This window comes from Diadema antillarum, unplaced genomic scaffold (assembly GCF_040938485.1).
Source record: "Diadema antillarum isolate AM-2024a unplaced genomic scaffold, OU_Dant_1.0 seq00000098_RagTag, whole genome shotgun sequence".
NCBI lineage: Eukaryota > Metazoa > Echinodermata > Echinoidea > Diadematoida > Diadematidae > Diadema > Diadema antillarum.
The window spans coordinates 1,869,625-1,996,219 of record NW_027271187.1 but is presented as its reverse complement, the minus strand read 5'-3'; the positions used below and the strand labels follow the sequence as shown (position 1 = coordinate 1,996,219).

Sequence of the window (126,595 nt, the reverse complement as noted above, 5' to 3'; positions counted from 1 at the left end):
ATTTCCATCCATACATATGCCTGCATCTGTATACGTCATCAGCTGCCAGCTGCGCGGCGCCTCATCTGAGCAGAGTACATGCTCTAGTGCATGTACAATCTGTATGTAAACCTCCAGTATGCGCAACTTGAACTCCCAAGTTCATTGACCTCGTATGCCAAAAGATTAAAAAATCCCACAAAAATCCATTAAAAAATTCCTGGATCACTACCAAAATTTAGCCATCTGTTCCTAGAGTCATTGTCGACTTTTCCGTTAAGTTTCATCCAAATCCGTTCACGAGTTTTTGAGTTATTTTGCAAACAGACAAACCAATGCCAATAATCACTTAACCCCTCCTTCCTTGGCAGAGGTAATACTGACACCTCATATGTGGAGCTAAGGAGTGGAAGGAATGGTATGTAATACTACATGTATTGACATCCACCATAATTAGACTAAACTGTAAAGGGATAAAAGAGTAATGATATAAAAACAATAGGCAGATGGCCACTGGATACAAGACTACTGATACAACATTTCTCTATCAGATGGTCAGCAGTGCCTGCAGAAAGCAAGTAGCCACTATAGAGAGGTTTGAATGTACAGATGTACCCCTATACTGTCACAACAGAACTAGAAAAAAAAAGGATAGGATATAGACAGAGAGATATATTGATATATGAATTAATAGATAAATGGAGTAGGTGAGCGAATTAGTAATTGGCCGTGGGGGGGGGGGGCATTTTAATGAATCATTTCGTCCAACAAATTTGTTGGACAAATTTGCTCTCAGTCAATCAGATGCAGGATTTCAGTCAATCAGATGCAGGGATTTCAGTAGCTTATAAAAGTTTATCAGAAAAGTATGTGACAAAATGCTTCATGAAAATGCCCCCCCCCCCCCCCCCCCCCCCCCCCCCGGAAATGAGAGACACATGTACACATACACACGCACGCACACATGCACAGAGAGGACATACACATGTATCACATACATTTATGAGTATGACAGCAGTATAATCTACCCTCGCTGCTACAGGTCTTTGAAAACGCACATAATATCTGCATCCTTGGCGCTCCTTTCTCTCCCTTTTCCCCTCTTCCCTGCATCCCCCTCCATCTCCCCCCCCCCTCTCTCTCTCTCTGTCTTTATCCAAGCCACTCTCCTAACAAGAGAGAACATTTGCAATGTGATGCACACGAAACTTGCCGAGCACAAGCAGTGAAATTTGTTTGTTGGGTTTGTTTCTTTGTACTCGTCTGGCAAACACCACTTTTACAAGTACCGTAAATGTGTAGAAGTATTTCGGAAACTTCTTCCAAGATCTGAACCTGATACCCATAAGGTTAAGTGCCATAATGATCCGCCTGGGCCCCGCAGAGTGAAATATTTCCCATTATAGAGCCAAATATTTTCCACTTTAGTGCTACTTTATGGAGCAGCGTAGCTTTTAATGAATGCATTTATCCATTTAAAGTCGGCGTCTCACAAACAGGAGATTGCGCAAGAATACGAGGTACACGACTTGGATAATATCTGGCCTACACAATGATGGCTTTAATATAAGTATAAATGTCATCCCGACATGAATTAGTTCATTCTATAACTTGGCTTGCGAGTGCTGTACCATACATTAGCGAGCTTACATTTGGTGATAGAGCAGTCATTTTCACACACACATTTGCCCAGGCCCTGCAGTAAGGTGATACGCGATACCTGACTTGAAGGAGTAAATTTGACCTGTGTGTGTGTGTGTAAGTTGTAAATGTGGATAAGGACAAAGGGACGGTGTTGATGGAAGAACAGCTACAACAAAGTAAAAACAACAACTACAACAAATAAACAAGGAAGGAGGAGCTGGACTAGAAAAGCACAAGAAGGCGGGACCTCACTTGATTTTAAAGCAGATCAATAACTGATGAATACTGCAGGAATTCTTCAAGTGCTTAGGTGTCAGTTTCATACATTTAGGTGGTTCATTGTCAATTTTTTATATGATGTATAAAGATCATACTCTCTCTCTGTCCTCTCCATCTCTCTCTCTCTCCATCTCTCTCTCTCTCTTTGTTCTCTGTCTCTATCAAACATACATACACACACACACATACACATCCAAGGTTACGTGACATTGGATCTATTCATAGGTAATACATTACTTGGTTCACATATGCCAAACAGGGCACTAATACATGTATACAGATGTTAATTTTTTACAGGTGTAATACAACACTTCACATACTGCAGGAGTTATATTTCCCCAAGGGATTACACTTTCCCAAAGCATGCAATGCTGAGGTAAAATATTGTCTCAAGGAAAAATGTAACTCTCAAGGAAGTGTCAAGTGCCATATTTGAACAACAGATAAGGCAATATTTGTTATATCATATGGTTTACATAAATACACATCATATCATTCTAGCCCGATCAGCACCCAGTCAAATTCTGGAATGATATAACATCACTGCAGGCAATACAACGATGTTGATTCTCAATGTATTAGTCACATGACTGCATTATGACCAATCACCGTCCAGTATTTATGTAGATCATTTAATATTACTCAATATTTTACAAGTGCAATATTTTATATGTCTGCTCTTTAATCATATGACTATACCTCACTCTTACACTCTTTTCTCCCCCTCTTTCCCTATTCTCTCCTTCCTTTTCTTCTCTCTCTCCCTCCCTCCCTCCCTCCCTCACTTCCTATCCTGTCCCTCTCTTGCTCCCATTGAGAATAACTTTATTTCACAGGACTACTGGCAGGCTATTCCATTTAGTGTAGGGTTAAGTGATGTCATATCACTGCCAGTTTAAGCAACAGTGGTTTTCCACATCAGTGACGCCTGTCCAAGTGTCTGTATTTGGTCTTCCTCTGAAATATTGTGACGGGGGGGGGGGGGGGGGGTGGGGGGGGGATTGATTCTTTGGCAAATATCTGTATTCCAGTAAGTGAAAGCCCCTGTATGTGGGTTGTTGTTTTGTTAAGAAGGGGTTCTACTTTTGGCAAAACAGCTAACAGGTTTATTAGGAAGGACACATCTATAATCAAAGTGCAGCGTTAACTAAGGGGAAAAAATACTTTGCAACTAGTGTGGCTATAAAACAAGAAAAAAAACCACAAAAACACAAAATAAAACTTCTCAGAAACACATACATTAATTTTGCCTGATATATCTGGGTAGCGTTTCCTTGTCTTTTCCTGCGAGATAATATCAGAGGAAACGTACACACTGGATAACCATGTGTGGTGTAACTGTCCTACGCACGTCATGAGGTTCAAGAATCTTCAGAAATTCCACGAAAAACTCATTCAAAGCTCCGTGCAACTGAACATACTACACATCCATCATTTGGTCCCATTAGTAAACCGCAGCCTCATACAGGCAGAGATTAATATGGACGAAAGGTTCATTGGTGCTGTCAAAAATGAGTTGTCTCCACTGTGCAACTTCAAACATCTATTTGATTTCCATCATGACAAACAGGGAGGAGGATAATATGTCTGTGTCTCAGAAAAAAACAACAACCCAAATATATCCTTTTTCCTAAATTCACATTACAATTTTAGTACTGTGCAAAGGATTTCACACAAACAACAGCTCCTGATGTTGTAAAAGCCCCTCCGCTTCTTGCTGAAATTGTAAGACGCAACTGGGAAGTAGCAACTGTCATTGACGTCGCTCCGTCTCAAAATTGATGAAAGAGAGTCAGACAGCGTGGGCAGATCCTAGCTGCAAGTTCAGTGACCAATTTTCGCACTGATCGCATTTCTTCAAATCAGTTCTACCAGTTCTATTATCTTGTATAAAGCATCATGCGATACATTGTCGTGTAAATATCACCGTCCAACTGTGCAAATATCCACAAATGATATTGCCTTTCTTGTAACTGTTGGATATTGCTTCAGATTGCACTCACGCTGTGAAGGCAAAATACAGTATAAGTTCACTGGATCACGCAGATACAAGGTCACACAGGTAGGATAGACAAACTTATGGCTTTCACACACAAATACACAACCACACATACACAAACACACACATGCACACAAATTGCATTATTGCAAAGTTGTGTAGGTGAGAATTAGAGGCGCTGGGAAATCAAAGGTAGCGGCCCTGGTACCTAACAAGCAATTCTTACTTAAACCTATTTAGAATTCACAATAAGCATCCCGTAATAATTCACAAGAAATTTGATCAGCCTAAAGGGTCACAGCATCACATTAGAGTGTAACAAGCCAAAAAAATGCCCAACGAATTCGAAAATTTGACGATAAGCTTACAGCCACTGCTGATACTGGAATAGTTTGAGACATGCCTGACGTTCTTTGTGTTCATTAGCTATTGTAGGAATTTGTAGAGATATGCTGGAGCCGATTTTTCAAATTTGTTTGGCATTCGTTGGCTTGATACACTCTAATGTGATGGGGGCTACACTCCACCATAAAAACCTTATTTTCTCACAACCTTTTTTTTTTCCTTCAAATTTCGCAGGTCAATTGATACTCGCGAAAAAGAACAACATCCCGAGACATCGCCCCTGGTATCATGAAATTGCGTCGTAGTAAATCATCTCTACGGAGGGGAAATCGGAGAATATGCTCGCTGTGAAACTAGAAATTTTCATGTGCATTTAAATTTTGCAAATTTCGTGAGAGCTAAGACTTGCGAAATTAGCATGCACGTGCAAGTTCTTGTCTACACTATTTGCATTAAATGCCAGTGGCAAATTTGCGAAAATATCATGCTACACAAGAGGCTGTCAGCTCCAAATTGTTAAAATTCTAGCTTTATAGCGCTGAAAAGGGATAATGCTGTACATACAGGGCTCACCAAAAAATTAGACTCACTAAATATATGGTGTATATAGTACACGGAGTATGTCCTGAAGTGCCAGAAATATTCCTCAAATAATCCCCAGTAGCCATGTTGAACACATGGTATTAAAGTACATCAATGTAGTGCTGGATTTCATAGTCTTTAGTTTGACCAGAAACGTAAGACGGGAATGAAAAAACAGCACTTTGACAGTGAAAATTTGATGGTTTAAATGACTTGAAACTGAGATATCGTTGAGATGAAGCTGCTGCTTCAGGGCCCAGATTCATTAAAGATGAGCACAATTACTGCAAAGTTGCAATAACAGCCCTTACAGCATCCAACCACTCACAGAGTGTAAATATTCACAAGTGATCGGTTATCTTCATGGCCGTCGTCATGGTAACCGCAATTATTGCAGTTGACAGTAATTGCAAACCTCTTTATCAAACAGGTTCCAGATGGTCAAAGTCCATGTGCTCAGGTAAGAGCATGATATCCATGCATGAAATTGCATGACTTTCCCATTTATGGACATCACACACAGTAATCCATGTGTGCAGAGTTCATGCATGTTTCTGCTACCAACATCAAATGCGAATGAGTGGGACTAAGGGGGGAAAGGGTGGTTGAGTGTGAACGAGGAAAGGAACTTACTACAAATCTGCTGTTCACTTTCTGAAGGAGCATCTTCTCGTTCAGCGCCATCGTCTCTCCTTTCCTCTTCTTTATCCTCTTCTTCTCCAGCTTCTTGCAGGCGTACATCTTTCCCGTCGATCGCACTTGGCACGCACACACCTTGAGGGAAGAGAAAAGCCTATTGGTCAGGCATGGGCCAGGCAAGCAATGTCCTTGAATATGTGTATTTTCTTTTTCTTCACAAACAGAAGAAAACTGACCAGAAATATAAATTATTAAGATGAAGATGATTATTAGATAATAACTAATTCTTTCTAATTATTAGATAACTAATTCTTTTTCTTCATTCTGGTTTGTAACCCTTCAGGGTTTAGTGATTCTGAGCCACATCCTCTCTGGCTGATTTCTTGAAATCGCAAGACTCCTATCGGATCTTTCATCATCTCTTACTATCTGCAAAGTCTTTCCCCCCTCAAACCCTCCTAATAAAGGTTGGGGCTGAACTTTTTTTAGGACCACTTTGGATTTGGATATCTCAGCCATTTCACAACCCAATTTTCATCAAATAAACTTTAAATTCCTCTAAGAATTGCATGCTCTTTCATATTTCATACGTGATTTCTCATAACCAAAAAAAAGGTAAAAACTGAAGCCCAGTTCCAACCAAAATTAAATCAGCCTTTTAGGAACTATTTTCCAGAAATTTTCACCATTCTTTTCATTCTATTTTACTCTATCAAATAAGCCAGAAACTGCTCTCTTTAAATTTTGTAAATGTTGATCCTAAAGTATGAAATCTCATGTTTTATTTTGTGGGTTTTTGTTGTTGTTGTTGTTGTTGTTATCATGTGCCATACGACAGATCCTTTGACTTGCAGTCTGTATAAAAATTTGCTATGTGAGTTTTTGTGTGCAGTGAATATGCACAACGAAGCGGTGATAACCCGGCATAGTTCACACTGATGGCAGGACAGTCTTTGATGCATTACGATATATTAATGGAATGCAGACCGGGGAAAGAATAGAATCTTGCGAGTTTAAATCTCGTGGTACTTGTAATTTGAGAGAGAGCGACTGGCTCCGCTACGCAACATTTCGTGACAAACAAAGTGAACACTTACCTCACCGAAACCCCCTTTGCCCAACACTCTGTATTGCCTGAATGTATTTTTGGTGACTGGTTGCCTGCAGAAAAGAAAAATGAGTTTTATGAAAAGAATTGAGAGTGATGTCAAAATTCCTATCTGTGTAAAAATACTTTTTTTTTCAAACTTGTGAAGGTATTCTCCTTGCTGGATCTTATTCTTTCATTCATATCAACTTGACAACACATTAGATTTTCATGGTTAAGTCAGCAAAGAATGTTACCCCCCAAAAAAGGGAAGTACTTCCAAAGTGAGTCTGAACAGAGACTACGCTGCAAATTATGAGAATAGAAAGTTGATGCAGTGGCAGCCAAGCGAGAGGGCCAAATGCATTATGCCGGATTGGTAGAGGGAGGCGCGAATCGGCAACCACTTCAGCACGCATCATTAGCTTGATGTCCCCCGAAACCAGTGCATGGCATTGGACTATCATTCTCCCCCCCCCCCCCCACCCCTCCATAGCCCCAACACCCCATCAGCCTCCATCCCCAGTACAGCACTTTCTCCCGCCGCACACAACTCGTCTGACCACATTTTCCCCGGTTACTGCACGTCACTGCTCCCTTGAGATCTGTTCTCTGGTGTGAATGGTGGCACGCATGCACGCACAGGAGTAAAGGAAAGGACAGTCAAAGCAGCGGGTGGGGGGGGGGGGGGAGAAAAAAAAAATCATTTCAGTAGGATTGTAGAGAGGAAGACGCTGGTAAACATGGAAGCTACGAGGATTGGTTTTCACCCTCTGGTATCGGAGCCATCCCCAAGAGAATCTGGCACGAACTCTCACTTTCTCTCCACACCCCCCCTTTCCTCTCCCCCCCCCCCCCCCAAGTCCACATTCCCTTTCCTGCCATGATGCTTATGCACAAATGTACTTTCGGGGCCATGCATCGTTTCTGCATCCATGAATGGTTTGTCAAAACGTATAAGGGCACCATCCCCTCCCACCTCCCCATTTCACCCCGGAAGGAATGACAAGGTGGTCCTCGTGGGATGGGGGAGCATCTCCATGACGATCACATCCTATTATGTGCATCACTTCAGGGGAGACAAAAAATTATCATCTCACTGTCCAACCATACCTAAGGCAGGAAATGTCAGTCAGCTGACGAACCACCTCCATGCATTTCCAATTATAACTCTCACATGTAGGAAAATACAACTACTTTCAGAAACAATTGAAAGTAGTTGGATGATTTTAGTGCCATTATCAAAGTCCCTCCCCAATTTTACGACCACTCTTCTATCACATCTCTAGTTTTATCAGGACAACTAACAACAACTTAAAAAATAATAAAATAGGCAGTCTTAGTTTTTTATACGAGGTACATGAGAGTTTGCACGAGAAGACACTACCCAATTAATTAAACAAAACTGATCAAATATTTATACAAGCTATATATCAAATGACATGTACCTATCTAATTTTACGATCAAGAACGTCTATCAATCACAGTGGTTCAGTCCGAACGGGATGTAAAAAAAAAAAAATTCAAATGTCTCCATGTAATTGACATAATAAATGAGTGTCCTGCTTATGAAGACACATTGGTTACGGGTGAAATGTTCATTCATGTTTTAATAGCCTGAATGGTACGTGCTGGGCATACAGATTAATCCTACTATTAACAACTGATCTGTTCTTGGGAAGTTCAGAGCTGATGGTGATAAAATATATCAAAGCAACAATAATCGAGGTAGGAGACAGGAAGATACATGTACCTGCAAAAAAAAAAAAAAAATCATAAATCATAGCCACCAGTATATGTGTGTAAATAGCCTACTAATTGATGTTTCTGCAGTCTCTTGACAACATCAAACTAATCATACTGGGTTGTTCTATATGACACTGGAAGTTACATAACAGAATAATAGTCGTCGAGAAAGTATGACACAGCAATTTTAAACAAGCCTCTTCTTTTTTTTTTCTTTTAAAAAATAAAACACTGCAAACAAACACATTGTAGAACAATACTGTGGAGATACTCGTGGAGGTCACCCGGACACGCCTGACACAATTTCCCTAGAATCAGAAGCGAAAATCGTGTCATTTGTATAATAGATGTCTACAACCTTGCGCAAGACACATTATGATATTTGCTGCAGTGTGCATACATAGATGATAATCAAGACTTTGACGTACTTCGTATGGAAACACAGCAAACATGGCTACAGATATCGCCACAGAGGAGGTAATTGTCGCCCCTCTAGTCTCTGATGACTGCTCTTAGCCCATGTTAACTATAATCAGCCCAAAGAAACAGAATAACTAAAATTATAATAATGATGATTATGATATAATCATAATAATCATAATCGCATTTATAATCACTACAATTTGCTGCCTTCTTGCAAGTCATATTGAAGCAAATGTCAACATTGTTTATCGAGAGCAGCATTATTACTTGTAACACTGCATTTTTGCATTTTGCAATATGACTGCTGATAAAGATATACATGGTGTATGGGAGGCAACCTACATGGCATCTGACATGGAAAGATTCTCCGTCAGAAGTGATTAATGACAAGACTTTGTCCTATTTCATATAAATAATCTTTTCCATCTTTCAAATATCTTATTATCTTTTATCTCACTTAGAACCTTCACAAGGCGGAATTCACACACACACACACAATCAAGAATAGCTACCACATGCCTTTTTTTGCTGTATTTTAGTCACAATATTCTTTGTACTTACAATGTAAGTATCTTACAGCACACTGAACGCAACCAATAAAAGAACTGCAATCATTTCCATGCTCTCCTTGTCTTTCAAAAAAAGAAATGTGTTTGTTTTGCCACTGGTTTCAGCACACATTTATAAATGCGAGACATCCTCCCTAGATGCTCAGGATTCCAGATGCGTAACAGTTTCATTTACATTAACCAAGTTGGTTGGTCAATCTTTTCTTTTTTCTTTTTTTTTTTCTTTTTAAACTTATATCATCTGCCTACTGACATCCCTAATTCTGGTTATGTACCATTTCTACAAAGATACGTACGAATGCAAGAAAACTAAGCTATGAAGACCCTCTGCCGAGATTTTCATATCCAGCATTTGCTAACAAAACCTGGTTACCATGGATGCCTGACCACACACACACACACACACACACACACACACACACACAAGCGGAACACACAAGCACACACACAGATACGAAAAACTCTGAAGCAGAATGAAGAAATACAATCTTCTTGCATATATTGGCATCTCTAATCCCTACGGCTATTCATCTCTCTCTCTCTCTACCTCTCTCTCTTTATTTTCTTTATCTCACTCCCTCACTGCTGATGCAGTCCCAATGGAGAATGAAGAGGAGAGGGGGAGAGAGGGAGAAAGCGATAGAGAGGAAGAGAGGGGTAAGGGGAAAAGAAGAAAAGTGGGGTAGGTTATCACTGTACCACTATCATCAAGGAATGCATACATCATCATAGAACCTGAGCGCGTTTGTCACATCTCCTTGTGAAGGACATTCATTCTCATACTGTGCCCGGGTTGTTGTTGTTTGGAGGGGGTGGGGTGGGGTTGGCATTCATTATGGCACAAATCATGTCTTCATCACAGGCTTTCTTCCTTCCCTCCCCACCCCCCCCCCCCCCCCTTGCTTTGACGGGAGGTGATGGCCCCCTTACAGTAGTGATCATCATCAATATGTGGCTCTTTACTCGGCGCAGTTAAAACGTAATCATGCAGAACCTCACAAGATCAAACCTCTTGCCAGAGGATAGAGTGTTTGAGGAGGGGGGTGGGTGGGGGTGAGAACCATTCAAATGTTCTGAAGGCGTTGGCACACATCCATGGCTCTTTGCGTGGACCCGCATCAGGGCAATTACCCCCGAGGACATTGCCCCCCCCCCCCCCCCCCCCCCACTGGCTAAATACTGGTTAGTGAGGTTAGTGATAAGGTTAGAGTAAAGATTAGGGTAAGGATTAGGTTTAGGGTTAGGCTTAGGGTGAGAGTTTGGGTTAGGGTTAGGATTAGGTTTAGGATGAGGATTAGGGCTAGGGTCAGGAGAAGGGTTTGAGGTAATTGCCGTAGACCTGCATAGACCATCTGTATGGTTCATTCATATTTTGTGAAGGAATTCCACTGTCACGATTTAAAGACAACCAAAGAAAAACGCAGTAATACATCACTGCTTTGAAAGCCAAATTATTGGATACTCATCCGTAGAAAAACCAGAAAACAAGCTCACCAGGGAGAGCCTGATATTTTGTATTCTTGTATTTTGCTCGTTTTGTTTGTATATCTGTTATCACTTGTATTGTCTTGCAAATGCTGAATAAATAATTATAATAAAATAATGATAAAAGAAAAAAAAAAGGCATGACAGCAGTGTACTCGGCACAGCAACAACACACTTGGCTGTTCCATTAAAAAAAAAATGAGCTTGTTATTTGTGAAATACGAGAGAAGGTATCTTTCAGGTATAGGATTATCTACTCTTGATGTGAACTCACCTTTAGCACAATGAACAAAATCTGAAAATAAGTGCTCTTAATTTTTCCATGACTTGGAAGTGATGAAGTTCACGATTAATAGCATTTCAAGCACAAATGACATATATTTCCTCCTTTCTTTTCCTCTCGCTCTCTAGGTCTGAAAGAACTAAATTGTGCTGAAAACTGGATTAGCACAGCCTGCGACAAGATGGGTGTTTCCACGGCAACTACTTTCTGGAGGAGAGTGTCATCTTACCTTTCTAACCACTTCCACTGTAAGAATCTTGAAAAATATATGCTCTCCTGATATTCGGTGAAAGGTTTGCCCTTTAGGTATTCTCTTACAACTCTGCACGGGAAGAGAGAAGGAGAGAGAGAGATTGTGAGAAAATTTGAGACAAATTTACAAGAAACTGGAGAACAGCTCACAAACAAGAAATTAAAAACATTTATCAATTCTTTCTTGCATGGCATGGATGATATTGATTTGTATTAGCACACGTCGACACCTTCTTGATGTCAAATGATGCGTTAATGTGTTTGGCTGTCATTGCGGAGCTCCTGCGCAAATGTCAACGGCCATTACGCTTCATACTTTTTGTCGCGGACAGGGGGAGAGAGAGAACGTTGCTACTTTGTTGGTCAAAGGGCAGTTGAAAGAGGAAACCTGAGAATTGCTGAGAAGGAATGATGTGAAGACAGTGTTTGTCTTTTCTATTTTTCTTCACACGAATATTTTGTTGCACTTTAATTAAAAAAAAAAAAATCTGTAAATGACATCAGCTAGAGTATAAAAAGTGCGCCCAGTGCTAGACGAGCGTGTACCCTGTTTTAAGACATTGAATTCAGCTGCCTATCTAAGTATGCTAGAGGCTGCAGGTCCTATCAGTTCAATGTCCTATGTGGTCCTTCTGCTGGAAGGAGCTCTTTCCTGCATTTGAATCTACCAGATCTTGCCTCACACTACACTCATCCACCCCAATGTCCATGTAACAATGTGATCATTTTGAAACATTTCTCCTGATCATCAATTAATTTTCTCTCCCCCTTCTCACGTTGACCCGAAGTCTCAATATTTTTCGCACACTTTTGTCAGGAGACTACACTTAAAGAGCTGTTGTGTTACATTGCAATTTCCACAGAAGCCAGCTGATTTCGTGAAAGCAGAGTGGCTGTCTCTATGGCAGTTGCTATTACCGTACTACATTTCTTCTTCATCGCATCTCTTATGCAACAGGGATTCAGCTACGTGTATTTCTCATTTCTATTAACAGCCTGTCACAAGATAAGAAAGAACACATCTAACTGCAGCCCTTTGTTGTAGTTAGTGCTTCCAAGTTTTGATGCTGACAGTTACAATGCCAACTCATTTTAAAAAATCAAACAAAAAGCTACTAATAAGAGTAACCTGTCATCGCAAAACTGTAATTATCATCCCTTCTTCAATTTTGAGTGTCTCTTGAAATGAGGCACTTGAATATTTGTTTCAGCCATTGCTTTGTTAGTAAGGTTCTAATCATGTCACTTCAGCAGCCATTGTCAAAAAACAAAGGATTATTCACCACAGGTTCTCAATACACAACTAATCTAGTGTTCGGGAAAGTGACAGCATTATTCCTGAAACTACTACTCCTTCTCGGTTCAAGCTTAATTTACAAATCACAAACCTATCCTTCACCATCAATGGGAAACACCATTTCACTATACAGAACTCAAAGAATAGTTTCTTGAATAACTAGCAAAAGACAGGAGTATGATTAACCCAACCCATCTAAAAAACACAACTGGGTCCAGAAGAGAATTTTGGCATCAAAGCGTCATTGGGCGTAGCGCATAGATAAGACTGGTAATCATATGCCACTGACAACACACTATAAATTCAACTTGTAACGCATCGGAGGTCTGCCTTGCACAGACTAATTCATGCTCGTCGCTTTAATACACGGGCACGCTGTGTAACACTGCACGTTAATTTGCATGTCGGCGCTTGGATTTCAGTAACCAAGCGTCCATTACCACACTTACTGGTAGGAAAAGATCTTTTCTTCTTTCCTTCCTTCCTTTCTTTCTCCTTCTCCGATCTCTGTCCGTCATGTGACCCATGTCGCAACGTGAGCTCTCCACACAAAATGATATGCCCAGAGCTTATGCCACAAAACATGCCCTCATAGCGTATAGGGTTCTCCTCTGCCTTCATTTAACTTACTTCAGTTAAGTTCCGAAATTGAATATAAAGCATCTGGGCAAAACTACTGTAACCCAATCTTACAGCAAAAATAAGAAATACGACAGAAAGAAATTTTAAAAAGATAATGGGGTCCAAGGAACTATGTCTTTTATGCATGACATAGGCATAAAATTTTGAAATTCATCAATTCAGCATGCCAACTTTAATATTAGGTGTTGTTTTTCTTTTTTCTTTTTTTTATTTTGGAGGAGGGAAGAGTCGTTCATAAACAGTACATGAAGATTTATGACAGGCCTGCTTGGTCCATTAGAAAAAAAACAAACACTTTCCATCATCCATTAAAGTCTCGGGTTTCAGTCCCAAAATAGCCCAAACATTGTATGTTGTGTTTATCATAAGCTGCCTCACTTCCTGTCCCATCAATAATTGTGCACAGTACAACGCATGAGCAAATCAGTATGTACGCGTGCGCTGCCCATGAAAGTCTGCCTTGAAAGGCAGTGCCACCCCACGTTCCAACTGGTTTTGATGAATGGAGTAAAGTTGGACTGAGGGAAAGGAAGATCGGACCAAAAATTCAATCGCATGCTTTACCGCTGACATTGCCTATCTACACAATGTCTCCTTCAAGCTAGATCTAGAGTTTTACATATGAATAAACCTCGCATAAGTTGACACAAGTGGGAATGGAGAAAGTCTGTCAACTTTATGGGAATGTCGACTCAACGTGAGAGTCAGCAACACAATAACAAAAGAAAACTTACACACACAAAAATCAGGACTTTTCAATAGTGCCAATTTATATATGTCTACTTACCACAGGGTTTACTGTATAGGCATGTATATACACATATGTACACAACTCTGAAAATAGTGTGATGGTGATTTATCGACATGTAGTAAACAAATGCAATATTTGTATCATTTGCCACTGATTGGCCAATTGGTCAGATGGTCAATCGGTTGATTGATTGGTTGATTGATTGATTGATCGATGAAATGAGAGTAACTGTTCTCTTGCAAATGGCACACAAGTTTTGACAATATTCCATTGAGCAAATGACAGAAAATGACTAAATACAATTTTGCTCAGCTATAGTCAGAATGACTGAAAACTTTAGTCTCTATTGACTACTGGTGAAATTGCTTTTTAGGTGATACGCTATCAGCGTATCACCTATTGTGATTGTCAAAATCTCTCTTTATTTCTTTTTATTCTTCTTTCTTTCTGGACAATTTTGTGTCATCAATATCTCAAGAATGACATTACGGAATAACATGACATTTTCAGGGAACATGTCTCATGACAATATCTAGCCACAATAAGGTTTTCATGACAGTAACATATCTATGACGTCGTCTAGGCGCCATTTTGTGATTTTTGGACCATGTTACATGATCGATCATAACTTCATAACTAAAGGTCATTTCTGTATCATTTTTTGTGGACATAAAGTTCAGGTCACGTTCTATCTTACTTCTTTTGATGCTAATTACCTAGGACATCATTAAGTGCGCGTAAGCGCGCGTCAAAATTTTAAAAGGCTCAAAACAACTTTCCAATGGGAAATCTCGAAGTTTCAGACAATTTTATGCGTTTCAAACAATTTTGCGCGTGCGTGTCCGTCCGCGCATTTTCGCGCGCACAGCGCGTCAGCAACATGAAAATACACTTTTTTTGACAGATTTGGATTCCTGATACTTTGAGCAACAATATCCATTGATTTCTAATCGATTCCTACAAATAACAAAGCAATGCACTTGCGTCAAAGTTCAAATTTCGCGTGCGCGTCTATGTGCAAATATAGTGAAAAAACATGTCTTTGTTTATTTCGCCATAGCTCTTTAAAACGTCAGGTGACCCTATGTTTTTATTGCATATTACAAAAGCATATAAATTGGACATGACGTTTCAAGTATCATTATTTCCATAATTACATTATGACGTCATCATATCGTCATCTGAAATAAAAAAAGTGGAATTAATTTTTTTGAGGTACTGTTTCTGACATTCATTTGCTCGTATCTCTGTTGTTTAAGCTCAATATTATCCCAAATTCAGATATGTTGTACTTTGAACATTTGCCTTTCAAGTCCATGTCATGGTTTTGAAATTTGATGACGTCATCATGCTTTAAATTGTGTTTAAAGGTAAAGACGCAAAATCGGACAAGTTTACGTGTTATGTCTATGGGAGGTGATTTTTTTAGAAACCATGCATTGACTTGACAACGTTTAAGCACCTTTATCTCAGCTGATTTTGCTTCATTTCCTCTGAAACTTATTTATGTTGTAGCTGTGACAATAAGCTGCAGTAATCATGCATTTTATTCTTTGAAATCTCCTCATGAGGTTGACAATTTTGCAATTTAAAACTGAAAATGAGAATGGAATGCGGACCAAACGATTCCTGATTCATCTTTCACGTACATAAGCTTACGTTCCTCTAATTTTCTCGTCGAGACGTATGGCCGAGTGGTTAGAGGCGTCGTCTTAGAAACGTGAGGTTGCACACGTACGGGTTCGATCCTCACAAGAGCACGAAAGAAAATAATATTTTTTTTTTTACTTTTTTTCTTCAATGGAGTACTACACCTTCGTCCATGTAGAAATCACGTTTGCATGTAAACACACCTATACGCACACACTCACACAGTATACCTTTGTTTTGCGTTGGAGACTGCATTACTTCGACTGCTGCAAAATTATAGTTTTGCAGGTTGGGCTTTTCAAACTGATATAGTATACTGTAACAAAATGAAATTTGTTCATATCAATTCAGTAACACAATGTAGTCGTGGTTACTTTGTGCTGATTTATACATGTAACAAGCTATACATTGTAAAAAAGGTATTCAGTCTTCTGTATTGATGATTATTTGTCAATTAGTGGTTTTTGTGGAGTTTCAGATAGTGATAAAAAGTATGGATGATAAGTGCAGCGATAATTCCTATAGTTAGTTCAAAGCTGTGTTACAGATGTTTGATACATACATTTAGCATTGTGTGTGTGTATATACGTGTGTATACAGGTTGGCCATATGACACATTCTAGACAATTACTCTTAATTGATTAGCAAACGTGATCAGCTATGGAACTGGATATGGTACTAATGTATGATGTTAATAATTCTGATTAAACTGTGACGAGTTTAAAGGGATAGCGTAACTGTGTGTAAAAATAAGGCAATTATAAGGATATTTTAGGGCAATTTGATAACCATGCCTATAATAATTTCATACAGGTACTAATGCCTGCCTCATATTCATGTGATAGATCGTCATGTCAATAGCAAACTGACAACGTACGATGAATGTGTTATATATTGAACAACTGTCTTTCAAGTCCATAACGTTCCCCATATTTTCCCGTCGAGACGTGTCGCCGAGTGGTTAAAGGCGACGTCTCAGAGACGTGAGGTTGCGGGTTTGAACCCCACAAGATCACGAAACAAAATAATTAGCTACTTTACTGTTTTTTTTCTTCAATTTTGTATTACATATTCGTCCATGTAGAAATCACGTTCGTATATAAACGCACCTATACACACACACAGACACACACACACGCCATATCCCTCTTTTTTGTGTGTTGGAGACCACATTGCTTCGACTGCAGCAACATTTTGCAGGTTGACTTTGTCAAACCGATCATAGTATGTAATGACGACGACTGAGGTGTTGTACTTTGAACAATTTTCTTTCAAGACGATGTCATTGTTTTGTAATTTGATGACGTCATTACACTGAAAATTGTGATTAAAGGCAAGGTATCAAAACCAGCCGATTATAGGTTTTATGTCTGCGGGACGTATTTTTCCCAAGTTGCCAGAAATGGCATAGCGACCTCAGTCGTTACAAGGCCGCTTTTCCGTCTAGCAATGCAATAGATGTTCACACGGCCACGTTAGTTGAGTGGGCATTGACTTTCCCCCCGTTATATCTATACATTGTTGTTGTTTTTTTGTCTTACCATTTCCGTGGATGACCCGTGGCCGAGTGGTTACAGAAACGGTTTCGCATGCACGCTCAATATAACTTCAAGGTGCCTATATCACATTCTTTTCTTTGTCGATCACAGATGACTGTCATCTGATGACCACAAGCGTATCACCTAACTCGTCCTCAATGTGACGAGTTTTCATGTCTCGTTTTTCTTGGACTAACTGACTAGCTGATCAAACTGACTCCCTGCCCCACAGACCCATGAACTGACTATATGACTAACACAGCTAACACTGGCTGTTACATGGTGAAGACTCGTTCTCTCATGCAAAAGATGAATGAAAGAAGACCGATACTCACAGCCTAATTTCATCGAAGAGGTCCGTTCCGGGGGAGTCTTGTAATGCATCTTGACAATTCGTCACCGCCTCACCGTCGACCATTTGCAATCTTTGCAGCGACTGGGGAAGAAATCGAAAAAGAGAGAACACTATAAGTGACAGTTTCACTCGTATTGGTCATTCATAATTTTTTACACAAGAATGCCTTGGTGTGACAGCAATCATTATGTAATCCTTAAAAGCAAAGCAGATATCAACTTCCATGACTTATCCCAAATCTGAGATACAAAGAAGTGCACATTGACAAAAACAGTCGAGTATTTATTTATTTATTTATTTTTTTTTTTTTTTTTTTGGGGGGGGGGGAGTCTTTGTCCTGAATGGTAAAGAATATCATATAAAAGGTTCTACGCTGGAATCAGACATGCAATGTATATAAATCAATTAGTGGCCAATGAATCACGTTATTTAATGACCCCCCAAGAAAACAACAACAACAAAACAAAACAAAACAAAAACAAAAACAAAGAAAAAATTCTTTAATTTCAATTCTTTCTTTGTCCATTAGGGTTGTCTAAAGCTTTCATTTCTTTTCTTTTTTTTTCATGAGTACAATGTGTCATAGTATGTGTGTTATTTTTGCTCACTGGTACTTTGTCAAAGAAAACATGAAGTCAGAATCTAAACAAGCAAACAAACAAACAAACAAACAAACAAATCTCATATATCAAGTGGTTGGCAGGCACTCTTATTTGTAACATTTGCAAATCTTAGCATGGACACACACACACACACACACACACAAAAATCATATCCTTCATTAAAATTGTTCCTGTAACAATACATAGCTGCATACATGTAGAGCATTTGGATTAGAGGCTGGAGTGGCGTTCATGATCCAGTACGTACAGTTTGTATGCCAAAGTGTGTGGCATGAAACTGAACCTTCTTGGCCTGGTGAAGTGGGCATTTTTTTTTTCTTCATCTTCTTCTTTTCTCCCTCTGTGCCCCTCCATCCCCCCCCCCCAAAAAAAAATCAGATGTGATTGAGGAAATCTCTCTCCTAGTAAGTTGAGCATGTATACGCTGGCTCACATTCCCTGGTTTGTCTTCATACACACTTCCTTCCCTGTAAAAAGACCTTGTGTAGCCTACGTTCAAGGCTTTGAGCCCCCCTCTACTCCTCCCCACCACACCACCTTCACGCCCTTTGTTCTTTTTTCTTTTCTTTTTCCTTTTTTTTTTTTGCATGTGCACGGGATTAGGCACGACCAAAGGGGAGGAAAAAAAATGACCCATGGCCAGCCTTGGAGTGAGACTAATCTGTGATTTGGCATGTGCACAGGATTGGGCACCACCAAAAGGGGAGGGAAAAAAATGACCCATGACCAGCCTTGGAGTGAGACTAATCAGTGGGTGTCAGTGCCTTTTTTTTTTCTCCCTGACAACATCTAACTACATTGTACATGGCATGTGCTGGCAGAACACTTGGCTAAACAGGAAACGTAGCATAAGGATTTGTTTTCCTTGTACATCCATCCTGAATGTTTTATTTTTCTAATCCTTTTTTTTTTTTTTGCCAGGAAAAAAAAAAAAAAAGATAAATAAAAAAATGCCCTCTTCTACAATATAACGGCGTGGAAGTCTATGACGTGGAAGGATGGAGATACCATACATTGTATATAGCTACACTGTAAATATGACTATTCCAACGTAACCATTTTTCATAAGAATCAACCAATTCATACGAGGTGGCCACACTAGATTGCACTTTAGAATTATGTTATGCTGCACGAGAAATATAGTATAGTGCATGCTCTATCATGCACTATACTGGATCATAGAATGAGAAATATACTAAATTTTCGCAAATTCCTTTTTGTTTCAGCAGGGCTGCAGGCTGAGGTTAAATAGAATTACATAAGGGAAAATTAATTATTTGGAGCTCTATGGTCCAGTACAGGTGCATTAATAGAAGATGCACTAATTGTTATACAGTGTAGTAAATAGACCCCTTGATCTGCATGCATTTTCTGTAGGTCTAGGCCCTACTAGATCTACTCCTGATTTCGTGCATGCACGTGCACAGTCAAATGATAATCTTGTTTACGTGCAGCCGCACAGTGTTGAGCAGACTTGCGTATAAAACTGTGTACTGTCTGCATCCTGTGCTCTACGCATGTGTACACCAAAAGAACCAAAGCAGGCTTTGCCCTATGCACAATGTATGACTCAGACTGCGTATCGCTGCATACAGACACTCAAAGCGTAGGCGCGCTCTAAATGTTTCGGTATAGGGCACGCTCATGCACTACACCAAAATTTTCACACAATCACGTGATGCAATCTGAGAAATCACAGCACACATTATACTTGACCTATTAACTACATTATAAAGGATCAACCCTAACTTTCTATTTTGGTGGCCCTCTTGGGCCACCGAAGGGGGCCACTGAAATATATCTTTTCTTAATAAAAAAATGGTGGCCTGACAGCTATTTCTGGTGGCCCCAGACCACCAGGCCACTGCTAATGTCGAGCCTCGATATAATACAATATATAAAATTGTCTGAAACCCTGAAGAAGACGTGTGACATGTTGAAAATTTGGTGCAACCATTAAAATTCGTTACACATCAATAATGCATTAAATTACTGATCTCTTCCCCGCACCAACAAACATGAGGTAACAACATTCTCCTGCTGTCCTCCAGAGGCTACCCAAAGTTCTGTGGTCTATTAAGATGGGGTACAAAAGTTTAACCAGTCATGTGGCAGAGATTGCTTTAGACAAAAATTGAAATGTGGAGAGAATGTGGTTATTCAAAGGGAAAAGGGACAGAGAGAGAGAGAGACAGAGACAGAGAGGGTGGGAAAAAGCAGGTAATGCTTGATATCAGTATACCTGTTGAATGATTCTACACAAAATTCTCGGTTAACAAGGAAATGCCTTCAACTAGATTGGGAAATTGATTTGTTCTCATTCGCAGGCCCACACGGAGAATCCATGCAAGTTCACACATCAATGTTTGCCATGACTCCCATTTTACAAAAGCCTAAAAAAAAAAAAACACATCTCGATTCAAACTACGTTTTTCAAAACAAAACAAAAAAGACAAAATGTATACATTCCCTTTAAGATAATTTACATTATTTACTCACTTTCCTCATATTCATTTTAAGTAGCTGTTTGTAGATATCTAAAATGGCAGGATATTGGTGTGATTGCTTAAAAGGTTATTGTACAACTGCCTACATTCCATCCTGACTCATGTGTTTAACACTTACGTAATTATATGTATTATTCCACAACGTTCATTCGCTCTGAATTAAAGGATGGATTTTATGTTTAACAATCTTTGCAGTGGCTTCACATAGATGCCCGGAACTCACTTTAGGTGTTTAAAGAAATAAGTGCAGTTTCTCCCTTTAAACTCAAGGCAGAACTTTTTTTTTCTCCTACTCTGGGAGAGCTTGCTTTACATCTCGACTGCTGGCATTAGATTACCACGTGTTGGGCAACCAGCCTGCAATCAAATTGTGCCTCAAATAATCAATAACAGCGACTTGTATCAGGTTACCACTGATCACATCGTGCAGTCATTTGTCGGAGCACAAAGTATTTCCTCGTCGTCTTCGCGCATCGCCACTTGGGAGGCAGAAGGTAGTTAACTCCACAAAACTCGCTTCGGTGTGAACGACCCTCTGCTCCTAGCCCCGTGAAGAATTCTACCATTACTTCTACAGCACGATCTCCATGTCAGTGAACTTGGCACAGTATCAACTCTTGGCTCATATAAACTGGTAATATTCTACATCTTCCACTTTAAGGGATCGCTATTTATGCACACAAAAACTGTTGATGGACCGATGCTCCAAACAACCCAACCTCACATTAAATTTGTGAAGATGCTTTCATGCATCAGGACAAGAGTTTTAAAAAAAAAACATGAACAGATCTTCCATCTATCTACTGGTACTTCATATCTTTCCATCCAACTACTTCACATCTTTCCATCTATTTACATAATATCTTTTCATCTATCTACTTCATATCTCTCTATCTTTCTATCGTATCTTTCCATCTCTCCTCCTCATTTACTTCAGATAATTTCCAGCATCAAGCACCGCTGGAAGCTAAAAATACATGTAAGTCACATTTCCTTATAATTATTCGATCGTATGATTTTAATGTTATTTTCTGGGTTTCTTGATATTACAGTGTGAAAACGATTTTGTACATGCAAAACTTCACGCAGACTATCACAGATATACTGTATATCATGTGGCAAACCCAAAGTCTCTGGCATCAGCGTATTTCCTGACAGCCAACCCATGTGTGAGACATTGACCTTTATATAATGGTCATACCGTGCTGTCCATGAATAAATATGGATCTTACGGAAAAAATGCACACGAAGAAGAGGTATTTTTTTAACACAATCACTAAATTTTCTTGAACATTCTCCCCCCCCCCTTTACTTGGAACTCACATGAGCAGATTTCCTCAGCACAGATGGGTAAAAAAGGAGTCCTCTATCTTTTTTGTTTGTTTGTTTCTGGTTGGGAGGGGGGTACCTGCACTGATACCTGTATCATCTGTCGCAATTTGAAATGTTACGATTGTCATATTTGTGTACGTGAAATCATTCCAATCCTGTCAATGTATATTTCTTGTAAAATTGTGTATATGTACAACTGCATATCTGAGCAATTCAACTTTTGGTCACCATGCACATTTTAATGAGGACCTTTTCCATTCAAACTGATTTCACTTGGACTTAGAGGATGTAAGCTACAGTATATCAGACAATTTTAAGGGCAAAATTTCATTTCTACCTGCACAGAAGGGTGTGTATGGCATCCATGGAAATGTAATTGGAGAGTTACCATTTTATTCTGGGACATTAAATTTCAAATAGATAGAATTGAAAGAAGAGATACTGGAGTTTTCTGTTTGAAAAAAAAAAAAGAAAAAGAAGAAAGAAAAAAAAAATCTAGTCGTGTCTGCTCGACGGGATGTGATGACGGAAGAGGCTTTCCCTCTTAACCAAGGCCGCTGGTCGATGCCCTCACCACGACGTCCATGCCTTTCCCCTCTACCTTGGTATACACTGCCTACCTCGCCACTCCTCCGGCCTCTGCAGGGCTGACTCAAATCGGCCTGCATTCCTGCAATATTTGTTTTGATTCCTATTCAACCTGGCAAAGACAGCAGCTGGCGGTCCAATGGCATTTCCACATGCATCCATCTTCCCCTTTAACCCGTTAATCCCTCAAACTCGCTCCGCTTGGCGGCGACAGCAAAGTCGGACACTCCCCAGCCTCTTCACAAGCTATTATCACTGATCTGCATCAATTCTACCCCTCGCCCATCAAGCAACAACATATATTAAAATAAAAACTGTACTGAAATAAAAAAGGCAATATAAGATGCACATAAAACATTTGGTTGCCATGAACCACAACTGGACTGCACGGTAAAAATGTATTTAATAAGGCTTTGAACTTCACGGTAGATAATACCAGACCATCAGCTGTCAACTTCACAAAGTATGAGCGGGACTATTACCTGAATCTGGTTGCTAGGAGACGGCCTACTTGGTATCACCTGCTGGCAATTTGTCTACCTGTACACACACACATCCAGCACTGATAGTGCTTTTACTACATCTACAACAAGAGATAAGAATGGGTTTACATGATGGAAGGGCAAACTTTACCCCTTTCATTCAAATATCTTATTCAGTTTCACCTAAAATGCTGATCACTGGATTCAAAATTACCAAGGAGCATCACCTGGTCCTATCGCCGAAAGATGAACACATGGCATGCTGGTGTGATGTTACAGGTATCTTCTTGAAGGGAAGTGTCGGAGCAATTTCTGTACATTCTCTTGCATTTTTGTCTTAAAGCAACCTGTGTTGACAAGCCTGCAGCTCAAGTTCACCTGCATACAGTGACTCCCTTGAAGACGAGGCTATATTGGCATTGATATCCCAATGCCAAATATCGAACAGTACATGAGTTCTTATTGTTGTTTTTTTCTACCTCCCTCCAACACCAAGCATTCCCCATATAATAAAGATCAGAACGAAGAAACATCTCAATCAGACCATGGTACCCGTGGGTCCCATAGCAACATGTAACTTAGGGCATAGGCCTACATGCTCAGGCGTGTAATGATACCTTCTTGATTTAGCGATATGTTGGAGGCTACACTAAAAAGTCTACATGACTACCACTTCACCTAGTAATTGATCTAGAAATGTAGAAGAAAGGACTGGTGTACACGTGAGGGCCTCCTGATCCCCCCCCCCCCCCCCACACACACACCCTCATGCTAGCTTTCCCTAATATACATCAGTTGAAAATATTAAAGAGGATAATGTACATTCAATCATCCCTCTCACAGACTTTGTAGCAACTTACAGTTATTTGTACATGAACGGATGGGAGACTGTCCCCCTAGTACGTATAGCAATACCGATTTGGCAAGAACCACTTCAGTGTCGACGATTGATGCATAAATATGACCCTTCTGACATTCGCTTTCAGTCACGTGTGTCATAGGAAACTCCTGAAACCAACACACGTCATTCCTGTTCCGTGCATATTTATAATAAAGTACTTTCATACACACAAACACATTTTGAATCTTTACTCTAAATCCTTGCACGAGCACACTTCATCACTTCCAAGTGAATAATATTTATGAGACTGTCAACATTCAATTGTTTGGCTTTGTTTTGCTTTGCTTTGTTTTGTTTTTAGTCACATGTCTCGTTGGAAAGAGAGGATAGTCACCCCAAGTCAGAACCACAATGAAGGAAATAATACTGATAAGACGGTGATGGTGAGAAGCAGATAAAATTGCTAAATTACCATTTCCAAACAATGAAAAGTCTCTCGCAGAACTCTTCACGCCACTGCGACATTTTTACGACAGTCCTTTATTATTCGGTACTCAGAAATTTGTCTTATAGTCTCTGCATGATTTGAGGTGCAGCGATGCATTCACAGAAATGCCATTGCAAAAAAATATATATACAAAAAAAAAAAACACATCGCAGTTTACGTCATTAGAAATGATCAATTTCAAGGAGAACCGGATGAGAAAAGTAAGCGGTCGAATCCCGCTGATGATGTTCTGCGCTCGGTGGTGAAGCTTTCGGGTAATTTGCGACACCCGGGAGCTCTATTTGCACCTTGCTCCCACCGGAGTGGTAAAGCAACATTACGTTGGGTAGAATACATCAGTAGGAAAGATGAATGGCTTCATAGTATGTGTTCAGTTGGCTGTCTGCATTACAGGTGGGAATTTTCGCCGCCAGAATCATTGCGAACCATTGGTTCAAAGGGGCGGATCATGATGGTATTAATAAGAGGGACATGACATGACAACTCTGTATCGTACCATGAAGCACCATGCCAATGTCGACTACTGGCACAACTTTAATTCTTGGACAAAACACACCATCTTGTATTCCCTGCCCTTCTTATTCAAGCTTTCTATCACCCCAAAACATCACAAACGCAAATACCAACATGCAACAATGTATTAACCACATTCTATTTACTTATTTTCATTTTATTTTTCTTGGGAATATTATAGTTTGGTGCTGCGAATGACACAGTTACCATAAAGCTCGCGCCTGCAGGAAAAACAAACCAAAACATTCTATGTCTAATGGAAATCATCTCCATGGCATGTTTTGGTAGCAGAATTGCAAAAAAAAAGTAATATTCTGAAGGATGTTTGGTGCACGATATTTTTAAATGTATGTAGAGTCTTAGAATGGCTTGTTGTTGTTGCTGCTTTTTGGGGATTACATTTTCTGATAAACTGCTGATCACTTTTATAGATGGTACACTCACTCTCAGCCACAATGAATGAAATAAGTACAACCTGTAGCACTTAACTGACATTGAACTGACTAAAATGAAACCCTCAGAAGTAAATGTAGATGTACAGTATTAACACATCGTTTATGCTGGTTGTGTTATTGCTATTGCTGTTGTTGTTTTTCCTCTCTCAATAATCTTGCCCAGAGTCCGGGATACAAAAAATATACCTGGGTATAGTTAATACACTTGCAATACAGTATTTATTCTGGATTTGCAACTGGCAGCGGAAGCTGGTACATGTGACATACTGACCTTTGTAATTTACTCACGTACCAGCATTTATGCTGTAAGATAATATCCAGAACTCTTTAACTACATGGCAAATTCTCTTCTTTTTTTTGTTGGAAAGTTACACTATGTAAAATATATCCCTCCTTAAACGCAACAATGCATGTGAATGAGAAAATTTACTACTGAAGGACTTGTGGCACTTCCCCCCTCCCCTTTCTAGTGAAAGAATCTGAATACTTCCTGTACTGCGACAATATACCACCAGTTTCTACTTCAAAATCTTTGTCATAACTATGTTTATGCCTATATGAATGCTTCAGCTATGTGATGATGGATTTTATTGATGTATTCAAATTTTATGCACCCATTGCCATGAAGGCCATCCACTTCGAACCCCATGAGCTTAGGCCAAGCTTAGCCGAAGTTTGCCTGAAGCCACTATGACCGAGCAAGACATGATTGAAAGGGGGAGGGGGGAAGCCAACTATATTTGAGTCATGAAAATAGTATTCAAAGGAGAAAGTAGTAGAAATGGGGGGCTCTTCAATGAGAATCAGAGCTAAATTATCTGTAAGTTTGAATGAACAAGCAGGCCTTGAAATAGGATTTTGGAGGGGCAAGGCCATTTAGAAAAGGGCACTTTTTCCAAGAGGCCAGCCATGAAAGGGCACTTAGGTCAGTCAGAGGGGCACCAAGGCCACATTGAAAAGGGCATGTTGGGTGTTTTTTTTAAAGGGTGATTTTTGCGACGTTGCCAGAATTGTATGTTTTTTTTTTTTCATATTCTAACAACAACCCCCCCCCCCCAAATACATAATATATATACAGTCAACCTCGCGTAAGTTGACATAATCGGGACTGAGCAAAACACGTCGACTTACGCGTAAGTCGACATTTTGTCGACTTATAAATGAAAATTAATTTCCTCTGTACAGAGTAAGATTTGGATCACGATGCAGATCGCTACCAATATATCTTACTCCTTTTGCCGCCAAAACATGCCTACTGACATGAGCAACAATAATGTTTTAGTTCATGCATAAATCTTGCGCGGGTTAGTAAAGACGACAACGCACAATTCCCAAATCTCTAGAGAGATTTTGAGAGAGCGGGATCGGAAACCTAGGCCCGTTTCTAGACACTTAACGTTTTAAACTTAATTTGAAATATCAAAGGCAAATTCCCCAAAATTGAATTAAACTTTGCGATTTAAATTCAAGTGCGTTGCTGGGAAGATATGCGTGTGATTTCGCATGATTCTGTCGAGATTATTTTTCAGTGCCGACTGAGTTGAAATATGTGTGATTTTCCTTCCCTAAGTCGCCATATTTGTTCTGCTCCGATTCGCAACATTATAACTACCGCTCTGTACGGCGCGGGCCTGTCTGAAATAAGAAGAAGAAAAGTTTGTTCATCCGAAAACGACATCTTTCGGACTACTATAACCTCCGTAAAAACAAACCTCTTACCATTGTCGGACTAATTTAACTTTGGACTGAGATTTAAAACTTCGGCATAGCGAACTTTAACAATAATTCGTTATCATTTTTTTCATTTACATTTTGTGAAGCAGCATGCGTTTCGGTAGTTTGAAACGTGTAAATGTTGTGATGTCTTTCCTCTGCACGGCGAAAGTTCCGTTATGAAATAAAAAATAATGAGAGCCTTTTCAACAATAACGCACTTCCGTACATTTTTAAACGCAGTTTCTAGTTTCGGACAAGAACCGCAAGTCTTTTCTGCAACGCTCTTGCGTTTTAAAAACAGATTTGCATTTGATTTTTAGAGCTTCGTTTAAACGCAATTGAGTTTAAATTTCATACAATTTTCTAGTTTTGTGTTATTATCAAACGCAAGTCTTTTCAGCATTCCATGTGATTCGATGGACTTGTATTTGATTTTCAGAATTGCGTTTAATTTTTAATTTTGCTTACGATAAGTCTTTTAAACAATAACACACTTCCGTAGATGTTTAGAGATGCGTTTAAACGCAATTTCTTATAGTTTCGTACAAAAACCGCAAGTCTTCTCTGCAACGCTCTTACGTTTGAATACACCGTTACGTGATTTGATGGACTTGCATTTGATTTTAAGAGTTGCGTTTAAACGCAATTGAGTTTAAAAAAAAGTTCCCTTCAATTTTCTAGTATCGTGTGATTATCAAACGCAAGTCTTTCAGCGTTCCGTGTGATTTGATGGACTTGCATTTGATTTTTAGTGTTGCGTTTAAACGCAATTGAGTTTAAGTTTCCTACAATTTTCTAGTTTCGTGTGATTATCAAACGCAAGTCTTTTCAGCGTGCCATGTGTTTTGATGGACTTGCATTTGATTTTCAGAGTTGCGTTTAAACGCGAGTTAAAAAAAAAAGGTTCCCTACAATTTGCATACAGTTGCATTTAATTTGTAATTTTGTTTACGAAATAAAAAATAATGCAAGTCTTTTAAACAATAACACACTTCCGTAGATGTTTAGAGATGCGTTTAAACACAGTTTCTTATAGTTTCGTACAAAAACCGCAAGTCTTCTCTGCAACGCACTTGCGTTTAAATACAGCGTTACGTGTGATATGATGGACTTGCATTTGATTTTTAGAGTTGCGTTTAAACGCAATTGAGTTAAAAAAAGTTCCCAACAATTTTCTAGTTTCGTATGAACGCAAGTCTTTCAGCGTTCCGTGCGATTTGATGGACTTGCATTTGATTTTTAGTGTTGCGTTTAAACGCAATTGAGTTTAAGTTTCCTACAATTTTCTAGTTTCGTGTGATTATCAAACGCAAGTCTTTTCAGCGTGCCATGTGTTTTGATGGACTTGCATTTGATTTTCAGAGTTGCGTTTAATTTTTAATTTTGCTTATACGAAATGAAAAAAATAATGCAAGTCTTTTCAACAATAACGCACTTCCGTCATTTCCGTAGATGTATAGAGATTTATTTAAACGCAGTTTCTAGTTTCGTACAAAAACCGCAAGTCTTCTCTGCAACGCTCTTGCGTTTAAATACATCGTTGCGTGTGATTCGATGGACTTGCATTTGATTTTTAGAGTTGCGTTTAAACGCAATTGAGTTTCAGGTTCGTAACAATTATTTTCTAGTTTCATATGATTATCAAACGCAAGTCTTTTCAGCAACGCAATTGCGTTTAAATGCAAAAGTTGCGTGTGATTTGATATCACCTGCATTTGATTTTTTGAGTTGCATTGTAATAAATCTTTTTAGAAAGGGCCCTGGTTTTAATACCGCTTCGGAATAATCAACGTTAGAATATTCGGATTTACAAAAACAGGGGCAGGGGGCACATACCCCCCCCCCCCCGTATACTTTTTGGGGCACCATCAAAATGTGCCCCCTTTTCTGGAATATGCCCCTTTTTAGAGAATGGGACCGATTTCGCACCAGGGCAACTGAAAGTACAAAAAGGGCCTGGAAGGAGCACAGAGGCAGCTCACACAGTGCCCCTCCACCTTTTGGAGGATCAACTAAATGTGCCTTTTTTTCTTTGAAGGTGCCCCTTTTTTCCTGTAAAGGGGGGCACACTTTTTCCTAAGGGGCAGTTTTAAGAACAAAAAGGGCACTTTGAGGAACAAAAAGGGCACTTTGAGGAACAAAAAGGGCACTTTGAGGAACGAAAAGGGCACTTTGAGGAACAAAAAGGGCACTTTGAGGAACAAAAAGGGCACTTTGAGGAACAAAAAGGGCACTTTGAGGAACAAAAGGGCACTTTGAGGAACAAAAAGGGCACTTTGAGGAACACTTTCAACTAACCAGCCAACCCGTGTTCACGTACAGTGTTACGGGGGTGGGGGATCTGCACAATTTTTTTTAACGTTTTATTTCACTTTTTTTCGCATGCGTGCCCTCGATCACATTTACTTTGAGCATGCGGGCATGAATGCAGAGCGAGAGAGATGGCAATTCTCGCAGCCGTCCAACATGCCTGGCACATGGCTTGCGACCACTTGCTCCAGACGATTTAATAGCCGCATTCCCCACAGTAACACACGCATGCACATACTGCACCCACCCAACGCGCTCAACCGCTGATTGCGACACTCGACGTACAGAGACACCATCAACGTACTTCCGTACGTACGCGCGGGCACACTACGAATACAGTCAAGGTGAATTGAAGTGGACTACTACCTAGCTAGTAACTCTATGGCCGCTGCGCTGCGGAGGCCGAGGCAGTCGGAACGGTCAAAGCCGGTCGGCCGTACCGTACGTACATAAGTACAAGTGTACGTACACGTCGTCTCGTTGAGTTTGAATCAGATAAGAATAGTGGGACGCGAGTGAACTGAACAGAAGGTATGATATTTGAGATGAGGAAATTTGTTCAAGCTTATTGAAGTGTAGACTTTGAGAAAGGGCATATTATACGTCATATACAAGAACTTTCATTCTAAAAGGGCACCACGGCCACAAGAAAAAGGGCACATTTTTTTTGGCCGTAACTTTGATCACGGAAGAAAGGGCATTGCGGCCAACGAGAGGGGCACCGACGGCCATGGCCGTCGGTGGCCGTCGGTTAATTCGAGGCCTGAACAAGTGAACCCAACTACGGGCACAATAATGAATAGGCCGGGACATATGATTGAGCAACAGAAATTAACTAGAAATGTCGCTATGGTGACTGGTATGCCTCCGCCATAATGCATGATTCTCCTAATAGGTCTAGACAGAACATGTGGACAATGTGTGATCACATTTTCACAAAATTGGCAAAATATTAAAATGACAAGTTTGTCACAAATGTGTTGAATGTTCACCTTCCTTGACCTAGCTTTAATTGGATGAATAGGAGAGCATGTATTTGGGGATTTAAGGACTTTAACTTGACTTTGACCCATTCATACGTTTATGCATTGAGTAATTTTTCAAGGTATGGAGAAAAAGTGCAATTTCTGTATTGAATAGTAAATTGTTACCATTTTCATCTGGCCTTTGACCCTAAAATCCATAAGATAATCACTGTCAGGCAGAACATGCATAAATATGGAGTAAGTTTCAACTTGAAGATAACTTGAGCCACTTCCGAGATATGGAGAAAAAAGTTAGTTCAGCACTTTCACTTGATCTTTGACCTTTTGACCTTTGAGGCAAAGAAAAAGAAAGGAAAAAAAAGAACTTTCCAGAGAATCTCTACTAGGTTATACATGCATACACCAAGTGTAAACAAAAATAATTTTGCTGGCTTTGCATAAACATGAGGGAAATAGTAAAATTTTAAAGTGTTGCCCTTGACCTATGACCCCTGACCTTTGACCCCATGAACCCTAAATTGTCTAGATAATCACTGCCAGTCAGTACATGTATTTTTATACCTTGTTCCATGAAGATACCTTGAACAATTTCCAAGGTACGGAGAAAAAAGTGAAATTTTAATATATTTACTTGACCTTTTGACCTTTGACCTTTGACCTCATGACCCCAAACTTTCACCAGAGAATCTTAATTGGGTAATACATGTATACACTAAGTTTCAAGGAAATATCTTAGGGCATTGCACAGATAATGTGGAAATAGTGAAATTTTGTGTATTTGACCTTGACCTTTTGACCTTTGACCTTGAGCATGTGCACCCAAAAGTTGAGAGGCACAACTTCACCCCCTAATACACATACATGCCAAGTTTCATTAGGATACCTCAAAATGTTTTTTAGTTATGCTGTCCACAAAATTCATTACGGACGGACGGAAGGACGGACGGAAGGACGGACGGAAGGACGGACGGAAGGACAACCCGAAAACAATGCCTCCAGCACCACTTCGTGGCGGAGGCATAAAAATTAACCGAATCATAAAAATGTGAACGGAGTACAATTTGCACTTGCAAAACAATTATATCAATCTAGAGTGAAAGAGTCAAATGTTTTTGTTCTGACAAGAATCCTCTGTCCACCCATCAATCTATTCATCTGTCTATCCATCCATCTATTGATCTATCTACATGTATCATATACATTTTGTTATCTCTCTATCTATCTTTTTACTTATCTATCCACATACCCATATCTATCGATCTATCCATCCATCTATCTAACCATCTGTTTATCTATTCAGCCATCTATCCATCCATCTATTGATCTATCTATCATATACATCTTATCTTTTTACCTATCTTTCCCAATATCTATTGATCTATCCATCTATCTATCTATCTAACCATCTGTTTATCTATTCAGTTATCTATCCAACCATCTATCCATCTCTCTATCTATCAACAATGCAAAGTATGCACTTGAGCCATGTGCATTTTATACATCACTTGCTGGCAGATACGAAAGGTATAAATAGGAAAGCTTCTTTTAGCATAATTATGCTTTTGGGAAGACAACATGTCAAACCACAATTCAGACACACATATAATTCTGTGACACAGTGGAACCTTCCAATATTCCAGGCTGACACAGACCACTGATACCAACGGTGATTCTTTCTAGTAAAGGGCTTGATATACTGGTAGTTGAAAATGCCTTGGTTTTTTTTAATGAGAAATCACAGATTTCGCTTCAGCATCCGGGAATGCCTCCTTGCCCCGTTGCACCGAGATGTGCCAGCTACACACACTGCACTGTACCGCTAAGTTTACCACAGAGCGGCCGGACCCTGGGAATCGCGAGTGTCACGTTACACACTTTAAGAGAGGAACCGCAGCCTTTGAACAGGAACCGCAGTGGCAAGGCACTGATACCACAGATGTTTGGGGGGGGGGGGGGAGGGAGAATGGCAGTGAGTTGCAAACATAAACATCTTACAAAAAAAACAATAGTTATTAGAAAAAAATAACTAACCATGCCTGTCGAAAAGGGGGAAAATGGGCACAAACAAGCCGGTAATGAGAGGGGAGAGAAGGGTGGGAATGCAGCATCGATTCTCAAGTGAAATGCAAATTCAGCTGTGTTCCTTATAACTTAAACCAATTAAGTAAAATTACTCAAGGATAATGGTAAGAGTTTTATCAAAATCCGACATGAAATAATAAAGTTGGGCAAGATCAGTGCTTAGCATGTCTCCTGATAATTTGCAACTAAGTTTCACAAAAATGATTCTTGATTAAAATGGCATCAAAGAAGGTATCCATTGCATCAAATTTGTCAGTAAAGTTGTAATAACAGGACACATAATTAATGACCAGTATGGGGGATAGGGCTGTATGTTGCTGAATTATCAACTTAAAGTATTACTTTTATCACTCTTTTTCAACTTGAGTGTTGGGAGGTAAAGACACTAATTAATGTAATGTCACAATATAGTTTGGGACCAATACGAGGGTTTCCTGTACAATATGCAATTTCCAAACTGTGCTCTTTGACATGTCATTCTCATAAAACTTCTTTCATAGTTTGTTTGATTTTAACCTCCTTTGTTTTTTTTTTTACAGTCAGCTAAACATGGAGTTGTCTTTGCACTTCCAATGCCAATTCTGTCAGTTCAGGGGCTTTTTCAGATATGCAAATGTGATTATTATTCGTAAGCCAACAGAGATCTTAACAGATGCCCCACTCCTAGTCCAACAGAATAATTTAGTTAGTGTCTTTGTCACGACCAGTGAATTTGCACGATTCACCCATCAAAAGTCAGTGTGAAATATTTATGTATCGGAATGACTGCAAATAAAGCTGCGCTGATTGGTTGCGATATCTGCCATCGCACGTTGGTAGCAAAATTTGGTCATTCAAAGACTTAAGTCTAAGAATGTGGACAGGACTCCAAACGCCCTCTCGCCAGGGCTCGCCTCTCACTAGTGACTTAAAGATGCAGTAGTGTCAGGATTCATGAGTGGGCTGGTCGAATCAATCTTTATTCGCTGCCCACTGGGGTACATACAAAAACCACGAATAGTGCCTAGAGTCAGTGAATATGTACATCGAAGCTTACGCTAATCGGTATTATAAAATGGGTTCAAGAATGTAGCCAATTGGAAGCGCTGAAATGAGTCATGTGTGCCTGAATTAATTTCTCACTAACATGCACGGCCTGATGTCACAATGTTTACACTAGCAGTGCGCACTCAATCAGTTGTTACAAGTGCATCGCATGCTACTATACGCGCTGTCAATCCTGTAAACACTTTCTACTTCGATCGGGCTGCCGGCCGGCCTTTCTTGTGCATAACATGTGTGGCGTACGTATACTCTCATACGTACAGTACTTATATGTGCGGGATTTCCGAGTGCGACATGCGTAAATGTTTGGGACGAACATCTTCGGACATCTTGAGTGAGTGCTACATGTAGATGACTGTTAACCCACAAAGGTATGTGAAAAATGCTGTTAGTTTTCGACCCATTTTATAAAACAAATGATGCACAGGATTATTTCGTGGCGTTAGTGGAGATGCAGCTCACTCTCGGGTATTTACAATGTAGTGGAACATGCACTCAGCTTCGCCTCGTGCATGTTTCACAATTGTAAATACCCTTGAGTGCGCTACATCTCCATTAACGCACTCTATCCTGTGCATCACTTGTATAACAGTGGACTCCAGTCGAGATTCTTCGGCTGAGTTTGGACTTTAACATACATTGTAGAGGTCAGTGATAAAGCTGCACACAATATGTTACGGGGATGCTCAAATATATCCAAGCCTGGCCAGCCTTCCCAACTCCATGGTATCCCCAAGCTAACTCCAAACGCATATGACAACCTTCTGCATACTCCAATTGTGATTACTGTATTGATGAGAGCCTGTGGCGAAGGCTACAAGTAGATCGGACTCACCTCATGTGATATATACTTGTGGTAGAGTTCATGACTAAGTCTGCTCCGCTCATCCTGAGACGCTACTTCGTATTTACTCTGGAAGAAAGCAGAAAAACAACAATTTAAAGAGAAAGACGTCATCGAATCACGAGTCACTTCAAACTGCGAAAGACATTCACACAGCGAACATTTTTGAGGAGTTCAGTTTCAAGGCCTTACAATGCCATGCTCCATGTGTGTGGGTGACATGCACATTAAATAGTCATCCTGCCATGCTACAAGCTTGTTTCACCCATCAAGACTCAGACATCACAGTAATGTGGTTAGGTCTTGTAATCTATTTCTATCATATTATTTTTCTTTATTACTATTCACCGTTAAAATGTTTAATTTGTTTATGTCTCACAGGGTAGAGTAAATTATCATCTGTCACTCAAATCCTTTGTTCTTCACATCATAACGTTAAATCTTAGTTGCAGAGTTTACAAAAGCCTCATACATGTACTTCCTAAATCTGTAATTCTTTTGTCAACTGTGACACATTTTGGAATATTAGTGATCCTCTCAAACACTGGCAACTTATTTTTTTTTTTGTGACTGCATAATAAATTTAACCAGATACATCTAATATCTCCCCAGAATAAAATACAGAGGTCTGAAAAAAAAAGCTGTCAATTTAGGGACAATTTAAGGACAAGATGATTTCTGCCAGCAATTTTCACTTGATGAATTCAATCTTCATCAAAACAGGTGGGTTGACAGATGCTAGATGGAGCAAGTGGTATGACATATTGCAGGAAATTCACTGAAACAAGAAATGAGAAGTATAGGATCAAATCTGTGGTGAATTTATCAGGTACATTAATATCCACTCCTGGCAGACTACCATTTACACAAACATTTTGAATTGTGGAGCTGGAGGGATGACTTCATAGCACAATTTCAGATTGCATGAAATCACTGTAAGTACTTCCTTACGAACCTTTAAGAAATTACACAAATTCATTGCTCAAACTGAATCAAAATTACAGATATTGATACACGTTCTCCTGTGCACATGAGCATGCACACTATGTAAACTCTGTGCTTTATTACCAGGATTTTGTATACAATTTATCATACATGTGGAATATTTTAGAGTACAAATTTATAAAATATGACATGAACAATTTTTTTGGATACTACACAAGTTGTCCATTTGAATGTATACTATAATCTGTGCTGGCTGACAGTCAGTAGCACTAATTTCACGCAATAATATTCATCTTGCCAAGCTTATCATTAAAATTTGATAATCATACAAATTTCACATAATACAAAATAGAGTTAAGTTTCAAATTTATGATGAATATCACATCCACAAAATCAATAGCAGGGAAAAACGTCAAAAGATGATACATGTATTTGTTCTTTAAAAAAAAGCTACGATTCATGCTTTACTGAACATGGACATCATAGCTGACAGCTGGTTGCTTTTGCAAGAGGCTTAAGTCCCTTGGATCAAATAATACATAATGCAATCGCAAGAATTTTGTCAGAGCAAAAGTCGTATCCACCCACGCAGTCTGGCCAAATGAGACTACACATTTGACAGCCCTTCATATGTACCCCGCTTTTCACCAACGCAAACTGGAGCGTGAAATTCCTTGGTCTGAACTCACTCCCAGTCAGAGGGACTGGGGAACCCGTACAACCAAAAAGAAAGAATGAAATAATGCATGGGAATATGAAATCATCTTTAATCACCAATGTCTCCACCGGCACGGCTGGATGAACTGGTAAATTCCCCGAAATGCCCTGGGGACAAACAAGCATCAACAACCCTCCTGCCTACGACATTATTTCACACCGTACTTCCTTACTTCATCACGCCATATGTCTACTTCCCATTACCACAAAATTCGAGCAGAAGAAAAAAAAAATCAATAATTAGAGGAAACATTGCAATCAATACTTGGTGGTGGCTGATATTGATACATATCTACATAGGATCAATAATTAAATGCCACATTTTCAATCAACATTAGATGGTGGCTGTCGATCCTCAATTTGGGCACAATTCAATTATCAAATCCAATGAAACATTTCAATCATTCTTTTTAATGGTAATTGCAACTGATGAATTCAAAATAGGTGTCTCATCTTCAAAGAGTCCAAATAATCCAATAGTGGCACGGCTGACGTTCATTTGCTCTGCCGACAGCCTCATGCAAGCAAATGACATTCCAGAGTGATGCCAGTATGTTCATGTTTCACTAAGATGTACTATCATTTCACACTACACTTTTTCAAACTGCTATTAAATCTATAATTTTCTAATACTTGAAATAATTCTTGTCAGCTACAATTCTTCCTGTGGCTACCAATGATGCATTATTTGAGTGTAATCAAGAGTGCTTATAATCCTTCATCCTCTTTTCTTTTCCTTTTTCTTTTTTGCGATCTTCTTTGCAAGATTGTTTACCACTATGAATGCCTGGATGCATGTGTAACGACAATGACGTTAGCTTGTAGAGAGTTAAAATGTCACTGAACAGGCATGAATATATATGTTTAGCATTTTGCATCAGTAATTAAACTTTCATTTTAAAAAATACATGCATTGTTTTGGGGGTTTTTTCAGTCTTCATGTGAATATATTCACATTTACATAAAAACAATTCAAGTTCTGCAAATAATTACAATTAAAAAACAAGATTTCACTCATTAATGCTATTTGATCAAAGACAAATATACTATATATAACAACAACTAAATAGAAAACCAAAGAGACAGATCATATTTCACATTATCATACCACTCTTATCAATTATGAGTTAACAGATTAAGACATTAACCTAAAGAAAAAAAAAGGAAACAGAAATGCCTTTTCTTTTGCTGTTTAATTCACATGTTACAATTAAACCCACACAAATTGCCCAGTGATTAATGTGCACATAAAATACAAATGTGACCGTCATGTACCATTTAATGCACCATATCCCCCCCCCTCCCCATCATTTATTATGCTGTCAGTGAGTATTTGTTGTATTTCATCCAATTTTACTTATTACAATTATATAAAAGAAGATGAGCTTTAAAGCAAAAATGAATGTACACGTAACAGAAAACTACTTTAGTTGATTCATACGCGTACATGCATGCATGCACACACACACGCAGGAAATGCATGTGCCGACACAAGCAAAAAATGCACACGAGGTGATTGTCTTAGCGAATTCAAAGGTCAGCGAAATCTTTCTATGACTCTGTCTCCCATCTATGCTGGTTTTTTTTTTTTTTTCCTTTTACTAAAATTCAATGAGATAGAATTTGTCCACCTCTGTAACTCCTCAAACAGTGTATATGGCTTTTGCTCAAGGAATGATTACTTAAAAGGACAAGTCCACCTTCATATATATATAAGGATTTCAATGAGAGAATGCAGCAATATTAGTAGAACACATCAGTGAAAGTTTGAGGAAAATTGGACAATCCGTTCAAAAGTTACAAATATTTTAAGTATCTGCACAGTCACTGCTGGATGAGAAGACTACTACAGTGTATGATGTCACATGCGTACAACTATATAAGGAAAATAAAAAGAGAATTTCACAAAACTTTACTTTTTGAATAAAGCGCACATTTCTTCAACTTGCTACTGACGTATGATAAGGGTAATATTATTCCCCCTGCCTTCTGAAAGAGAGAAGTCGAGTGTTCTTCTGTTATGCGAGAAAAATGGAAATATGTTGAATTTTCTTTATTCTTTTTTTATATCGTTGTACTCATGGGACATCACAAGCTATAGTAGTCTTTTCATCCAGCCGTGACTGAGCAGAAACTTCAAAAATTCATAACTTTTTAACGGATTGTCCGATTTTGCTCAAACTCTCACTGATGTGTTCTACTAATATTGCTGCATTCACTCAACCCACATGTCTATGAAGGTGAACTTGTCCTTTAACATGATGTTAAAATCGAGCATCCGTATGTGACTGTGGTTATCAAATGAAAATTATATCTGCTCTTATCTGCGTGCAGACCCGACGGGCCCCATTTGGAAGGCCGCGCTTTGAAGGATCGATGTGAACAAACAAAACGTGAAAAGCAGCAGAACAAAAGATGATGGATTAGGAATGATGACAGAGAACGTGCCCTTTCAGACGGATAACATTTATCCTTTCGTACATGAGTTTCGAAACATATTTAACACTGCTGTATCAAGCTGTAAGCCAGTTTGCAATTAGCTCCTATGCACACTTCCCAAATAACCTTTCTATTTCTCTCAGTAGCTGAAGCACTGCATTCATTTCTTGATTATTAATGCCTGTCTGTTGTAACGATACATGAAATTCATTTTTAAACAAACAATGAACATGCGTTCAATAGCAGAATGGCCTATGAATCAACTAATGGGGAAGCATCCATTTCATTGCTTTGCATTGAATGCATTAACAAACTTTCTTCTGTCATTGTTGCCAGATACTACTAACTAGGCTTTACTGAACCCTTTGTTCATGTCAGGTGGAAGGGCTTGCAGGCACCATTTATATAAGGATGACATGAACTAAGCATTACATCGGGGATGCTTATCTCAGTGAATTAAAAAACAAACATCTCTTGTTATCACATATGACCTTCTTCTGTTGTTATCACATATTACGGCCTTTTTCTGCTCGTGTGCAAAGTGGAAAAACGAACTCGCTTTACATTCTTGCCCATCTCAAAACAAAACGAAGTCCTACTTCTTTAATCACGTTTCTCGTATCACTCATAACCAAACATATTATGGTAGAAGAGATTTCAAATCTGCTTGTACTGCCATTGTCCAAACAGTTTCACTATTTTTTAAAAACATCTTTTGGGGGGAATGGGGTGCACTGGTGGTGGACCTCAGTTTGACCTCATATTCACCTATACCAATAAAGCTTACCCACGTAAAACAGGAAACGTGTTTACATAGTACATGCATGTAAGTACACACCCTTGTACATGCACATTTTAAAGGGATGGTACAGTATTGGTTTGAGGTGAGAATTGGGCTTATCTTTTTGTGAGATACCAAGAAACTACTTATGAAATAGTACAGAGCATACCATTCTATGAGGAATTCAAAGTTTATTTGATGAAAATCAGTTTTGGAATGGCTGAGACATCCAAAAAACAAAGTAATACAAAGCCATCATAATAAGACATGGGTCCCACCTTTTATTCAGATCGCTTTGTTTTGGGCATCTCAGCCATTTCAGAACGAATTTTCATCAAATAAACTTTGAATTCCTCTTGGATTTACAGGTTCTTTCATATTTCATAAGAGGTTTCTCATTATCTCACCAAAACTGTCAGATTTCAACCAAAACTATACCATCCCTTAAGAGTTTTGTGTTTGTTTGACAGGACACAGAGTTTGGCACACACAGCTGTTAAATGGAATGCCGTTTGCGGATATGGATTCAGCAGGAGACCTATTCATAGTGTTTGGATGGCCCGTACTAAACTCTTTTGAATGTGATTAAAATGTGATTAAAGGTGTGATACTGTATACGCCGAATATTTCGTGAGGTTTTTATTTCCGCGAATATGCGAGTCAGATGCTATTCGCGAAATTAAAGACTGTATGGAAAAATATTTGACTCTGATCCCGATGTGAATGTGACGTACACATGTACACTTCTCCGTTCAGTACAGGACTCCACTATCGCGAATGTAACCTTGCGAAATCGTTGAGAATTCCCGATTCCCGAAAATTTAGACTCGCGAAATATATGGCATATACAGTATTCTTTGCCATCTGAATGCAGACCACGCAAAACAAGATGATCAGAGAATATGACAATCTCCTCGTTATCACAGAGGAGAGAACGCATGAGATGGGAAAAATAAAACTTACGCATACAACATTCTAGACAGACACAAAAATGCAAAGAAACACAAAGACAAAAACAAACAAACAGACAGACAGACAGACAAGCAGGCAGACAGAGCTCATGCCGACTCCATCCAATTGTCTAACGCGAAGCCAAGGACTGCGACTTACAACTTCGTCTAGGAAGGTGATGGCACGTTTGAGTTCTGGCCACGTGTCGCAGTAGAGTCGGAAAAGTTCCCTGCCGATGGGTTGTTCCTCACATATATTCTCAAATTCTGCAGAGAGAGAAGCAGAGTGAAAATTACAATTTAGTAAAAAGTATAGAGGACAGCATAACAGCACAATCATAACAATTTATATTATGGCATTATGTTTAGACTTGGCGGACTCTATGCAAACAGTCAGACATTTATCGAGGGAGTAACTGCACGTGATAACGGCCTTATCTCCAGAGCAGTGCCACACTGCTTAACATAACATCAATGAACTTCAGGGCAGCGCCACATCGCTGACAAAATACCAACGAACTGCAGGGCAGTGAACTGATCCCAGCACCCATGTCAGTATTAAGAGTCTTGCTCACCCTCACTCTCTACTAACTCCAATTTATGAGTATTGCACCCCATACTCTGCATGCATGCATACCTCGTCAGCAGGCCTACAGCATACAAAAATGCACCATATTTTTGTCATTTTTGTGTTTTTTAAATAAGGGGATCTTGTCTTGATGTGACATGTATCATGACAATTACTGCCCGGCAGTAAAGTGGCAGAGCTACCGGCATTGTTGCCTGTAAGTAGTAATTCCAACAACTGCTGCTGAAACTTGTCTGCAGCTATGGGAACTGGTGATTATTTGAAGGAGCAAGCCAATTAGCTTACACAAATGACTTCAAATAAAGGTTTTCTCTATACATACGGACATGTAGTATTTAAAGTTTACACGTAATAATATGGGACACTGAAAATACTAAAAATGGCTACAGAATTGAACCTGTCAACAACAACCACCTGTATGTAATGACCGTATATAATTGTGTGTGTGTGTGTGTGTGTGTGTGTGTGTGTGTGTGTGTGTGTGTGTGTGTGTGTGTGTGTGCTTCCTTTGAGCAGTCAGTGTTTAGACAGGATTGACTGTACTGTATAAAACCCTGTACCTCACCACTCAAGTCACTCAAAATAATTCCATGAGCTATCTACTCTGTTCAAATTCTGACGTTGCTGTATGATTATAAAGAGTGCTGCAGAATGTGTTTGGTAAATTCTTTTTCGCATTCATATTTCATCAAGGAAATTTAGGTGCCGAGCTTCATAGTGATGCATCCTTGGCCTAGTTTTTATGCTCCACAAAGTCTGGTCCACATAATATATTGAATGTGATGTTTGTACCCCCTCCATTCAGACAGACAGACAGACAGACAGACAGACAGACACACACACACACACACACACACACACACACACACACACACACACAGCCAACAAACTTTGAAAGTGGCATCACTTTACAGAGCATAGTGTGTGAAATCTCAAGAAGATATGAAACTTCTACCAGAATGAACATGGTTGATTTTCAATTGGCAACAGATCTAGAAATCTGATGCCTTCCATTACAATATTCCGCAATGAAATGGCATCTTAACATTGCACATTTCATGACAAGAAAAAAAGAAGATTGCTTACACATATAATATACCTCACATTATGTCTACGGATGTACAAAAGAGGCTTTGTATCGAAGTCACATTTTGTGCTGGAATCACTAAACTGCAAGATCACAGCATTATTCACATGTGCAGGCTACTGCTATCGCTTAATCAAAAGGTTTTACTTCTGTCCTGGGATTCAAACCAAATTTGATTGTCTGCAAAATTAGAGGCGAGTGCCGGGTGCCAGGGGAACGTCTGTCCCAAATTCATTCCTACAAATTATCTGACGCAGAGAGCGAGAAACTCTCCAACCACAACCTTGGTTTCATTAATTTGAGCAGTGTCCAAGTATGAGTGTATTGACGTCTACACATACTTGTAATTACATTGTACTTTATTGTTTGTTTGTTCTTAGATTTGTACGTATCCTGACACATTATGTACTCTTCAAAAACATTTGCTGCACAGAAAAGAGGATTTCACTCTTTTGTCTAATCGGTTTCCTCGCAGAATAAACTCACAAGGGCCAAAATTCACAGAGACAGTTTAGAATGAATGAACATACAATGTATTATGCAATTTTTCCCTCTCCATAAACATGCATGTACTGCGATAGACATTCAATACCGTATACAGGCAAACACCTGTACTATGCAAGGTATGCCGATCTTTTATGCATGTATTATGCTTGTTTTTTGTCCATGGGTTAATTCAAACTATGGATCTGATTTATAACTCCTTTGTGAATTTGAGCCGAAAATTCTAGAAAACAAAATTACGCATTGATGCTTTTAATTACTGTCAAGTGTTGTAAATCTGATATCTTGTTATATGATCCAACAATGCTTTCTCTCTCTCTCTCTGCATTTTCTAATGCGGACTTTTTGAACAAAATAGTGTAGGACTTTAGCACACACATTAAAAGTCATCTGAAGAACAGGGCAAGTTGGCCGAGTACTGAGTATCTGTAAACCAAAGTCTGCCTTGGAATGTCATGCCAATGAATGTCATTGACCTGCTACGCTAGATCAGTCTTCATGTTGCCAATTTGGCGAGACATTTAGAGGAAGGAGATCCTGTATAACCATCTCAGGACCAGCATTTTCTAAATCCCATTGACATTGTGTGCAAACGTATCGCCCCCTGCGGGCCTCAAAGAGTTAATGACATTGCGGATTAGTTAATTCCACTCGGTAAAACAAAGTGCACATCGAGGGGCTCAGAGTCTTGCCCCCCCCCCCCCCCCCCCCCTCATGAGTTGCACAAAGTTCTGCATCATGTGTGTTTTTTGTGTCCCCATTCCCAGCATGTTCCTGCACACGTGGCTGCGCAAGACGTTTTGCGCAAATGAGCACATGCGCCTGCCAGCCGTGACGGGGCAATTTTCTGCTGGCAAAAACTGTTGCCTTGAAACATGACACCCAAATTCATCAATCCCTTGAACCCTCTCTTTTTTTATTTTTTATTTTTTTAAAGTTTTGTGTCTTGAGAATGAATCTTTCTTATTTCCTTTGCCTCCATCCAAACTGTTTATCAACATGATTCATTCCCACCTATCAGCCTCAATATCTGTATGTATACATATAATCATGTGTAGCTATAAATTCACTCTAGTTATTTAGGCCATATTCTTCTGTGACCGGACGCTACTCTGCAGATCTCGACATTTGCGACAATTATTCATGGGTGGTTGCAATATATGCGATCTACAATCAAAGTCGAGGAACAAGAAATTTTCATGATGTAGAAATATTCACAGATTTCTTGCAACTAGAAACTAGCGTGAAAATAAAAGCATGCCATACTGTTTGATGCTTTGATTTTGCGGAATTAAAAACACCTGAAATTCATCTTACTCAACCAAGCGTGACAATTTCCACTTTTAGAGTATCTCTTTTTCATATGAAAAGTTGGCTACTTCCCACCTTGGGGAGGATACACACTGCGTTATCAGTCACAGGAGATGAAAGAGTATTTTCATGAGGCCTGAATTTTGCAAATTTATGTTCGTCTACCCATATAATTCTGGACATGTCATTTAAACACTGCAAAAAAAGATGACGTATATGGTCAGTTTTACGGTAAAGGGTGTAACTTTCAATTTTTAGCCTTTTGGCCCACCCTGAACACATAGATTTACAGATCTCAAAGATTTTTTCCCATGTGAGTCACCTTATGAATAACCACCTTGGGTAGCATAATCAGGTCCAGGTATTGATGCGTTTTGTTTTGACAGTCACATATGTACCCTAAAAATGACTATTTTGTTGCATTGAAATTTATATAACATTTTTGAAATGTTAATAATTTTCTACAGCAACTGCAGAGATCTAATTTTTTATGTTAAAAGCATAGTTGTATGGTCAATTGAAATGACCAAATTAGTTTGGTTTGTATCTGGCCCTTTATTTTAGAATACTATGACTTCAAATTTGAGGTTTCGGAGGCTTCATTTTCCGTTAACAATTGTTTACAAACTTTGATGGACAGTAATGATCAGTGGATGTGTTTTGGTTACTTTCTTTTATGCTGAAAATAGTAAGGTACAGCTAAACTTTAGACTTACATCAAAGTTTACTTGATTCTAGGGCTATTTGAAATTTTGTGATAATTTTATTCCATCAAGTGAAATTTCCGTTAGCAGTTTTGAAGCCTCCGAAACAAAGTGTTTAGTCAAATAATATGAATATAGATAAGAGAAGCGACCTAATCTATATGTCAAAATGTAGGATATGGGGCCCTAACCTAATAGACCAAAAATAGTTAAGATCCGCCAAACTCTCTGAAAATAGGAGACAATATAAATTTTCCGTTAACACGTGAAGCCTCCGAGACGCATTGAAGCCTCCGAAACAGCAAAAACATCTAATTTGACATTTCTGATAAATTCTTTGAGTGTCTGCCCCAAATTATGCCATGAAATCATCAACAGACATGGACAGACAACAAAAATAATAAAAACATTATGATACTGCAATAATTTTTTGAGCTGATACACTTTATAGAGAAAAAGTGGTTTCGGAGGCTTCAAAAGGATGTTAACACTGCATTTTTGTGATTTTCTCTGGACAACATCAAATTAGATTTATTGTTCACCCACCCAATGATCGCTTATGACATCTAAAGATATTTAATCACATTCAGTTTTCTGGCTGCTTTGTTTACTCACCAATATAGATTTACTATACGATTTACCTATTTTTCTTAAACAGTGCAGACGTGTCACACATAACTCACCTTTTCATTCAGCAATAAAATATTAGCAGATGAGGATGTTGCCCCACAAATATGTTTAAACAGTGTATATCAACCAAAAAAGACACAATTTACCCATCACTTTCTACATAACATACATGATTTTCATAAAAACATAAGGCATACCAAATTAATTTTCCAGATATTTCGGAGGCTTCATTTTATGTTAACAGCATGTAAATGGAATGTTTTGATTACAATTGTGTAATTCTAAGTCTATCAAATAAATGTTTGGACTGAATGAGACTTAATGATTCCTCAAGCAAGGTGTAGATAGTTGTTTAAATGTATGAAAAGCATTTATTTTGTAGGTTTCCTTTTGAAACAATGGAACAGGCTAGATATTGTGAGTAATGAAAGTGACTTCCAGCTTGCGTGCATGCCCACATCATGCAACAGTACTGCAACAAAGCAAGTAGTTGTGGATACATCAATGTTCTTAAGTTGGATAACTCATTTTTACTCTTGAGAGAAGTTGAAGTGTTGTGACCATATTTGTATCACTCTTTTGACTGGTTAGACTTTGACAATCAAACAATTACTTGATTATTTAGTGTTAAATACACTTTTTTTTAAAAAGAACTGAACACTATTCCTGTCCTGAAGATTCAAGGACTTTAATAGATGGTTATTCAAGAGGGAAGCATACACTTAACTAAGAAATATATTACTTTTGAATTTAAGGTTGTATCTTTTATGCATGATCCAGAGCAAATGGTGGAAAATACTTTTTGGATTTTTACACTTTCGACTCACTATCATCTGAGTGTAATAGTTTCGAAACACAATCTTTTACATGTCCATTTATAACCCATTGACAAATCCATTCCATTGTTACTCACATGGCATTTGTTCTTGCCATACTAAAATCTTGACTTTTTCAGCTTTCCATTTCTTAACAAGTTCTTTGGCTTTCATTTCCAATACTTATTTGGAGGAAAATAATTAATCAATAAATTTGTGATTGGATTTGAAAATAGCTAACATCTTGCAGATTATCATTTCTGTGGTGTGACTTGGATCACAGGGTACTGTTTTGGAATTTTGACATTTGATTACTTCATTCAGACAGGTTTTCATATCAATCTGTATGTCAGATCTGATGCACGCAAGGTGCAACACAATCTTGATACTATACCCTATTTTCCATACTTTATCATGCTGGCAGTAACCACTTGACTATTTTTGATTAAACAAAATGTAACTTGTGTTACGAAACATCTCTTCGCATACATGTGTGAGACTCTATGATATGTTTGCGGATGTAGTTCTCAGTGCAGTAAATGGACAGTAATGGTTGGGATAGGATCGTTTATAAATGACATATAGACTTCTACTTATAAATAGCCTGTTGCCATGGGGTACATGTAGTTTACATGGGTGGGTGACTGGAGAAGTTATGTTCATGAAGAACAATATTGAAATAATTGAAATCTTTATAATCTGTTTAGTCCTGGCTTTTCTGGAAAAAGTTACAAGCCCCTAACTATTTTGAAATTCAAAGGGTGGGTTTATATACTATTTAAAACAAACCTGTGGGTTTCTAAAAAACTTAGATATCTAAACACATTTGCTGCTTTTTAATTTTTTGCTAAAAAGGTTGTCATTTTTAGAAACAGTAAAAGTTCTGTTAGCAATTTCTCAATGCGTACCTTCAAAAACAGGCCTCCTAGCTGTCACAGGAGTCACACAAACTGGAATTTTATAAAATAACTATAAAAAAGAAGCCTTTGAAGAATTAAAAAAAAAAGAAAAGTAAAATGATATGAAACAGGGGTGACATGTATACCACAGAAAAAGAAAGTAAAATTCTAACTATCATATATTATAGGGAACTATACATTTGGTCAACATTTTTTTTTTAATTCAAATTCGTACACAGTCATGGGTAGGGTATGTACATATATCTTTTCAACAGGCGATTCAAAAAGATGAATGGGATCTTGACCATTTCAATTTCTATTGAGCTCCATGATAATATCACCAATATATTGATTATTCCAACTCCATTTTGATGATGACAGTTTGATGATGACCCTTACATGGAATGGCTGATCGGTGTTTAAGATTGCTGTTCTATGACCATGATCACTGCATTTGATAGCTATAGTAGGGGATATCAGGCATGGTCATATGCAAAAAAAAAGATTTATAAGCCTTTTTTCCCCTTTCTATATTTTACAATGCTATGTTGTAATCTAACCGTCATGCCATCACATAGTCTATTTTCTATCCCTTTCTCATCAACAGTTGAAATTGATTTCACATGTATATAAAACAATTATGATTGGTGGTTTATGTCAATATACATCCCACAAACTGCACTTATAAAGCAAGCAAACATAATCTTTGCATTAAGTCTATAGCTACAGTTCTAACTCATTGAAAGTAATTCTTACTGCATTATGATGAAAAGTTTGACAAATGCATACAGCTGTACATGTTTGTAGCCTAATCATGTTCTGCATTGCCAAAGTCATGGATATGCAAATACAGTGTATGTATACAACTGAGCATAAAGATTTAAAATATTTTTCTTTGTCTCTTAACATATATGTTGGAAAGTCTTTTTTTCTGCATACAAATAAATACTATTTTACATGTTACAACATTGTTAGTTATTTGGAAACAATCAGCTGCATTAAAGTACTTCATATCACCTTAAAATGGACCATTTTTGCATGTTAACAGTCATGATGAAGCCTCCGAAACATGCGTTGCTGTTAACTTTAAGCCGCAAAAAAAAGAAAAGAAAGATGTTCCTAATCAGTGTACTTTTATTGCTACTGTTGCAGTTTCCTTTAGAATCATATTGCCTCATGTAATGTCATAAATTCGAACTGAGCATTGCTTACAGTGTACACAGTTTGTTATTCACTTTTGTGGAAGCCAATTTCCTTATAATAATAAGTACAATTTGTATGAAGGGTAAACATTATGCACTGCCATAAAATGTACATCTGTATACTGTTATTCACATTTTATTGATGCCTTGTTCTTATTCTAGCATGTAGTGATAGTTGCTTACTGTAGTTTTATTATTTTAAGTGAATACAGGACTAGAACTTTGTGTTAGCAGTTTTGAAGCCTCCGAAACACACTAGTTTGTTAACTGAAGCCTCCGAAACTCACAAGTCTGAAAATTTCAACTTTGTCAAAAATAATCAAATTTCTTTGGGATTTGGGTTGATAAATGTTTGTTACCAAGAGATAATTTAGGGCTATGTTTAGAGTGGCTCTTGCTTCTAGAACATTCTTTTAACTTAAAAATAGTTTGTCAAGTACCATTTTTACCTTGGAATTTGAAGTTCACATCCAAATAATTGCAAGAGCGAATATCTGTTGGGGGAAAAGTGTTTTGATATTTCAAATATATGTTCACAGCAAATGAAAAGTTGCATTACCTCCACCATTTATCTTCATTTGGTTGCTGTGGGTGACCAAAACATTCTTGTTGTTTTTACCTAAATTTATCTAAAATTGCATAATAGTCACTTCATTTTTCATATTTAGCCTAAGAATTAAGCTCTGGAATGACAAAATATTGAAAATATAGACATTCCTATATAAAATAAAGGCAAAGATAAAAATGGACACATAACTTTAATTTTTGACCCTTGCCACATCAAAGTTACACCCTTTACTGTAAAACTGACCATATAGTATTTACAAAGTTGGAATCTCTCTCTCTCATTGAATCACCCTTCTTTATCCATCACTTCATCCATTGGTTTGTTTGTTTTTTCTTATTCTGATTATGTGATAAATCAACTTGACCTGTCTCTGGTTGTCATGACAGCCGTTCTTTCTGCATAAATTCACCTGCGGCTCCCCATCTATCTGCATTTCTTCTTACAAGGTTAATCACATTCAGGCTTCACCACACATGACTGCACAAGAAACACCTTGACTCCGCCCCACCCCACCCCTTCTTTAAAAGGAGAATGAAACCCAAATTTGGATTGAGTGAATGCAGAAATATCAGTAGAACACATCAGCGAAAGTTTGACAGAAATCAAACAATCAATTCACAGGTAATGAATTTTTAAATTCTGGTGCATTCATCACTGGACAAGAAGATTACTACAGTTTAGGGCATCATTATACACTACAACATACAGAAAATATAAACAAAGTTCAAAATTTTTTCTGATTATCACATCGGACAATTGGTTCAAAAGTAATGGATTTTTAAAGTTTCTGAACTGAAACTGGCAGATAAGAGGACTACAAAACTTTGTGATGATACAGCAGGACAACAAAACCACAAAGAAAATTCCCAAAAATTTCACATTTTATGAAAAGTAAACATTAGTTCCATTTGCTGATATACATGCTATGTTAAGGATAATATTATTTCTCTACCTCCTAAAAGAGGTAAGCTGTAAGTGCTCTTTTATGGTGCTAGAAAAATTAAGATATATATTGATATTTCTTCATATTTTCTTTAAATTATTGTCCACCTGTGACATCACAAATTGTTGTAGTTTTCTTATCCAGTGATGGCTGTACCAAAGTTTTACAAATTTTCAACAGATTGTCAAATTTTCCACACAACTGATGTGTTCCATCAATATTTCCGCATTGACTCAATCCACACTATATATTTGGGTTTCATTCCCCTTTAACTCATTCACCCCCTTCATTCTCATCCCCCCTCCTCCTCTATCTTTCTTCCTGTCTCTATTTCTTCTCTCTCCCGCTCTCTTCCTTCTGCTTCTCATCTTCTTCCTTCGAGCATTATCGTCGTCCAGCCATGGTTACCATGACATCACCACGGGGAAGAGTCTGGGAAGTAATTTTCATGTGCATGAACTACTTCTTTATCAAATTTTCACTTCTATGCCTGAGAATGACTTGTGTATTATCTATCTGTCTACACTCCCCTCGTTCCTTCCACACGAATGCACAGATAGTCACGCCGTCGCGTCAGCACCGAGACTGAATGGTCTCCTCCTCCCTATCCTCAACTTTTATGTCCACGCATTCATCTGCATGAATCAAACGGGTTTAACAACAGCACACAAAAGAGCGAACAATGGCCTAACACTCCCTCATTGAACCAAACGGATGCTTACATTTGTAGCATCTGTCCAACAGGCAGGCACTTTGCAAGAAATCAACTTCTCTCCTTGCAAAATGGGATCTACAATATATAAGCCCTTTACAGTTTCAGCATCTGGCCTTAAATCCACTGAACTCTGAAATATCATGAGCTCAGAAGTAGAAGGGTGCTATTGCATTCTGAGATTTGTTCATCTGCTTATTTGTTTGCTTGTATTCAACATTAAATACACAGTACTACACAGTAATTACAAACCTTGAGATTTATCTGGTAATATTCTTGTTCAGTCTTCTGTATTTCATGCACAGTACAGAAACCTTTATTTATGTTCAGTTGTTAAAACATATACCAGTGTGTTTTCTGGTAATATCCTTGTATCTCCTAATTTGGGAACATGACCCTACAGACCCAATACATCAACACAGTCACTTTGTAAATAGCATAGCTGTCCAAAGAGTCATCTTGCCCTTCGCAAATACCTGGACATAAAATATTGACAAAATATAGACAAAAATATATATACTACACATACATGTATATGTATATTAAAAATTTGTCCACCTTAATTACACGATCTGATCAGTACTACTTTTGTGCTGATTAAGAAACATATTCCTACAAGTGTTGGCCCGAATTCTGCTTGTTTTCATTACGACCATTCATCGAGGTTCCGTTTATTCAGCAGCGAAGAGAGTCTTTTGGGGATCAGTACATACATGAGAGTGTTAAGTGCTTTCCAAACAGGAAACGAATTGGGTAAACTTTGCTCCACACACAAGAGAGATTCTGCGGAAAACCAGATGGGGGAGACACACGAATGTAGCGACAATGTGTCCAAAGGTTTCAGAACTGCCACTGATTTTGTACTTTATACTCAAATATGTACCTGTGGGTACAACATCTTGGTGAATAGGTTTTAATGCAATCAAAAGCTTCATATTCATACAGTTACAAGTCCATTTCCTTGCCCCTGTATGTACCTTCCGTGTTGCAAGGTGATCACAACAGCTACAGTACACCTTATCATTTGTAACACTTCACGCACAATCGCACTCAGTTGTAGTTGCTATTTACTGGCATTCAGTAAATTCCTCCATTACCCCCCCACCACCACCACCACCATCCCAGCACACTTGGCTACATGTTAGGCAGACAAATCCACCCAACAAAAGTCTTGCACGAAGGCTATTGTGATGCAAAAGTTTAGGGGAATTACCACCCCTTTTCTCAATGAGTTTCAGGAAACCTACACAGGTGCTGATATCAAAGCAAATAAAGAGAAAAGAGGGCAACAGACAAGAGGCTATGAATCTGTTGAAATTTAGTATTTTTTTTTTCCTCCAACTCATACAACTGACAGACAAGGAAGTTTTACAAAGACAGCATTCCTCTTATTAAATCTTACAGGGGAAATCATCCCAAATATTGAATTGAATGGAATTGAATGAAATTGCATTTTTCGTCCAATGTGCAAATTCAGTCATAGGTTGACATTTTCACGATATTACAGTGTACATGTGGAATGAATTAATACAGAATCAGTTGATAGAGAATATTAGAAGAACACGGAGTGAAGTTTGAGGAAAATTGATCATTCAGTTCGGAAGTTCTGCATTTTAATTAAAATTTTCATTAAATTCACAAGCTGTCATTAGATGAAAAGGAATGCTACAAAAGTTCACGATGTAATAGTGGTGGAACAACATAAAGAAATTTTTTAAAGAGAATTCTACATATTTTAATCTTTTTTCTACTATAATGTAAGCGCATTTAACTCACTTCCTGCATAAGGCATGGAAAATATCATTACCCTAAACATATGTTGGTTACCAGTCAAGGGAATGTATACTTCATCTCAAGAGTGAAATTTTCAGGATATCTCTTCACATTTTCTATATACTGTATGTTTATCTTTCCACAAGTGTGACCTCACAAATGGTTGTAGCCTTCTTATCTAGTGATGATGGCATATTCATGGATTTAAATGGATTTTTTTTTTTAAATAAAAAAAGAATAATTGCCCAATTTTCTTCAAACCTCACTAATTTGTCTTCTGGTATTTCTGCATTCACTGAACCTAAACTACATTGTATGTTCAGGGTACATTCAGGGTACATTCAAGTTTTTGCATCTAGATACATCATTGCCTTCAACACAGATCCAACAGATTGTCTCAATCTTTTCAGTGGCGTGCCAGTATAGTCATCCAAAAATTATCAAGGAGAAACTGATTGCAAGGGCAGCTCTACATTACCCATTCACATCACTTACGGGGGCCCGGTGTAGACAATTACAGTGGGGAGTTTATCACTCCCTCATTATCGCGTGATCAATCAAAATGGTGAGAACAAACCAATACGTGATTGATCTATCAACCTGCAGTGTATTTGACATAACTATGCAAATGTCACATTACCTACACGTACAACTATCAGGTGGTAAATGATGAGGTACCAGAGACAGAATGTGATGTTAATCCTGACGACCCACAATACACACTGATTCAACTCATCAGGTGTACTGGAATTTCTTTGGTACTCATATACAACAGAAATGACTCAATTACAATCATAACATTACATTTTCCTCATTGAAAAGCGCGTACATTCGAATCCGACTGAGTATGTAATACAATCGTATATATGCCCATGATTTTTTATCATGGCTACCACTAAAACACTGAGTAATCTGTGCTTCTTTACGTCGATGAAGGACGACTTGGCAATGGGGTGCATTAAAAACAACTTTTGAATAATGCCAAGAATTCATTACTTTGAGTAAGTGGACAAAATAGTTACACAGTGGCTTTATGAAGATTCACCATTGGTAACAACTGGGCTTTTACCCATTACATCATTAGAGGTTCAATCAGGCGAACAATACATAGAGTCAGTTTGGAAAGGGGGGGGGGGGGGCATTATGTTACAGCCAGTAACCAAGTGTATCAGGAAGACATAATGCCGGGCAGTCAGATGGATGGATGGATGGATGGATGGATGGATGGATGAATGGATGAATGAATGGATGGATGTATGGACGGATGGATGAATGAATGAATGAATGGATGGACGGATGGATGGATAGATAGATGGATGGATGGATGAATGAATGGATGGATGGATGGACGGATGGACGGATGGATGGATAGATGGATGGATGGATGGATGGATGGATGGATGGATGGACGGGTGGATGGATGGATGGATGGACAGGCGAGAGTGTGGTACGGTCCTTGTCCTCATTAAAATGTTGCAGGAGGAAACTGCCTTGGATTCATTCACTGGTTGCCTAATGAGTGACCTACTTCATGCCTACACCAGGCTCCTGGGGAGAGAGCCAACGTTGACGGCTGCTAGTCTACGAAGAGAGACTCTCCTTCCCAATTACAGAGCGTGTGTAATCGGAAGGTCGCATGTGAAAGAATGTCTCCAATGTTAGAGATATTTGACTCTTAAAAAAAGAGAAATAAACAAACAAACAGAAAAGACATGGATCCAGGAACCTTGCACAATCCAGGTAAAAGGATGAAATGTGGAATGCAATTCTGGATCTGAACTTGACCTCTGCCTACCAAATATAACAAAGTATATAAAAACATCAATACACAACTAGAACCGGAATTTGTCAACACTGACAAATTAGGTGATCCGATCTCTTCGAAAATTAATGATTTGAGTCCTGATCCCAATAGGTATGATCATACCGGTTTCATTTGTGTCAAGGAGACATTGGCCGTGTGATGTTTGGATTCTCATTTAGAAAAGGAAGTCAGACTTGCCATCTTTGGTACCGAATTCCGTATCCACTAACGAAGATACAGAATGGAGTATATTTGACCTTTGACCCCACTTTGCACACCCAAGATGGCATCTGAGCAAAAAGTGATTATTTAGTGAAGTGATTATTGTAACATGCCCTTTGCGTGTGCAAAATATGGGAAAGACAGGACATGTATTCACCAAGATACAGGATGAACAATTTGTGACCTTTGACCCTAGTTTAACTACCTAAGATGGTGTCCGATCAAGTAGTTGTTATTTTATGAAATAATGTACGTGACATGAAATAAACATATGCAAAATATTGGGGTGATAAATGCTGTTTTTCTTGAGTTATTGCAAAGAAAGTTTCAGAAAAAAGAAATATCATAAAACATCGAAGATAAGCTTTAAATTCAACCAAGTTTTTTGACATGATGCCGACGTCGTATGAAGAAACGAATTGCACAATTACGATAGCCCAAAGTCTCAGCTACAACATATTAAAATCTGGGAGAAATTCACTGAAGGGTAAGTGAGCTAGTGCTCGATAAAGACAACCATGTCAATTTTCACATCTAGAAAAATTCCCTCCCCTAGAGATAACACGTCATAACGAAGATAGAGAAAAAAAGTACATATGACCTTTGACCCCACTTTGCACAGACAAGATGGCATCTGAGCAAAAAGTGGTTATTTTGTGAAATGATTCTTGTAACATGGTCTTTGCGTGTGCAAAATATGGGAAAGATAGGACATGTATTCACCAAGATACAAGATAAAACATTTATGACCTTTGACCCTAATTTACATACCCAAGATGGCGTCTGATCAAGTAGTTGTCATTTTATGAAATAATGTACGTGACATGAACTAAACATGTGCAAAATATTGGGCTGATAGAGCTTGTTTTTCTTGAGGTATTGCAAAGAAAATTGCAAAAAGAAAGGAAAATCTCAATACATCGAAGATAAGCTTTAATTTCAACCAAGTTTTGGGACGTGATCCCGACATGAAATGAAAAAATGGAGGGCACACATACGATAGCCCAAAGTCTCAGCTACAACATATTAAAATCTGGGAGAAATTCACCGAAGCATAAGGGAGCTAGTGTTCGATAAAGATAGTCATGTCAATTTTCATTTCCAGAAAAACTGCATTCCCATAGAGATAACACGTAAAATGGTCAAATTTGACAAGATTACTTTTAATCCATTTCTACGAGGTGATGCCGTCATCCAATCAAAATGTTGTTATTACATTAATGTAAGAGTATTTAATAAGCTACATCATACTGAAATCTGGGTGAAAATTGGCAAAGGATTAGTGTGATACGCTTGAGTGAACTTGAAACTTGATGACGTCATTTTGAAAATTTACCTTTTTTATTTTATTAAGAAATTTGATATCTTTTAATCATTTTTTTCGGCATCGCCAACCCATGAAATGACATGTACAACTCATCAGCTTTCAGAATATAAAAAGAAAATGGGGGGTCACCGTCCATCCTGACGAGTAATATCGGATTTAAAATTGGTGGTTTTTTGGCATTGTTGCACTGTATATCGCCATTGACGCGCGCGCGGAATTTCAACTTTGACGGGCCCGTATGACGTCATATTGAGTTGGATTGACTTGAAACTTGGTAGAAATATTCCTTGACATTTCAGGCATCCGATAAATGTAAAAAAACGGGAAATTTCTATTGCATATGAGCTGTGCGTGCGTATATGTGCGCACGCGTACGCGTCCGTCCAATTTTTTTAATTTTTAAAAAAATGCTCCAAATGGTCTGAAACGTGTGCAAAAAAAATTTGAGCTCGATTTGAGCATACAAATATTTCAACGCGCGCGTTTTAAGAGAAAATATGAATTTTGAGAATATGAGTACAATGCGCATAACTTGAAATATATGTGACGTAAATTTCATTGAAAAACTCCATTCCATTGATGAGATATGATTGAGAATGTGTTTTCATATAATGACGTCATAGTGACGTCACGGTCGACTGATCACTATGATTTTATTAGACCCGTCGTCTTTGGGACATGATACATATATGGTATAAGTTTGAAATTGATAGGAAGAATACTTTCTGAGCTAATCGATACACAAAATTTGTCCAGAAATAAAGAAAGAAGAAGAAGAAGAAGAAGAACCACCAACAAAGAATCCGTACAGATACAGAAGGTGATCCGAGAGGATACTCGGATCACCTAATTACAATTTTTTCAAGAGATGATGATAAGAATAGTAGTAGCAGTTGTAGTAGTAGTAATAGCAGTAGTAGTAGTAGTAGTAGTAGTAGGAGTAATAGTAGTAGTAGTAGTAGTAGTAGTAGTAGTAGTAGTAGTAATGATGATAATAATGATAACAATAATAATGATAATATTATGATTATGACACTAATAAAAATAAAAACATCAAGACTGAAAAAAAAACATATATTGAGAATACAAGATCATATCTAAATAAAAAAAGTTATTTCAAAAGCAATATTTTCTTTGATTTTTATAAAGAGAGAACATAAAACATACAGGCAACACTGCATGTGAATACCACAAAATGTGCTTCCATTCCTATCTCATACTGTCTGTATCCATTTTATCCTCGGCATTTTTAAAATCTCTTTAAAATATCTCCCCTCCCCCCCCCCCTTACTGTACAACTATCAATACCATCAAGAGTGATATTGATAATCAAAACAGGGTCAAAGAGGTTCACGAATTGTTGCCAAATGCTGATAATGCCACGAATGCAAAACCATCCACACATTTTATTTGACATATATAGGCCCTGCTGTTATATCACATTCCCCATGACATCGGCCAACTGCTGTGCTGTGATAGACATAACACACTGATGGTGGTGATAACCAACAATAAATATTGTATTGTTAATCATCTCTCATGGAATGCCTGTCCGTCCCGCAGCAGGCATGGACATATACTCCGTACAAAGTGATGCAGCAAATGTTTCCTACATGAATCTCACTCTATGCTTTGGTTAGGTATATAAGGCCTCAGTGTAAACACTATTTCTATACCATGTATCAGGATTACAGCTCCATACTATTTTGTGTATTGTGTGTTCGTGAATTTGACTACATTTGCATACTGCCCTCTTCTCAGAACTAAAACTTTGTAATCAACAAGGAAAAGAAAATGATGACACTCTATTAAACTGGCTATGGCTCACCAGCCTCCTGACCGAAAAAGAATGTTTTATATATAATATTTCCGCTCTAGTACCATGCCAATTTACCAGGTATAGCAAACACACCTGATTTTAAGAATCCACGATCCCTGCTAGAATTCATGCATTTTCCTTTCATACATCCTATGTCACTTAAAGATGGAGGGAGTTACAAGCAGGGTTAGCAAAAACTGCTCAAGACGACAGAATTTTGCACAAGTCTGTGAGTGCAGAATATTGGCGGAGAATTCGGGTTGGGGGACACCCCGCAGCAACTCGGTGTGACATCACAATGATGCTGTGGATGCGGGGAGGGGAGCAAAAAAATCAGAGCCACAGGCTAGCTCCGAGTCTGTTGCCGTGGGCAACCGCATCAGGTGTCATCACTTCTCACGTGGTGACTCCATGGATGCACACACCTTGGCCACCCTCAGAGGCCCAATCCTCTATAGATTCATTCAGCTCACATCATCTTCTCTCTTCCCCCCCCCCTTTCTCCTTCTTCTCCTCTCATTCTCTTCCCTCCATTCTATCTTTTCTTTCACCTTTCTTTTGCTTTCATTACATATCTCTCTCTTTCCTGTTTTCTTTCAATTTCTCCCTTTTAGTTTCAATGTGAGTGTACATACATATTATACACATAATATTTCAAATTCATGAAATTCTTCCGTCGAGATGTTTTTATTGCAACTGACAAATTGCCCTACATCGACGTAAATAATTATAATACACAATATTGTAAAAGTTGCTTTCCCATACAGACATTTTCATGAAGAGGTCACAAACATTTTCGTGAGATTTAGTTTTTGTGATTCATTAAGATGGTCAATATCTCCTTCTTCACTGATCTCCCTCTATTTCTCATCTCCTAAGGTCTTATCAATCTGTATAGTGTATCTATGGCTGCTTTCTCATATTTGAAACATGTTCCAAAACCCACTATCAAAGTGCATTTGCTAACGCCCTTCGGATCGTGTTTCTCAAGGTGTTGCATTTATTGATAACTTGTGTCGTGAGTCAATTGGGAGACCACGTCACTGCACAGCTCCATAGCGCAGTTTGATCCGAGAAGTGGAGATGTGTACTTGGCAGTGGTTGGCGCGGGCAGGTCAGAGCTATAAACACATTTCAAACTGACTTTCGTTCCATCAACTCTACAGAAACGCGTTTCTGTCTCAAACACCAGCGTTTGCCATCGCACGTTTTTTCCGCGTTTCAGAAACGCATTTCCAACTCCATAATCAAAACAGCTTTGCATCTATCAACTGCCAAAACCTCCCTGCAAGTTGTCTGGAAACCTTAATTCTATTCAAGAAGTGAGTTGATAAACACACCCATTATCTCTCCCTGTCTCTCCATCTTCCTCTTTCAGTGTCCATCGTCTCCTTCTAGGTCCCTTCTCAATCCGGTTACAGTTCGTTATTCCAAAGATTCGTTATTCCAAAGGTTCTTTAGTCCGAAGGTTCCTTATTCCGAAGGTTCATTAATCCGAAATTGTGATAAGGTTTGTTATTCCGAAGTTTCATTAATCCAAAAATGAAATAAGGTTTGTTATTCTGAAGGTTCGTTAATCCGAATATGAAACAAAGCTCGTCGTTCCGAAGGTTAGTTCCAGAACCCATTTCATTTTCGGATCAATAAAGCTTCGGAATAACAAACCCAATTTCATTTTCGGATTAACGACCCTTCGGAATAACGAACCCTATTTCGTTTTCGGATAAACGAGCCTTCGGAATAGCGAATCATATTTCATTTTCGGATTAACGAACCTTCGGAATAACAAACCTTTGGAATAATGCCACAAATGTTCGGATTAACGAACCCTTTTTCATTTTTGGACTAACCAACCTTCAGAATAAAGAACAGCACCCCTCCAACCCTCCAACCCCCCGCCTCATTCTTTCTCTCTTACCTCTTCTTATGCCGACATTTCAAACCTAAATTCTTAATATTACCGATATAGTGCACTCTCGTTATAACGAATACAGCTGTAACAAAATTCCGATTACAACTAAGTGAAAATTAGGGCCGCAACGTTATCCACTCTAAGTATTTTTATTGTTTATTTGTTCGGTTATAACGAAATTTTGATATAACGAAAGAAAACTGCAGGCCCCGAGGACTTCTTTATTACGAGAGTCCACAGTACTCTCAAATTGTCCTTGCCTGACTCTGCATTCCCATTTCTATCTCAAATGACTTTGGGTGCATTTATCAATTCAATAAGATTATTGAAAGAAAAGTGTACATGTGTGGGTGTGTGTGTGTGTGTGTGTGTGTATGTGTGAGCGAATAAACACAAATACTGATCATATAGACATTCTATCTTTCTTTATTTGCCCTGCATGTCATGGGAATAGACACAATAGCGCTATCCTATATCAGAGATATGACACATGCAAAAGAATTAAACACACAAACTTTTCCTCGACTTCTCTTTACCTCAAATCCCTATCTGTACCTCCACATCTCAATTTTTGCTTCTAGTGACCCTTTCTGCACATTCTGTCATATTGCATACGTTACGTGTATTATGTAAATGACATGATCATTCCGCCGTTATCCCACACCGACTTTTTGAACGCAATCCTCCCCCGACTGCCGCTTAAAAAAAGTTGCCATCCCGCCCTCTCCATCAGACCCCGTCCGAGCGCTGGGGCTCGCTACGGATGAATTGCATTCCGCCGGACTTGGAGATCAGCTCGCATCCATTACTACCTCCCGTCTCTATGAGGAGATGAGGCTTGCCCAGTGAGCGCATCTCTTTCTCTTACTCGCCTCCTCTTCCTCTCTCTCTCTCTCTCTCTCACTTACAATCCATGCACTTAAAGTCAATGTGTGTATGTGTGTGCGCAATGGGGGGGGGTTACATCTATATGCAGCTGTGTGCACCGTGTGTGTGTGTGTGTGTGTGTGTGTGTGTGTGTGTATGTATACACGCCATCCTGCCCCTGTTTATCCACCACGTCTCGGGATGCACTCGGTGATTTACAACCAGGATGCACAGAGCAATAGTTTGAGTGCTTTTATCACACAGTGCCCGGCTGGCTACCTCGAGAGATGATGACTGCAATCTGAAGACGGGTAGCGTGACAGGATGATTCACTTTAAGGCACGTATCTTCTGCCCAGAGTCATGCATTATTCATCCATTCATCCTCACCTTGTCGCGCACTCTAATTTTCTCATAATTTTCTTGTTCGTTTGTGTTTCTCCCCCATCTCCCCCCCCCCTATCTTTTCTTTCTCTTCGGGGCGATTTACATTTCAGAAGTACTGTGAAATGTGTTCTGCCCCAACCCAATCTCTTTGGAGCCACCTGTGTGGTAGTATACTTCAGGTCATTTCAGTTGATGCTTCAGTATATTCTTGTGCGTGTCTTTGAAATGTAGCAGAATGCTTGTAAAATTTACAAATTAGACAAAATAAAAGTTCTAAACTTGTACCAATTTCATGGGGGGAAAAACATAAAAATTTCCTTCAAATCAAAATCTGCTTGCTCACCTCTGAAGTATATAACTAACAAGTTTCCCTCCAAAAGTGTCAAAAAATGGATTGTTTCATTGTGTAATTATGATTGTGAAAACAAAAACAACATCTGATCATAAATCACTTTATTGGCCTTCCATTAGAAGTCTGCTACTTTTATTCCTGGCATTGCACACACTATTCTAACATTATGTTGGGGGGGGGGGGGGGGTATTAATGTGAACAGAGATGGACTTGACGGGAAGCTGTTGAACTGAACCAATTCTTTATCACAAGACAGCATGGCAACTCATCTTACCAACAAACGAGACAAGATAACTCCTATTCCTGACCTATGATATAGCATTTTTAGTGTCTTCCATTGACTTTTCCTTGTTCCAAATGTAATACACCAGATAAAATATACTTCCTACACACAGTGTTGTATTCCATTCAATATCTGCACACACACACACACACACAAAATACCTGTTAGGGAAACAGAGGGTGTAAACTACATGTAAACATTGAATAACAGCAATAATGCCCTTTCAGCTCTCATTTTGAAGCTGAAATAAGAACTTCTGAAGAGCTTCAATCATAAGGTGTAAGGACGGCATGCATGCCTGTCGTCACGGCAACTGCATTTCATCATTCCTGAGGAGCCCCGCTCAATCTCTCTTCTTTTTTTTTTTTTATGGCCACTTTGCCATGGAAACGCATACATCATTGGCAGTCTGCACAATTCATGTGTGAATATACAACGGCTTCTTGATTATCAAAGGCCGTTTGTGGAGAGAAGTGAAATTTCCCAACTTTGCCCCGGCATAATGTAGTAGGTCGGCGACAATTGCGCTCATCGAACATTACTAATCATTTCAGAGCACCCACCACCAGGGCTGTTATATTCAGACACCAGACTCATTGTCGTATCTACACACTTTGCGTTATAGAATGGCTCCTTGTTAAAAGTTGGCAAAACCTTTTTTTTTTTTTGCTTTTGTGCTGAATTTGAACTTAACACAAAGCCAACACCAGTTCAATTTCCTGTCACATTAAAGCTGATTTTGGCTCTCATTGACCTCTAGACATCAAAGTACTCAAATTTACAGGTTTTACCCATCCTTTCATATTTTGTTTGTCTGTCTAATAATAGTGGATTCTTACTAAATTGAATACTTTAAGATGCAAATTCATCACAAAAGTACAGATGACATAAAAAGTGTTGATCAGTATCTATTTAGTGGGCTATCCATTGGGGTACTTTAAGATGAAAATTTTCACAAACTTGATGATGACACCAACAGTGGTGATTAAATTCAAATTCTACGATATATTCTGAATGCCATGACTCATTTGCAGAATTTGATGACATTGTAATTTGCCATTAACTTAACGACTAATACTGATACTGAAAGAAACTTAATTCTCAATCGCTACTTTATTCAAATCAAGCAACATTCTTAAAGGGATGATACAGCTTTGTTTAAGATTAGACTTCAGGTTTCCAACTTTTGTTTGAAGATGATTTTTTTGTTGTTGAGATAGTGAGAAACCTGTTTATGAAATATGAAAGGGCATGTATTTCTACAAGGTTTTCAAAGTTTATTTGATGAAAAGCGGTTTTAAATTGGCTGAGATATCCCAAACAAAGTGATCCTAATAAAAGGTGGGGGACCCACCTTTTATTAGGATTGCTTTGTTTTCAGATATCTTAGCCACTTCAACACCAATCTTTATCAAATACATTTTGTAAAGCTTGAATTCCTCTTAGAATTGTATGTTCCTTAACATTTCATGCAGTGGTTTCCACGTTTCTCGCAAAAAGTTAAAAGCTGAATCCTCACCTCAACCACTACTATACCATCTCTTTAAACATCACTAAGAAATGTAAACATACTCTCACACTTTTTCATTGCATAATGTTGCATGCACCTATGTTGTTGATTTTTCTTCCAACTGGGCCACTAAGGCTCTGATGATGTCCCTCCCCCTTAAGAAAAAGACATTTTTAAAAATTAAAGAAAAGAGCGAGAGGCTCGAGTACAAACCTAGCTTTTCTGTCGGTCGTTGGCACTCTGTTATGTGGGGAAACTTGAGAATCTGACGCCACTTTTTACTTCGGCCCTTGCGTTTTCCACCGCCACCTGCAAGTAAAGAGAGAATGATAACACACAGACGGGAATGAGTCTCCAGCCTCCAAAGTGTTTTATCGACGAAAAACGCGGCCTCCATGCTTTGCTAGCTCTGTTTGTGACTCCTGTCTCTTATCAAATTTCCCATCACGGCTTTCTTGGCTGCTACTTTCTTCCACACTCGACAACAACAACAACAACAATAAATCGAACCCAATAATTTTTCAGCTGTCTCTAATCTTCTTGTCGAGACATTTTCTCAAAACACACCAGCACGTTTGGATGAAAAACAAATTGTGAAAAATCACCTTGTTAAACATTTAAAGGTTGCAATACACTCATCCAACAAATGGCTTTGAAATTAAAATACATGTAAACAAGTAAAAAATCAAAAGTTTTGTTGGTTATTTGATTGGACCAGATGCTTATCTTGTGTACTGTTCCATTATTTGCTTTCAGACTTGTGCACCCCTGATCTTGGAAAAGAGTTTTGATTCTTTTGTAGTCACAAACTCATTGAAAACATTTCATCTATGACGTGAAAAATATGTGCACCAAGTTGGAGTATAACCATATCTATGTAAACACCAAAATCTAACTAACAACCTGGGTTATGTAATTCTGATAAATTTTGAAATACATTGACTGGCTTGGGAGATGAAAGTTAACTTCAATATGAGAGACATGCAATGTGAGAAAGGAACACGAAGTTAGAGAAACAAACATGCGGCAAATGAAGTCTGAGCAAGCACACACACCGATGTTCAATTATCGTCAGGCTTTTCGCACGCATTCTGCTTTTATGCTCGGGTTGGCCTTTGTGTAGAAGCATCTCATGTAATCATGTTTTGCTCCGCACATTGCACGCACTAAAAAATGGCGTTTGCCCATTTTGCGACAATACTCCGTCAAGGATGGATAGAGATGAGAAATTCCTGCATCCATGTGTTGCCATGGCGATGCAGACAAAGAGTCACACTGGGGAGAATGATGCACTTGCTAACCTCGCCTCAAGGCACTGCGGAGCACGCCGACTGAATCTATCATCCATCAGTCCACTTTGGCCCTTTTTTTCCCCGCTACAACGTAGCTCAGTTTCATCATTGTCATCATCATCATCATCTCAACCATCTGCATGTATGTTTCCTCTTATTCTCACGAGATATCGTTGGTCTCCTGACCACTTCTCACTGCTTTGGATGACATCCATTCACTCTCCCCTCCCCCTTCGTCTTTTTCATCTCATCTTGCTCGATTCTATTCCATAATTTGCCGCTCCCTCGTGTTCTTCAACTCGCTAAACATCAAGTATTTTCCCTATACTCCAGTTTCCCTGAACTCATTTGCATTTGATACAGAAATGTCCTGAGATACGGAGGTTTTCATATGAAACACAATTTTAACAGTCAAATGTGTTCTACAGTGATGATTATCTAAACAGTTAAATGTTGGTGAATAGATCTCATTCATGGTTCGCAACGGTAGGATGTAACATCTGTGCTTGGGAGTATCGCGTAACATCTCCAACCTTGGTACATACATTCATAGCACTTTTGCATATATCCTTGATGCGTGTATGTGTATTGTCTGTCTCAGGTTGAAAAAGTATCATGTGAAACTGTCTCCTTGTATTATCCTGCATGAAGTATGGATCTAGTTCAGAGTGCATGAAATACTCTACCAGAATATTACGGTGCATGCAATGTAATGTTCCACTTTAATAACACCGTGTGCCAGTATGGTATAGAGATTAACTGTTGTCATCCAGCTTGCAAAATTATTGATGCTGTCATACACTCTCACTATTTTGTTTCTCTGCAGCAGCGGCCATCACGCTGGCAAAAACTTCGAGAACACTTTGCAAAGTCTGTCTGCTCGTCCGTTCACACTGGCAACCAAACTTCTCGAAATTTCAGTTCTTGACTAAGTTTTTCAAGATTAGGACACTGGTGCGCATGTGAAAGAAGACGAGAGAGCAAGCCATCTGACAGCTTCGGAGGCACTGCACAAAGGAAGTGAACTGGTCACTTGAAAAATGTCACAAAGTTTCAGCTGCGTGTGCACACACCTCAGGAACATTGGCACGGGATTGGGAGATTTTCCTAGGTTTTAGTAGGAAGTCTTGCACCAAGAAGTTTTCAGACTGGCCATTTAAACTTCCAGAACTTAAACTTCAAGAAGTTTTGCCAGTGCAACTGCAGCTTATAGATACAGGTAAAAAAAATGTGAGGAAGTGGTATATATACCAAATATGTCTATAGTTGAAGATCATGTGTTATTCTGCAAAGAAGCAGAATAACACATGATCAGTCAACATCCTAACCAATCACACACACACACACACACACACACACACACACACAAACAAACAACTGAAATAGCTCTGAATATCATCGGGGTCAATGGCACAAAGTCACGCCAGCATTTGTTCAGCAAATCTACTGTGGTAAGTACCATTCCCTTATTAGTATACAACAGACCACAAAAATGATATTCTACATACATTGCATATTATATCCGTCTCTGATCACCACCTCACGCATCTCAGTTATAAAAAGAAAAAGAGAAAATGATATTAATGAGGCCCAATGCCATCAGAGTTCATCTGTTTGTCTGTCTCATTCCACCAGAGACAGGTGTAAAGGGGGGGGGGGTGGCCAACCATGTGGTAGCATGCTTACCACGTCTGGGAGACTGGCTGCGGGTGAGTGAAAATATCCGAAACAGCAGAGACATCCATCCACTGAGAGACGATGTCATGCTAAACTCATATCATACACATCTTGTTTGCCTGCAAGGAGGATCAAGATGATGGGTGGTGGGGGGGGGGGGGGAAATGGTGGGCCTAGAACCTTGGAAGAAACAGGTTGACATACTCCGGAATAACAGTTCAGGTCTTAGGCACTAGTTATTTGTTATCCCTTCATGTTTGCACACTTTAGAATATCTTCTTTCTTTTTACTTTTCTTTTCTTTTCATGCTATGTGATTAAGATCATGTGACTCATGATGCTGACAAGGATAATGATGATAATGTAGCTGGAGATTAAAACTTAATTTTGGTCTAATCCCTATAAGCGAACACAATAGTATTGTGTTCGCTTCCCATTTTTGTCTCATGTAACCATCCAGATCAAGAGATTTTAGGCACAGGATTGGAGTTTTACGTTAAAATCAAGCTCCCAGATAGATTAGCAGTAAGTCCAGCCTAGTATCAGGGCAAATGTTACGGTGAATGCGGGCAATGAAATGGGTTCTCGACCATGAATGGACGAAAACTATACCCAGGCGGTCACGTTGGTGAAAGTTTGAGAACTTAGTTTGAGAACTTAGTTAGAGAACTTTAAGATCACAAAGTCTTCTTGATCTTTGGTCGTCCGTCCACACTGGAGGCCAAACTTTTCAATCTTCAAGTTCTCAAAGTTTGGGTCACTAAGTGTGCGCCCGCAAAGAAAGAGGAAAGAGTACGCCGTCTAACAGCTAGCGATTGTGACGTAACAATGAACACCTGTATATCACGATGGCAGTGCACTTTGTAGGCACCACCCGCAAACAGATGGTGGACTGGTCACATGACAAACTTTACGAACTTTCAGTTGCTAGCATTTACACTGCCATAAGACTGAGGAGATTGAGAAGATTAGTGGAGGTCTGGGAAATACCTCTAGTTTGAGAGGGAAGTTTAATAAGAAGTTTAGCGGGAAGTTTGTGGTTCCACTGGCAAGACTTCAAGATCTTTAAGTTTGTGACCTTAAACTTGATGATCTTTTGCCAGTGTGACCACAGCTTATGTCAGCAGGATACCACAGGAAGCCTGTAATGTCAGGTTGGAACAGCACAGAGAAAGATTAGTTCCATCTGCATGGATCAGCATGCGGATTAGACGGAGGGATTAGGCCATCACAGAGACATCAGGGTTGAGATGAGGCCACACCATGCCCAGCAGGTAACATTTCCCAAAACATTGTATTTGGACAATCAACATAACGCCAACACTGACACTAACACTGACTCTGACACAAGACACATGACACAGACTCCATGCAGGTGAGTTAGAAGCTCATGGGTGTGAGCACAGTGGTACAGTGGAGGAGGCACCGCATCAGGGGGTCCCGGGTGCAAATCTCTGCCTGGTTGCTCTCACATGCTTGGATGTGATTTTCTGTTCTATTTTGTAACATCACCATTAACCCTTGGTTGAACATGTGTGTACCTCAAACATGAAAACAGCAGGACACTTTGAAAAAGTTGTCGTTACACCCACGAGCCCATACACTAGGTGAGTTAGATTATATCATCATTATCAAGGGCACTGTATAAACTATTATTTTCGCGTACAGATATTTTCGTGAATGAACAGGTCATGGACATTTTCACGAGATGTTGTTTTCACGATTTTGACACTGAGGCTAAAAATAACAGTGTATACAGGATGAGTTACTGTTATTAAACCTGCTCTAACTAGTTTTATTGTCATCTCTACTGCTACTACAACAAATCATTACTTTGATTTCATCCTAACCAATATCATGATCATTATCGTTATCAACATCATCATCATCAATACCACTACTACTTCTACCACTATTACTTATCTTTATAATGATCATTACGATGATAAACATGTTTCTAAAGAGATCGTGTCAGATTTCTATTGAAGTGACTACACAGTGGGCCTCCCACGCTTCAAAACAGTGATAAGTCTGGCAAAATGGTTTTCTGAATCACGCACACTATAACCTTGGACTGCCTTGGACTGCACCCCCCAGCGAACAAGAGGTGTCGGCCGACCGCAGAAGGGCTCACTGGCTGCATGCAGATGGCAGCTCCGGAGTAGCATTAAAAAATGCAGGCACGCCAGCACATGTTGTCACAGTGTAAACACGACAGAAATAGCGCGCCTAATTTGGAAACTGGCCATCGCTATTTCAAGGAGGGATTTTCGGCTGAGAACGAGCTCTATTTGTGTCTTCCCAGTCACAAACAGCGGGGGCTATTTTCTGACTGGATTCATTAATCACATCAGAAACAAACACATGAAAACAGAAGACAACAGCAAAACAAAGTGCTATTTTCACAGGCAGCTTTCTAGTCCGTGGGTACGGACTAAAAGGGTTGTCCACAGGCCATTCCCGGGTCTACCCACAAACTGAATGTTCACCAAGAGAGATATATCTCCAATCTACTCATATAAGTCAATATCTCCCTTCTCACTTTTCTCTCCTAGTGACCACGAAATGTGAGCACCCAACACGGCAGAGTGTTTACAGGCAAAAGCCCACTGTCACACACAAACAAACAGGTAGCACAGATGTGGGGGTGCCGATAGGGCATGCTAATGAGGCATGAACTTATTTTGTCCTTTTCATGCTGGATGCCAAGTTTTGTTGATCTGGCATCACTTCTGGTCCAACGATTCCACGTAAAAGAACAAATCTGGATTCCATATTTCAACCATTTCAATACAAAGCAGCTCCGACTAATACTAATTTCAAGACTGCAACAGTGATATCAGTTATGTTCACATGTAGTAGCCAAACGTAAAAGTTTAGGTTGAAAACTTAACTGTCAATGATTAGCTACATTCGTGAATTTACGACGCCGATTCACACGCACACCTAAACTTTGAGTTCCAACTTACGAGCGAGCCCCACTTGATGATTACAACGGAAGTGCAGAGTCTTTGCTAGATGACCTTGTGCCCATACAAAATAGCGCAGCGAACGAGACGCAAGGTTCACGCTAACTCACAAGCTCATTGATTATTGTGTCCACACGAAACGAAACTCCGACTGGGGACCCCCCGTGGCTCGTGGGGAGAGCGTAAACCCCAAGATGTCTCGTGGTTCTAATCATCAACTAAACTTTAACATTGCTATAAACTTTCGAGTGTATCCACACGGTGCTAACCTACAAGCTAATCATCGAGAGTTAAGTTTTCGACCTAAACTTTCAGTTTGGCAACTGCGTGTAAACGAAACTATTGTCATGCTCCATGGACAGTGATATCGAATGTCCTCTAGTATGGATGGCCTTTATAAATTAACCACTGGGTGAGTACAGTGTATGTTGCTGGTTGACAGGCAAGGGGAAGAAGACTCAGAGGTGTGGGCAGCGTTGAAAGGAATGGCAGGTCCACGACAACTTTTCTGTACAACATTCTTCGTTGCACGTGGCTTTCACTGCACCAGATCGCGTCTGCCGGAGACATCTTTACAGTATCTCCTCCTCCTTTTCTTCTTTATTTCCCTCAGAAGGGGGCCTTGAATGTTGCTGCATGCAAAATGTGGGAATGCCACAAAAAACAAGGAAGACATGCGACAGATGGGCCCGATGGATCGTTTTCTGAAATTTGATCCGTAGGGAGCATCTTCATTTCTGCAGAGTCATCCCCACAAACTGTCTATGTAACTACTATCTACTACTATCTCAAAGACACGATGGCCACTGATGGTGACAAAAGACTTAAAGGGGCTACTTACCTCATGTCCATACCCAAATGAAAAGGGCACTGTATAAGCCATATATTTCGCGAGTCTAAATTTTCGCGAATCGGGAATTCCTGACGATTTCGCGAGTGGTTAAATTTGCGATCGTGGAGTCCTGTACTGAATGGAGAAATGTACACACAAACGTCATATTCACATCAGGATCAGAGTCAATATTTTCGCGTGTCTTTAATTTCGCGAATAGCACCTAACTCGCGAAATTCACGAAAATAAAAACCTCGCGAAATATTCGGTGTATACAGTAAATTAAATCGGAGCAGAGTTCTAAATGTCCCATCGCCAATGTGCCCTTGTAGAGGGAGACAAAGTGAAGAAACTCGTATCTGAACCTTCACCCCTCTGAATAATATCTTTCTTTCTTTCAGGTTTCTCATTATCTCACAAAAAAATTTTACAAAAATGAAGTTAGGTCTCAATCAAAACTATACAATCCCTAACTGTTACACTATATATCCCGATAATTTGTTAGCATGAATTGATGTAAGATAATCTGTTGTTGTTATTGTAGTTGTTCATTAGTTTGTTTCATGGTCTGATATCTGCATCCAGCTGGCTGTGACAGCCAGCCCCACCAATAAACAACTCTACAAGCCACTCGATACAACCCTTATTTCATTGGCATGGAAATACAATCCACACTGACTCAGATGTGAGGGTGAGAGAAAGCCGCATCTGCAGGGATCTACTCAAAATCTCTACATTCATGACAAAATAGAGGTGGGGAAGACCACACTTTCATATGGAGGATTTTAAAGAAGGCCCCTACCCCCTTTATTACATCCCTATCCAACGAACTTGCCACTCCCATCATTTTTTGATGCGTTCACATTGGTAACCCGATCCCGACAATTTAGATTGTATGGAAAGGTTATTTGATAGCACATTTTAAATTGGAAATTTGGAGGAATGTGATGACATATTTTGCTCCTTTTTTCTAGCAATAATGGAAACCAATCGGAGGTTAACAGCGGAGGAGTTCCTCCGACTCTGGATCAGTCGACTCCCGATCAACAGATCATATCTGCCTGAAAGTGGATACGGCCTGTACACAGCTGTCACCGAGACGCAAGCGGTGATTGACTGATCAATGGATCAAATCAATGGCCTACCTTCCAGACTGAAGCGTTAAATATCTGTTCACCACAAGACAGACATGTTCATTCACTGATTCATCTCTAATAAAAGTGAGAAGAATTCACTTGATGTTTGAGCCGACTTTGAAACACAGGGCAAAATCAAAGCTATTTAAAGGACAGTAAAAGTTTCATGTAAACCAGCCACACACAAAAATAAGAAAGTTTCAGATTTTTTTTTTTCAAATTCACGTTCCCAAAAATAATGCAGTCAGTCAATCTCACACAGATTTAAAGGACAAGTTCACCTTCATAAACATAAGGATTGAGAAAATGCAACAATATTAGTAGAACACATCAGTGAAAGTTTGAGGAAAATTGGACAATCGATGCAAAAGTTATGAATTTTTTAAATTTTTGTGTTGGAACCGCTGGATGAGGAGACTAATACAGCTTGTGAGTCATATGCGTACAACAGTATAAAGAAATGTAAAAGAAAATTCAACATATTTTCACTTTTTTCGCATAATAAAAGAGCACTTGACTTGCCTCTTTCTAAAGGCAGGGGGGAATGATATTACCCATAACATTTGTCGGTAACGAGTCATGGGAATGTGTACTTTTTTCAAAAGATGGAATTTTGTGAAATTCTCTTTATATTTTCCTTATATTGTTGTACGCATGTGACATCTAAGTTATTCATACACTGCAGTAGTCTTCTCATCCAGCGGGTACTGCACAAAAACTTCAAAAATTCATAACTTTTGAACGGATTGTCTGATTTTCCTCAAACTTTCAATGATGTGTTCTACTAATATTGCTACATTCTCTCAATCATTATGTTTATGAAGGTGAACTTATCCTTTAAGGTGAAGGGATAATGTCATGAACTCACCAGTCTCTAGTTTGCTTGCAGACTTAATCATTTTGACATTTTTGTTTCTGTCATGAACTGGAGAAGTCATACCTTTTACTTTAACTTGTTCTACAAAAGTAAAAGCTTATTTTAAATAAAATAATAATATAAAAATACTTTTTTTAAAGGGGGTGGGCTTAAAGATGTTGAATTAATGACAAAATCCATATATATGTACAAGAGGGTTGGAAGTATCATAAAGAAATGATATTATTGCCTCAATGCGCTTGCATGGATGTGATTATGACCAATATATATTTCCTCAGATTTTCTTTCTTTCACGATCACTCAGTTTTACTGTATAACAGCCATACTTAAGGTGATTCTCTTAACCCATTCCATATGGGAACCTTCTGGCCTTTGTATATAAGTCTATGGGGATTTCAGAATTCAGTATGGAACAGGTTAAGAGCTAGATTTTCTTTTCAAGTTATTCACTCTCATCTCCTGAACATCTCTTTCTGACGGGTAAAACATAACAACTTGAATCGACCATCGTAATCAGGACGTACAATGATATACTATTCAGTTCACAGTATATCAACAGTCATTATCAGTTCTATGTAAACAAGTTTTAGCTTTTGTCTCTCATTACTCAATGACAGATCCACGCTGGTGAATTTTATATACGGTAACGCTCCTCTACAAATAAACGATATGCTCCATAAAGATTTCATTCATGTCAAAGTTGTCAGTGATGAGCTGTAGGCAAAGTGCCAGGTCTTACAATTTCTTTGATAAATGCTCACGGTGTAAGATGACAGAATCACAAGCACATTGGTACAGTCATAACCTGCATGAATAGCAGACGGGGGATTCACTTTGACTCAACCGAAGTACATAATGACTCTGTCACAACGCTAAACGATCGGGGTAGCATTGCTGGTCAATGAGGCAAATTGAATGTGGCATTCAATTTTTCTACAAGACCACCAATATCTCGGATGTACCTCATTCATTCATCCGTCCACTTCACCAGTTATCCTCAATACTGTTTCACAATAAAGCACGACAATGTGTATCGCACTTCTTGCTTTTTCATTCTTCTCCAATATCTTTAATATTGTCGGTTTGAAGCCAGCGTGACAAGGTATCGGTACATCACAAAGGCATCTGAATGTGACACGCTCTTCTTGTCCTGCGAGCTGTTACACTTGATGGCCAGCTAGTGGGGAATAAGCCCCATGGTGTGTAGGATACAATACGAGGCATTTCTCACATTGCAGCGGGAGTGACACCTGCTGTGTGCTTTCATTGATAAACCAACAGGGAAGCGTGGCAACACTTGACATCAACTAAATGTACCTCAGTTTCAAAATACTGCATGTTTTCATGTTTGTGTACCTCAAGACTCAAGACCGAGCATTTAATTGCATGGTCATTTAGAATGCCCCCCCCCCCTTTTTTTTCCTCTACAAAATTATGACAGAAAAAAGATGGAATAAAGAAATAATTGGACAGATTGAGAATAATCGCCGAAACTCATAAATATGAACACAAACTTTTTTATGTCAGCAAGGCCATTCCCCCCTGCCTAAATCCCGGGGATTCACTTTCATGAAGTTCCTTTTTGAGCTTGATGACGAGGTGGCACAAATTCGGTGATCGCAATCTCATGTATTAATGACAAAATCAGGAGGGATTATCTTGTGATCTATAAACTACTGTCTACCTCAGCGCCAGCACACTTAAGATGCACCTCGCACATACACTGTATGGCTGGGGTTTATACGGCATGGTATTAGGGGGAGGATATTATCAGCATCAATCAAAACCAAGAATTCAAATAGGGGACAAAAATATCCTCCTCCATAATCAATCTGTAATCTGTTTATTACACTTGGGAGACTAAAGACTATATAAGCTTAATTTCCCTGGTGGGCAGTGACTCTGGCTGGAGTGGATTTCTTCCCCCCCCCCCCCCCCCCCCCCCCCACCATCTCTGCCCACGATTGAGGTATACCAACCCTCCATCAAGAATGACATTAATGCTTGCAAATGAGGCAGTCAAAAGCCTATGGTGAATATCCATGGCTACTGGTCCATTACACTTTGGTTAAAGGACAAGTTCACCTTCATAAACATAAGGATTGAGAAAATGCAACAATATTAGTAGAACACATCAGTGAAAGTTTGAGGAAAATTGGACAATCAATGCAAAAGTTATGAATTTTTTAAATTTTTGTGTTGGAACCGCTGGATGAGGAGACTACGACAGCTTGTGAGTCATATGCGTACAACAGTATAAAGAAAATATAAAAGAAAATTCAACATATTTTCACTTTTTTCGCATAATAAAAGAGCACTTGACTTGCCTCTTTCTAAAGGCAGGGGGAATAATATTACCCATAACATTTATCGGTAACGAGTCAGGGGAACGTGTACTTTTTTCAAAAGATGGAATTTTGTGAAATTCTCTTTATATTTTCCTTATATTGTTGTACGCATGTGACATCTAAGTTATTCATTCACTGCAGTAGTCTTCTCATCCAGCGGGTACTGCAAAAAAACTTCAAAAATTCATAACTTTTGAACGGATTGTCTGATTTTCCTCAAACTTTCAATGATGTGTTCTACTAATATTGCTACATTCTCTCAATCCTTATGTTTATGAAGGTGAACTTGTCCTTTAATTGTTGACGATCCCTTACCTAGAAAGTGCTTGGAGGGCACAGTCCACCCCACAAAGGCAACTCCTTTAAAAAAATTTAAAAAAAAACACTTATTCAATGGCTGCAATGCTTCTTAAGTTCTCCTTGGAGAATAGTATAACTGAAATTAATGACCATACTACATTGCCGGACACAACCAGATCAAATTTTGAGCAGTTCCAGAACTTGCCATGTCATTGCCCTGTACTTTTTTGACTGTCAAACTCTGGTATTTCACTGTTTGATGTGACTGCAGCTATCAATGGAAAAAAAAAAAATTCACCTAGTTCGCAGATGTTATTGTGAAATTGTTTTTGCACACATATGAAAACAAGACGACACGAGGCCCATTCACACCTACAATACTGCAGTATTGTACGCGGCATTTCATAATGTGAAAGCAAATACACTGCAGAATACCACGGTATTTAGGAGGGGTAATTCAAACTTTGCGTGAAATACACATGCAAGCTTTGAGCATGAATCACATTACAAAATACCACCCACCGCACTGCAATGAGGCATATTTCACATGCGACCTGACCGACATCCTATCTTCTCCCTGTAGGAGAAATTATGCATATATATGCAGCGCTTACCTCAGAGAGGTGTACTTTTGGGCCAGAAATACCAGAAATACGGCTATTTCAGGAATGAGAATAGCACCGACTGAAATACCGCGATATCTAGTACAGGCGTATTTTGCCAATGAGAACCGCAGCAATGCATTACCATGGCATCACATATAACAGTTTAATTCTGATGATTATGCAACTACTGCGTTGAAATAAAAAAAAATATATATAAAGACTTCTTCAAAACAGAATTCCTGGACCCAGACTGTAATCAAGACCACCACCAGGAAAAATATGTATTGTTTCTTGGCACACTTCCCTCCTTCCAAGAATTTTTTTTTCCAAATCCATTTACAGATATTTGTATAACGTTACTGTTCAACAGATAGATAAACACACAAACAAACACCAGAAAAAAAAAAACAACAACACTTCCTCCTCCCCATCAAACCACCCCCCCCCCCATACACTAGTAAAAAGGAATTTTCAGAAAACAATTAAATTACCAATTTTCTGGAAGGATTGAAGAAAATCCTCTGACCACCGGATCAAACACTACACACTTGCTGTCAACATGTTTATGACTTTGTTTCATTTATGCATCATTTACTATTTGTTTGTGCTTTTTGCATCTTTATATAATTTCTACAACTTTGGTTTGTTTGTTTGTTTGTTTGTTTGTTTGTTTATTTGTTTGTTCTTTCATCATAGCTAGAATGCAAACGACTGCCAATGTACTTTTTCACCAGATCCTACGAAATAATTATAAACCCTCACTGGAGGCACTCAAAATTAAGCAGGAAATGTTTTCAAGAGTCTTTCTCTTATTTCCAAGAAAAACATTTTCTGATAAATAGTGTCGTTCTGTTTATGTTCATGAATATCATGAACTTTGACTGATTGAAACAGATCGGGACTTCCAAAGAATAAATGGCCATTTTTACGAGCTGTGAGGAATATCACAAACAAGCGAACATTGCTGCTTGCATTGTTTCTTTAAGGGGTTACCCTCTTTCACAGGTTTGGGATGAATCATCTCAATGTAATGTTTCGAATATTTTGCACTCGAGTAGACTCCTCGTATTCTGAGGCACTCGAACAGTCTGACAGAAACTTGCGAGAGGTCAAGGACACTGCAACATGTGACCACATCAAGGTTACCTTCTCACAGAGGCCCCCCTGCTGCTGCACAGGTGGATACATGCTGAAACTACAAACTCAGTATCTCTTGTTACAAGAGATGTAGCCAAATTTCACATAGATTTGAATGAATAATGATAAACTCAACTCGCAAACAGACTAAGAAAAGCTGTTTCATTCAAATCAGATCCCCCAATCTAAAAAAAGAAAGAAGATATTTATGGAATTTGTGAGTTTCATAAACATCTTTATGAAGTAGAAAAAGCAGTCATCAGTCATTCTCAAATACACTGTATGTACAGTATATTACACAATGTGACTGTGTAATAATGGCTTTATAAACTCTAATACCATGTATGCCATATAATTAGCAAGTCTAATTTTTCATGAATCGGAAGTGTCCCACAATTTCGAGAGTGGCAAAATTTGCGATTGTGGAGTAATGTAATTAATGGAAAAAGGAGTGTGTGCATGTTACATTCATCATGTTGGGATCAGAGTTAAAGGACAAGTTCACCTTCATAAACATAATGATTGAGAAAATGCAGCAATATTAGTAGAACACATCAGTGAAAGTTTGAGGAAAATTGGACAATCGATGCAAAAGTTATGAATTTTTATAATTTTTGTGTCGGAACTGCTGGACGAGGAGACTACTACAGCATGTGATGTCATATGAGTACAACAGTTTAAAGAAAATGTAAAGAAAATTTAACATATTTTCATTTTTTTCGCATAATAAAAGAGCATTTGACTTGCCTCTTTCTAAGGGGGAATAATATTACCCATGACATATGTCGGTAACGAGTCAAGGGAATGTGTACTTTTTTCAAAAGATGACATTTTGTGAAATTCTCTTTATATTTTCCTTATATTGTTGTACGCATGTGACATCTAAGTTATTCATACACTGGAGTAGTCTTCTCATCCAGCGGTTACTGCACAAAAACTTCAAAAATTCATAACTTTTGAACGGATTGTCCAATTTTCCTCAAACTTTCAATGATGTGTTCTACTAATATTATGTTTATGAAGGTGAACTTGTCCTTTAATATTCTCATGTGTTGTTAAACTTGCAAATAGCACCCGACTCGTGAACATATAAACATCATGCAGAAGATATGGCGTACACAGTAGACAATAGATCTACTTTGCTTAACACTGACTGTTCTTGCTGAGACCTTTGACCCTACCTGGAAAGGACAGGTAGGTGTAATAAACCGTGATTACATCGATGAAAGAGGTTACATCGGGCAATTTGTGGCCGCTTGTAACGAACTTCATCGCTGCACACCTTAGCACATATCTTGTAATTTCATAATCTAGAGCAATACGAGGGAATCGTTTTGTTGCTGGTAAACTGCTTAAACTTCAAGTTCGTTTTGTTGCTGATAAACTGCTTAGACTTCATATTCGTGCATCTTCGTCATCTGCTCAAAGATTCGAGTCTGAATACCCTTACTACCACCATACAACTTTACACTACTGCACTGAATCATCAGCACGTTCATTTCATAATACTACTCTTGTTCATAGTTCAAATCTGGCCAAGATCAGCAGGTACAATTCATAATACTACTGTTGTTGTTCATAGTTATAATCCGGTTAACAAATCCTATAAACACACAAATCTACTACTGAGCATAGTTAAAACATATGCTCAAAGTAGTCTTCATGACCAGCAAGTATTCTATTTATTATGCCATCAATTTGAAACCCATTTAAAAAGCATTTTTATAGCGGTGTCCATCATGGTCAGAGAGTCAGCGCCCTACTAGCATCATATACTGTATATACACCGGATATTTCATGAAGCTTTTATTTCCCTGACATTTGCGAGTCACGTGCTATTCGCGAATTTAAAGACACACAAAAAAAAAATTAACTCTGATCCAGACATAAATGTCATGTGCACGCATACACTTCAATCTCCATACAGTACTGTATTCCACAATTTCGCGAATTTAAAGGGATAGTACAGTATTGGTTGAGATGAGAATTTGGGCTTTTAAATTTTTGCAAGATACCAGAAAACACTTATGATATAGCACAGAGCATACCATTTTAAGAGCATTTCAAAGTTTATTTGATGAAAATCGGGTTTGGAATAACTGAAACATCCAAAAACAAAGTAAAACAAAGCGATCGTTACAAAGTGTGGGTCCCACACTTTATTAGAATCACTCATTTTGGATATCTCAGCCACTTCAAACCCAATTTTTATTAAATAAACGTTGAATTTCTCATAGAATTGCATGTTCTTTCATATTTCGTATGACATTTCTTATTATCTCACCTAAAAATGTTAGAAACCTGAAATTAGGTCTCAACCAGTACTGTACAGTCCTTTTAACCACTCGCAAAATCGACGGGAGGTCCGGATTCGCAAAAAATTAGACTAGTCGATATATGGTGTATGCAGTACTGTATAGGCAACAAGGAGCAGCGACTTAAAGGCAAGATCCTTTCTTTGGACACTACCATTTAAACATTTAAAATCTTTACTTTTTCGTTCTGATGATAACTGATAATTTCAAACATCATTTTAACAAATGAGGTCTATTTACTACAATCATCACCAGAATTGATTTTGGACAATTTGTTCATTTTGTTGAAATAGAGATAGGATCCTATCTGTATCTTAAATGATACGGCTGAATTTTGAGCCACGTTGGTCTTTCTGCATACTTGTGCAGGATTGTTCAAGCTTTGTGGTCTATGTCATATAGAGCGTATATCAACCATGAAATATAAGGATTAAACATTTCAAATGAAATCTAACCAAGCTCTTTTGACCACTTTACTACTACATCACAAAAGGAAAGATTTTTTTTTTTTTTTTTTTTTTTTTTTTTTGGGGGGGGGGGGGGGTCACTGAGTCATTAATTTCTTAGACTAAATTATTCAATCCCCACAAAATTTTTACTGCATTTGGTTTTTGGTTTTTTTCTATCACCAACTAGTTCCAATCCGGATATTTTTTTTTTTTTTGACCGAGGAGACAATGTCGTGTCTCAAATGACCCAGCATTAAAAGCAATTGCATGCTGCATGGGGCATCAATACCGTCATGTTTGTTTGCTGTTCTTCAATAGTTGCTGGTACATAGGTGTGGGGGGGGGGGGGGTGAGTGAGCAGTAGCCTCTGCACGCTTTTACACAGAAATGTTGTGACCCCCTTCAAGACCGCCGCTACCGTAAACAGCGATCCCTATCAGTCGGTAAACACACGTACGCACGCGAAAGCCACGGTACAACCTCTATTCTATGTATAGTAACTTGTCATGGTAATAAACAGTAAGACGATCTACAGAAGCACATCACTGCTAATTGAGCAATATGAGGGCCCTGAACGTTGCATAAAACAAGAAAGGAATTAGAGCACAAAGCTCCATGTATAAGTTCATCTTGCTAGTATGGCGTTCCTTACGCAGCATACAAATGTATGCACAATTGTATGAGGCTGCAATTTCATAGCACTGCAAGACTTCTAATGGCCTGCATATATTTTTTTGTTTGTTTTTTTTTATTATTGATGAATGAAATGAAAGAGACTGGATGTCCCCACTTGCACTAAACAATTATGGAGTTATGATGACTGTAATGACTTGTGGAAGGTGACCTTCAAGGGAAAGCTGGTGGGGGGGATATTGGCTACTGTAAACGTGGAAATTTTCGCGGTACATTAATTTTCGCGGATTTCGCGCTACGTTCGGCTAGCGCGAATTAAAAGACGCGCGAATATATCTTCGCAATTTTCTATGCACATTTTGAACGGGCTGAATTGTGTGCGCTTCGTCGATGATACTGCTACGTAGTACAGACATGTTTACGCATATATAGCAGTATCATCGCACGCACCGCACGCACCGAGCCCACGGCCGAGTGGTGTGCTACATCCCCGCGACTACAGTACTGGTACTACAGTACATGTATCGAGTAAAATACATGTACATGTACTACGTAGTTGAGCGCTTGTACTCACACTCGCGCCGCTCGCTACGTCGCTTATCGAGGCTCTGGATGAAAACAGCGACTGTGTATTAACCTGCTGCGGAGTGCGAATTTAAGAACCCGCGAATATGTTTTCGAGCCGCGCAGCGCGAAAAATTAATCGTGGGAAAATATTGACGTTTACAGTATCTTGTCTTTACAAAAGGACACACACATGTGATGCTCATGATTCCTTTACAACCCTTTACAGAGCTGTGTATGCAAGGCAATGTGGAGGCTTATAAGAAGATGACATCATCTTACAAAAAATTTGCATCATATATGTATTTGTACAATACACCACTGTTTCATGGAAACATATTAATCTTTTTTTAAATGCAATACTTCTCTAATATTCAGTCAAACTTGAATAGCAATTTCGCTGTTTAGCAATTTCGCTGTTCCCCTGGTTTTACTTATCGTATTTCAGGGTCAACTTTGTTATGGAGTGCAATTTCACTCATTTCTAACACAGGAAGTAGACTGTAAAAGTTGATATCTTCGTGAAAGTAACTTCTCGCGCTTGGCCAGGTAAGATCAATTTCGCACGTTTTCAATTCTGTGGAATCACGACACAAATTAGTGGAACATATGACAAGTAAACGTGTTCGCATTCTTTTATTTTCACGCTGGTTTCTGGTTGCGCAAAATGCACAAAAAATTTCCACTTTTACAGTATTCAACTTTTAGTACCAGGGTTAAGGATCAAGCAATCAGTTGATAACATTTACATTTCTCCAGATGCAGGCCACTGAAAAATTAACTCAGAGCAGATATAGTGCTGCCAATGCAAAATGCAGGGCTTTGCAATTTCATTAGTGGTGGCCTGGAACCACTAAAATTTGATGTCGGGCCACCAAATTTCAAAAAAAAAAAATTATCTTTTGGTGGCCCGATCATTCAAGAAAGATTAGAAAGGGATTGTTAAATATATCTCCTTTTATTTCAGGCCAATGCAGTTCTTTTTCAGGCTATCAAAGTTTTGAATCTAATGATTTTAACGACCACCAGACCACCAAGGAAAGATGTCAGCATGGAGACCTGGATATGTTACCTTTTCATCCTTTTATCTCTGCTTCTTTCTTCATCTGCTGTTTGTCTTTTAGTTTTTATCTCTCTTTTTTCCTCTCTCTCTCTCTCTCTCTCTCTGTGTATGTATAATATATTGACATATTATAGATTGGTTTCATTATAGACCATCGCTGATGCAGTCAGCATTATCGCAAATGGATCAAGTTATAAACTCGACTGCAACAGCGCCGAACGTTGTGCATGCACTTTGCAACTCATTTCCATGTCTCGCGTGGCCGGCGAGATATCTCACGACGGCGCGGCGATGATGAAATCAATACGTGCACTTGAATCGGGTGAACTTTCCATGTTCCACACATTTTCACAGCATCCATCTGACCTTCGCAGAATGCTAACTCCAACATCAACAAGATTGTGATGGGAACATGTCGAAAACACGCCTCTCCTGATTGAAGTGAAAGGAACCTAAAGCTGACAAGAGAGATGTGGTTTGTTTTTTTTTTAAAGAAAATCATTACTACCCCATTCAGCATTGATGACCCTCTCTAACAAAGAAGGATAATGATGATACACGAATGAGCATGCAGAATATATTAAGAAGTCCTCAAGGAAGCGCCCTGAAAGCTCTTGTTATCAGGTTTCATCATTTAGTCTTCGCTTCGTGAGAAACACTCATCAGCACTGCATTGAGCCGCACTGCTCATTTCAACTTCATGGCTCTATCACATTAGCGCCATTCATTTGTCTACCGGGTTGGGGGGGGGGGGGGAAGAAAAAAAATCATAATGAATTCCCCAAGGTTTGTCCTTTGCTGTCCCATCCCAACAACCGAGTATATGATGAGTCTGAGCATCACCATGACATCAAGCTTGCCTGCACATTCATTTCCCAGGGAAGGGGAGGGCTGTGACAAAAGAACAAGTGATATAATCATGCATTCCAAATCACGCGTTTCATATTTCACAGCTCTCGTCGTAGGTGTTGCTACGAGACTCTCCATTACGAGAAATGCCAAGGCTGATTAGATTCTCGTGCATCTCTCCGCGACGTCGCTCCGTGCGAATGGGAAAAGCAAATCCAAAATGACGTACGTACAGGCACAAGCGGCACGGCATATCTTGCATCATCAAACAGTACACATGTTTATCCATCAGTATGACACCTACAATCCAAATGAACAAAGGTGTATCTAGCAGTTTACCTTGCTGGTGCCAAGGGGGGGGGGGGGGCATTGCTGCCTAAAAATCAGACACAGGAGTTATGCCCTTCTGCCAGGTACAGAGCAAACTATCTGTTTATCACACTGGAAGAAACGCTAAACATCCATCCACAATTTTAACCATGGCAAAACAGAAATGCATATCATCCCAGGGTAATTGTAATAGCACATTTTGATAATTTTCAGAGAGTTGTAGACCTACAAGTTGATTGCACGAAGGGTTAAAGAGGTTACTGATAGCTCTATAACATGTCTCACTATTAACCCATATAATTTCCCCTTTGCCTGCTGATTGGAAATAGTACACATGTATCTTATGACCATTTGATGTCAACATTATTCAGTGCACAATGATTAAGACCCTGCAGGCCAGGTTTACAGGAATATTGAGTCATCTCTTTCCCATCAACAATGTGTCTGTCTATTCTACTGTTATTTCATATTTGCTTTTTATATCGTCGTATCTGCCTGGCACAAGATAGTGGAATTTTCCTAATACGGATTGATCTTTAGAGGTCAGGTTGATCATGCGGACTTCATACAGTAGTCTCTCTTCTTTCCCAATTCACACACATCATGATATCATTTTGTTCCCAGCACTAATGTTTAAAGCATTTTGACTGATCCTACACCTGCAGGAACTGATGTCCAATACAATGGGTGCAAATATTACTATTAGTTCCAAGCAATATGATGTGATAAGAAACTGAGCGATAAGCAAATGTTACACAAACAATGTTTAGGACTGTTAAATAATGCTGCATTTGTAGTCAAAATATAGCCTTCAGTCAAATTCTAAATCCACCATTACCATCCTCAAATACAAATTCAAGATGGCAGATGCAAAAATGGAAAGTTTTTGACTAGCCATGCAATATCACACAGTTGGGTATATATCTCGGTTATTGGACAGTGCAATTTGATTACTGAAGTACTGCCACAAATCATACTACATCAAGCTACATACTGGCCAGATTATACAGTATAATATAGTGTGTCGTTCGCCAGCAATTAGTGGTATGTTATCAGTTTTGTAGGTATATAACTTTTTATGCATTATATGCTATTTAACAAACAAAACAAATACTGACTGCTTTACAAACAGCTGGGACATTGTTTACAATGATGACCGCACGGAGATATCTTATAAATAACCCTTCTGCGACCTGCGGGGTATTCGTCTGCTCCATCGCAACGGTACGAGATAATCCTTTGTGGCGTCGACTCTCACAGCTGTTGATGACACCCATTTGCGTGATATCGCACTATCTCGCGTGGATGATTTGTGCCCTCTGGTGCCATGCCAGCAAAAAGGGAAAGGGATAGAAGGACTTGAAGTAGTCACGCATTATCATTCAATGCGTGACTACTTGGGCAGCGATTCTAACTGTGTCCCAAATTGATGTGGACACTCCACACACCACACCATATCACTGATGAGTCTGAAGACCTTTTCGGTCATCATCTGCTAAATAAATGTTGCTCGTCTGTCAAACCAACACTGCGCATACGCATGCTGTCGCTTTGAAAAGTTCATTGGGTGGGGTGGGGGGGAGCCATCACAGAAAGAAAAGATCCCCACATGTGACATTCATAAAATGCTTCAATATTTTTATGAATGATAACAAAAGCGCATTATTTCTTCATGCTCAGCCGATTTGAGTCATGAAAATATTTGCTGCGCTCTAGCAGTGTACACGGACCTACAAAATTTTTGTACAGTTGTACAGTTACAGGTGTGAGGTTCAGTATGAAATACCAACATTTTGCATCTCCAATACCGGTACTCACATGACACTGGCTACATCCTGTGTCTCTCTATCAAAAGTTTTAATCTAGCGTAAATTCTAAAAACAAAAACAAGATTATATTGATAGACAAAAGTGAGTTCATATTGATAAACCGATAAGGATAATGATGGTTTTGATAAATGTCGGTGATGCAGTTATTGCAAAAGTAGTGGTCCTTCAACACAGAGACACATGATGCTATTAAAAACAAATTCATGCATATCCCTCAACGTTTTATTCTAGGTGTGGCCATGATACACTCCCCGCGCAGTTGAGCAAAAATTGTGCGGCGGTGACAACGCATTGCGTCGTCGCGTGGATCACAGGTAGCCATCGGCAGTCCAATATCAGTAATTACACATAATCCAGTCAAGCGTACATCACTCAGACAAATTATCTTCCAAAGATTACGAGAGGTCCGCACAGAGAAAGCCTCAACCCTCGCTATTGTTCAGGCCATAATTCTACCCTCATCAGCCCCCTCACCTTATCTTTTAATACCGATTCAGTAATGATTAAAAGATAAATAAATGAATAAAAACAAAAACAAAAAGTCATGCACTTTCATCACTTTCGCCGCGATCCATACTGGCATACCAAAGGGCAAATTAGAAATATTTCCCATGCAGGTATTAATTTTGGCATTATACATGTGATAGCTGTTATGATGCACTGTTGCTGTTAACAGACAGTATCCTCTGTAACAGCTGGCAAATACACGCATACATACATACATACATACATACATACACACACACAGGTATTAATTAGGTATTAATTTTGGCATTATACATGTGATAGCTGTTATAATGCACTGTTGCTGTTAACAGACAGTATCCTCTGTAATAGTTGGCAAATACACGCATATGTGTACATACATACATACATACACACACATAGGTATTAATTGGGTATTAATTTTGGCATTATACGTATGTGATAGCTGTTATGATGCACTGTTGCTGTTAACAGACAGTATCCTCTGTAACAATTGGCAAATACACGCATACATACATTGTACATACATACATACATACATACATACACACACAGGTATTAATTAGGCCAAAAAAAAAAATTGTTGCATTGGCGTAACCCGCCCGGCCCTAAAAATTCCGCCGACCCCATGTTTTGTTTTTTTTTTTTTTGCTATCGATATCAAATATCTTGTTGATTGCGATCGCACAAACCCGGAAGTGGAAACGTCATCTGTTTCCAACACGGACACGTACTCTAACAAGATTTATTCAGTGTATACGTAGCATTCAGACTGCGATGTATTGTGCACAGTTTTGCCATAGGTTTCTTGTGTGGAGAACTTACACGAATCTGTATATGTGGGACTGTAATAGAGATCGCCGTGTGCGATGAAAAGATCGTACATATGGGTCAATTTGCATCTATCTTATCTAAGTCAAAATAGTAAAATATGAAGTGAAAACATTCAGGATAGGGATTTCAACATCTTTAAATTCTGTGAAGGGGTATAATTCCAGTAATATCGGCCTCATAAATGATTTGTAGAATAGATGAACACAGCACATTCGGTGCAGCAGTTGTAACTGTTTACTGAGCTGAGCACGAGTTTTACACGTAAAATGCAGGTAGCAAAAAAAAAAAAAAAAAAAATCCGCCCAACCGACCCTATTTGAAAATCTCATGTTACGCCAATGCAACAATTTTTTTTTTTTGGCCTTAGGTATTAATTTTGGCATAATACATGTGATAGCTGTTATGACGCACTGTTACTATTTACAGACAGTATATCTTCTCCAACAGTTGGCAAATACATGCATACATACAGGCATATACATACACGCATACATACACGCATACACACACACACACACACACACACACACACACACACACCATAAAGAGGGTGGAATTGCAACAACAACAAAAATAGGGTTGTACAGTTTGAACTTCAAGTCACATGTCACTCCCTATTCTGTTTGACTTTTATACAATGAGTTCAACTTGCAAAAATTACATCCACCAAATTATATCCACTGATGAGGGGATAGCACCATTACGCAACACTTCTCCTGCAGGTTTGGCTCTGGACACAAATCTTCATTCAATTTCATTTTTTGTTTGTTGAAGTAACTCGGCAGTCTTGACTTATGATATTCAAAGGGAGGGAGTTATAAAAGGCTGACCCGACACATGCAATTTGAAGTTGTTGTACATGTCCCTGCCAGCGAAAGGTTTGTAGGGCAGTTAAACATCACTGCATCATCAAATTTGCATACACTGGAGACCCGTCCTGTTTGGGTAAGGCTTTTTTATGTTAATATCTATTTCAGCTATATAACTGGGGGGCTTCAGTATGCCTAACAATAGTTGATTTATGCACTGGCATATCAATGCATCTGACTCCTTGCATAACCCATTGAATCATCTTTTCTTCTTATTTTGGAAGTTTTGGACTTTTGGAGTTAAAGTGTTTTAAAACCAAATAGGTCTGTGTGTGGTTTGATACACCTGTTATCACATTTGTGAAAGCAACTAAGGTAAATAACATTCCTCACATTTCTGACCCTTTTTTTCAAAGAGCAATGAAACTGTAAGAACTGTAAATTGTTTTTTTTTTCCCTTACCATATTTATAAAACAATTAGAGGGCAACTTCAACAATGGAATGGAATTCCACTCCAAGGTATCTGGTAAAGTGCTGTTTTGTGTCATGCCAGTAGTGTGAAATAAAGAGAATGGAAAGTAAACGACAAAATCCAGATGATAAATTTGAGTGCTGAAAACAGAAAAAGTAAGTTTTATAATGTCACAAAAATTCCCCTTTACTCTATCAGACCTAAGGACTAATCACTGAAAAACTCTACTGGTTTGTAAAAGAAAAGGTTTACAGAGCAAAATCCATCACCCCCCCCCCCCCACACACACACACACACACACACACACAAATAAACAAACACGAAACTCATATTATTCATGTCCTCACTACCAACCAAAAAAGTACAGTCATCAAAACATCCATACTACAGGTTGTCTCTCAAAACAAGTTATTCAGCCAACTCTTTGGTTAGGAAAGCTGTGATATATTTGATTAAAGAACAAGATGATCAATTCTGTGCATTCCATTTTTTTTTCCCGTGGTAGTAAAGAGTTAAGTGTGATTTGCGAAATAAACAATGTTCAGAAAAGAAAAGCAAAATACCCCTTAGAAGGAAACCAAATCATACATGACAGACTGAAATTAACACTGAAATTACCATCCCCATGTAAATACTGGTATTGAGGTGATAAGAACAGTGTGAAAGGAATGTGAAGTTATGTGCTATGTCTTGTAGAATCACTTATAGATTTAAAAAAAACTAACAAACAAACAAACAAACACAAACAGAAATGTAAGTGTTATGTCCATCAAAGTTAATCCATGATTACCACCAAAAAAAAAAAAAAATATATAGATATTTAACATATCTCATAAATGAAAGATAAAAATGAAGAAGTCACTGTGCCCAAACAGCAGCCAACTGGAACTATGCAAATCTGAACAGAAAAATTGGATGTTAGTTCTGCCTTTCCCCATGTGCAGCATCACAAGAATGGTATACAAGATGTTTAAACATATTATACAAATGTCATCCATGACCGCAAGGAGATTAGTGGGTTAGTCAAAGCTGAGTATGAATCTCGTGTTGACGAGAAAATAAAAAAGGAGAGAAAGAGGCAAATTCCAGGAAGGGAGGAACTGTTAGTTGATTGCTATGCCATCCAAATGCACCAATTTAATGATGACTCGCGACCTGAAGAAGCGAGGTGGCGTGCACGGGTATTATAATTGGCTGGAGGTGAAAAAGAAGGAGGGAAAACTTACTCTCTGCTCGTCGTTGGGGTTCGTAACGGAGGGGTTGGCGGGTTCCATGGAGGGAGGGAGAATTGGAAACACGTGTTGGGACAAAGAAGAGAATCAACATGATCAACACACATTCCTCATATCATCAATAAATCAGCAAATGTACAGTATATAAAGTCACTCTGCTGTTTGTACATGATAAAACTGGGCTTTCATTGTCCTTACCACTTTCAGAAGTACCTTGAAAACATTGAATTTGTCAAAGCACTGACAATTTACAGTATGTTCAAATTTACCCTCTGACGTGTTCGTGAAGACACGACGGTTGATATGTAATCCACCATTTTACAAGCAATTAAAAATCAATGCAATTACTGTATAACATCTTTTTTGCTGTAGGGTTTTTTTCCCCCCTCTTTTTTTAGTAACCTTGAAGGGTGATCAAGCAAGTGTAGTGCAAAAAAAAAATGATTTGGAAGTAACTTATAAGATACAAGTAATAAACTCTTTATATCCTAGCAATTTCATGACATCATCTTTAATGTTTTGTCAATACAGTAGTTTTTTCAACTACATTACATAGAAAATATGACATATTGCTGTGTATCATACATAATTGTTCATAATTACTATATTACACGCATATCATGAATTACACATTTTTTTTTTTCATTTTTATGTTTATAATATACATACACACTATACATTTCATGTATACTCATTTATACATAAATGTGTATTACATACCATACACTAACACACACTAACTACATTAAAGAATATCTTTCGTTACCAGTGTGATATGCTATGACCTTGTTATGTAATGTAAAACACCAGGCTAGCTGAACCACACGACAGTCAAGGGTCTGCCTTCAAAAATACCAGGTGCTACAAAACCACTTTTCCACCTGCTCTGGGGCAAAAATGAAACTCGCAGTCAACCCTTTAAAGGGGATGGCTAGTAACCGATCAGTGGGAATCAGTGGGAATGCTGAGGGATGATTGTTCCAATCCTTGTGGGATTCATTTAAGAGTACATTATATATCTACTGTTGTGTGAAAATTATTTGCTTCAGAATGGTCTCATATTCAAGTAATGTGCAGATTAATGCTTCCAGGTAAGCGTCCCTGGTCAATGACGGGGCATTAATCTATTAATATATAATGTACTCTTAAATGAATCCCACAAGGATTGGAACAATCATCCCTCAGCATTCCCACTGATTCCCACTGATCAGTTACTTATAGCCAACCCCTTTAAATGAACAGGCACTTGCCGGTAAATCTATGAATTTTAAGTATGGATCCCTTGCCCACACACATGCCCATTCGGGTAAGTGGGTGAAATGTTCTGCATAAATGACCCAAGCCATGCGGGGGCGTCAAGGTGTGCTCGATGCACTCTGCACTTTCAACAAGGAGATCCCAGGTTCAACACCCACACTGGCACTTGTGTCACTGAGCAAGACACAATGTTGTATCCACAATGCTCATCCTGTTTTAGAAGAACTCGGGTGCATAGTGCAGGGAGGTGACTCACCTCCCTTGAAAGTGGATACCCGGAATATACAATTGTAGGTAAACTCAAAACTGTGGTTGGATTTAAATAAATAGCATTACAAAAAAAAAAAAAAAAAAAAAAATGTGTGCTGAAAAATTGCAACATCAGTGGACTGTTTTCCCTGGGAAGTGGACTAACTGTACTCTATGTAATTGTTATAGATTCCGCTGATCATACGAGTGTTGTTGTTGTTTTTTTTTTATAAAGTGCTTTTGCCACAACAAAGTGGTGGAAAGGTACTCTCTAAAAAACAACTAATCCATATCATTACAATATTGCCATTTACTTTGAGGCCAGCATTCGATCCAAGACATCATTACCTAGATGCAAGTTGCAACAAAAGCCAAACAACATTCTGATCCACTACTACTGTACACATGAGTGTCCATGAGAGTATATTCTCCCCCTGTTCACTGATAGTAAAATGAGGAAACACATAACAAGCGAAACAGAACAGAACTTGGGTTGGGGGTCGATCATTCTACCATCCACTATGAGCAGAATGTCACGTTCCCTTGATACGCTGGACTCCTCACAAACATGTTGTGTACTAGTTACAATCCAAACATTTCCTGGCATAAACTGCAACACACAGTGGCGTAACATCCTCAGCCGAAGGATGCATCAACATGTAGTATGTACACTGTTCATGGCAAAGGAATCATTCGGCGCATGCATACGAGATAAACTGAATTGTGAATCTGCAAGAAAGATAAACATCAACTGCACCATTTCTTTTTTTATTGCACATTCTTGCCCTTTCCTAATGAGTGACTATAGACACAGAACTTCATAATCATGTGGGATTTTTTTTTAAAATATCATATCTGTAATAATATTGTTGTGTTCTTTCTTTCAATATGCAATCTAATTTTCTTGTATTTCTTTTCTTCTCCCTCCAACTTTTTCTCTGTACACCATAGCTGTAACTGAGAACATATATGTTTGTGCCATGCTTCATTAGCTTCAGATTTATCTTGAGATATTTACCAGTGCAGACCAAAATCATCTCAATTCAAATCCTGAAATGATAGTGCCGTTCACACAGACAAAATAGAGAGATGTTAGTTGCCATCCAAATACCAAGATTTTTGCACCCGTTCTGATGGACACAGTGCAATTACAAAATCATGCTATTTCTCAAATAATTCTGAAACAATTGAAAGATTTCTTTGGATTTGGCTTGTGATGCTGATTGCAATATTTCGTGATATTTTCATGTCTACACTGGCATCACTCACTTTCCAGCTGCCAATGCCATGACACCCCCCCCCCCCCCCCCACCCCCCTCCACATCCAAAACTAAACAAGCAAAATCCATCAAAAAACAAAGAAGGGAAAGAAGAAGTTCATATGGTGACATCTGGTCCTTGATGTCTTGGTAATTTCATACAGAAAGACTGATCAACATGTCTGCAAACGTCTGGGCAGTTTCCTCTACAGCAAACAGACCACTGTTCCTGTGCAGATCACTGGGACAGAGTGCATTTCCTGGAAGCCCCAATACTCATCTTTCCCACCGCGCTACGGCACAGACTCGACCTGCGCGTTGCGTTACAGAATCTCTTACAGCGATCGCGCAGCATCATACTGTACATACATACACAGTGTACGTAGTATGCATCCCCAGTAACATCCCTGAGAAGAAAAAAAAAATGAATGATAACTCTAAAGTGTACAAATATGGGAAATCATATTTGGTATTGCAGGGCGTGGAATATGTTTTTACAGGTCTGGGAATGAATAAGAGTGGACCATACAAGTACATTGACAGGATGGTGAACATCTCATTTCTATTATGAGCGATATGTTTCTGTCCAAAACATGGGAAGAGATCCTTGATAAAGAATACAGAAATCAGGGGGGGGGAGGGGAGAGACTTCCCTTTATGATAGAAAGATGTCTGCAGCTATAAAGCTACATTGTATATCATCAAAGAAGATATGTGTCCAGACAAATTCTCCATCTGACAAAAAATCAAGAGGCAGTTCACGCTAAACTCAAGGCATACTTCTTTGATTCCATTTGCTCGCTCCTTCAAAACTATTCATGAGGTTCTATGGCATAACTTCTTCTTTTTTTTCACAAGGGTCATCACAATCTAGGCAGCATATAAGGTACAACCTACAATGTATAATAGCTGGCTAAATGCTCGCTTGACCAGATGTTACGATGCAGATCTTCCATCTACGTCCCGCACACAGGCACTATTCTGCAATTCATTAGATGGAGCATCTCCACCGTTTCTACCCTCAAGGTCTTGTAAGAGACGACAACAGTGGATCGTAGTCGCTGCGCTCAATCCAAAAACATGTATTGTAGCCACCACTGGTCGGGAAGTGGGGCGCATTGATAGATCAACAATGACCTTTTGACCAGCTATTCATCATCTGGGTGACACACAGGAAGAGAAAGACCACCAAACAACCTATAATTGCTCTACAACAGATGATTAGGATCACGAAATGAGGTCATCCCTTTCAAACTCTACAGTAAATGCCCCCCCCCCCCCACTGCCACCACCAGCACTTACTATAAACACACATACTGTACACACACACACACACACACACACACACACACACACACACACACATTCCAATATAAAACCAATGCATTCATATACACACACACAAACACATAAATACACACAATAAAACCCCCACAAACAGACAGGCGTACATACAGGAAACACACAAGATTACTGATAGAAATGTAATGGTACTTTTATACTATTACCTGTAACTTTTCTTGGTGGCCCTCAAACTGTTATCTCTTTGTGTGTGCCATGGTGTACTGTAGAATATACCACATATTTCGCAGGGTTTTTATTTTTGCAAATTTTGCGAGTCGGGTGCTATTCACGAATTTAACTGGAAACTTCAATCCCACATGAATGTGATGTGACTGATTATATCAATTTCTGCGTCCATCGCTGTACTCCACGATCGCAAATTTACCCACTCACGAAATTGTCAGGAAGTCCTCATTCGCCAAAAAGTAGACTTGCTAATTTATATACACCGTATGACCTACACGGTAAACCCCCTGCGTGTCACGTTAATTTGAGACCGCAAGGCATGAGCACTTTTGGAAAACATAACGGTTTTCAAAGCAATATTAACTTCTTTCTTTTTTTTAATAGAAGTGTTTATGCTAGACATGCAGTGAACAAAGTTGTTGAGAAAATTTCAAACTTTGCTGTGATGCAAATTTTATAACAAATCTATTAACTCTATTGCAAATGGCCAGTACATTATCATCAAGGTCTGGGAGGCATAACTTTGGCTGGCACAACCTCGACAGAATTTTTAACAAGAATTTACGGTACTTGAAAAACTCCTATGAAGCAATGCTATCCCCATTCAGTCACCGCAGACTGCAACAGTGCAAGTTATCTGCGTGGGGAATGCAATCGCAAATTAAGCTTTCACAGTACTGTGGCATTTGGCGATTTGAAGCCATGTGAGCCAAGAGCTCAAGAGCAGAAGAAAAGCACATTCTATTGATCAGTGAAAGGGCCTTATATTTTTTGACCAGCTTATTGTGTTTTATTGCTCACGACCAGGATAAAGTCATAGCCAACCATCACTCCCGATGAATGAATGAATCACTGAATAATTCAGTTCGTCACTTCGACCAATGAAATTGCCTGATTTGCCCATCAAGCATCGACCTTCCAATAAATTCAGGTAATAAACACCTGAATTAATCCATAGTCGACAGTGCCGGATCCAGAGGGGGGCGCACCGGGCACGTGCCCCCCTTATTTTCTGTTAGAATAAAAGAAATGAAAATTTAAAAAAAATGAAAGGGGTGCGTGCGCCCCCTTTAACATGTTTTTTTAATTTGCACCCCAACCCCCCAACGCCCCCCGGAATTCCTGGATCCGCCCCTGGTCGAGATGCAGAAGAAGAGGACCAAGATGCCTGTGACTTTGCACAGACTTTGAACAACCTTCTTGCTCTAAAACAAACGAAAACCATGCAAGGAAATTTCAAAGGAGATGCGCAGTATGTGATGTGTGTATCATGAAACATTTCTCATTACTGAAACTCTTTCACACAACACACACACATGTATGCACACACACAGAGGACATATCGCTGGAGCAAGCCGACTGGGCTACAGAAAGTAGCTTCCACATGGATGAGACACAGCACACAGCTAAAAAAGAAAAAAAAAACAAAACAAAACAAAACTAGAAAACGGGGATGTACTTTCTGTCTACTAGCAGCTCCCAAAACCGAGGGTTGAACAACCTGCTGTGAGCATTCTCTGAAGCCCCCACCAGAATGTCACCAAATGGGAAGAGATTACGAATAATTTCTCTTCTGCCCGGGAAACAATTTTGCTTCATTTGCATCAGCAGACAAATTTAGGTCTGACTTCTTTTTTTCGCTCGCAGATGTTGTACATTGCAAATTCTTCAAATATGTCCCTCCAATATTACGGATAATAGGACCTACTTTCACTGCTTGACATAAATTGCCATTGATACGAAACCCTAACCCAGTTTCTCTGCTTGCAGCTGGTAACGTTACGGTTATGACTTGACTAAACCTGATGCCCTGCTAATGTTAATATAATCATTAGAGTAAGGGAGCGGAGAAGAGATAAAGAAATGGTTCTCACTGCCCACTTTCTAAACCCTGTCTTGTTCTCAATCTTGAAGACATAAACATGTTCTTCGCTTTTCAGGTAACCACTACCAAGTCATCACATTTATGACCACATCAATTCAATTGTCTCATTGTTATCTCTACACATAGTAGTGATATAATGACCGAGCATACCAATAGTGCTACTAACAAACAACCTGCATGCTACATACAGTTGCACGTGTACAACCTTTTAATATACTTCAGTGTCAATGCAATGTGCCGTATTGTGCCCAGCCTACAATTACGTTTAAAAAAAATGAAGAGATCAAAATATGAGCATGATCATAATGACATAAACAAATACAAAATCTAATCATAGGTTGGTTAAAACCTTTAATTTTAGGTCGGATTTCAAGTTATCAGAATTTGGGCTATTTCTAATATTTGCAGGTCAGTACTTTACTTTGATTCCAGAGATATTCATTGAATGCAAAGGATCGATTTCCTCTAGATGTTGTACGGATCATACATGCTGTAGGAATTGAAGAGTAAGTATGTTTGTTCAGGTGTACATGTAGATCCATGGACACAATGAAATGCCAGATTACAGTTTACACCAGCATGGCAATTGACAAATGGCTTATATGATATTGGGTGAGATAATGTACATGTATGCATGAGTGTGCTTTCAAATATTAATTCAATTTCTTGGGAAAGTGAGCTGAATTGCAATAATGCTGGGACATAAATCAATATTTAGTTGACATGTCTTTCTTCATTGGGACTTCCTAAGAATGAGCTGTTTACTTGAGACATCTGTAAATCAAATTAACAAAGTTATCCAAATGATACTGACATCCACTGAAGAGCTTTTCTACTCTATATGTTCCTAAACATACAGTTGGCCAATGCTGATTATGTTACAAATTTTATGATACTCAAGTTATACAGAACAAATCTTCAATGATATTCAGAAAACAGCAAAATGTTGACACTGCCTTTGAATGCTGAAGCACATACATACACGGCTGTACAATGTACATGAGTGCATTACAATGTATATTCTTAGAAATCAATGTCCTTTCCTTGTAACAAACAAATAAAACAGGGTATGATATATGCAAGGTATGAGGAACCAGCAATATATGTTGCAGGTACGAGGAATTCCAGCACGTCTTTTAGACATTCGCTGCTGGCACACGCTTATCGCTTCAAAGTGTCTACCAGTCAAGCATGTGATGAGGACATGGCCAAGAGGGCTTTGACACAATATATGACCATGGATGTTTCTGGGAAAACAAATTATTTCCTTGTTGCTGGTTTTTCTAAGTCTGAATACTCCCAATTGCACTCTCAAATCATGTTTGGTTGATAGGGGTGTACAATGTACATTGTACAAGTTCTGTTTAGAGTCTGTGTGCTTGTAAATCTTAACAGTTTTAATACTCTATTCAAAGCACGACTGCTGAGGTGGAGCCTTGCCAAACTTTCACCAAATAATGGCATTGTAGCAGGTACATATTGTCAGTGTAATTTCACTCTTTAGAAAGGAGAACCCTCACTTCTACAGAGAATGAAGACAAGAGACTACTTTTTTTTTAATTTGTTTTATTGATTTTCTTGATTAAAAACAAAACAGATTACACAATAATTATGAACATATGGAACAACTAGTAGTTTGAATAGGTTTTATCATATCAAGACAGGGCTGTCCCTACTGTGGTCATTTGGTCAAACTCTTCAAAAAATGATTCCCCTCAAATAAATTCAGAACCCTTTCAGACTGGCAGCGGGCTTGACTCATTGCAAGCGTGCTTTTAGAGACATCTTTCAAGCTAAGCATGTAACATTTTGTCAAGCAAAAGTCTGATAGCAAATTTCTCCATGTTTTCCCCCCAACAGAATTTTTCCAATTGCATTCGTCCAAATGCAGTCGAGAGATGTTTTCTCATCAACACTGTGCTCACTTCTGGATCCATGTTTGATGTCTAAATGGTTTGACCTCTAAAAAGAAAAGGCAGCAGTCTCTACCTTGGCCTTCTACTTGTAGTTATTTACATCATGGTGCATACAACGTACATATTGGTACATAATTACTCGTCATTGTGCATAGAGTTTTCGTGGGTGATTGAAAGGACACAGCGACACAGCTGCTCTACGGCTTGTTGCTTGCACAGTTAAATGTAGCAGTAAACGAGGACAGTCATTTCAATGTCGAACAATCCATAACTCTAATGTACCACAACGAACCATGTTTCAGCAATACGAGTAAAACAAGTCCTTCTGCATGTAAGTGTGAAACTCCTCAGCATAATGTATTAACTCTCTATAGAGAGGGGGATACAGAATCACCATATACAGGGGCGGATCCAGGAATTCTGTAAAGGGGGGGGGGGGGGGGGGCGTGACTGATATTTCTGGTGCCACTTCCGGGATTCATTTCATTGTTTTTCTTTTTATTTCTTTTGTTTTTTATGAAAAATAGAGGGGGGGCGTGCGCCGGTTGCAACCCCCTCTGGATCCGCCACTGCCGTAAATGCCGAAATTTTCAGGGTACATTAATTTTTGCGTATACTTCTGGCTAGCACGAATTCTAAAACCCGCAAAAATATCTTCACATGTTTCCTTGCACAGTTTGAATGGGTTGACAATTGCGCAGCGCGAATTCAAGAACCCGCAAGTATGGTTTTGAGCCGCTTAAGCGTGAAAAATTAATCACATGAAAATATCGACGTTTACAGTATTTTACAACTCCCCATTATGATTTCCACATCAAACACTCAATGTCCACAACATCCCTTAATTGAGATCTGTTTCTGTCTATTTTTTCAATTCGTATATAAAAACATGTTTTGTACTTTCTAATACAAGTGTATGCACCTCCTATAAGATAAGAAAGATGGGATCTCTGATTGATAGCTGTAAACATTATTCTACGCCTATTGAGGATGGGTATTCGTTCATAATCATAGTACCTTTTCAGAAATGTCAGGGAAATTTTCAGACAGGTGAATGGGAACCTTTCGCATAGATTTTCTGCATACATTTATTTGCTCATAACAAGCCAGCGTACAAATGTATATAATACTGCCTCCCACAATGTGAAGACAGGTGTACTATTGATTGAGGTAGTAGAAGCCACTCAAAAAGTGGTCTACACTGTATATTATAACTGTGTGGGTCTCGGGCTCTATTTATTCTTGCTCAATATGGTTCGTCGCTCACGATAATGATAATACGACAACAGCTGAAGGTGTAGGAGTGTGCAATGAAACTATACATTCACAATCCACTCACTTTCCCCTGACACACTTCAACCTTCGCTGAAGATGTCAAAGTATGCGGGGGGGGGGGGGGGGGGGGGGGGGAGGGGGGAGGGAGGGTGGGGAATACTCTCAACACTATATATATATAGTATTGTGGAGTCTGAAAGTTGGCACGTTTGCTCTGGGAAGCTAGATTTCACATCAGCGTGCCCGGAGCAAACATCCCTTTATGAAAGCATCCTTCCTCGATGTGTTCCTATCACTTTCACCTGCTCTTGCTACATGTTGCCGGCGGTGTGGGAAGATACACTTAGTCTAACAAAGACAGCTACACAACCACTACCCAAAATCCCAATGCAGTACATGTACACAGAAACATTCCACACATCGACGCTTCCACACTGAAATACACATTAATAGTACATACATACACCAAGCTCAGTGCGAACTTTGTAATTTGTGGATTTCTGCAGCTGAGCCTAGCATTCTTGATTTGGAGTAAGATTCCTTCACAATCATTAAAATTGTAGAATATTCCTGTTTTTGTTAATAATCTGCATCTGAAATATTCTAGGCTGCCTCACGGCACACTGAAAAACAAGGCACAGAAATTTAAATATGTTAAAGGAATTGTTTATCATTTGAAGATGAAACAAAAATCCAGCTTTAGTGCTTCAAAATAGTTCTGAAATGTGAGTTAGGGATAGAAACAACCTGCGTGGAAAAGTTAATCAGTATATTCAATGTTAAGTATTGTTAGATATACAAAATGTAATCAATAGTTACACACTGTACTTGTATAATAAAATAGTTTCTAGACTAAACCATCTACAGTTATGGTTTAGTGAAAAAAATAGGGATATCTCCTTATATTTTAGGTTTTATTGCAAAAATTTTACATGGTAGGATGTTTTGTGATACAACTGACCGACACATATGCATCACATATGATTACTCAAACATTTTTTAAATCACTGCTCCCAATGGTAAACAGTACCTTTAAAACAAATATGTTTCACTCTCTTAGAATTCAAACTCAAACAAAAAAAAAATGGGGTTCAACACAACATGTATACAAAGAATTAATCTTTCCTAAATGTTTGTTTCCTTCTCAATAGAACTTGTACACATGCAGAGAAGTTTCTAGTGATACATGAGATCTGACAGGAAACAAAAAAATGACTTTCAATCAATGCAGAGTTCACACGACATGTACTACAAATGCAATATTCTGTGAAGTACGCTTTGGGATGGAGGAAATGAAAGTGAATGAATGACAAAGATGTCTACAGTAAGCCTACATGTAGGTCACAACATCAAGGCATGAATGAGTGCCATTATAAACGTTGACATGTCCAGACAAACTGTTGTACGCATGCCCAAGAACGAGCATACAGTGCACACACTGGACTTGTACATTATATAAAGTGAACTGTAAAGCTTTAAAACTACTGGTTAAACAGTACAGTAAAATTTATTATGTGCCTGTACGTGGTAGAAATACAAGCCAAACGCTGTCACTTTTACTCTTTGCACTGCACTAATTCACTTTTCCATTGCAATGTTGCTGTTACAACAGCATAACACAAACACACACACACGCACTAAAAGACCTGGACAAAAACTGCTACACATACACATGTACACTGTACAATCCACATAGTTGTGTAAACAAATGCCCAGTAATCGTGAATACCACTTGCTGAAAACTCCTATATACATGTCTATAGATAATTATACTCACAAGGAGTTCTATTAAAATCCTACATTCTATGCCAGGAAGTTATACTTCCTATACAGGATTTACACAACAGAGAAGTAAATATTGTGACAATAACTAAAAGCAGAAAGTAAAGAATCAGTTACTGCAAAATAGTCGTTTATTTTGCAATGATTGTACTTCACGAATTTTACAAGTTGACTGATATTCACAAATTGAACAACTCACTCTGCTTCTTGTTAATCAAATGTACTGTATTGATTGATACTTACATGTATTTCTCATTTGTGACCATGGTTCTCTCATGATTCAAACACTCGCAAATCTTACAAGCCCTAGTTTGTGAAATATCATGCTATGGAAAGATATTGCGTAATCAATACAATAATGAAGACAAATGTTGAGTTCATATGACATTAATGTTAGAAAGTGTAAAGAAACTAAATATCACAAGGGCATTTACCCATAGGACATGTGACAGAAACATTGATAGTACTCCTCATAATGGATGTTTTGAGCACACAAAAGAGCAGCTTTAATGGAAATTATGAACACCCCTTCATGACGATAATAACGAATATACAGTGCACCATGCACATTTACAATGCCTTGCATTTCTATAAGTATAAACAGTGATGAAATACCATACTTCCCTATTGTGACACAGTATTCATCTACCATGGGGGGGGGGGGGGTAACTAATTTATCAGCATTGATTTTCCCCTCCAAAATATATGAGATAGATAAAGTGAAGATACAGGTACAATACCATCTCATATCAATTTTTGCACACTTCCAAGCTACTGTTCCAAATCACGCATAGATCTCGGCCATCGCACGATGATGACGGTGACTCGAGGTGTGGGGGCGTCAATATCGGTGGCGCATCTGCCTGCCAGTGCACCGTTCTGTTCACCTTGAACACTTCACCCCAGCTTTCATATTTGAATGCATCTCAGATTTCGAATATGATTACCGAGTAGAAGACGGCGCATTCATTATCTAAATATCGCATGGGAGTCGTCATATTGCACTGATTGCACAAGTGTGTAATATGAATGTAAATTTTTGATTCACAAAGTTTGTTTGCTGCATTGTATATGAAACTATAGGCCTTTTATTCTGCATTCAAATGGATCCCTTTCCCCGTTACTAGAGCCATTGATGATATTACAAATTCAGAATCAACTACAATTAATCAGTGCCCCCCCCCCCCCAGCAAAAAAGAAAGAAAGATAAGAGTGACATATAAATACAAAAAAAAAGTGAGCATCAATGGACATCATATAATCAACTATTGTATCTCTACATGACAGCCTCCTAGTAATAGTGACCACTTTCATGTCACAAAACATATGGTCAGTTTTTAATGGAGAAAGTACTTGTATCTACAGTACGCGCAATAGAAAACGCCCGACGAAAGTGCGTCCAAATTTCGTCCCAACGCTTTTTTCGTTGTTGATTTCGTCGGGGACGTTTTCAACGCTTTTTGCGTCCAGACTTCATGGACGGATTTTGGACGAATTCAACGAATTCAACGAAATCCCCGAACGCTTTTCCGAAGCTGTGGACGCATTCAACGCTTTCAGCGCTTTCAACGCTTTCAACCCTTTACACGCGATCACACACACACAGGAAAGTTAGCTCTAATCGCGAATTGCTAGCTCTTCTTTCGTCGAAGTTCTCTAGGTTTCTCGTCCATTTCTCTCATTTTCTCTCTTTTGCTTTCGTATCATTGTATCCCTTTCTTTTCAGAGTACAATCATACTTTAGAGAGTATTTTTTCTCATTTTTATTAAGTGATTACCGTGTTTGCCACAATTTGGGTTGAGTTTTTGTTCGAGTGTTTGTTGAGTTTTTCGATTGAACGATGTGTCGATTATCTTCGTGTGTGCGAGAATATCGTACCCACTCGTTTGTTTCCGTGTAAGTATTTTTACCGTAAAGTGTCTTCATCGTTCGTCTTCACGCATCGGGTTTTCACCCTAGTTTTCCTCATCGTAGTTTTCCACATCCATTTTTTTTTCCGGTGCAAGATACTCTGTGTATTTTCTGCTACGGTAAAATGCCATCGTCGATATTTTTTGTGTATTCATCGTAGTTTTCCACCTCCATTTCATTTTTGTGTGCAAGATGTGTAGCTAGGTCTGCGATGTCTGAATCGTTTACAGATGTGTTTTGTGAGAGTATTAACCACGATGATTTTGAGGATTTTGAGGGTTTCGCGGTGGATGAGATCGACTGGAATGATAGTGATAATGATAATGAATCTACACTATCTAGTGGTGTTGATATAAGAGCTCTTATGATGATGCAATTTATTTCGTGTGACCGACCATCATGACGTTGGCGATGACGAGTACGAAACGAGTAGCCTATACATTTGACCGAAAGATCGGTCTGTATCTGTCCGTCGGGGAATGTTCCGCGGAGACTACGTCTGGCTTCACGGATCCCCTCCGTACGGAGGACAGCGTTAATGGCCAAAATATAAAAGAGTCCTCCGGACAGACGGATCTTTCTGTCTACCTATACATGTACAATGTAGGCCTGTAATGATCTAAGACGAGAGTGACACTGACGACATGGCCTGGCCCTGGGGGCTGTTTGAGTGTTGCCTGCTGAGTAGGTGTTCCATTCTATCCTTTCAGTTATCTTTCTATCACTTTCTTCTTTTGACCCTGGATGAAAAAAAACCCCTATCTTGCCATGTAAAGACAGAACACATACCATCATGAAATATCATGACATTACTAAAGTAATAATAGAAATAAGTAAGCGATGAAAATTCTTGTTTGTAAAATCATAAATCAAAGGTGATTTCATATGAACCAGCTCTTTGAAACGTATTTAATTTGCCTATTGATACTTGCTTTGCAAGTATACATTTTCTCTCCCATGGACTTTGTGTCCCCCCCTTTTTTTATGTGCTTTAATGATTATTCTAATTTGTTTTGTCAATATCATCATTATTGCTGTATTAATATTACCATACTTTGATATGGTTAATTGCATTTGTTGATTGACTCTAACTTTCATTTTGTTGCCTCCTCTTGGTACTTGTACAGATCCTTTCTAGGGCTTGCTGTTTGCTCACCCCCCCCCCCCCTTTGCTGTTGCTATTTCACTCTTTACCTTTCTTTGTCTCTCTGTTGTTCCTTATCTTGTTTGATGTTGCCTCCATATTCATCCTTTTCCTTCAATAGTTGCCCCCTGGCCCTCACGACCATTACTAACCTTCCCCTGCCTTTTGTCTGTCCATCCTCCTGCTCTAATCCCCCTCCCTTTACCTGTTGGGCTCCTTGCCCATGACATCCTACCCTCTCCTTTTGTTTTCTTTGTTCCTTGTCCCTTGCCTGTTCCTGACTGTTCTTGTTGTGTGAAGTCGCTTTACATGTGTGTGGTTGCTTTTTCTGCCTATTTGCCATTTTGCTTCTGACGAAGATTCTGCTATGATCGAAAACTTAGGTCCCTTTTGACTCTATCCTAAAAACATTCATGTACACTCCCAAAACTTGCTGGGCTAGTAATGAAAACTTCCATTATCTAGCAGGGGAGAGGGAATGCTTTCATTTTCTCAAGAGAGCTTTTGTGTGAGAGAATGCAAAACTTGATTGAGTGTTGCCAAGTTGTTTTCAAACTTCTTCATTTTATTTGATCTTAAGCATAATCACTTTCGTAAGTACATGTACAGTATTACGATTTCTTCTCCCCTGACTGTAATCGGAAAGTTTGCCATAAGGACGATCGCTAATGTGTTTGGATGTGCCGATATGCGAAACACGTGGTTCAAAAGAATGCACCATGTGCTACTTACAGTTGTACTGCCTTAAAGGTTACTGCAAGTTGAATGGATCGAATGCGCCATAGGCTTAGTTACGGTAAACAGTTTACGTTCGATGCGAATAATTACAGAGACTCCAACTCTCCTGTTTTCGACGGGAGATCTCCCGCCGAAAACGCATTTTTGCAAAATCTCCCGTTCTCCCGTTTGAGATTTAATTTCTCCCGCCCTGGCTCTTTGTCTCCCGTTGGAAGGAATTTCTTACTTATTTCTATCGTATGTTGAAAAAATAAGCCTTAGATAGCACAAGAGAGCATCTAGAACCCTAGGAACTTCGCACTTCGCACACATCAAGTTGGAGTCTCCCGTTTGCTAGGGGTTTCAGGCGGGAGAATCTCCAGATCAGAAGGTGCTTAGGGTTGGAGTCTCTGTAATTATTACGTCTTTCAGGATCGAGGAATAATACACACAAAACATGCAAACAAACAAATCCACGAACGAGTGTTGATAACCAAAATTCATATGAAAAGTAATATGCAGTTTTGATGAGCGTGAAATTTTATTGTCATGATTTTGCCGTTTAATCGGGTGGTGGCTGCATCACATAGGACATCTCAGTGAATTTGTCTAGGCATATGAGACTTTTCATATAAATCTGTGATTGCATTTTTGAGTGATTAATCAATTCCTTTTTACAGTTCGGGAACCAGAACATCAGAACATCTTTGCAATGATTCCTTTAACTCAACTCACCCGCGAGTTCTTCGATCGATATACTACACCAAATGCGCGCATTCTTTCGTCTGGCACCTGGGGTCTGGCACGCACCTGGTTTTGTGGAAATTTCCACAAAGGGAGAGGGTGGGGTTTTTCCAATCCCAAGAGACCGCATTATACACAAGAAGACAATCTCGTCGCTTCTATCATTTTCCGTCACTCGTGTTTTCCCCTTATTCTTTGCTAATAATGAACATTTCGATTGAACTTAACGATGGTTGTTCACACGTGGTTCCTTTTGTTGTGAGGTGTAGGTATTTTCTTTTTTTATCATTCTTGGGAGGGGAAAGAAGAGTAAAAGAGGGAAAACTTATTTAAATAAACGAAGGGCACGTACGCTCAGCATCCACAGCAAGCCGTCTTTTACATCAGCATCGTTGATTATCATCACTTGCACTATCATCAGGCATCACTCGGATAATTTTGTCCTTTTTTTTTATAAACATTTAGAAACACGATCACCATCACTCGAGATAAACACGTAGCAGTGGCAGATCCAGAGGGGGCGCATGAGGCGCACGCCCCCTTTATTTATCGTGGAAAAAAAAATAGAAGTGAAACCCAGAAGTGGCACCAGAAATATTAGTTGCGCCCCTCCCCCCTCCTGTACAGAATTCCTGGATCCGCCCATGCCTGTACGAAAATAAATGTCAACAGACAAAGTATCAACAACCTCCCTAACAACCACATGAAAACATTACCACAGAGCACACCGAAGCGGCTGGCATCAAACACCCTTCGAAATACTGCAGCAAAGCGCGAAATCGCCGTTACGAAAATACATGTTTATATACACAGTGCGAGGCAATTGAAAGATTACCTTTAAATATTTCAGAATATGAAAGGAACAAATAAAGTGATATGAAACGAAAGAAATCGTACACCAAACGAAAGGTATAACGACCTCCAATAGGCCCTTAGCCGCAGCATATCAATAAACATGACGTATAAGCACACGGAATATGCGTGTTTCGGATTCCTCCCTTCTATATTTCTTTCCTGAACTATTCCCAATGCCCGAATAAAATAATGACTAGTTTGTTACACTGATTTCTTCTTCTGAGGTAAGGAAGTTCGTTCGTCTGAAAACAAAAGGATTGACACTCCGAAGGTTTGCTAATCGGGCAATGCCCCCCCCCCCCCAAAAAAAAAACAAAACAAAAACAAAAAAAAAACAGCCCACATATAATGCTCGTTAATCAAAACATTGGTTAATAATGTTAAAGACGATAATAATAATAATAATAAAAATAATGATAATAATAATAATAATAATAATAATAATAATAATAATAATAATGATAATAATGATAATAATAATATAACAATAGACAGAAATAAAACAATATATGGCCCCCTATAGCAATTACCCGCAGCATGATTACATTTTCGAATCAACAAACATGGATAGGCACAAGGAATATGCGTGTTTCGGATTCGAAATAACGCCGTAACCATCGGAATAGCGCACCCGTTTTCTTTTTTTCGGAATAATGAACACCACGGAAATGAATAAATGATTTCAAACTAAGAATCCATCGTAATTCTTGCCTTAAAGATTTTCCTCCCTTCTATATTTTATTCCTGAACTATTCCCAATGCCCGAATAAAATAATGACTAGTTTGTTACTCTGAAACATGGTGTTGTGAGTTAAGGAAGTTCGTTTATCCGAAAACGAAAGGATTGACACTCCGAAGGTTTGCTATACCCATCGAACAATGGGGGAAACAAAATAATAGTAATACATTTTATTTTCACACTAGGTACGAACATCTACAAGGTGTAAGGAATTTGCGTGTTACGGAACATTTTATCACTTTCGCATCAGCGAACTTTACGTGCATTGGGTACTACAAAAATGCCTCCCCCCCCCCCAAAAAAAAAAAATGTATATATAATTACACCAACGCTTGAGCATAACAACAAACAAGCAATCAAACAAACAAATAAACAACTTAAGATTTAATCTCATAGCTGCTTTGAATATTTCACGTTCCGTCTGCATGACTGTATATATATACTTCTTTTCAGAATTATCTCTCGCTTCCCGCTTCACAACTAGGAAATAAACGATGTCAAACTACAGGTATATAAGAATTAAACTTATTGTCTTACTCTGAATATAAAATTCATTATTTCAAAAGTTCGTTTATCCTTGAATACAACAGGCTCGATACTACAGTACTCCGAAGGTTTGCTAATCCGACAATAACGCACCTATCCAATCACAAACATTCGTGCATTTTCGAATTATGAATCATAATTTGACTATCACATTTACGAACATCTATTTTTCGTGTAGGGAAGTCGCGTGTATCTGAATGTTTCATTTTCGTCCTAATGAACCTTATGGGTGCATGGGTACAACGAACATGAACCTCAAACCCCCCCCCAAAAAAAAAAAATAAATAAAATAAAAAAAGAAAGAAAGAAAGAGCCAAGTCAAACTAAGAATCAGTCTGAATTAGTCGCTTTGAAAATTCCACGTACCGTCTGAATTATCTCTCTGTCCAATAAAGAAATAAACGATATCAAACTAAGAATTAAACTTATTGTCTTGTTTTGAATATTACTTTTTTTTTTGCTTTTCTGGGGCCCGTTGCATAAAACTTACCATTGAATTTCAATAGTAACTACCGTCAGCATCAATGATTATAAAATTTACCGCTGATTTAAGACTTACCGCATAGAAAGGAGCGGTAAGTCCAGCGGTAAGGGTTTTATGCAACAGGGCCCTGATTCAATAAAAAAACGGGCAATGTAACGCGCAATTGCTGAAGAAAGAAAATATATTTAATGACCAAATAACGGCGAACAAATCCTTCTAATTTCTTTTTTCCTCTTTTTGGGGGTTAATTTTCTTTCTATACTCAAATGGATTTTACGTACACGCAATTTTAGTGAAACCATTTTCTTTTTGGTCGGCATTCTACGATAAGGTTCCTGTGGGTTCCTGTGGGTTCACCCTCGCCAAAATTGCGTGATTTCTCTTAAATACTATGAACCCGAATGATCTCTGATTGGTAATTTAGTCTATTTCATGATCAACAGTTGTTTATTTTCTGCTTGTAAAAAAACAAAAAACAACACGTGAACAATTAGTAGGCCTTATACTGAGTCTTGTCATGTATCGTACATCTCTGTTTCGTTCAGCCGAGCGAGCCATGCCATGGCAATTGCGACGCACATACGGCGCACTCGCCTTTCCCACACGTGCACATTCCCTGGTTACATGCAGCCCGCATACCAACATGTGATGTATCAGGTGACTTACAAATGCAGTGAATAATCTGCTAACGGTGCCGTACTTACAGCTAGGGTAAGGGAAACTAAAACTTTTACAAATTGCTTCAATGAAAACGGCATCGATGTATGTATACATGTTACCATTCTTAATAGTATTATGTGAATCAGGTGAATTCCACGCCTGTCTACTGTTCTCATTCCCGACCGCTGTGCTACTACTAGTACTTGTTGAGTCTAATCTTGCAGTGATTCTTGCCGGCTAGCGGCTGTGGATGTGGCCACTACACACACACGTGTGTACTGTATTCCATGTGCGCCTTGGATCACGGACGCTTTTAACGAAATTTGGACGAAACTGCCGAGCTCCGAACACGCATTTTCCGAACGAGCAACGCATTTGCCGAACGAAATTGAGCGGGCGGTCGTGCGTGAAATGCGTCCACAAAGCGTCAGAATCGTTGCTACTGGATCGATAACGAAATTTCGTCCAAATTTCGTCCAAATTTCGTTGCTACTCGATCGATAACGAACTTTCGTTGGAAAACGAAATTGACGGAGGCGTTTCTTATTGCGCGTACTGTAAATATAGAGAGCAGTTAGTGGAGGTTAAGGTACAAATGAGAGTGGACTATAATATGGTACTTCACAATTTGCAGTCTAAATGTGGGAAGACAACCTCAACTTGGCGAGCACTTTCTCTGGCAATTTGGACATTTGGGTTTTTCTTGTATGGAGATTCCTGCTTTCAGTTGAAGTCATGAGAAACAAGGGATGCTCCATCCGGTAGCCTCGTGATATTCCCGCATGGCACCAATTACGCATTTCATCTGCTATAAACTTCATGCACTCATGTACAATGTACAATGTATGCATGTTCTTCAATATCATGCACATTGAAATTCTGGATTTCATGAGGATGATATCGACTAATGGGTCCTGTCCACTTCTTGGGCAGGTAGTCGAGTTCATGTGATGAACATGTGTGCATTTTTCCAGCCGACACACGCCTCGGACATGTGACGGGGTTCCATGGGGACTGACAACAACTCATCGTTTGTGGCAGTGTACTCATGACTGGCATACAGTGTATGGCACTTGCTGTGCCAAGAATATTTAATGAATGATTCTGTTACCATGGAAACTATTTCCCTTGCATAAATTCACAGATTATCCACTTATTGCAGGCATGTTTACACAGCTCTGTGTTTTGCTAGGTATCTCATGAGAAAGAGTGTCACAAGCAAGCTCAGAGGCATGAGGTCAGAAAAAATAAAAATAAATGGCTATTGTACTTTCCACCACTCAGTGAAGGAAATACAGATAATCTATTTACGGGACACGATAATCATTTCACTTTTACTACTTACTGTATCCACAAGAAGGCAGACATCACAAGGAGGACATGCCTAAAGTGAAATATATTTGTGCTTGACTGCTTTTTATATTACCAAGTCAACAAAATGGATGCATCTTTCTAGAAGCTACACCGTACTAAAAAAAAAAAAAAAGGAAAAAAAAAGGAAGAGACTGACATGAGAAAGGTAGATTACTGCCGACGGTGATATATTAATCAATCACTTGCATTGACAAGCAGATTGCCCTCACAAAGGAGTCTGATTTACAGTGATTTACACTGCCAACAAACGGCTCCTATCATTGCAATTTTCTCGGGCGAGAGATCATGCACAAATATCAATCAGCGTAGACATGGCGAAAGAATGGCAAAAAGACTTTTGACACCACATGATGGACTTAAACCATTCAGCAATGGACAGCTCCGGCTGACGGGTACAATAGGCAACGAAGAGCGCCGCCAATGTACAAAGTACCTTTAGCTTTGGACAGTTGCGAGTCTCTGACAATCACTGCAGAGCCGCTTGATTGGACACTGCACCGCGCCATAATCTGACCAAGCCTGCAAGGTGGATGACTGCAAAATCATACCTTATCAACAGTAGATGTGAATCGAGTACATAATTGCCCATGTGCAGCCGCAGATTTCATCGTGTGTTGCCTTGGCAACATGCCCCGACGTCCTGACAAAATTATGTTCCAGCGGCCTGATTTCTCATTAATTACTAACCAAGAATCATAAATAACGTACACTCAAACTCTTCTGTACCTATTCCAGATTATGCTACACTCATAAATAATGAGTTTTCCTTGTGAAAAAGATAAGTTGTCCATTTCTCCTGTGACATGAAAAAAAGGCCTCCCATTTTTTAGGAATATTGAAAGAAAATCCAAAACCTCCAAGAATGCATACTTTGGATTTCTCTGCATTTTGCCTCAGATCATTTAGGCAATCCATTCAACACTACGAAATGCCATTATTAATACATAATCTGTGCAGCTCAATGAAGCATTTGGTAACATACACATGAAATAACACATATGATTCGCAAATTTAAATACCAGGGGTACACTTCAGATAATACCTCCAGCATACTTTGGATGTGAGGCGTGGAAGTGACTTCAGTGGAAGAGCTGTGTAATACACACTGACCAGATCAAAACAGGCAAGTCATCCATTCAGACAGCAACTCAAAATTTGACAGCAGCTCAAACTTCACAATTAGGTTTCGCATACAGAGACTTTCTGATGTCAATTTTTTTTTTTTTGGTCTTTTTTTTCTCAAGCTACTGCACCATCACTGAATGATTAATGAGACAGAAGCCACTGAATATGCTTGATTTTATATGAGTCAAGGCCCGTGTGAGGCCGGGGGTGGATGGCAGCCGACCTTGGAATTGATAAAATGTCATCCCTGCGCACGATACAATGCCTAATGGTCAATTCCATTGTGACTTATGGGACAAAGTGACAATTTTCAGCAATTTCAAACCAGTATTTTGAGAAAATAGTTGCATCAAATGCATTTTTCTCAGTTCATGGTTAGATCCATCATATCACAGTTTATGAAAACACCATACTTAGTTTGAAAAGTATCATTGCATTACGTACAGCAACGAAAAATTGCTGTCGTGACTTATGGGACATCTGAGGACCACTGTTTTTCACATGGGAAAGTAAGTTCTGAAATATTCTTACACACAGAGTCTCTGGAAAGATATTTTCTTTCCTGAATGTAGCAAAGGGTTGGTGCTTACCCTGAGCCAAGTGGTATGAATATCTACTCATTGGTACAGTAGCAGGATAGGGAAAACCAGTGTGACTGATGGGACACAAAAACGTGACTTATGGGACGCTATCAACTACCACATTTTGAGATTGACAGAATAATATTTTCTCATGCCAGAACAAGTTCTAGAACATCATAAAACCAATCTATGACCAAAGAACATTCAGAAAATAAGCCATCTGAGAATTACACAAGCTGTATTATGGTCATAATAGTGTATCAGAAATGATACATAAATTCTGCAAAAATTGGCAATTTTCATAAAAAATGAAGGTTTTTCGGACATAACTCCACTCCACGTTCACCGATGTTCACAAATGAGGTATCAAAATATCCGTTGTGAAAGGCTGCTTTGAGTAAACAATACCAGATCATCTAACTAAGCTTCATTACTCATCTATACTCAATAGTTTGATTTTCATAAAATGCAACCTTTCGGTGGAATTGACCTAATACAAGTACACTTACCTACACTACCTGGATGGTGTAATAACGTATATTGTATGTGCGGTGTCGGTAAGCTCCTCTCATACCGGACGAACCGGTGCTTCATTTGATTTGTGCGCATTAATGGTAGCAAATTGTCCTCGTGGCAGATAAAGATTTAATCTCCCAGCAGCAGCAGCAGCCGGATGGAGCCCAGCCCCCCTCTCATCCCCCCCCCCCCCCACCCCCCAAAAAAAGGGGGGGGGAGTGCCTGGCTTCTTCATCAAACTGAGTGCACTTTCATCACTCATTCATGAATGAGAGTCTTGTTTGGCATTGGACACAAAGTGCGTGGCAATATCACAGTTAAAGCCCACATGCGGCTTTCGGTCGTGACACAGACTTTAGGATATTTAGCAAGCCTGTCTATACCTTATTCCGGAAGGTTGATTGTTCAAAATCCAGGGTCTGCTCCAGATTTTTCTTGTCGCCAAACACCTGCTACGCAGTACTATCTACTCAAACTACTAGCATTCAAATTATGTACTTGGTGTACAACGTGTATTGCAAAAATCACAATCATCATTCGTTTGTAGCCATGACAACTTTTACAATGTACATGTACATAAATGTATGCAACGCTGCACACTGGCACTGGTCCGACAGTCCAGGACCAGTAAAAATCACTGTTGCACCAGTAACTTTTTCAGGAATGAACCAGTAAAAAAAAAAAAAAAAAATGGAAAAATTGGGTACCTACTGGGCCAACAGACAGGTCGGACCAGTAGAAAAAATGGCTTAGTGTGCAGCCCTGATGTATGACACTAAAAATGTCATTTTCTGTGCATTTTTTCATTTGGCATTTGTTTTGATCTGATTTGTATTTCTTACATATGTTATAGGCCTACAGATATTAATGCTAAATAATGCCATATCAAAAAACAAAAAACAACAAATAATCTACCTCACAAAACAGGTACATGTACAATGTACATGCACTGATGATCTTTTGTTATTGACATAACCACAAATTTTAATCACAACGCTCAGACGCGCTGGATGTGCATCACAAATTAAACTTGTATTAGATTGCTACACGTACTGCAACTCCGCAGAGATACTGGGCATGAATGCAATGTGAGAATGCTTATTGTACAATGAACAATAACCAGCAAATCAAAATTCCATCACGGCCCGTGCAATTACACCTAATTGAATGAGATCTGTCCTTGCACAACCTACACAGTATCAAAAATTCATTTGAACAGCCAGGATACTTCCTGTCGGGATTTTTACAGCTCCGGAGAAAGCAAAACAGCACGCAACAAACCACAACATTCTACAGGACAATGTAGTTGAGAAAGCACTCAGTTGGGCAAAATCAAAATTACTCTGCAATGCAGCTTTTTCGACTATAATTTATAAACACACAAAGGATCTGATCAGATGCAGGATTACAATGTACATATTATACATTGTAGTGCTGTTCCAAGAGAGCATACGCCAGAGTTCTAAAGTGTGATGTCGTAGCCATTCATCACCATGGAAACTAGTTCTTAACAACCTCACCTGGCCTGAATATCTGTGAACACTATTGTTGCTATTAAACCATGCTCACACCTGGTTCCAACCCAAGCCATAAACAAAAGATTTAACATCATCACTTCAGTACTCTAATGTCAGCAGGACTAGAACACCTGTCCATTAAATATAAGGGATGGGTATGCATTTTCACATTATAAAACTTGTGCAACCTCCAGAGCAAATTGCTATGTGTTGCTTGGTATCCAACATAATTCTGTAGCAATACTTTTCACAACGAGACCCCTGGAAAGGAGAGTACAAAGGTGAACAACCCCATTTCCCCGCAATAACACAAAATGCTTCAAAATACACGTATAATACAAATTTAATGCACATCTTCACACAGAAAGCAAGAACTAGAATCGTTTTCAATTACACTATAAATATACCTCAATTGACAGATCAACAGTAAACACTGCAATAGCCAATCACTCCAAGCACGTTGTTTACACATTTCTGATCTGGCATCACACCCAAACGAAGAAATCATCATTCATTAGCATGCGATCTCTCCCAGGCAAAGGGGACGATCGGTGTACATTGTACTTTGCACAGCTCCTGGGAGTCCCGCTCCTCGAGAGGGGAATTCGCGGGGGCTAGGAGACCCTCGTGCATAACACATGCAAAATCACGCGCCTTGGGCCGACACTCATCTCCCCGCCAGCGCTGAATGACAACTTCTGCGGGTGGTCCTTGAGAGCTGCTCTATGCATCGGGCCCGGCGCACTTATCACCGACAGGACAAACATCAAAACACTAAATTTGCATGGGCAGAGAAGGGAGCAGCTATCCCCGCATGATCACGGCCGAGCCTTTCTTCTTGCTCCCCATAAAACACTTGGACCGTCTCTCCAATGCCTACTGATCAGACGGCGACCGCCTCGACCTACTCATAAAGCATTGACGTCTTGCTGAAAATTTGAGCCGCTGAGTAGGTGAAATCAGGCATAAAAAGCCGACTGGTGACCGTATTGACAAACCGTCAAGCCCTGATATTATCATTACAGTTTTCCCTCTAGCCACTCTCACTCTGTAGTCCCATGCAGCGGGAATCATGTTCCACACACTTCAAGTCTCAATATGCAAGGAGCATATGAAGACTTACACCATGTACTCTATAGGCCTATACATAAGGCTTGGCATTTTGAGGCATGCTGTCTTTTTTTTCTCTCCCTCTGTCAAATCCAAACAAGTAAAACTGAAAATCAAAGACTTTCCATGGATCTGTTCATCACCCAACTCTTGACACACAAAGGTCTCTTGACAGATAGATCAATTTCATAAAAAAAACTTTCAGTCTCTCTTAATTGTAAGTCTGCACACAATACATGAATGGGTCCTTTTCCTTCATGGTTCTCAGCGATGACAATTACTAGTGACCATGAAAAAGTTATATGTCAAAATTGCTTAAGTGCTTGATGACATCCCCCCCCCCTCCAAAATGTCATCAAATTTTGTTCAATTTTCATTAGCATCCCTGTAAATTAAAAGTGCAGAGGGAGGACTGTCAAGGCAATGCTTCCATTCAAGGACATGGCAAGGCCAAGAGATACAGTACCAGCAAGTGTACATGTGTTCGAGCATCTGGGACTATGAGGGATTTCAGACTACAAAATAATCTTGTATGTAATCACAGTTCTGGAATGCATTTTACATTATGTTTAGAGTAACTACATGTACATGATGTTCAGTTGCACTGATACGAAGTCTCCCCACCAATAAACCATATTCAGTAATGTTGTACAAGTGTATTACAATCTATACGTTTCTTTTCCTACAGCCTAGTATAACGAAGCATTTCATTCACCTGCACCCTCACACTAGGTTCAAAGGTCAAAGGTCAAAACATTCTAACTGCCAATGCACACCAAGGATCAAGCATAATTAGACTGGAATTCTAGTAGGTACGGCAAAATCAAATGGTGTGATACACACTGTACGATTTACTTCCAACTGACAACAGACCATGATTAGGCCACTCTCCTGAGCATGATTGGTCTAATGATGATGATTTTAGAAACAAGTTTGTGAGAAACATAAATCTATTTTGCTTTCCAACCAAATTAAAACTCAATCAGTGCAAAACATGTGAATGAAAAATGCATACAAACAATCTCTTCACACACACAAGTTGTACATTGTAAGTTTGAAACCCCTTTACTGTAGCTACATACAAGTTGGATAGAGAACATATAACATATAACACGAACACTCACTCTCACCTGCCTCTTGCTTAATTTCAAGGGATCGTACACTGTATAGTTTTGGTTGAGACCAAACTTTAGATTTCCAACATTTTTGGTGAGATAATGAGAAACCTCTTATCAAATAATTATGAAAGAGCATGTAATTCTAAGAGGAATTCAAAATTTATTTGACAAAAATTGGTTTTGAAATGGCTGAGATATCAAAAAAAAAGAGTAATTCTAATAAAAGGTGGGACCCACCTTTTATTAGGATCGCTTTGTTTTACTTTGTTTTTGGATGTCTCGGCCATTCCAAAACCAACTTTCATCAAATAGAATTTAAATTCCTCTAGAATGGTATATGCTCAGTACTATTTCCTAAGTGGTTTCTTGGTATCTCTCAAAAAGTTAAAAGTCAAATCCACATCTCTACCAATACCATACCATCCCTTTAAAGATTCACAAGACTAACAGACAAACACACCTAGTGAGCGTCATCACGGAAAATACAGCATGAAATCAAAAGCGCACAATTCGGGTACCAATAAAAGCTCTCTCCCTGTGGAGCATGCTCCTCTAATAACACATGACAGAAAATGAAGGGGAAAAAAAAATGAAACAATTCAACCCAGGGTTAAAACGCAACTGTCCAATAATGGATGTTCCGCTATTAATAAGGGATGTACATTCTGCACGGGCAGGAGATGGAGATTTAATGCTGAAAATTTCCCTGCGGACCACAACTCCACTGGGTATTAGATGCTCCTCCAGGTTTATCTTGCCATAAAACTTTCCATCAACTGAGAAATAGAGAGAAAAGAGAGAGAGAGAGAGACAGGCACTCGATCGCCTTTGTTGGTTTAGTTTTTCTCATTTCATATCAAACGCTTCTGTGTAGATGTTCTGTTGAGAAAATGAAGCCAAATTTTGCAAGCCAGGTATGTAGGGTCTAGTCAAATACTGTAAAAGTGGATATTTTGCGCGAGTAATTTTTCGCGCTCGGCCGGGTAAGATGAATTTCGCATCTTTTTAATTCCGCAGAATCAGGACATGAACTACTGCAACTTTTGGCAAGCAAAAAATATTCGCGTGCTTCTTTTTTTCGCGCTAGCATCTGGTTGCACAAAATGCGCGAAAATTTCCACTTTTACAGTATTTCAAGGAACAGAATGTCAGCGGTTTAATTATCTGTAGGAAATGCCCAGTCAACAGTACACTGTATGTGAGTGAGAATACTTAACAAAATTCACCTCACGACTACCAGTACATTGTGTACATAACTATGTATAACGCACGCAGGCACTTGCACAGCCATCAGTATGGGTGCATCACAATTGATAGTTCGTATTTTTTTGCTCAATACTGTTTTGTAATTGATGCAATTATTGTTGATGTTGATAGTGCAGTTTAAAACAATGATCAAATTTCAAGCTTGTATGGCTGTCAGCACGTTTACACACACACACACACACACACAAATCTCACTTGCCTTAAAGGCATAATCTACCATTTGCAGATGAAACAAAAACCCAGCATTAGTGCTTTAAAATAGTTCTAAAATGTGAGTTAGGGATAGAAACAACCAATGTAAAAATTTGAATACCTATATTCGATGTTAAGTATTGTTAAATACACAAAATGTGAACAATATCTATAATAAGGATGCTTCCAGACTAAACCGTATACAGTTATGGTTTATTAAGAAAAATACTGATATCTCCTTATATTTTAGGCTTTATTGTGAAAATTTCATATGGTAGGATGTTTTGTGATACAACGGATCTACAAAAATGCATTTAATGGTATATCTTGAACATTTTTAAAATCACTGCTCCCAAAGGTAAACTGGACCTTTAACAGAAAAGCTAAAATACATCTAGTTTAGCAATTTACTGTTTATACAGGAAAATTTTCTTCTATGTGATTTCATCAACAGTAAGTTTCAGTTGCCCAAGGTACGATATACATGTACGTAGGGTTCTAGTATCCTGCTGCTTTAATATTCTTGAAACAATGCATGCACCAACACTTTACTTGAAGAGATTCCAATTGCAGAATTAAACACACAAGCACGATAAAAAAGAGGGAAACAGGTGTTCAATGAAGCATGTAATAGGTTCACAAATATTGAACAAATCCTGCCCGACTCCTTTCATTCAGCATGGACAAGCCTTGCCGAGTTTCAATACAGAATTGATAGGGCAACCATGCAGCCACAGCTATTCTGGAGGTCACTGTTTCCATACATTCCTGCACACCTCTACACTCTTCCTTTTCTCTCATGCATTTCATGCAGTTTCAAATCCTCATTCCACCTGCTGAACGATCGCTATGATTGCTTTTATATATCAAAAAATTCTATGACCGGTTTATATAAATTGCACATTATATACCGGGTATTCAGATTTTATTCATGCCTTTCTGACAATGGCTCTTTTTGACAACCTGACAGGTTGCCAGAGGTTTGCCGCTGTGGCTCAACAACTATAAATGTACGTATGCAAGCTGGATTCCAAGTTATGTAAACCCCCCCCCAAAAAAAAAAATAAATAAATAAATAAAATAAAATAAAATTGGCACGATTTGGAGCCGACGGCCTTTTTTGCGGTATGAAAATTTAGCAACTTGCAGACAATGATGGTTTACGCAGCATTGTCCTGGCATTCGATGCATTGTGTAGACAAAAACATTCATACCATGTGCATTTTACTTACATGTATAATGCAAAGTTGGGCTCCTTGCAAAATTTGCAAAAGTTTCATGAACATGAACATTTCTGGTTTATAAAGTATTGAAAAGTGTTTTTGAGGTAAAGGTTCATAGAACGAGCTCATAACTACTGTACAATGTACATCAGGAAAGATGAAACATCCATAAATTTGACTGTATACTATGTAGATGTTTAATAGCAAACCAGTCTATTCGGAGGGATGCAACAAGAGAACATCCTTTTAAAATTAAAGGGGGTGCACATGCCCCCCCCAATTTTTCTTTTTTATTTCTTTTGTTATAACAAAAAATAAAGAGGGGGCGCGCGCCCGGTGCGCCCCCCGCTGGATCCGCCACTGTTGAATACCATTATCTCTTTATACTCTAAAGTCATGGATACACTGTATCTCTCACAGTCAAATGCCAAGCTGCATAATGAACCATGGCATTCCATCACTTCCTTTTCATTCCGAACATCAAACATGTATCCCCCATTCTGTCTGTGGGCGCCACATTGGATCAATCTATCGGCAGCATTTCCCAGAGGCCAGTCATCTTCGAAAGTCTTGTGGTCCGCGACAAAAAGGAATCCCCATGAAAACGCCAATAGACGATAATGTGCACACAACATACAGCAGTTTTGATTCAAATGAGATTACACTCAAATGCAGACAGATACAATGGTTTTTAAGAATTGGTGGGTATCCCACCTCCATGGTATTATTTGCCTTTCTGTAACTAAATTCAGAAAGCCTACAATTCTGTGCTTTCAGTGTATAGATGCCTTGATCCCACATAATGAGTGTGCAATTTTCTTCAGAGCACGGCAGAAACTTTTGTTGTTGTTGAGGTTCAGTCCCCATGAATTACAGCTCAGTACTTTGTTACAAATGGACTCTATCACATTTATATACCGGTAATCAACAAATGTACAAGTTCTTTGAATTTATAACTCATTTGTCATTGTGCATCGATGCGTTGATCCATTTGTGGAACAATGGCTCAGCTAAAAATACATTCTATGGCGTTGAATTTGCAATTTAAGAATGACTGAAGCTCCAGGGGTTGATTAAAGACATGTACAGGATAAATGCCTGGCGACAGCTATGAGTACATTGTAAGCAGAAATCAATCACCTGTGAACAATCACAGTTGTTGCGATGGTTGCTGCAGTTTGAGTTCAACATAATGTGTATCATGACTGCAAAGTTTGTGGTACACAAACTGTACGAAGCCAAGTTGCCAACTGGTTCTGAAGAATTTTTCATATCATAATATACAAATGTATATTTACAATGCATATACTTACCATGTATCATAATAACAATTGAGAAATTGTAATGCACCACCTCAAACAAGTACTAGTACATTGTAAGGTGCTCATTGTAAAGTGCTCTTGGTGATGGGAAAGAAATTATATGTTTGTATCTATTTCAAAAAGACAGTTACAATGTAGACCAGGGCCATGCAGACAAAAGCAAGAAAATAACAACAAAATGTACAGATTTGTCTGTGCCTTGCATTGACGTATATTACAGGGTGTATTGTATGTATGTATACAAGAACTTGAAAGAAGGATTGTTCTTTACAAGTACACTACACTACTAAGACACGGCCCACACTCTACAGTACAAACATATGTATTTGTTTAGAACACAGCAAGATTCAAAAGGCCTTTATCAAAACCTCTATGTGCTTTGTAGACAAATCTCTCCTATCATTGACGTGGCCATTCATAGTTCATTGCCAAGCTATTCAAGTCAGCTTTCAATCTGTTTACAAGGATCACTAAAATTGGTCTTTACACACACAAACACACACACTAAGCTGAAGGTAAACCACTGGACTCTCATGACTCATTCTACACTTCAGAGTTGTCACCTCAATAGAGCAAAGGAGAGTTCTTCTGGCAATTGCCCAATATTCATGCTTTTACTGTAATTTAGCAAGGAAGAAGAACAAAATAATGTATACCATATTTATCAATGTTACATTTACACAACTTGTTACAGACAAATTCAGGGAACGGCAAAGGATCAACAAGGATATAATGTAATTCCTTAAAGATGCTTTAAAATGTTAATTTGTGTGTCATACATGTACATGTATACTGCACAGTCAGTACTTATAAAATTGTAGCACCCACCCACCCCCCCCCCCCATGTCTGAATACACCCATACATTACAGTGTATACAATGTATTAAAAAAATCTACAGTGTATTACGATGGTAAACAATACCCAATAGTAAAATCTCACACTACATAAATGTACGAAGCATCAATGTGCACTGTATGGTGTAGGCTCACTGTTCATTCTTTCAACGGCATTACCGGTATTTCTGGTGTAGAACATCATAATGAAGTACTACATACACTGTACATCACTTTCCCAAATGACCTGTAACTACAGGTACACTGTGCGAGTCTATTTCAAGGAGGTTCTGCCTACAATGTAGTACTGGTTGAAGTACCGGTACATGTTGTATATTGGAAGAAGATTGTAATTGAAATGCACACAGACAATCTGTCATTTTACATATGTACAAGACAGGCAGCTTCACACCCATATGTCTGCTTGCCCGAGGCAACTAAAATTCACTGTTGGGCAAGTAAAATGAATGGGCATTTGCACATTAAAAGTATGGGGGCCCTCTGCCAAATTTCCTTTCCGGAAAGTAGCAGAAATGGTGGATATATCATATAATATATCTACTATTTTTCTTTTAATGCCCTGCAAAAGATCATACTTTGCTTAGCCTTTCTTTCTCTGTCTCAAAACAAAATCAAAACAAAATCAACAACAACCTAAAATGATTGGACTTTTCTTCCAAGCTTACCAATGCGTGTATCAGACACTTCATGCAATGTTTGTCTATCAAACACTGCACACAAAAAGCCAATATGAGTATTTCCTCTTAGGGGGGAAAATGCACAATGAGGTGTGAACAAAAGCAGAACAATATCTCTCGCCCTCGCATTATATCCTAAAAATATCAAACCTCTGTTAACTTGGCGCATGTCGTAATCGACACCGACTCCGAACTCTGCCCACATTCTGTCAAGCTGCAAGACGACGTGGTTATATTACAATGCTAATTGCGGTGAACTTCCTCACACGATTGGAAGTCGAGAAAATTATGATTTATGATAAGCCTTTCGCATCGCTCTCCTCGGTGGACAGCATCAAACTGGGGGCTAGCTATGTCCACCAAGCAGCTCGTGACACTTCCATTCACATACACACGTACTATACTGTACAACACACAGAAACTTCCTTCATTCACCAAATACTGTACCTTCTATGAAAAATAATATACATTCCCTACTCAAATCATTTTGACAGTGATATCATGATTATATCCAACAAGTTACTCCCGCAAAAGAAAAAGAATGAATAATGTATCTAGATAAAATCTTCTCCGAGTATGTTATGATTTCTTTCATTGATGCACATCCTCATAAAGATGCTTGGATCTAAACAAGAGTACTCGTACACTTGCCAAATACTTCCCCGATATGAGGATAACATTACAGTGTACATGGACCATACTCATGGCAAGAGTCGGGAGGGGAAGAAAAATGCTTTGTGGCCTATACAATAATAACACCACGTTCAGTTTTGAATGCAACACTTCCTATCTGCAAAATAATACAAATAAATCTGTACTGTAGTGCTTCATAAACACTCATCCTTAACCTGAACAATATGAAAAACCATGGAGAAAATAGTATTCAATATTCCAATGCCACATTGCATATGTTTGGCATTTTGAATTAAAACAACCCATGCATTAAAATGACTCTACAAGAGTTCGTTCAATGTACAATGTCCAAGTGAGTGTACTCAATGCATTCTGCCAATGCTATCATAGACATTTTTAAGTCTAGGTGTGAACACATTTACTGTCTGTGTGTTGACTTGAGTTACCAGTATTATTGGTGATGGTACACAGGCAAGATTGTACACTGTACATTGTCAATTTTCCTAGAAACAAATTCCAAACTGAAGACCTCACTCTACAATTACTTTATAATTGCTTTTCCAAACTTTCTGACTGTACATCAATGGCTGGATGTCATGACAACATACCAATTCTCTATGAAAGAAATTTAAACGAACAAAAAAAAAAAGTGAACGAGTTCTAAGAAAAGTGAACAAAAATCCATGATGACGCAAATGGTGCTGTCATGGACCTGGGTTGACAAAAAATTCTGAACGCGCAACTTCCTCCCTACATTTTTTCCGATCAATGCTGTCGAGCTCTGGAGCAGGGCATTGTAAACGTCATGCAAGGCACAATGCATCAATTGAAACATAACACTCATACAATGCACAGTACATGTTACTGTACATCAAGCCCACAACTACAGTCTATGATGGAAATATTGTATGCGACTGCATAAAAAGTGAAATATCAAAAGTGAGTATGTATTAAAGAAGGGATTCACTGGCACTTTTTTTTTTCCTCCTGTGCATTTGAGTTCCATCAAACCTGACATGGGTGAAATAATGACATCCAGTGCTTTTTTTTCTTTGTCTCTCTTACTCCTTGCTAGATTTTCCTCTACATTGTAGGTCAAGTACAGTCTAGATGTCAATGTCCTCTGGAATAGAGATTTCTAGTAATCTTTCAATTTCAGAGATTTCTAAGTAATCTTTCAATTTCATTTGGAAAATATCTTCATTATACTGTTCACTGGATCTCATCGGAACAAAATCTTTGTACCATGACCAAATGAGATGCATGATCCACATGTATATTACCTATCATGATGTAGTACTTACATGTACATTTGTGTACAAATACATGCTGTATATTGATATTTTGATTTACTTATTAGCTGACTGTTAAAACCCATCAAACATTCATTAAGTGCACACATCCACTTTGTCACTGTTTTTCAAAGGTACTGCAACAAATTCCAGCTTTACAGTTGTCATGAATCTTTTATGAGAGACAGTACCCAGATACAAAGGATGAAGAGCATATAGTGAATTAAAGTTCCACAAAAGAATTAAGATGTCTTGAACTAAATCCGTCAAAATCAAAATATTGTCAGAGTGATATTGTACTTGCACGATACTCATTACTTTTTGTGTGATGTATTGTACACATTATTGCAGACTGTGTTAGTTGCTGATATTTCTAGTGTACTTAGTAGGGCTTTTCATCCCATGTGATGAAATAGTCACAAATAATACTTTTCATGAAATCACCATCAATGACTTAACCATAATTACATACTGTAAAACATGATATATTCGTGGCATGAATTTTTTGCGAATTGGAGCCGACGGCCTTTTTTGCGGCATGAAATTTTTGCGAACTGCCACTGGCATTCGTAGACAAGAAATTTCACGTGCATTTTAAATTCGTGAATCTTGGCACTCGCAAAAATCGCGAAATTAAAATGCACACGAACATTCCTCGTTTTACAGTAACTTACACGTATTCTAGCCAAATGGACACTTGTTATAGACAACACTCACCAGAGAATATGAATAAAAGAAACAAAATCATGATTCATAGCCTGTCCTACATAAACTCTATCAACTGGTTTTAAACTTTGTGGAGGGAAATCTTTATATCAAAATTTTCATGGTTTATTCATGGTTTATTCATGATCAGTCCAGCGAATCAAATAAGTATACAAAGGAGGGATTACATTGTACATCAAATGCTTGAGATATCACTGAGATCAAAGTTCACATAGTTTCTTATACATTACATGTAAATCAATACAAACATATCCTGTTCAACCAAGTCTACAGTATAATGAAGCAATAATACAATATAGTTTTGCCTCAGAGGTAGAATTCCAGCATTTGTTCCCGGCAGAAATCATTAGTCTATGGACACCATTCTTTAGAAACCTGCACTGCCCCTCAAAGAGCTTGACTGCATGCCAAAATTCATCAATTTGAAGACCATGCATCAAATTACTGAAGGCAACGATCCTTGCGCATTGTGTATGAATATCATATTGCATGTTCCTTTGTGAACAAAAGAAGAGCTTCTCGATAACAAACCTGATACAATACCAAAAGCAAAATGCAAGCAGGAAAGAGAGGTCAACTTCAGACACAGCTACAAGTAAAAGGGATAAGAGTATGTACAACGACTACAGACTATTTACACTAGATACAAGCATAATAGATAAAGCGGAGAAGCACTGATTATGATCAGGGCTTGTAGTCGTAGTCAATGGTGTCTGCAAACTCTATAAAGCATCACAGCACAATTCTCACATATGCACAGTCGGCTGTATTTTTGACTGGCTTGGCTTAGAATGCACACATGCGGTGCTTGAATGTTGGTATGCACGTTTTCGGTGTTCGGAAATACTTTGAAAGCAGAAATTTGTGCACGGTTGATTTTTTTTGCACTCGGCCGGGTAAGATCACAACAATCAAGTGAGCATTTCAAACAGCCCACCATTACCATGGCAGTTTTAAGGGCTTTGTCATAAATACTCCAGCTTATACTTCTGTTTAATAACAAATTTGCATGCTTCCATGTATATTTCCCCATAAATTCCATGTCGTGCTAGAATGTGTAACAATCATTTTCACTTTTACAGTATCAGTCAAGACAAGGACTGAATTAATGAACACAATGCAATCAGATTACCAGTAAGCTCTCTGGCAATTCACAGGCAAAAAAAAAAAAAAGGCGAGAAGTGTGTTCTTCGTGGTACATGTACAACAGCCCAGGTTGCAACGGCAATTCACCAAGGTCTGGCCATTCCATCTCCTCATCCCCATACCCTGGAGGACAGTTCAATATAACCATCCCATCTGGTAGAGTCATAAACCATAGATGGGTGCATCACCTCCCCTTTTTTACAAGATAATGGGTTCCACGCTCTCACTACAGGCATTACTGTATGTATCATGTTTCCATTCGCTTATCTTTTTTTTTGGGAGGGGGGTTCCCTCAAATATGTGAATTTTCACAGCCATGCATGAGAAATGCCATTAGCTTATGTCACATTTGTGCCTGTATTTTGTTCCTCTCTGCACTGTCAATATTCAGCTTCTGAACTGGATATCAGCGAGATGAAATCGAAAGAGGAAATTGATGCAGTGTTGCATCTTTTCCAACTGCTGAAGAACTGCAATTCATGTTTTCCAGTACCCACGTACTAGACTTCATAGATGCCTACCAACTTTATAAAAGATACCTACTCTTACTACAAAAAAGAAAAGAGAATAGATTCTTAATCAATGTCTCACAAAGCAATGCTCATTCTCAGAACTTCTTATCTGGCCCTGCAGTGCTCTTGTTGCGTGGTAAGCCCATGTACAATTGTGCAGGTTGTTCGTTGCTACCATATCTGCGGGCGGCTTCTGCAGTAGCTCTTAGATTGTTCAAACAAAGTCTTATTCACTTTGTGTAGTCAGGGTTATATGCACATATTACAGAGTACATACTACTTGTGTGTAATATATACACATGACCATTTGAAATAAAACCCCATGCTTCATGCTTACCTGCATAAACGTACCAGTACAGTACTGCAGACTTCACGCAGCATTTCTTAATTATTCAGGCCTAGATCTACAAATAACTAGCTCTGACTGTGAAATATGAATCCTCATCAAAATTGTGTTTTTTCATATAGTCCATATCAAGGCCTATGCTTTACATTTGGATTTGACTCTCTAATTCTATTAATATTTTGGTGCCATCTCCCAGTACCTTTGGGTAAGTTTCCTTGTTTAACCCTTGAAGATGAGTCCCGAGTATACTCTGGCAGGTTTCTTTGGGATATATGCGTGTTGTAGCAAAATCAGCCCGTCCTCAACGGGTTAATGACATGCTTTACTTGAGCACAATGAATAGGACCTGGCTTATAGTTATACAACCCAGATGATGCAAGCCACCTTGGTACAGTTGTATTGGTAGAGAAATGAAAAAAAGTAAGAAAAATGTGTCATGTCGATCTACATATGTGTATTAATCTATAGCAAGATTAAAGGATGTGCGCTTTTTGTAACAAGAAAAACACACACAACAACAAAAAAAAAAAAAAACTGTGACAAAAAATAGACGATCGATAGCGATAGATATGGCACACACCAGTGCAGAGGTCAGATTTTGATCTGGCACGTCAGTGCAGGAAGTGGTCTAGTACAGCTCAGCAGGTGAGAAGGAAAATGCTGTTTGCTCGCTCCCCTCCCCCCCCCCCCTTAAAAAAAACAAAGAAAAAAAAAACATATGTCTTCATTTGGTCTGAGCCTGATGGCGATAGATCAGTGCAGTGTAGACCTGTTCTACAAGGTTGTATCCTCTCATCAGTGTGACTGTTACGCTCTTCCCACTAAATCAGAACTAAAGCTACATCTTGGTGTACATTCTGGACTGACAACTTGATGTTTGCCGTCTGGGGATACAAAGTGTAGAAAATAGTTTTACCAGATACTTCGGCTGTCTTTTAAGTCTCACCACTCGCTACACAAGCCGTGGATGGTACTGACTTCATAAACAAGGACGAAAACATGTGAAATTTTTGAATGCCTGATCTGTCTATCGATGCAAATTATATTCATAAATATTTTGCATGATTGCCATGGATGGCATGGCTCCTCTTTTTGGCCTCACAAACATTAACCCTTTGAACCTGCCTTCATCCCACATTGACAATCTTGCGTTGTGTGTTCAGTTATCCATTGAGCCCAGTCTAGACAAAGCTTTGCGAAAGTGTCCACGTGGAACGAATTAGATAAAAACAGAGGATTTACATCCGCAAATAATCGTAATCGCTTCAATTCAGTTAACTTGACCGTGGCTGTGCAGCTGTGCAGGACAGATAGCACAGCAGACGCGTATGGATGGGTGAGCTTGTTGAAGATCAAGAACGTTGACTTCGTATACAGTACACTGCCTACACACATAACAAGACGGGGGCATACCTCGCTCAATGACCAACTAGTGAATGCATTCGCTCGGCACTTGCTAACTTCCGCAAGTTCATGATCAACTGCAGCATGCAAAAAACATAAGGCGAAGAAAATGTCTTACCGTCTCTGGCCTTCAAGTAAACGGTGTTGGCCACGATATTTTCCAACTCCATAGGTGGTGGTCGTGGCGGCCGTGGCCTGAAAACTCCAAAATTGTGCAGGGGTTGGGGGGAAAGGGTGTGGTGGTTCTCCGCGCACAGCTGTAGCAGCAGCGTATAAACTCCATTAGCAGCGAACACTGCTCGCTCGAGTTACCCGCGGTACGGTACACAGAAATCACGATCGCTGTCAGAAAACACGGAAAACGCATAGTCCGCATACGTACACTGCATGTTGGTCGCGCGTAGTGATGATCGGAGGTGCTAATAAGATTATTTCGAGGCACATACGTGCAGATTTAGATTGTACACAATCCGCACAGGATGCCAAAATGCAAATGCTAATTCCGAGGTTGTAGACGCTGCGCAAATATCTATATAGCGTAAATAATATCAAACTTCATTCAATTCAATAGAATTGCCACTTGAATCCAAATATTCCAGGGACAAGTCTGATTATCTTTCTAAAATACTAATTTATTCATAATTCATTGCAGTGGCAAATAGCATATAGTAACTTTGTAAAGATTCAGAGAACTTCACAATACAACAGCATGCAGGTAACTTTTCTGCATCTTTATAGAGTTTTATTCTAGAATAGAAAGATACCACATGATTATTCTTAATAAATCTGAACTTTTTATGTAAACTTTAAACTAAGCACAAAATGTGGAAAATTCTAGAAAACAGCCCATTCCCACCTTAATGCTTTTCCCATTAGTTTCTTATTTTCCCTTTAAATCTTTTTCAATTTGTCTCTCTCTCCTCCTCATCCTTAATATTCTTCTTTTTGTCTCTTTTCGTGTTATTTTGCTTCATCTGCGTTCATATTCTCTTGATTTTAAGCACCTTGGACGTGACATACTTCTACTTTACCATGTGTAATATTGATGATAAAGATGATTGCGTGCACGTGTATAGATATTCGACGATACACACAGCAAGAGAGTGAGAGAGAGTGAAAGAAAGATGATATAGCATGAAATGTTCAAAATAAGGTTTGCCTCACACAAAATTGTTTGTTTGTTTGTTTGTTTGTGTTCTTGTTGTTTAATTATTTGTTCACATTTTACTTTGGGGAAATCT

General features: G+C 38.8%; 1 protein-coding gene across 1 annotated transcript; it reads right to left on the bottom strand.

Moving 5' to 3' along the window:
* Positions 1-5,049: 5,049 nt before the first annotated feature.
* Positions 5,050-125,629, bottom strand: LOC139726794 (G protein-coupled receptor kinase 6-like). The gene is made up of 8 exons (XM_071637786.1): positions 125,473-125,629; positions 62,641-62,736; positions 40,369-40,475; positions 34,368-34,445; positions 17,526-17,626; positions 11,290-11,382; positions 6,565-6,628; positions 5,050-5,602 (listed from the first exon to the last, which is right to left on the bottom strand). Exons 1-8 carry the CDS (start codon positions 125,522-125,524, stop codon positions 5,342-5,344), a joined length of 852 nt encoding a protein of 283 aa, XP_071493887.1. The 5' UTR covers positions 125,525-125,629; the 3' UTR covers positions 5,050-5,341.
* Positions 125,630-126,595: the final 966 nt, after the last annotated feature.

Bases quoted from the DNA above. Each gene is read 5' to 3' on its own strand.
- LOC139726794 (XM_071637786.1), bottom strand. From the start codon at position 125,524: ATGGAGTTGGAAAATATCGTGGCCAACACCGTTTACTTGAAGGCCAGA. The intron at 34,446-40,368 runs GTAAGTCGCAGT...GCTTTCTTCCAG, and splicing joins TCACCTTCCTAGACGAAGTT to AGTAAATACGAAGTAGCGTC. The intron at 6,629-11,289 runs GTAAGATGACAC...TCTTTTCTGCAG, and splicing joins CAGTGGAAGTGGTTAGAAAG to GCAACCAGTCACCAAAAATA.